Genomic DNA, 144,179 nt, shown 5'->3' with positions numbered 1-144,179 from the left:
GAGACCTCTGCACTAAGGTAAGATCTTAAGTCCTGAACCCAATCCAAAATACGGGTGGGGCCTAAAATGTCAATCATTACTTTGGATTCGTCACGCCGGGTTTATCTCGCTGATTTTTTTTTTCTTAATCATCCACGCTTGACGCGCTTCCTGAATTGCTCTTATTTTATTTGTCTTTGATGAAGAAGTAGGTCGTAGGAGGAGACGGTTGTCGGTTTGTCGATGGAAAGTCTTCAGGAATCAAAACATCTCAGCAAAGTGAGGTGGGAGCCAAGGGTATACAAAGTAGAGGTGGCTAATTGTCTAATTGAAATCACCTAGGGAGAAGAAAAGTCGGTCATTTTGCTGCGGTGCTGCTTTATTTTTTTTCCTCCAGTTTTTCTTCTCATTTTTTTCTTTTCTTTCTTTGTCTTATTTACTCTTTTTTTTCTTTTTTAAATGTTTTCCTTTATTCTTTTTATGCTTTTTTTCTTATATTTCCTTTCTATTTTGTTATGTTGTGTTCTTTTTTTTCTTTTCTTTTTATCATATTTTGGTTGCTTTTTTCCTCTTTTTTCATTACTCCAATTTCTTTTCTTTTTTTCCTCTTTCTCAATGTTTTCGATTTTCCCCCTATCCTTTCTTTGCAAAGTCCCTGCCAATAAACGAGAATCAAAAAAGTTTCTTGATCACATTTAATCTCCGTAGTTTGTGTTCTTCTGTGGGCTTTTTAGCACTCGTTTATGCTTGCTCTCCACAATACAGTGATATCAAGTGGTCAAATCATACATACTGTCTCTTTAACATGAGTGCGCCCCGCATAATTTTTTTACTGATCGATTAATTTTCATTTTAATTTTCAATGTTTTATTTACAGATGGTATTATTTGTAGAAAATCTTTAAAAAAAGATATTTGAGAAGAGTGGAATGTTTTTATCAGAAAATCTTTGTTTTTCTTATTGTGGAAGACCCCATTTGGGCCAACAGACTTTAGCTCAAGTGATTAGCTCCCAACTCAATAGAGTTTGAGACCCCTGATATAAATACAGTAAATGCTTTTTTTCATCTACACAGGGAAAGACTTTGTACTGTATTCAAAATCACAATTATAGTATACTTGTACAGTTCTATTATGTCTTGTGAAATTGACACACCAAAGAGAAGATTTTGTTTTTGAATGTTGCCAAAACTAAGTGTGAGTATATGCGTGTAATTCTGTGGTAAAGGTGAAGAAGATCCTTCAGGGTAAATCAAGCAGTTATGAAGGCAGGCAGCCAATGTAGCTCAAAATGGCAAATATTCATCCAGACATATCCATGCCTATTTACATGCTGAACGACATCATATGGAAAATTGACACCTTTTTAATCTTTAAATTGCGGCGTTAGCATAACATTAATCAGCATGCTAGTAGGAGACGTCAGTAAAAGTCCAACAATTCCTGAAGAATGCTTGCACTGTTTGTATACATTGACAAGATGTCTATATTTTTTGAGCAGTTGGTTTCATTTTACCATATTAATTTGTGAATGAATAGTTTTTAACCTAAAATAGAACTCAAGTTGTGGGTGTATGTTTTACACAATAACTGGGGTAACACACTTAGCTAGTATACGATTGTAGTATATTACAGTATTTGCACAAAGATTTATCACTCGATGATTTCTAAGACAACAATCGCCAAACATTGAACGTCAAGTCGAGTTAATTTGTATAACCCTTAATCAGTCTCAAATGGCTGCACAGACTATTGCAGACTACAGACTGGTATTACACCATCCCCTGATCTAAAACCTACATGAGGGCAAGGGAATAACTCAAAAAGCCCAGCAAGAGAAAAATGAAGAAACCTTGAGAAGGGACCACACATGACCTGATCCCTCTTCCAGGATGACCAGGCTAAAATATTCACACACACACACTCACACACCGATAGCAGCAACAGAAACCTACTTATTGGGGGCAGTAGGAGTTCAGTGTCACCTAATGTTGTGACGCTTGAATTCAACTTCTTCCCCCAACACAGAAGTCACCTGCGCCCTATTTTTAATAACAATATCCACCTATACTCATTTATTTTTAAAGCTTTTACAAAAATGATTACAAAATTCGGATGACAAACGTGCTTAAGTTCTTGTTTCTCAATGCTTTTGGTTAAAGTGAAATAAAAGGATTGGAATTGTTGCATTTTACAGTGATGCGTACTGGTATCTAAAGGTACTCATTTGTAAAAGGGGTCAGAATGTCTGCAGCTTCATACTGATGTCGACAAAACATTAAATGAGTCACCATTTCGTAGTATCCGTTAAACATAAACATTGACAGAAGCACCTCTTAAGAATATCCATTATTTCCTGTACTTTTAGCCTCTCATCTGGGTTTTTTCCCCTTTATTTTGTAATATTAGGAGCTGAACTATATGAGCTCAGTCTTGTGTAAATAACCGCCGAATATGTGCATCCTTATTGTTTGAAACAATCCTCCCAAATCAATCGTATGGAAAATGAATTGTGTTTATTTACCAAAATAAAATGGGTGCTGCTAAAACAATGCTTTGTGTTGGGGTCCTTTAATTATATAATTGCATTATTATTGACTACATGTTGATGCTTAGGATTTAGTGGAATACTGTTTTGAGTCCTGGGACCCAGGTCAACATTACCTTATTTTCTGCACTATAACCAGGGTTGGGTAGGGTTACTTTAACTGGATTACTTTCAATTATTTTTGGATTACTCCAATACCAGATATGCTAATAAAAGACAAACTAAACTAAATATGAATAAAATTACTAAATTTTGTGCGGGCTTGGGGAGTAACAGAATACATGGAACAGCAAAAATGATGTTGGCAAGCTGTTTTGATTTTTTTTCATTTTGTTTCTGTCGCATTTTATGTTAGTTTTGCCAGAGATCAAAGCCAGGAGAGAAAGCTTACCACGTGTTGTGAGTCATAATTTTATTCATATTTGGTATTAGAGTAATTCAAAAGTAATTGAAAGTAATCCAGTTAAAGCAACCCTACTCAACCCTGACTATAAAGTGCACCCCTCCTCCAAAATAACCTCTTGTCATGTTTTTGTCATGAATAAGGTGCACCGGACTACAAGGCGCATCAAATTGAGACTACAGTAAGAGCTACCATGACTATCTGTGTGTAACCTTTGGGATCTTTGTACACTTACTGTATGTATGAGTGCAATAACTCATCAGTCGATAAATGTCGCCGACCAAAATCGCAAAACATTGTATGCAACGGGAATCGAACCCCGATAGCAGCGGTGAGAGCACCGACACTTTAGCAATAGATCAGTATTGTCTCACTGTGCCATTGGACATTTTCCAATTTGTGTGCCTGTGCGGTCCAGCGAAAGCTATCTTTTATTTTGGATTTATCTCGGTTGGTCGTGGAAGGTGTGTCAGATCCTAACTGCAATACCGATACTACAATGTTTATGGATCCCTTAACAGCATGAGTCGTTGGTGCCCCACTAAGGACAAAACTCTCCGCTGCTGACTGAGTTTGGATCGTTGCAAGGTTGGCACCAGTGCATTCCTTGATGTTGTTGGTCCAGTGTGTTTGTTTTGGTCTTCCTCTCCTCCTGCCCCCTTGTGCTGTGCCCTGAAGAATTATCTTTGTCAGTCCTGATGATCTTGTGACTCTGGTCGTAGGAGGTGTGTCAGATACTGACTACAATACTGATACTCTACGGTTTATGGATCCCTTAACAGCATGAGTCGGTGGGGCACCACTAAGGACGTAACTCTGGACAGCTATTTCCACTGCTGACCATTTCTTGCCTGAGTTTGGGTCGTTGTTTTTTTTAGTCTTCCTCTCCTCCTGCCAACTTGTGCTGTGCCCTGAAGAAGTATCTTTGTCAGTCCTGATCATCTTGTGATGTGACCACACAACAGTAAGGTCCAATGTGCCCTATGTTGGTGTTAAGTCATGTCAAGTCATTTTTATTTGTATAGCCCTTAATCACAAAGAGTCTCAAAGGGCTGCACAGGTTATTACAGAGACTATTATTACAGAGTATCATGGGCTGATGCCTAAAAGTTTCCCGTAGCTTTGCATCTTCATGACCTGGAATTTCTTTTCCAGTTTTGCTGTGAAAGTCCCCTAGCGTAGGGGAAGATGGAAGTAACCAGCGCTTGCATGAGTCTGATCTTTGATTTTACTGCTATGTTCTCGTCCCTCCAGATGGGTTTGAGTCTGGCAAGTGCAGCTGTGGTTTGAGCTATCTTGGCCATGAGTTCTGGTTCTGACCCCTCTTCTGATATGATAGCTCCAAGATATTAAAATTTGGCAATAGATTCTAGCTCTTTGTGGTTGATGTTGATGTTTGTGGTGATACCTCAGGGATTTCTTTTGTTTTTTTCTGGGCTGATTTCCATCCCATACTGGAATGATGCTTTGTCCAGGCGAATTTCTCTGAATTCCTGTTTGTCACTGGGGAAAATCTTCTTTGTAGGGCTGTTTTTATTCATAGTCCAACGATACATGCATCAAAATAGTCATATGTCAACAATAAAACTAAATTTGATGCTTTTCTGTAAAATGCATCAGTAAAATGTGCAGGGCACTAGCAAAGGTACAGTGGCGAACAAAGAGCTGAAGAAAATCAATACGGCAGAATTCTCCATTAAGCCTGATGATTTGTGCCGATGCGGAGGTAAGAGATGAAGCCGCCTCATCAGCCTGATGGACGCTTGCTGTTTGCGTTCTCATCCCCGGCTGATCTTCTGCTCCCCCCTTGGGTGCCCTTTACCTCCACATTAAGGGCTTTCCATACTGATAATTTCTTTGCAGAAGACTATTTTTTCCTCTAACTTGCTTTGAGGCTGATGCAACTCCATTACTCATACAAACAGTGACGTGCAGTCAGGATTGGCAGGTGAGCCTTTGTGGAAATATGTTAAACGCCTATATTTATTCAGTGTTTGAATTCCTTCATATTTAACTGGACCATTTTTTGATTTGATTTTTCAAAATTAGTGATTTTTTACATTACATTATGAATATTAATAATCCAATTAGTATGTAACTGTGCTGAGCAGATGCAGAGTGAAGCAGGCACTTTTCTTGGCTCATGGCAGAGGGCGATAGTGAGTCTAATTATTGTGATTTGGCGCACACTTCTGCCCCAAACAATGAAATTAATGACAGTATTAGCTTGTTAACTGCAAGTCAAGCCATCCAGTAATTGTCTTCTTGTTGCCAAGACTTTACCTATCTATTTATGCTTCTATTCAAAAGGGCCCGCGAAAAGACTTAATTTATAAATCAGGGTAACAAGCCCTAAATCACTGGTTATTTTCACTTACAATAACTCAGAAATACCAATCGGCAATGCTTTGAAACATGCTTCAACTTTTCTTCCTAAGATCCTCAGCAATTTGTTTTCGATATGTTCTCTTTCATGTAAACATCAAAAAGACCCAAAATGAGCTCAAAATGAACTAAGGATTAATATTAATATAAATACCAATACTATTTTTTTAATAAATTGGTTATTTGAATACATAAACAGTTTAATTGAAATACGATGGAAAAAAAGAGGAAATGGTGATGTAAGAAACCTTAACACTGGGCTCCTGTAACTCTGTCCATGTGTATATTACTTGACCACAAGATGTCGCTGTAAAGTGTAGTTCAACCAAAACAAGTGCTAAAAAGGAAGAATACAAACTATAGAAACCTCACATTTTTTCTTCTCTTTCTCAAGGTTTAAGGTTTTTGCGTACGCGTAGCAGCAAGATAGCCGACATAAACGTCAGGTGGAGTTCATGATACGTAAAATACATGTGTTGAGCGATTATTTTACAAATTCACGTTTGTATGGTAGTTTATGGGGGGGGTTTTCTTATGTTTTTGAATCAATATTATTTTTCTAACGTTTTTCTTTGACGACGCTAAATAATACACACTGTCCTTTTGAGATTGAAAAATAGTATTAATGAAAGTATTATTAATGATTCAGTTTAAATGCATTTATGAAGCAAATCCAATCAAAATACTATGTACATTTAAAAAAATACTTTGTACGAGAATGGTAATAAGGAATGAACAGTGACAATGATAATGATAACTATGAGAACATCATTATCCTATAATACTATTTCAAATCTGATACCACTAATCAAAAACGACAGCAAAAAACGGATATTTTGTAGATTTTGTTGTGTTTACGCATGTGAGGCTCAGCTGCGGAGGACCAGGATTTGTTTTGTATTGATCCCCGATAAGAAGACAGCAGACTTTAATGTTAGTTTTTCGGATTATCTCCGTTCTCATTCCTCGCTCAGAATCCCTATCCCATTTTCTGACGTGTCCATATGCTCAAATGTCAGAAAATGTCAGCGCAGTAAGCATGGCTAGCTTGATATTCCAGCAGTGTGAAAAACCCTAACCCTACAAACAATACAGAGTAATTCACGCAACATTTTAAATTCTCATGTCTAACGCTGGTTCACTGGTCTGTTTTTCTAATATATATTTTTCGTACATAAGGTGAACCGACTATAAGGTGCAACAGTTTGAGGCTACAGTAAGAGCCACTGTGATTATTTGTGTATAGCCATTTGGTTATTTATACACTTGCATATATATTGATGAAATCGTGGATAACATTTGATAAATGTCACCAATCGAAGCGGGAATCGAACCCGGGTCGTAGCAGTAAGAGTGTCAACGTTTGTTCCCCAGACCACCATTGGAGCAGTTGACACATTATCTCATTATCACACTTTTTAGCAGTGCCAGAGACACTGATTTGCATAGTATATTTTCTTCTACACTCTGATAGGTTGAAAAAGTATCCCCACTTCTTTACCTGTCATCAAAAACGTTGTGGTTTAATATGTATAGGTATATTTTAGAACATAGATAGATAGATACTTTATTCATCCCCGTAGGGAAAGTCACACTTCCAGCAGTCTACCCCGTTGTTTATTTACAGATTAACAAGATGCCCTTGGGGTGCTTGTAGCGGAGTGGATGACGTCACGCTAGTCCAAAAGTTCGACATTTCTGCGGCAGATGGAAATCTTTTCTTTGTGAAAATGCAGGGATACACCACCTCGTGTTAGCAAGTCCGCCTCCTCTCCGATTCCCCCCGGCTTTCGTGTCTCTGTATAGCGGCGTTGAAGCCGGATAGCTCCGGGTGGCTACACGTTAGCGTCCGGAATGCTAAACGTGAGCCACGTTTCCGCAAAACACAGCAACTGCGCTCCCTGTGCGCTTCGATGTTTTCCACCAGCACTCGATGATCTTATTTGGTCGTGAGTTTGCATTTACCATGATTACAGATGTACCGAAGACTTATAACGCCGCTAGCCGCTTCGCTAGCTCCGGCTCTTCTTCCACGATAGGCCCCTTCATCACGCCGGCACGAGAATTCTTCAGGGCAAGGAGTTGATTCCTTGAATAAACGCATTTTCGTGCGCTAAAACCCATGTCCATAGGATAGAAGTAATCCATAGTGTAGTTGTCAAAAAGGGAAGGAAAAACACCGAAGATAGGAGCAGACAATAAAACAATAGGGCAGCTGCTGGAAAAGGCAGCCGCTCGTGGCAGCGCCGCTTTGATCTTTGTAATGTAATTTGTTGAAAAACTTTCTGTTTTCTGCATTCACTAATATTTAGCCTAGATGGTAGGGCGCCTGCTCTGAGACTGGGAGGTCGCTGGTTCAAGCCTCGGTTGCGTCATACCTAAAGGCCCAATCACACAGCCTTTTGCGTCTGTATCGCGGGTAAAATTTTGCGATCTTTTTTTTTGCCTGTGGTTGCCCGCGGTGGAAAATGTGCAAAATTGGCCGGCGACTGTTCCGCGTCCTTCCGGCGACTGTTCCGCATCCTTATCGCTGGTAACCACGGCTGCATCGCTGTGCCGCCCGCGGTTACCAGTGGTCTAAAGTTTTGAGCAGCGCAAAACTTTTTCGCGCGCCCACCGCGTGTGAATTTCTTACCGCGTGTAAAGCACTGCTGTATCTCGTCTGTATCGCGATCTCAAAAGCGTCCAACAGCGTCTGCTTCACGGGCAGAAATTTCTGGCCGTGATTCAGCCTCGATACGCCGTGAAAGGCTGTGTGACCGGGCCTTAAGACTTACAACATTGGTACTCATTGCCTCCCTGCTTGGTGCTCGGCATTAAGGGTTGGAATTGGGGGGTTTGGTCACCTAATGACTAAAAAATGGCTGCGCCCTGTTTGGCTGCGGCTGCATCGGCTCGCTACAGTTTAACTGTACGGGTCAGGTGTATCGACATTTCGTTCTGTGTGCATGGTTACAAAGAATGACAATAAAAGTAAATTCTATTCTATTCTTCTATTTTATTTGTTGGTAAGGAAGTGGAAAGACTACTGTTAACCAACCAGAATCCCGAACAGAATGCACTAAGCGAATCAGTAAAATTAAAGTGATAATAAGCACTTTCATTGCCCCTACCCAGGTTCGAATTGTGTTTTGTACAATGTTTAACGATTTTAGTCAATCACGACGACAGGAGTACAACGAAAAACTTATTGTAGCAACAAATTACTATGATTACTGTATGCATTTCCAATCTTACGCACTATATTTCTCAGTATATAAGGTGCGCATTCAAATTTCTGTCCAATTTAGGGTTTTTATGTGTGCCTCATTAAAAAATGGTTTCTATGGTTTTTATGTTGTTTTCTATGTAAGTCAATATGGTTTTTATGTTGTTATGATGTTATTTCTAGTTTCTTAGCAGGCCACGAAAACATTGTTTTTGAAGACACTAATCAGGTCAATGATTTTTCATGCCAATAAGAAAACCAATTCCTAGGAAATCACAATGGGAGTACAGTAATGTGTTCGGTGTATAAAATTGTGTGTGGGGCAGTAAATAGTTCCGTGAGAGTCAATCGTGTGCATGGGGATGTATAGGTGTGTGTAAGGCTTCATTGTAATGTGTGTAAGAGTCGATAGTGTGTGTGAGAGTATAATAGTGTGAGTGAGTCTATAGCCGTGCGTGTGAAAAAGTATAGTGGTGTCTATAGCAGTGTGTGAGAGCCAGTAGTCGTGTGTGTGTGTCTATTATAGTGTGTGTGTGAGAGTAAGATAGTGTGTACTAGAGTCTACAGCAGTGCGTGTGTTGGAGTATAGTATTATTTGTGTATAAGTATAGTAGTGTGTGTATAAGAGTATTTGTGTAAAAGTATGATGGTAAACGTCAGAGCAAGTATTATTTGCTTCTCGAACGGCCTCTCATAATACTTTGGTTGGGCTCGTTAACACTTTGAGGTTATAACTAGATAAGTCAAACATTTCAGTATTGATATATTTTCAGTACCAGTCCGTGGGCTAAAGAGTTGGTCTTAGGCGGCTACCTGGTGCGAACGGGAGACTCATGGTCTACCGGTAAAGTTCCCGAACATATTTTGTGTGTATTTATTGCTTCTTACATTTCCTGTGACTGTCAAGACTAGTGAAGCTCTCAGCTGTTTTCAGTTCCTTCCGTCATTTGTCGAAGGATCGTGCTTCCGTACTGTAAAAAATATCTTTGTGCCACATGTCCTAGAGGTGTTAAAGGGGGTCAACACGGGGAGGGTTCGAAATTAGCAGCACTGGGGGGGTGCAAGTCTGCCATTAGACAGCCTCTCTGCATTACTGCACTGACAAGGTTAAAGGCTTGCTGTCATATGGATTGACCTTGTCAATCCTTGGAATAAAATTACTGTGCAAATTAAATATGACAGGATTTTTGGGGCGGGGAAAGGGGCGAGCATTCATGAAAAATTGTAGGAATTTAATTAAAAATATATTTTCAAGTTAGGACAAATCCACAAATGGTAAAGTCGAGGCATTGATGATTGACAGGGAACATGGGAAACAAATGATACATCCTAAATTGCAATATTTAGAGACAAAGTGATAAACTCTTGGTCCCCGGGCTAAATGAAGCAGGCACATCATTTTATGTGGCCAGCAAAAGAATGCTGTGAGTAGCAAAAGAGAAAAATGAGCTCATTGTGTTTAAAAAATATTTGCAGTTTTATATACAAATTGTCAAGTCAAGTCATATTTATTTGCATAGTCCTTGATCACAAAATATCTCAAAGGACTGCAGGAATTACACCATCCCCTGATCTTAAACCAACATGAGGGTAAGGAAAAACTCACAATTTCAGCACGAGGAAAATTAGAAACCTTAAGAAGGGGCCTCACAAGTGGTGATCCCCTTCCAGGATGACCAGGGTCCAATAGATTCAGCATTGGGTAACAGTACACAAAACACAGTGAACGTCATTAAAAGAAAACGATAGGTAATATGTTAACATTTGTCCAGAAAGTCTTAGCTTCCCATTTCTACCAGCTGGTCGATGCAGTTATTGACATGCTTCAGGTCCAGATGCTGGTCTGCTGACGCAGAATGTCACAGCACCGGGGCCTGGATGGAGAAGGCTCTCGAGCCTGCAGACTTCTTTCTCGGCTCTTGGAGTCACAAGAAGACCGGCATTTTCTGAGCGGAGGCTCCGTGCAGGACAAGGCACCACGCGCAAAGCACTCACGGTAGCTGCATTTGCTGACTACTATTGATCAAACTATTGAGAAACCCATCCCAATGTTATTTTACTTAAAGTTAAAGTCACAGGTGTGCGGTTTAAGGCAACACAAAAAATACAAAGTTAAAAAATATATCACCCAGGTGTCTTTGTTTTTTTGTACAGCTTACATGGAAATATGAACGTAAACTACATTTTATTTTTTTCTACTGTTTGGTACAATCTAGGAAAATTCATGACATTTAAAGCTAAAAACATATGTACTATCTGGGGTTTTGGGGGCCTTTCAACATAGTGGTGGGTCATTTTGACCCAATGACAACAAGGAGGTTAAAGGGACATCACCTCCAAGTTGTATGATATAAACGTCATTCATTAAAAAACAAACAATATTAAAAAGACAACATAAATACACAAACTATAATGTAAACATGCATTTTTAAAAATACGTGTCCATCAAGGAATGTGTAAGTACAGTATTCATTTTACTAACAAGAGGCTCACCTTGCAGAAGCTGAGATGATTGTCAGCCATTTTGCTGCAAAGTGTGCCTCCCAAAACAGAAACTTTGTGAAGGGCTGGGCAAAAAAATGACAACAAATGATGCAATGGTCACATTCAGCCTCCATAGTTTTGTTCTTCTCTGTGCTTTTTGGAACTACTCAAAACAATGAAACTGGTGCCGGGTATTTTTTTTTTTTTTTTAATTTAACGGGCGGTATGCCTCGAGATGGCTTTGATTAAAAAAAAATGTTGGAAAAACTACTCAAACTGAAACTGCATAGCTCAAAATGCCAGGCAGCCTTGCTTGACCTGAACGTAATAGGGTCTAATTCCTTAGGACTGACTAACATCTTAGATCTTGTCCACGGTAGGACAGCTCCTTCCACTGCGCGTCTATCTTGGGTGGGCGCGGCCGGACACGCTTTAATAGGATAATCTCCGTGACAGCTCAGCTCTTTGTTCCTCGCCCAAGGATCATTTAAAGGGAAACATCAACCTGATCTCTTACTAGAAAGTCTCACGGATCACAGTCCTCTCTTTTCTGGCATACGCATTCTATCAAAGACTCCCGACAGCCAGATGGTCGATCCCTATTCTTTTTACCTCTTGCATATTTTTGATCTCAGCAATTTGTCTGTTTGTCCTTTAGTCCTCCCATCCATCCGTCTAGCAATCTAACCATCTAACTACCTTACTATCTATCATACTATCTAGTAATCTAACTATCTAACGATCTAACTATCTGGCTATCTTGCTATCCAGCGTTTGACCCTTTGCACACCCGTGACCCAACCACGTGACGACACCATGACGGACGGTAGTAACCCGTCGTAAACAGTGGACAAGGCCAGTAAACAGTAGACAACAACAAAAACAGCTGTACTATTCAACTTCATTGGCAAATACTAGTCAAACAAATATTGTGCAGCTGTCGAATGAGGTTGCTCACCTTCTCAGGAAGGACAAAGAGTGCTATTTAGAGAAACTAAGGATAGCATTTGTAATGCTAGGTAATGAGCCATAAAGTCCTCCTCTTGACATACCAATCATCCAGCCTGCTGACTTCAGTCCACACGATCTGCGCCACTATATAGTAAAATGAGTATCCCCATACACCTGTGCTGATCTAAACGCTTATTAAAGTCTGGATGGTGATCAGTTCTTATCGGTGTTGTGTCAAAAAATGCACTCCCGCCGTGATATGTCCCCCCTCGTCCAAACGTGACTAAAATTACTTAATATTTAGTTTTGGGGGCAATGTAATAGAACAGTAAAACGCAAGACATTTTCACCTCGTATGGAAATCCCTTTTGAGCATTTTAAAAATACTTATTTTAGAGAAATGATATTTTGTTACTAACATTCATCTCTCAGTTTGTCCGTTGGTCATTTGGAACTTCATTTTGGCGTAATATGCTTTATGTGTCATGATTACTCATTGCACTCACCTGTGCCCGCCCGTTGACGCCAGCTGCTGCTGGTTACCTGATTGGTTCCCCCTCTTATTTAAGCTCAGTGCTCTCATTGGCCCTTTGTCTGTCAGCAAACCTCTGTTTACAGAAGGCAAGCATTTCTACCCTGACTCCCGTCGGTCCCGTTTTGTCACCCGTTTCCCATTCGTCTGTTCCTGATTTCCCCGTTTGTCTCCGGCTACGACCCGTTTTTTGACCCTGACCACGTTCTGATCTCCCGTCCCGGCTAACGACCTGTTTTTTGACCCCGACTGCGGTCTGATCTCCTGTCCCGGCTAACGACCCGTCTTTTGACCCCGACCACGTTCTGATCTCCCGTCCCGGTTAAGGACACGTTTTTTGACCCCGACCATGTTCTGATCTCCCGTCCTAGCTAACAGCCTGTTTTTTCTGTTTGACCACGCTAAGATCTCCCACTCCAGAAGATCCACTTCCACATCCTGAACACGCTCCGATCCCGTGAGCGGCTTGCTTCCCTCGTCCAGCGAGCACTGGATCGCTGGCTCTGATTTTTCTTCTATATCTCAATAAACTTGTGAGTAACATTACACATCTGGATCCTCCTTCTGTTCTGGTCTCGACATTATGGTCGAGCACATAACATTTTTCAAAACATGTGATATTCAAAATATTTTTGTTTTGTATCCCTGGTTAATCACAATAAAAGCAGCTCATTCACAGAGTAAGAAATAGCAACAGTAAGACAGGCTAAGAAGCTTGCCCACCGCCCAGGAATTAATCACTATGGTAAAAAGTGGTGGTTATATTTTTGGTATTTCTTTTTATTTAACTGTCCATTCAACTGCTGTGCGCTAAAGTGCTTCTTACCGCCCATCATGACTCTCGTTCTGCCGATGGAGGCAACGTGATGTCACATGCAAAGGGTCGATATAGCTATCTATATAGAGCACCTAGCGAAAGTATTGGCTTTTTCTCATATTGTGACATTTCAGGCTTCAAACCTGAAGCTCAAAAACAGAAAATATTATCAGGTATCAACAACATATGAGACACAACCAAATGATTTTAACATTTTATTTCATATTTACAATGAAAAAAAAAATCTGAAAAGTGAAAAGATGTGGCAAAGAATACACCTGTACATAACTTAACGGGAGCCAATATTTTTACAAGGCCAACTTTTCCATTTTCGATTTTTTAGCACAATAACAGATATGAAACAAATTTGGTTTGTTCTCACAATTGTGTCTCACATGTTGTTGATTCTAAGAAAACATTTTGAGTTTTTTATCTGAGTTTGAAACATTTGTTACAGGCTCTGAAAGTTATACAGTTGACCAGTTTGATGAAATATAGCAACATGTCAAAAACTGTAGCTTTCAATATACAGTGCATCCGGAAAGTATTAACAAAGCTTCACTTTTTCCACATTTTGTTACAGCCTCATTCCAAATTGTATTAATTTAATCTCTTATCTCAAAAATCTACACAAAATACTCCATTATGACAATGTGAAAAAGTTTTTTTTTTTAACTTTTTTTTAATTTATTAAAAATAGAAAACTAAGGGGGGCAGCACGGCGGCGCAGTGGTTAGCGCTTGTGCGGCACAGTTCATGTCATGGGAACCTGTCGTGGGTTCAAATCCAGCTCCAGACTTTCTGTGCGGGGTTTGTATGTTCTCCCCGTGCTTGCGTGGGTTTCCTCCGGGCACTCCGGTTTCCTCCCACATTCCAAAAACATGCATTTCAGGTGAATTGGCCGGTCCAAATTGTCCCTAGGTGTGAATGAGCGAATGAGTTGTCTGTCCCTGTGTGCCCTGCGATTGGCTGGCAACCAGTTCAGGGTGTCCCCTGCCCACTGCCCGAAGATGACTGGGATGGGCTCCAGCCCCCCCGCGACCCTAATGAGGATAAGTGGTACGGCTAATGAGATGAGATGAGATGAGATGAGAAAACTAAGGAATCACATTTACATAAGTATTCACAGCCTTTGCTTAATACTTTGTTGATCCACCTTTGGCAGCAAATACAGCCTCAAGTCTTTTTGAATATGATCCCACAAGTTTAGCACACCTATCTTTAGGCAGTTTTGCCCATTCTTCTTTGCAATAAGTCTCAAGCTCAATCAGGTTGGATGGGAGACGTTTGTGCACAGCTATTTTCAGATCTCTCCAGAGATGTTCGATCGGATTCAAGTCTGGACTCTGGCTGGGCCACTCCAGGACATTCACGGAGTGGTTCTGAAGCCAATCTTTTGAGATCTTGGCCCAGCCTGAGGTCAAGACCGCTCTGGAGCAGGTTTTCATCCAGGATATCTCTATATATTGCTGCATTCATTTTTCCTTCTATCCTGACTAGTCTGCCAGTTCCTGCTGCTGAAAAACACCCCCACAGCATGATGCTGCCACCACCATGCTTCACTGTAGGGATGGAATTGGCCTGGTGATGAGCAGTGCCTGGTTTCCTCCAAACATGGCGCCTGGCATTCACACCAAAGAGTTCAATCTTTGTCTCATCAGACCAGAGAATGTTGTTTCTCATGGTCTGAGAGTCATTCAGCTGCTTTTTGGCAAATTCCAGACGGGCTTCCATGTTCCTTTTACTAAGGAGTGGCTTTTGTCTGGCCACTCTACCATACAGGCCTGATTGGTGGATTGCTGCAGAGATGGTTGTCCTTCTGGAAGGCTCTCCTCTCTCCACAGAGGAACGCTGGAGCTCTGACAGAGTGACCATCGGGTTCTTGGTCACCTTCCTGACTAAAGCCCTTCTTCCCCGATCGCTCAGTATAGAAGGCCGGCCAGCTCTAGGAAGAGTCCTGGTGGTTCCAAATGTCTTCCATTTACGAATAATAGAGGCCACTGTGCTCATTAAGACCTTCAAAGCAGCAGACATTTTTCTGTATCCTTCCCCAGATTTGTGCCTCAAGACAATCCTGTCTCGCAGGTCTACAGACAGTTCTTTTGACTTCATGCTTGGTGTTTGTGCTCTGACATGCACACTCAACTGTGGGACCTTATATAGACAGTTGTGTGCCTTTCCAAATCATGTCCAATCAACTGAATTTACTGCAGGTGGACTCCAATTAAGCTGTAGGAAGATCTCAAGGATGATCAGTGGAAAAAAGATGCACCTGAGCTCAATTTTAAGCTTCATGGCAAAGGCTGTGAATACTTATGTAAATGTGATTTCTTAGTTTTGTCATAATGGAGTATTTTGTGTAGAATTTTGAGATAAGAGATTAAATTAATACAATTTGGAATGAGGCTGTAACATAACAAAATGTGGAAAAAGTGAAGCGCTGTGAATACTTTCCGGATGCACTGTAGCTATCTATGTAGCTATTTATCTATATAGCTATTGTTAGATTATTAAACTGAGTGTTTTGTGACCATCGCAGTGTTAATTTTACCTCTGAAAAGTGATGGGTCCCGGGGACTCGCATGCTCAAAAATCTATGGGTCCTAACAGAGATCTATGGGTCCCCAAAATTTAGTGTTATCGAGGTTGAAATTGTAAATCGGTGACAAATATAGAATGAAAATCTATATATTCATTCAGTTTTAATCATCAAATTATTAATTCATTTTCTGCATCAAATTATTGTTGTTAATATACCGATTAAAGGGATAACCACAAACCTGTCTTTTTTTCATTTTCTCCTTTTATACTTCCTTTTTTTTTAACTTCTTTATACAAAATAATAATTCGTAATATAATGCATCAAAGCAAGTGAGCTGTTTGACAGCCGGCTCTCTTGAATGAGTTGCGCCGAAAAAGCCGGTTCTCTATGAAGAGACGGACTTTTCACCACACAACTCGAGATCGGCGTGCGGACGAAAACTCGAACTGCGAGACCAAAACAACATCTGCCGGATCTGCCTGACGAAAAGTTTGGAGTGCGGTAAATATTTGTTTAAAAAATGTAATCGGGTAATAATGACAATTTTGTGTCAAAAAAGTTGCGTCACGGGGACGCACGTTGATTTGAGACTATGCGTCCCCAGCAAAAATGATGCGTCTACGACGCAGGGACGCGGGCAAACGAGAACACTGCCATCGCATATGTTTTCCAGCTATATTGGTTATATTATTTATTCATAACATCATTACTTTGATAATCACATTATTAATTTCGTTGTCATGAATGCAAATCATATTTATCCACGTATTTCAATGAAGTATTTTATTGTTGAATGCATTTTTTTATATCAGAGTACTTTCCCAGCAATGGTCTTATCATACAACAAATCATATAAGATGTGCCGTTTTGATTTATTGTAGATGGGGTCCTTGTAATGTGCGTTCCCAGTAGTGTCTGTTAAGAGTTTCATGTTCCATTTTTGCCAATTCACAACCCTCTTTTATAAAAACTGTGGTTGGTGATGGCTTTTGAGGGGGCGCGCACTCCTGGCCTCTTGGGGGAGGGCGCTGCCCTGATCAATTGGTCCCGAGTGCATTTTGTTTTACTTTCAATTGTTTTGTTACTTTGTAATAAACGTACTCAACTGAAGGGCTTGTCTCCAGCTCTATTTTTCTGCATCAGAATACTCGGTCTGGTCCTGGAAATTGAACTCTGACAACACTATCTAGCTAACTAGCCAACTAGCTTTCTAGCTAAATAGCTTTCAAGCCAGGTATCTGACTAGCTACCAAAGATATGTCGGTTTAAAAGACAAATCTACTGGGCATATTTGCGACATCGGACTGGTGACTAATAACAGTAGCAATAGTTCAATAATTCGATTTGATTTGTTCTCCTTAGAGAAATCGTCTGAATGTGTTGGTAAGAACAACAACATGTTGGGCGATCGACGCTATCAGCATATATTGGGTGTCACTCGTAAACACCGACAAAGCGTAACCGATACTTTCTGACTTTTGACCTCTGCATCCTTCACAACTTGACCCGTTTTGTCATGTCGGCCTCGTTCAGTTGTTCATTCCTGCGTGCGGACGCATGTCAGCACGGTCGACATGTGTTATATGCATCGCCATCCCCAGCTAGCGAACACAATCCCTTCCCGATGCCAGCTACATGACACTGTGACAAGTGGACTAATGCAGGAACAAGCATAAAGTGGATTAAGCAAAAATCCCGCATCTGATTGCAATGTGTTGCCGGGGCCGTGATGGAGATAAGGCAGGTGTGCTGCAACAAAGGCCCCTTTAAACAATACACTGCTGTTTACTTGTACTAAAAGGGAAATGTAGTTTGGTATTTTGATTTTTGTTTTTATTTATAAACAGCATCTTTCCATGTGTGGCAAATGTGTCTCATTGAACAATGACATGCGGGTTTAAATAATAAAAAAGTAAAATCAATAAGAAACATCTGTAAATACCAGTGGTGGGACCTCAGGGCCTACAAGGCCTTCTCTTCCGGGCTAATTCTGAATCATGTAATGTTACTTCTATTTTGTCTGTTAATAGTAATTGAACAATTCCAAATTTTCTGTCAGCTTCCTTTAATTGCTTTCCACCTGGTATCGCTGCTTCCAATATTGTGCTTTATATTTAAGCATTTAACCGATTACATTTCAGCCATTACTTGTTGCCAGGCTTAGAAGTCTACCTGGAGGCCTTCAAAATGAATCCTGCAGGACATAAGGCATAAAAAAGCGTGAATAATAGTGTTGGTTTAGCCAATCAGATTTAAAGTCGACACCATGGCATTTTGGAAGCTGTAACGAAACGTCAGCAGTATCACAAACTGTGATTGGCTAAGTGGTAGTAACAGAAGTATCACAAAATTAATTATTTAATTAATGTTCTAAATCGACTAAAAACGACAGGACAGGCTGGACTTTGCACGAATAATCTGTACGACAGCGTAATTGAAATCTTCTTGGAAAAAGAGAGGAGGATGGATTTTGTGCACTAATAAAAAATAATAGTGTAATTTTATGGGGTTATTATTGATGGGATTTTTTATGTCTCGCAGCTGCAGTAAATGTATTATTGCCATAACGTATAATAGTTATTGAGGGTGACATTGATTCAGATGTAGAATTACTTAAGGCCTTACTGTGAAATGCACAGCCTGCCACTGGTAGCAGCACAAAGGAGCAATATTTAAACTGTAGCATAGGAAAAAAAATGTGTTGTTGTCTCACCTTACTTTATAAATAAAGTCCTTTAAAAAAGGTTCAAAAGATACCCTACATGGGGAAATTTAAGTCACAAAACAAAACTGTATGCGTCATAAGTTCAAATACTAAAATGGCTGACAATCACTTCTATACAAGAAGGGCAGGTCAGAACAAAATCCAAACATAAAGTAGAGAGGAAACAAAAGGTCCCTGGTCCACAACAGCCCTTTGTCTTAAAAGGTTCTAGAAAGTACTGATAATGTTTAAGGCCGTTTTACTAACTACAAATTAAATCACCACCGTAACAAGTAACATGCAGTGAGGTTTATGACTAGTGAGCAAAGTCAGATTGACAGATAAATGAACCTACATCTTATTCATCATTTGATTGGCAGAGCAAGAAAGCAGTGTTCTTGTTTGCCCCTGCGTCCTAGACGAATCATTTTTGCTGGGGACGCATAGTGTCAAATCAACGTGCATCCCCGGGACACAACTTTTTTCACACAAAATTGTTTTTATCATTTATTACCCGATTTTTTTTTTTTTAACAAAGATTTACCGCACTCCAAACTTTTCGTCAGGCAGATCAGCCATTTTTGTTTTGTTCTCGTGGTTCGAGTTTTCGTCTGCACGCAGATCTCTCCAAACGAGATCATGTTGCTTCGAGATTACGTCATTGTTGTGGTGCTTGTCGTCGAGTTAAGGTGAAAATCAACACAAAATTGGTCATTTCTTCAGTGTCAGAAATAAGTCGGAACATAATGCAGAAAGTGATAACAACGGCAATAATTCCGGCACGAAAAAACCGTGGAGAAATTCTTCAGAAGATCGCGAAGGCAAGGAAAACACCTGCGTTGAAGCGAACGATTCGACGAAAGAAAATAAAAGAATACTCCTAGCAAGAAAAGGACTTTTCTGCCAAAATGGACACAATTATATTCCTGGTTACGCTATGAGGAGGATGATATTGGAGGCTACATGTTCTGTGATGCGTGTACCCAGCGTGACAAAAAAACTGGATTTCATAAATCATTTTGCAATTCGAACTTTCAGAAAAGCACATTGGATCGGCACAACGACAAAGAAAACCACAAATTAGCTATGGAAATTCTGTTGATACAGAAAGAGAGAGGCGAGTATGAACGGATACGACATCAAAAAGAAGACTTGGCCATGCTTTTACTGCTAAAGATAGTTAAGTGGATGGCAGTATTTTCAGTATTTTGTATAATGTACAATATTGTGAACTGAAAAATCTGACGTGATAACTGCTTTGAATTACCAATTAACTGTGATGATTAAAACTGAATGAAAATATAGATTTGTATAATTATTTCAGCAATATTATTTTGTATAATTTACAATATTGTTGCGAACTGAAAAATCTTGAAGAGATAACTGATTTGTATTACCAATAAACTGTGATGATTAAAACTGAATGAATATATAGGTTTATATTATATATTTGTCGCCGATTTACAATTTCAACCTCGAAAACACTAAATTTTTGGGACCCATAGATCTCTGTTGGGACCAATGTTCCCTCTAATTTTCTACGGGCCTGAGCGTTCACACAAAGTCGGTGAGCAACGCTTGAAACAACAGTGAGCAACCGTAATCCCAAGGGTGGGAAGATAATTAATTATCAAACATGTCAAAAACTTGACATCACGTTATATTTTGCTGAGTTTCCGGCAATGGAAATTTATTTTTCTCTTTTGAATGAATTGACTCGTGTACTATTGCAAAGGTTGTACGGCCTACAAATGTAGTTTGTTCTTACAATTCTTTCACAAGATATCCATTACTTTTTATTTCCTGATATACTTTGTCGCATAATATTAACATTTTTGGGGGCTTATTTAGTCGGTTGTAAGATACAGAACTGTACGTAATCACATTTTTTAGTGGAAGTACAATGTTGTTAACAAGATTAACTTGGTGTAATTGGAAATTACTTGAATGCAACACAAACCTTTTCTTCTTTTTCCCTGTTTTCTTCTACTTTTTTAAAAATTCCTTTAAAAAAAAATCTCATTGTGTTTATTTTTTCCGAGCTGTTACTTTTTTCTTTTTGTTCTCTATTTACCTTTTTCCTACTTGTCGTTCTTTTCTTTTTTTTCTGTCTTTTTTTCTACATTTTTCCTTTTTTTCTCTTCCTTTTGTTTCTTTTTTTCTCAGCTTATCACTACTTTTTCATTTTGGTATTTTTTTTCTTTTTTGTTCCATTCCCCCCTTCCTTTAAGTCATTTTGTGCATAATTTTACATAATATTTGGTCATGTTGGGATTAAAGAAGCAAAAACAACCTAAAGAGCCGTTTAGGACCCGAAAGAGCCAGTTCCTTTTAGTGAGCCGAGCTGAAGAAGCCGGTTCTCGAAAAACTCTACTAACTTTACTCAACTTCGTTCTACTTCGACTCGACTTCAAAATATCGCATTTAGGACACAATGTCAGGGGAACCCGTGTATTTTTACCTTCATTCACTGTAACTTTGACTTAAGTCGCTTCTTAATTAGTAATTTTGAGCCCTCAATTTTGTGCGCTGGCTAGATTTTCTTGTGCGCTGAGAATGTGCGAGCAGTGCGCAATTGCGCACGCGCACACCTTAGAGGGAACACTGGTTGGGACCCATAGATTTTTGAGCATGCGAGTCCCCGGCACCCATCACTTTTCAGAGGTAAAATGTACACTGGAGAAAGCAACATATAAAGAAACTCCTAATATAAACTTCAGCATAGGAAAAAAGTTTGAGACAGCAGTCTGGACAAAGGCCTGGTAGGAAGCAGGGACGAGGGGTTTTCCACTGACTTAAGTATTGTGTTTTTCATAGCCATTTTGTCAGCCATTTTGAAAGGGAACTTGTGAAACGATTACAGCCTTGTTCTGGACTCACAAGTCAAGTCATGTTTATTTGTATGGCCCTTAATCACAAGAAGTCTGAAAGGGCTGCACAGACTAAAGTGTTTTACTATCTATCTATCTATTTATCTATCTATCTATCTATCTATCTATCTATCTATCTATCTATCTATCTATCTATCTATCTATCTATCTATCTATCTATCTATCTATCTATCTATCTATCTATCTATCTATCTATCTATCTATCTATCTATCTATCTATCTATCTATCTATCTATCTATCTATCTATCTATCTATCTATCTATCTATCTATCTATCTATCTATCTATCTATCTATCTATCTATCTATCTATCTATCTATCGACCTACCTACCTACCTATCCAACCACCCTGGTCAAGAGACGGGTGACCGAGAGCAAGACAAACGCATACACACAAAAAACAAATAGAAAAACGGGAAAAAAATACGCCCAAAACAAAAAAAAAGGAACATTTTTGGAGCATGGCCAACCCAAATGCCCAAACACCTAAACAAGTTAAGCACTTTGGCACCCAAGTTGGTCATGCTTCCATCCCTACAGATGAAACAGGACACAAGAAAGCGGTCATGTCACTTCTGTTTAACAGCAGGGCCCGACAGCTTTCACTGGTTTACCCCTGCCGCATCATACAGGTGCCCTGCCCAACACTTAGCACACGTCCACATAGTCCCGTTACTTCCACCTCCTCTCACATTTAGTGACACTACAATTAGGGTTTGCGAGACCTTTCGGTCTACCGCCCCCCTTTCTCTGCCTTACTGTCTCTTAGGGAGTAAAAATAGAGAGGAGAGGATCCCCAGTCATTGCAGACAACAGCCCAAAAAAAGAAATTCCATTACAATTGTTTTTATTGTAACAAAAATTTAAATTGGATTTTTTTTGTTTTAACCGTGGTGTCTCAACCGGGATGTTAGAAAATAATTGACCATGACTTAAAAAAAAACAGACAAAGATTTCCGATACACCCAATCATATTAAAGGTAGGAGACTCATTTATGCCTTTAAAGGGAAAGGTTGCACGGGTAGTGGAGTGGTTTGTCTGGGGGGGATATATAAGTACGCAGAGCTCAAGAAAAAAAAAAATCTGAGTTGAGCTTGTTACAAAAGTACTCAAAATTCAGTTCTCATTTCCCGCATTGATCCGACATCGCAAGCGAAGCCAAAATGTTTGGCTTGTTTCAGCCAATTAAGCAGTGAGAGAGCCAATTGTGAAAAAGCTATTGAGCGTCTCTTTGCTTAAAGTGCTTATTGCGTCGCGCCTTGCAGAAGGATCAATTGCAGCCTCTGTGATCGGATTAGCCAGCTAATCAATTCCCGACACTAATATATTAACAAGGTAATGCGCTTAGGACGAGATGGCCCTTTCCCACTGATGCAAAACTCCACCCTTTTCCGATAAAGTTGACACTTTTATAAAATCGTTGGCGAAAATTTGCCTAAACTCACTAAAAGTATTCTGCGTTTGAGGAAGACGCAAATTCTTATTTACAGCATCAAAGTGTTCCAGGTAAACATGGAAAACAAAGCTATTAGAAATGTGCCCTTTTGCACTGATTAAGGAACCAAATTATTAAGTATTGACTATTACAACCCAATTGCATTAACATTTCTTGTTGACATAAAACATTTGTTGCAGGCTCAGAAAGTTATAAAGTTGACCAGTTTGATAAATGATGTAGCAAGATAGCTGACCATGTGAAATGTAAAAGCTTTTTTTTCCAAATTGCTGGGATAACCTCCGCCCATCCAGATAACTAAACATGCGCCCGTTGCAAACTAGGGAAAAAAAGCCTGCCAAACAAAACTCCATGTTTACCAAGAAGGCTGCTGTAGAGACTGTCCGTTACCTCTCTAATTCATGTTTTAATTTTGTTCTGACTGGCCCTCCTGGAATGGTATTTAAAATAAAAATATTTTATCATGTGTAAATATTAAAATGTATCTGTGCCTAAATAATCATGATTGTATGTGACGAAGAAGAAGCTTTCTTCTCCTCTGTGTAAAAACAAGCGCTGGAGCCAAGCATTTCTGTTTAAGTTTTTATTACAATAACACAAATAAAACAAATGAGCAAGATACATATTCTGGGTTTGTGAATACAACACAGAGCTGACTGACATTAACGAGAACCCTTGACAAAATGGCTGACCATTTTTTTTTTTTTTTAAAGATATTGGCATGGTTTGGAAAGAATGAAGCATCTGTGGGCTATCCCCAAATCCCGATGTTCACCTCCAGTCCTGTTCTGACTTGATCTTGCTGGATTTTACGGGTGATATGGCAAGACTCAAGTCTTCTGCCCAACGGCAAACTATATATCACTTGGAACAATGTGGAGACTGTAAAACAACTAGGTAATTGAATACATAGATGATGATAGGTGGCATGAGATTGGCTGGAAGCTTCAAGTGTTCCCGTTTACATAAACCCCTGGACCTACTGGCCAGTCAGCTGCGCTGGAATCCGCCAAGCCAGTAGACTTCCTGGAACTTTTACGAACAAATGGACTGTTCTCGCATATTGTTGAGCAGACAAACTTCTATGCCCAACCTGGCAGAATACAGTAGAAGGCATGATACTATGGTGTGACCGCTTTTCATTTAAAGTATATAATACCAAGAAGCGTGTATAATACGGCATTGAATTGTATATATTGAGTGACTTAGCAACAGACTATTGCTTCAATATGCAGACCTATGTTAGTCAGACCAGTACCCTGTTAGACACTTTGTTAACCTTACCTGAGTGTCTTCCAGGAAATGATCACACACTTTACATGGATAACCTTTACATTTTTATTTGAAAAGCCTGAATTTTTTTGTTGAACTCAACAAATACATGAACAGGGTGGACAAATTAGATCAAAACACTTTATATTATCCCCTCATGCGCAGGTCTATGAACTGGAAAATTTTTGCATTCCTTTTCCAGCTGAGAATGTAGAACTCTTTTGCGATTTTACGAATTAAAACCATGATAGCAGCCAAAATTTTTACCTTACATACGAAAGGTGGTGAAACACTGGACACAAGCGTGTGAAGTCAGAGAAGAGGAGGAAAATCAAGTCCTTTGTGGAACTCGGGTGCAATGCCAGGTCACCCTACAATGACCAGTAGAGTAGGCTGGACAGACAGATGGCAAAACACACTCCGATTTCTCTAATGCCCACCAAGTCCGAGGAAAAGTCGACAGGAAGATTTAGGGCAGCGGTCAGGAACCTATGACTTGTGAGCCATTTATGGCTCTTTTTGATTTGGTCTGGCTCGGGGATAAAATGGAACACATTATATACTGAATCGATACATGTGGAGCCTATCAAGGCACGTGGGAAGCCAGGGCAAAGATACCAACCCATTGGGTTCATGGCACAGTCGACTACAATTTACAGTCAGAGTGTCACATCCACAGACCCCGTTTTGGCTGGAAATTGCTAAATAATTCTTCAAATAGAAGCTCTTTAAACAATTTGTATTTATTGTTAAGACACTTTATGGTAAGCCACAGAACAAACTGTAAACACCCAAAAGCCGTAGCAAAGCACCCAGAGCAATTTAATCAGGTGAGCGGTAGGAATGGGCAGAACTATACACACAGCGATAAGATAAGATAATCCTTTATTTGTCCCACAATGGGCAAATATCTTTTGTTACAGCAGCAAGACAAAAAATAATCAATAACAGCTAAGAGTATAAACAGTTTAACAAGTATTTAGAAATATAAAAAGAAAAAAAAGGAAAAAATTACTTACAAAACTGAATATTTTCAATGGCAGTCTTCTCACCCAGAGCCGTTTACACTCAAAGTAAATACATTGGTATCATGGTTTGCAGTATTCCAGTGACATTTGTACAAAATAACTTCGCTCGCACCTTGTTTTGAAACCGTTATTCAGGACAAACGGCAGTCAAAATGAGCCTCTCGCTCCAAAACAACTGCGCTAGGGAAACTAAATTTCAGTGGCTTTGTTTATATGGATATGGGACACGGGCTCTGACATTATTACAATTTTATAGATTTTATCAAATCATCAAATGTCACACAGTAAAATAAAAAGTGCTGAAGAATTAGCTTTTTAGATACATGTTTGGCGGGTTTATATATATATATATATATATATATATATATATATATATATATATATATATATATATAGTTCTTCTAAGAGTATTATCGGGTTATCTTTTCAGAAAATGTGTGGTAGTTAAGGAGTACACTACTGTTTAAAAGTTTCAGGTGTCTTACAAACGTTCTTATTTTTTATTTTAATGAAAAGACATGATTCTAATTTCAAATACATCCCATTAATGGTAAATTACTATTTTAGTTGCAAATGTTTGCATTTTAATGGAATACCTACATAGGTGTATAGAGGCTCATTTCCAGCAACCCAGTGTTCTAAAACTATATTCTTTTTGCTAATTGCGTTAGAAGGCTACAGAAAACCCTTGTGCAAAAATGTTATCACAGCTTAAAACAGTTTAGCTGGTTGGAGAAGCTATAAAACTGACCTTCCTTTTCGCTAGCCGAGCTTCTGGAGCATCATATTTGTGTGTGATTTAACTTTCAGAACGTCCGGAAAAGGAGAATTTTCATGTGAAATTTGACAGTCTATTTTTGTTCTAAGAAATGAAAGCTATTCCATGCGAGAAATTGCCAAGAAACTGAAGATTTCCTGCAACGATGAGTACTACTCCCTTCAGAGAACAGCACAACAGTAGAAAGAGAAGAGGAAGACCTCGTGACACATCCAAGCAAGAGGAAAGATACATTAGAGTCTGTCGTTTGACAAATAGACGCCTTATACGTACGTGGTCTTTAACTAGCTGCTTGGTTAAAAAGTACTCGCAAAACATCAGCGTCAACTCTACAGCAACATCTACAGTGAAGAGGCGACTCTGAGTTGCTGGCCTTCAAAACAGAATGGCAAAGAAAAAGCCATGTGACCGAGTCTGAGATTGGCCAAAAAATGGAAGAGATTGATATGGGGAAAATGAAATGAAATGAAAAGATCTGCATTTATATGGCGCTTTTCAAGTCAAGACTTCCCAAAGGGCTTTACAGTGTGCTTCGCATTTCCCAATAGCGGCCTTGCAGCTATGTAAGGCGCTAACCTGCTTATTGGGGGTATTAGGGGTTCAGTGTCTTACTTAAGGACACTTCGACATGTAACACGGAGGAGCCGGGATTCGAACTGCGATCTCTTGATCCCAAGACGAGCGCTCTACCTCCTGAGCCACTGCCGCCGAAAAGAACATAAACATTTGACAATTTATTTTATAAATGAAATTGTGACTTTTTCATGCAAGATGTCACCTTGTGGGGTCTCAATGATTCTAAGAAAGGTGAAGAATCAGCCCGGAACTACATGACAGGAGAGGGTCAATGACCTGAAAAGAGCTGGGACCACCGATTCCAAGGTTACTGTAGGTAACACACTAAGACGTCATGGTTTGAAATTAGGCATGGCACGAAAAGTCCCCTGCTTAAACCAGCACATGTCAACACCCACCTTAAGTTTGCCTATGACCATTTGGATGATGCAGAGAAGTCATTGGAGAAGGTTTTTTGGTCAAATGAGACCTAAATAGAACGTTTTGCACATTATTCCATTGAGCAAGTTTGGAGGAAGAAGAATGAAGAGTAAAATCCAAAGAACACCATCCCTACCCGAGGCATGGGGATGGTAGCATTATGCTCTGTGGATGTTTTTCTGCACATGGGACATGACGAGTGCACTGCATTAAAGAGAGGAAGACTGGGGCCGTGTATTGTAAGACTTTGGGGAACAACCTCCTTCCCTCAGTCAGAGCATACAAGATGAGTTGAGGCTGGGTCTTCCAACACGACAATGACCCGAAGCACACAGCCAGGAAAACCAAGGAGTGGCTCCGTGAGAAGCATATCAAGGTTCTATCAAGGTTCTAACATGGCCCAGCCATCCTCCAGACCTGAACCCATTTGAAAATCTTTGGAGGGAGCTCAAACTCCGTAATTCTCAGCGACAGCCCAGAAATCTGACTAATCTAGACAAGATCAGTGTAGAGGAGTGGGCCAAGATCCCTCCTGCAGTTGGTGCAAACCTGGTGAACAAATACAGGAAACCTTTGACCTCTGTAATAGCAAACAAAGGTTACTGTACCAAATATTAACATTCATTTTCTCAGGTGTTCAAATACTTATTTGCAGCTATATTATACAAATAAATCGTTAAAAAATCATGCATTGTGATTTCTGGATTTTTCTTTTTAGTTTATCTCTCTCACAGTGGACAACGATGAAAATCCCTCCATGATTTCTGAGCGGAAGAAAGAACAAAAACTCATTTTCCTCACCGTATATGCAGTTACACATTCCAATATTACAACACTTCAAATGCAGTTACATTTTCAGACTCATCTCATCAGCCGTACCGCTTATCCTCATTAGGGTCGCGGGGGGGCTGGAGCCCATCTCAGCCATCTCCGGGCAGTGGGCAGGGGACACCCTGAACTGGTTGCCAGCCAATCGCAGGGCACACAGGGACAGACAACTCATTCGCTCATTCACACCTAGGGACAATCTGGACGGGCCAATTCACCTGAAATGCATGTTTTTGGAACGTGGGAGGAAACCGGAGTGCCCGGAGGAAACCCACGCAAGCACGGGGAGAACATACAAACTCCGCACAGGATGTCTGGAGCTGGATTTGAACCCACGACAGGTTCCCATGACATGAACTGTGCCGCACAAGCGCTAACCACTGCGCCGCCGTGCTGCCCCGTTTTCAGACTGTACTAGATAATTTATTTTTACTATGAGTCACGTTCAAAAGTTGTGTTGTGATGTACACACTCAACTCACAAGGAGATCTCTTTCCACATAGAACATCTTAATCAAACTATCATTTGTTTCCTTTGTTAGCATAATACATTCGGGTCGGGTCGTTCCAAACTTGAGAGGGACCTTTTTCCGTGCGTGCCATCTGTCTGGCACGTCAACACACAAAATAAACAATGAGAAAGTAAACAGAGAGAAGCAACAGAGAAGCACCAGGGTACACAAGAAAAGAAAGAAGAGAGAGCGAGGGAGGGAGGGATGGAGAGTAGTGGGGGTAGCAGCTCTGGGGTGGACCCCCAGACGCGAACGTACTCTCTATTCATGGATCATAAGCAGCCATGAGATTGGTTTGGAATACCAAAGTCATAGATCTCCCTTGTGCCACGATGCAGGAGGTTTCAAAGGAAATGGAGAGTGGGGTCAAGGGTCAGGTGTGATCAGATAGGGACGAGTGACTCGACATAATCAGCTATCAGTCGTTTTTATTACCAAATTGTTATAATGTTTTTTGTTACTTTTACTATTTTAATAAGTATTTATCCCCGTCGGGGGGTCAGTGTACCAGATTTTTTTCATATTTGTGTGCATGTATGTATGGGGGGTGCATATATTCATGCACATGAGTATAAGTCTTCATAAGACTTTGGCCATTCCTGTGTATTTTCGACCCTTAACTGACTCAAGTAGTCAAAAAACCTGCGGAGGGGAATAGTAGACGCAGCAATGTGATACTTGAGCTAGTCCTCATTAACTCAGCATTCTGAAAAATAAGGACAAAATATTGAGGGGCTGAAGTAGTGCGTCATTGAGCTCAGCTCTTATCTTCTGAAACTAAGGCTATATTCACACTGCAGGGAAATCAGATTTTTAGTACAGCCGGGACGTGTTTAAGTCCATCTGAATGGCACAAATCAGATTTTTTCCCACCAGACCCAGGCCACTTTCCTAAACCGTTAGCATCCATGAGTACTTCCACAATCAATGAGTGCATTGCGTGTGACGTCAGGGGTCCTCTTATGCAAGACACATGTGGTGTTCACACAGGTTGCTTAGAAGTTGCATTTCATTGGAAATGTGAACGATCTCACGAGAACATTGAAAAATTTAATCGAGCATTACGCTTTTTGATGTCAACCTTGCTTAAAAGAGGAATGAGAAAGAGATAAGCAGATTGTTAGCCACAAACAACAGTATCATCATAATAAATATGTATGAATTAAAATGTATTTCCTTTGATTTGTCCATTTTTAGGCCTCAACAAATTACAAAAGAGTATTTTAACCAATTGAAAGGGACAATGTGTCATACCCGACCACTAGATGTCGGTGTATCTTGTAGTGAAAGCACAAGGAAGAATAGAAACTCTGGAGACTCAAGGAGACCAAGCAACATAAATATTACGACAGAAATACTACAAAAATACTGCTGTAGAAATACTACACAGTACTACAAAACAAAGTTACAGTAATACAAAAAAAATTCTATATAAATACTTCAAGAATCTGACTTTAGAAATACTACAAAAATACTAGATAGATAGATAGATAGATACTTTATTCATCCCCGTAGGGAAATTCACACTTCCAGCAGTCTACCCCGTTGTTTATTAACAGATTAACATGATGCCCTAGGGGTGCTTGTAGCGGAGTGGATGACGTCACGCTAGTCCAAAAGTTCGACATCCCTGCGGCAGATGGAAAACTTTTCTTTGTGAAAATCCAGGGATACACCACCTCGTGTTAGCAAGTCCGCCTCCTCTCCGATTCCCCCCGGCTTTCGTGTCTCTGTATAGCGGCGTTGAACTGTGAACATTCTACAAAAATTGGACTGCAGAAATACTATAAAATTACTACAAAAATACACCAAGTTATACAACAAATATACTACAGATAGATTACAAAGATTTTACGATGGAAATACCCCAAAAATACACCTGCAGAAATACTACCAAAAATACAACAGAAATAAACTCAGCAATACTACAATATTATGACTAAAGAAATACTACAAAATAATATAAAAACACTGTTACATAAATATTACAGACATACAACAAAATCACTACTGTTGAAATACTACAAAGTAAAAGTACATTAATACTATAAAAAATACAACAGAATTACTACAAATATCTCATCTCATTAGCAGCACCGCTTATCCTCAGTAGGGTCGCTGGGGTGCTGGAGCCCATCCCAGCATTCATCGGGCAGTGGGCAGGGGACACCCTGAACTGGTTGCCAGCCAATCGCAGGGCACACAGGGACAGACAACTCGCTCGCTCATTAACACCTAGGGACAAATTGGACGGCCAATCCACCTGAAATGCATGTCTTTGGAATCTTTAAATGTAAGCTCATTGAACAATTTGGGTTCCCGGTTGTGACACTTTTTGATAAAAAAAAGCACTGAAGAAACATTAAACACCCCAAAACACCAGCCAAGCACACAAAGCAATTTGACTGGGTCAGCAGTGTAGGAAACGGGAGTGCCCGGAGGAAACCCACGCAAGCGCGGGGAGAACATACAAACTCCGCACAAGAAGTCCAGTAGCTGGATTTGAACCCACACAGGAGGTTCCCAAGACCTTAGTACTGTGCCGCACACGCGCTAGCCACTGCCCCACCAAGCTGCCCTTACTACAAATATCTGATGTCGAAATACTACAAAATACTACAGAAATCCAACTAGAAATATTACAAAATACCCCAAAAATACACCTCAAGTAATACTACAAACATACTACGGATATACCACATAGATTCTATTATGCAGAAATACAACAAAAATAATACAAAAATACCACCAAAGTAATACTAATGATATACTACGAAAAATCTACTATAGTACACATTACAAAATACTACGGCAGAAATACGACGATGCGGCGCTCGGAATGAAATGGACTCAACCATTTTAAGGCAGTGGACCGGGTGGGGTCTTTCCGACGCAGCGTTCTTCAAATTTTCGTTTACTTTTACTTTTTATTTTCTATCTAGTGTTTTTCATCATATTTTAGCCTATCTTGAGTTTTAAAAACGCCATTATTTGGGGGGTTGCTTGGGTTGATTAGTGGGTGCTTGAACACGCCCAAAAACGGGCTGGTTACGCCCATGATTTTAAATATAAATCGTATTATGAGGGATGGAGGAAGTGGGTAGAAAGAAAAATGTGGGCTTATAGCACAAAAATTATAAGAACATGAAAGTTTGAATGAGAAAACGCATTTCATTTGGAAATTTAGGTTTTAGTTAAAGGATTATGCATAAAAGATCACTAGTCAATGGTCGATGTCATTTAGGTGGAAGAATAGATGAGAATCAAAATGACAAAAAAGGGAATTTAAGATAAACTTGACTAATAATAAAACAATAAAATTGCCTGCCCTTTATTCGCTATAAAAAGTGTTGACACGTGCTGACAAAAATGAGTTAAAATTTAACTCATTTTTTAGCACTTGCTCTCCGTTTGATATTAAATCGAAGTTCCTCATGTTTTTATGCGTGACCAAACTTATCATAAGCAGTTGTGACAGTAAATAAATTCAATGTGCTGTAGAAAGTTTTTGTATTATCATTGCACATAAATGTACCCCGGAAAAATAACAAAATAAATATATTAACATAGAAATCAACCAATGCATAACTATTAAAAAAATAAAAGCACGACACGGGCGTCCTCTGGTGGATATCTGAAGTAGTACAACAAACATTTGATTTCACCATTACGTCGCCAAACAATATAAAGTAAATTGACTTACAGTACTTTATTAATAAACGTGTAAAATACACAAAACAAATAGTCTACATGTCACGACAAGACTATGTATAGTGTTTTATTTTGAAGGTACAATAATCCATTTATCAGATTAGCATTTCGGTGACATCCTTTCTTGGTTCCGTCAGTCCCAAAGACTGTGTGACTTAAAAAGAAAAATACATGTAATATTCTGTATTATAAATACTGATTTGAGACGAGAGATGTGTGTTCAATGCTCCGATAAAAAAGACGAAGATTCAGAGGATGAAGATGACGACAGTGACAGCAAATCAGGTAGCCGAGGTTTATTTTTCTTGATCGGTTTCATGAATGGTAAATTATTTACGATTATAGAAATGTTGATTTATGATATAATCATGTAACAATGTGATGTTGAATACAATAAAACAATTAATGCACGATTTCATTTGCGACTATCTTGAATCTCTGCTCTTTTCAAACATGTCTTTTTTTCTTTTTATAAACTATATTTGATCGTTTCTTTTAAATACATCAAAATAAAATATTTGTATTATGTATTAACAAATAATGGTTTGGCAGGGATCTCAGACTTAATTTACTTGTGGGCCGCCTAAACCAAGGTCTGGGATAAAAGGGGCAAATCACGTTTTCCACGAGATAAACTATGATAAAAAACATTCCATTGCTCTCAATTGTGTTTTCCTTTTAAATATCAACACAAAGTAAGATCTAAAAACAAAAGACAGCAGGAACTAATATTCAAATAAAGCAATCAATCCGTAATGAATTAATCCGTAATTCATGTGGGCTGCCATTACCTTGTTTTCACTCTAGGTTTTTTTTCTCTCTTTTTTTGTCCGTTTTTTCTTTTTCTTCGATTTTTCTTTTTCACTATCCTTTACAAATGGTAAAATGGTAAATGGTCTGCATTTATATAGCGCTTTTCGAGTCAATAAAGACACCCCAAAGCACTTTACAATGTGCTTCACACTTACCCATTCACACACACACTCACACACCAATAGGGAATCAGCCATGCAAGGCGCCTACCTGCTTGTTGGGGGCATTAGGGATTCAGTGTCTTGCCCAAGGACATTTCGACATATAAAACTTTTTCTTTATCTGTTTTCCCTTTTTCCTTTCCTTTTCGCTTCTTGTCTTATCTCCTTTTTTTCTTTTGTTTTTTTCACTTTCTTTGCAAAAGGCTGGGCAAAAAATGAAACGAAAACTAGTGCTTTATGGTCACTTCGTGTCTCTGTAGTTTGTATTCTTCCTCACACTTGTACTTGTTTTGGATGCATGGCACAATACAGTGACATCTAGTTTTTAAGTAACACAACCTGTCCTGTTAAACTTCCATTTGAAGGTGGGGCCTCAAACTATCATGCCGCGGACTGCAATGGGCCCGCGAACCGCATGCACTGAATTAAGGTTTCCATTCATTAAAAAAAAAACAGCAAACGGGAAAATATGGCACACAATTTAGTACTTCATTGCCATGTAACAACATATAGGGCACAGTGCCTAACAGTACCATTATCAGACCAATAAAACGAAACAGAGTATAATGAAATAAATAAGAATAAAATAAAAGATTATAGCCCACCTCTTTGAAAAATAAACCCAAATGTTTATATTTCTATTTTGTAAACTTACACTTAAAATGCAGAACCTAACAAGATGCAATATCAGATTTATTTTAAAATGTATTTCAAACCTTTGGAATAATTTAAAAATGCACCAATTGTGTGTTACGTCATCTTTAAATGACTTACCTGCGTAATGATACCACAGATTTGAATAGAGGACGAGTTACGCCACGCCCCTTTGAACAGCGTGACTAATGCGAGCCTAACTAGTCGGGTCAAACGAATCTTCTAGTACAGGGGTCGGGAACCTATGGCTCGCGAGCCATATATGGCTCTCTCTATGAATATCTATGGCTCAGAGACAAATTTGATTGCATGCAAAATATCTCCGTCTTGTTCGAAACTTGAGATGGGGGGTTTTTAAGGGTTATTGTTCTATCTTCGTTATTCATTATCCATTATCCGTTATCGGTCAGTTCATAATACGCTACAAAGCCTAGGAGCCGGGACACTTACTCTCAGCCAAAAGGCCAAGCTAAGGTCCTAGCCCTAAAGCCTTGCTGCGATCATTGCGAATGCACCGTTCCCGGAGGTACTGCAATACCGGGCCGATGCGTGGAGTGGACAGAGCAAGCTCTTATTCCATCTCTGGATTGCAAAAATCAACTTAGCCAAAGGCCAAGTGTCCCAGGTCCAATCTACTATTCATCCTATTCAGGTACACGCAAATCCAACCCAAAGTTAAGTAGCCGACGTTACTTCGCAGTATATATATAGGGCACGTTTTTCACTACAATTTACAGTCAAGGTGTCACACAAAAAAGGGGGGAAAAAACTCGTTTTGGCTGTACAACGCTAAAGAATCCTTTATATAAAAGTTCACTATATAATCTGTGTTCAGTGTTCAGATACCTTATGATGAATCCACAGAACACACTGTAAATACGCCAAAACACCGGAAGAGAACTTAGTCTTTTGATTGGGTGAGTGGGAGGGATGGGTGGAGCCATGCAAAAAGCGCAAGCACTCCCTCCCATCTCTCGCCCTACGCCATCTGCGCCAAAAGTGAGCTCATCAGGCTCCCTATTTGCAGAATGTTGTGACGTTTTTACACAATAACTGCTTGCAACTGGTTTTGAAACCAATATGTATGAAAAAAAGGGTCAAAAGGAGTTTAACCGATCTTGAGTAATTACAAGAAAGAGACAAGTTTAAAGTGGTATGTTTGTTGATTTTGGGACAGGGGCTCTGGCATTATTCTCTTTTCATATTTTTTTATCAAATCATCAAAAATAAATGTGCTGAAGACTGAGCTTTTGTCTGGGGTGCGGGTTTAGCAATTTTGTAAATTTGTCTCATAATATATGGTGTGGCTCTTTCCCAAAATAAAATTAATATTTTTTGCTTTTATGGCTCTTTGAGTCAAAAAGGTTCCCGACCCCTGTTCTAGTACATGTGGGTGGAGCCCCAAAAAAATATATAATCCAAAAGAGAATGCCGGTTTATGTGCTGCTTATGGATGCCCTCAACGCCATACCATAGAGTCCTGGAAAGCTGGAATAACTTTTCATCTGTAGAAATAGTTCTAACTAGAATTGTTTTCATTGTTATTTGTTTAGAGCTGGGCGAGTATCATAGGAGCCTGTGGTCACGTGCTTTGTTTGGGAGGAAATTGGCACAAAGTGGAGCGCATTCAGGATATCCAATTTGAGATTGACAACCACCAGGTCCTCTTGGTGGCTTACATTGTTTCAATGTTTCTAAAAATAAGGCTGCACCACATCACTAGACTCACGTCTCTTGATCGACAAGATGGAAGTACAAGAAAAAATCTTGCAAAACGATCCTCTTTCAGGGTTTCTGGAACTGTTTTATAGTTTTACCCCTTCATGTGTCAAATTACCATAGTGTATATCAGTAGACATCAAAACTGGATGAATAACTCCCTTTAACTTTGTGTTTTTTGAATAGATATTTTATACATACAGGAGTCATATTTATTCATTTATTTTTTTATTTTTATATGGTTATGTATCTGATATATAAAAGGTTATGCATTTACTTTGATTTGCTAAATAAAAATAGAACATTGTTAAGTTTAAAAAAAAATCTTAATCTATCCTCCTAACACTGATTTTGAATTGTAAATACTAATCTCATTTCAAGTGTTAACATTTCAATGCAGTTGTTTGCAACTCTTATAACAGTTCATAAATTGTTGTTTTAAAGGGACAGTGTTTAACATTTAATGCCTCCTGGTGGTACAAATAAACTCTCATCCAGTAAAAACTGTTTTTTTTTTATTTGAATACTAGGCAAACATACACGAACTATCATACCAATGATAATTTATATTTATATACAAAAAAATCATAGCTCATTTGTATTTCTTTTTCACTGCGGTATCCCTTCTCGGATTGGTGCTAAATTCTTCTAGTATGTTGCCACCGTGTATCGCTGGCCCTAGCTCATACCAGACAACAGTGCCATCTAGTGGTTAATATTACACATTAGGGCTTTAATATATTAGATATTTTCTGTCTTTATATTTTTGTTTATTAATTTTCCGTCATAACAGCACGTCTTGAAGTTGACAAAAAAAGTTACCTGCGTGAAAATACGTTGCAAAATGATCATGTTATGATTTTTATTTCAATGTATAAACGTTGCCTTAACGCGAACGGTGACCAGACCAATATGGCCGCTACGTAAACATGCTACTTAGCGGGTCGCCGCAGCACGCCGATGCACTGTACCTGTGGATGACACCTCAAATTCCTGTCCATGTTTGATGACGTAATGCGTCGAGGCTTTTGTGACACAGCTGCAGGAATGTTCTTCTGGTCAATTTAAATACCCGCTCGCTTACCCGTCATTCCGAAAATCCCGGATGAAGCACGTCACACAAGTTATTGTGAAGAAAATGTTACGGAGAGGTTATTTATTCTTTAGCTCACGCTTGAGCTTGTTACCGGGTTTAGCATAAAACATCGTAGCTTGTTTGCGTTGCACAACTGTGTTGACAGCGATGTGTCAGAAGGGAGGCGATTTAGCGAGTTATACATTCGTCTCGCATTAGAACAGTGAGCGTTTTACTTCAACTGCGATCATTTCAATAGATTTCGGAAAGTGTTGGAGTCTGCGAGGCATCTTCAACATGCTGAACATTCCGACCCAATCCTTCCCCGCGCCGAGTTCCCAACAGCGGGTCTCACAGTCCGGGAGGACCAAGGTGAAGACAACACTCAATCAACTCTCTAGAGCAATAACATGTTTTTTTCCCAACTATGTGACTGTACTTTATAATGCAGGTTGCCTTGAAGCCAGGTCACAGTCTTATGGACTGGATCCGGTTCTCCAAGAGTGGAAAAGATCTAACTGGGTTGAAGGGGCGTCTGATTGAAGTTTCTCTCGAGGAATTGCAAAAACACAACACCAGGAATGACTGCTGGACATGCATACGAGGTGAGCAGCTCCTACAAATAGATAATAACTTGAGGTGGGGATGATGCATTATCATTGGGAAGAAATTCTGGTAAGTAACAGATTGTTATTATAATTCAAAGGAAAATTATAGAGCTCCTTATTTCACTCGGTCACCTTTTCCATGAGCACATAGTAACACAGAACAATTAACAATACACCCTTACCCTGTTTCTTTCTTAATACACTCTTCAAATATATATATTTTTGTATTTAGAGCATAATCTACACCCCATAGTTTTAATGCATGCAAAAAGCATGTGCGACATTTTTCCGTCCACATGATTGCATAGTCGAGGAAATGAATCATCTTGAAGCCCCCGCGTGTGTGTGGAGCATTCCTCTCTAGGGCTTCAAGTCAAGTCATGTTTATTTGTAAAGCCCTTAATCACAAAGAGTCTCAAAGGGCTGCAAAGACCAAGGATTATTGCAAACCACAGACTATTATGACACCATCACCTGATCCAAAACGTACATGAGGGCAAATAACACACAGATATTGTGAACATAAAATATAGCTTATTCATATGCTATAGAATAGAAGTGTGTTTTAAGTTTAGATTTAAACATTTCCACTGAGGTTGCAGATCAAATCTCAGGGGGAAAAGCATTCTACAGCACTGAATGTACTGTATCTGTGGATCTCTACTTGGCTCTTGGGATCACAAGTAGACCAGCATTTTCAGAGCGAAGGCTCCGGTCCGGAACATAGGGGGAAATTAAATATGAAAGATATGAGGGAGCAAGTCCATGCATGATTTCGTATACTACCAACAGAACCTTAAAATCACATCTTAAGCTAACTGGGAGCCAATGCAGGTTAGCTAAAATCGGGGAAATGTGATCAAACTTTCTTGTCTTAGTTAAAAGCCTCGCTGCAGCATTTTGTACCACCTGAAGGCTCTTGATTTTGGACTTCACTGCTTTATAGGGCTTCATTTTGCCACCACTGGCAACAATATTAGCAATCTACAATGATATTGTATTTTGCTACCATTCACTTAGACGATCCGGTATGGAGCCAAAATGGGAGGGATGTGATCGTTCAAAATTTTTAAAATTCCCACATACAAAAATTGTTATACAGCGTCCACAATTCGAAATGATCAAATACATAAAAAATATGGGTAGAACATAAAAGTTGACAGGTACGTAGGTTCCCCCTGAAATCTGGTCAACAGGGAGGTGATACACAGGGAATATAAAGCATCCTTGGTGCAGTTTGGGCAATAGGAAGGGAAGCAGGGACATGTGGTGAGGTTCCTCTCTGCTGAGGCACAGTCATATAGTATTAGACCTAGACTTATATATATATATATATATATATAACAGGGGAAAAAATACTGTCTTGCCCTAGTTTATAAATAAAGTCCATGCACTGCTCCTTTTGAATAAAAGTATCAATAGATAAGTAATACTCCATTATGGAAAAAAACTTGATGCAACGAGGGAAAAAAAATGACCGACTGGCTTGACCTGCTGTCAGCTTGCAAATACTATTGTTAATTCTATTTTTTGGGGCTGAGATGTGCGCTAAATCCGAATTGTTGACTTCGCTATCGCCCTCTGCTATGAGGCAAAATAAATGTGTGCCTCACTTCCCATCTGCAGATGCTCAGCACATTGATAAATTACATGGTAATTGTATTAATGACATTCATATTCTAATCTGAAAATTCAGTAATATTGAAAAAGAAAATCCCCAAATTGTGAAGTTAAATGAGAATGATTTTTAACACTGAATAAATATAACTATTGAATATATTTTTTATTATTTATTTCCACAATGACAGTTGAGGCAGAGCCTCCCCTGACCTCACCTGACAGAAGTGAGATGTAGATAAGTTTAAACTTAAGTTGACACTCAAAATAAGGAGCAAAGACATCAATAGGTTTTGATCTCTGAAGGAAAACAGGGGAGAGAGCCTAAACCCTCAGATGAGAAATTCCGACCTGTTCTAAAAGCCCTAACCTGATTCTTTTGTTTTTATCAATTCCCCTACGGTACAAAAGAAGATTTGCCCTAATGAGTGTGGAGATCAAAAAATCGCGACACGATGGGCTGATAGTGACACTACTGTAAACAGCACTAAAACATCCAAACAATGGACAACAGTGCACAATAATAGTCAAACAGACGTCCTGGTGTCCTACGTAATCTCCTTTGCTGATGCCCAATATAAAAACATAATAAACATATCAGGTTTGATAGTTGAACTTTGAACCTGTTCCATTTGTAGGTCTGGTGTACAATGTCACCCCCTACATGGACTATCACCCTGGAGGAGAAGATGAGCTGATGAAGGCAGCAGGCATAGATGGTACTGACCTCTTCGACCAGGTGTGAACTTTCTAAGCATTCATTTCTCGCGCTCTCTCGCTCTCTCTCTCTCTCTCTCTCTCGCTCTCATATATGCAGGGTTCCCCCAAGGTCTTAGAACCTTGAAAAAGTCTTAAATTTGATAACCGCAAATTAAGGCATTGAACAAGTCTTACATTTTGTCCACAGGTCTTCAACTTAACTCTAAAATTCCCAATTTTCCCAGTCTTACCTGCATGATGGAGGTAATATTTGTATAATAAGTGAACTAACAAATGTAACCAATGTTGTGTCCTAAAATTATTTTTCATTTTCTCCGACCTTTGCGATCTCTGACCGATAAATGCAATGTGTCGGTCGTAAAATCCAGATTTCCGCGTTTTTGAAAATGCAGCATTATATTAGAGCTCTAAGCCACTGTTGTCGTCGGAGTAACTTTGGGATGGGAAAGTGGAGGTTCAACCCATTGTGGTTAAGTGATTTAAAGTATAACTGGGTTCTGGCTGTACCAGGGAATGAGTGGGAGGGGTCGCCCAGCTGACACCCAAACCCTTCGTTGTGGCAGGGCAGGGGAGGTCCTGAACCCGTCACGGCAGCTAGCTGCTCCGCCACCCTGGACGGTCCCAGTTTGCCCCCGCACAGTCACCTGCCTTCGCTTTTGGGGTCGGGGGGAGTCGTTGCCCAGATGCGCTGGTGCGGCTGGGTCTTCGCCGGTGGGGTTAGTTTTCACCACGTGGTCACCGTGTCCCTCACAGGTGCGCCACTTCCTGAGTAGTTCCCAGGGAGCGGCATGGGCCCCGTACAGACGCTCCCCTACTTACGAACGAGATACGTTCCGAACGATCGTTCGTAAGTTGAATTAGTTCATAAATTGCTTCAGTGCTATATTTTGTATTGAATGTAAGTTTAAGGTTTATAAGTATATTTTTATACATATACCGGAGCCATATCCCCTTAGTGGGAGGTGGCTAGAGTCAAGAACACATTCCTGACCCTTTCTGGGAGATTAATACAGAGGAGGGGATTCCCAGCCCCCTCGCTCAACCCACTGACGTGTTGGGAGTCATTAGGTGACCAAACACCCCAATTCCAACCGCTAATGCCGAGAACCAAGCAGGGGGGCAATGAGTACCAATGTTGTAAGTCTTAGGTATGACCCGGCTGAGGCTTGAACCAGCAACCTCCCACTCTCTGAGCGGGCGCCCTACCCCCAAGGCCACCAACCTGGTATAAGTATATTTAAGGCTTGTGAAAGTAACCTGTATTGTTTTGTACTGAAAAATAAACATTTCATAAAATAATATGCTCTATAAAGATAAATACAGTGAAGTTACACTTACTTTTGGAAGATGGGCTTCAAGAGTTAGCCTACTTCCTCCTCCCAGGTTAAAAGTGGCCGAAATAAAGCGATCCAACCATTTTCTCAACCGCACCAAGCTTTCTCATTCAGCTTTCATTTCAAAAGAAACGGCTCGCCTCTTCCTTACACTTGACACCAACCATATTGAATGGATGCGCGAGATATTTAATCAATAAAAAAATGTCAAAGTTCTTAGGGCACTGGAGACACAGTACAGCTCTCACAGCGCCACACACTGGTAGCGGTCGGAAAAAATCACTACAGTAATGTCCTGTACTCGGAAAAAGGTGCTCAATACAAATTCTAACTTACATCGACATCCCGAAAAAAATGTTCGTATGTACTGTTGTTCGTAACTCGAATGTTCGTAAGTAGGGGAGCGTCTTTACTTGGTCCTGTCCTCTCGCCGGAAACGGCTCGCGAGCTGCCTCGGCACCTGGTTTAGTCCGTCCGTACCCGTCCCCGAGCCCCTTGCTCTCGGCCACCTCAGTCCCCCTTCTATGCCGTTGTGGCCGGGTGGCGTCAGGCGCCGGGATCCGTCACGAGTCGGTGCCCGCCTCCCACAACCGTATGCCAGAATAGGTGCGAAATTGGACTTAAATTATATTGAATAGTCTTGAAAAGGTCTTAAAAAGAATTTAATTTGAATGGAAAAATCGCGGGTTACCCTGGCATATCAAAAAGTATATTAAATGATACTTGTATGTTTGACTTTCACTGACAAAATGCGGTCTGTTGGTTCACAGGTCCATCGCTGGGTAAACTATGAGTCCATGTTGAAAGAATGTCTTGTGGGAAGGATAGCCACCAAACCCAGCACAGCAATTAAAGGTATTTGTGAGTATGGCGCAGTGATTCTGTTAAAAAAACTAAGTAAAAAAAAAAAATCAAACAGTTTTAGGTTATTATGAATGGTGACTCCATTGTTTATTTTTATGATTTTTATTTGTTGTCATTTATTTGTATACCGTTACAGAATTTATAAAATGAAAATAATCAAATATTGTTTGGATAATATTGTGGAAAACGTCACAGTTTAAGTATTCTCAATTTGTAAACATTTGGAGGGTTGTTGAAATATAACATGCAATTTCCCCATGTGGTGATGCAACCGCTGTGACTTTTCTGGGGTTACTCGCACGCACTTGAGTATTACTGCATTCCAAAACAAGGTTTTGGGTTTGGTTGTTTCAAGTTCTAATGGGGTGTTAACTAATTAAATGATTAATTTGAATTTAATTGTTTTTATTGTCATTGATATCAACGTTGTGAAACATTGTATGCAACTGGATAGACATGGCACTCCAGGCTAAATATGTAATAAAGACAAATAAGATAAAAAAGAATGTCACAGGAAAAATATTTACAAAGTAGTGCTGAAAGACTGGCCCAAGTTAGGATAATTGTACAATAAGAATAATGCACCGTAATAGTAGTGCAAGGAAAGGTCATGCAATAGGATTTAGCAGCAACAACAAAAAAATCCCAAGTAAGTCGCAATATTATTATTCAGTTTTATTATCAGTTTTGCACGCTTGTTTAGGGTGGTGATGGTCCTGGGGAAGAAACTGACCCTGAGCCAGTTAAAGGTCAAAGAGGTGGTGGGCAGGGTGAGAAGTCTTTTATAATGTTGATGGCTCTGCTCTGGTACCGCAAGCCGGCAATGTTCTCCAGACTGGGCAGAGAGCAGCCAATGATCTTCTGGGCTATGTAGATTACTTTCTAAAAATTTTTCCTGTCCGCTGCTATGCTCTATGCATACCACACGTTGACGCCGTATGTCAAAGTTTGTCTAAAAAACGGTCAATATGGTTACATTTTTAAGATGAAAAAAAAAATATATATAAATATTTTACATAGGTCAGAGCCATTACTGCAAAAATAACCATTTTCAGTTTATGTTGCCCACAATTGTTGGTACTCATGGCAGATTTATATAGTATTTGTTTTAAATAAACCTATTTTGGAGCGCAAAACTGCATACCAAATATATATTAAAAAACTAATTGTGTTTCAATGCAAATACATGGCTTTCTTCCCCTTTATATTAGTCTTATTTCTTGAAACTTGCATTGACAACCTAAGGGCACTCTGAAGGATTCTAGTTACAGTTCCATGTTACTTTTTTCTCACGCTTTGCCCTGCATCCCTTTCAGCAATAATACCATCCCCTGAGCCGGTCTTCACACCTCCCAACCAAGTGACTCCTCTGCCCATCAAAGACTCACAACCTCGGTATCATAAGACTCCCAGTACAAAGAATCCAATACAAAAATATGACAATTTTATTCTTACCTCAGACTCATCTCTGTTACAGGTACGACTGGTTCCAAACGGCGACAACCGTTCATCTGGTTATTTATACTCAAAGGAAGGTACTGTAATTCAACATAGATTTTGAACATTACGCAATTGAGAGTGAAAATCTTTTTGTAACAGGTTGTTTTTGAGATCAGTTATTAAAGGGATAGTATGTTTGTGCTCTTATTGTGGACACAGTAATTCATTTTTGGAATCCTGCATTATTTTGACGTTGCCCTCAGTTACCAAGCTCTGGCTGTACTGTCATCGATCTGGATGCTGGCGTTCTACGAGTTGAAGTGCTCCTCGGAAAAATGTCCTACATGCTACATTTACGTGAGTGGATATGGCAGTTTAGAAATGTGTATTTTTGCTCATACAGTATGTCATAGAAGTGAGTACTCCCCCCAGATTTCTTCTGAGATTTCATTATAATGTTCAATAGAATAACACTGAAGAAACCTCACTTCGACACAATGAAATGAAGTCTGTGTAACGCTTATATAGCAGTGTAAATGTATTTTACCCCCTAAAAAAACACAATATAAAGCCATCAGTAGATAAATCCCTGGCAACAAAAGTGTGTACACCTCAAAAACATTACACCCCTAAATGTCAAAACAAAGCATTGCTTGTGATTTTCCCTCCAAAATACCAGGAGACTTACTAGGCCTCAGGTGTGAACAAGGAGCAGGTGTGTTCAATTTGTAGTGCAGCTCTCACCCGCTGTCATACTGCTCACTGAAACTCCTAAGATGGCGCACCATCGTTAGCAACTCTCTGGAAACCTTGAATATGAATTGTAGCACTACATAAGACTGGCCAAGGCTACAAGAAGATTGGCAACATTTATTTGGCACAGAGGGTGTGAAGCAGTTGTTGCGGCAACCAGATGAGGAATACAAAAATGTTTGTGTCGTGCCTATAGTCAAACATGGTGGTCGGAATGTCATGATTTGGGGCTGCATGAGTGAGAATGGAGTTTGGGATTCGCATTTCATTGAGGGAAACATGAACTAAAGCATTGCACTCTGAAATACTAGACCAGAGAATGGTTTTTGCCCTCTGTAACCTGGATTGCAGGGTAGTGTTCCAGCAGGACAATAACCCAAAACACACCTCTAAGATGACCAAGGCTTTTCTAAAGAGACTAAGGGTAAAAGTGATCAACTGACTTAGCATTTTTCTCCATAACTAAACCCAATAGAACATCTTTGGGGAATCATTGGAGAAGCACAAGATCTCGAATATCCCCCAGCTCAGTAGTGTTGTCATGGAGGATTGGAAGAGCATTCCAGTGGCAATTTGTGAGACTGGTGAAATTAATGGCCAGTAGTATTTTTCTGCAAAATCATTTTGGGCACACAAAACGGTGAACTTCAGGAACTTTTACTTTAGGGTGTACTCACTTTTTTTTACAAGAGTGTGGTGTCGTGTAATACACTCCCCTTCCTGCGGTGTCACTGTATACTAATGTGCAGCCTTGTACTTGTGCTTGAGAACTACCGAGGAAGAAGTTAAGAAAACACTCTATGAATGTACCGTCTGTGCCTGTCTCTGAATCCTACTACAACCCTACTACATACACAACAAAGAGGTTTATCTACTAATGGCTATATTTTGAGTTTTTTGAGAGGGTAAATAAATTCACACTGCTTTATAAGCTTTACACAGACTACCTTCCGTTGTGTTGTTTCTTCAGGTTTGTTCAATTAAACATTAAAATGAAATATCTGCAGAAATGTGAGGGGTGTACTCACTTTTGTGACATACTGTTGTCTCATAGATTTGTTGTCAAGCCTTGTCTATTTTTTTGTTATTCAGGTCTTTCAAAAAGTGTTGTTGAAGACGTGTCTGGTAAGTTGATAAAATAAGATCTGAGCTTTTATAGCACAATTGAAAACTTTGCATAAGAGTTCATTTAGGATTGTGCAGTTTGCATGTTATGCGAGTTCCCGGTTTATGAAAATGTACACATGAGTGTTTGTCGTTTTTAAATTTGCTATCGTGTCTTGTAATTATTAAAATTCTTAATTTATGGTATGAATCCATTATTGACATTTTTCTATAGCTACATTCAAAAAGCTACTCACCTGTGTAACTGAAGGAAAATGTATTTTAGGGGAGAGCTTAGTATATCTGATCTGGTATAATTTCTCTTAGCTTCATTGCTCCTTTTTATTGTGCATGTGTGTGTTTGTACTTGTGCTCTTTACTATAAATTGTCATAGAACTTTGGCCATTCCAACATATTTTTGACTCCTAGCTGACTCAAGTAGTCAGGAAACCAGCAGAGGTGAAAGGCATGTAGCAGTGTGATACCAGACTCTATCCTCATCACCTGTGTTTCTGCAAATTGTGAACAATCATTTTGCACACCATTATATTTTATGTCACAGTAGTCCCTCGTTTCTTCTGCAAAAGTAGTGTTACAACAAGAGCCCGTGAATGATGAAATCCATCAAGTATTAATGCATTTTTTATTTTTACAATTTTTATTCAACTAAATATACTACAATAAATGGCGGCAAATTTACAAAATTATTATACGGGCCCGAATGTACAACATTGAATAACATATAAGAGTACAGTATACTTTACCAGCAAACCTTGTTAAAACAAAACTATTGACTACGATCTTTGAGACTGATTAGCCAATGAGAATGTAGATCCCACTGGAAATCTGTTAATAATGAAATCGTTATACTGAGGGATTACTACATTCCTAAATTAACAATAATAGTTTGACCAAAGCTTTATACTGTAAATGAAAACTCATAGACCCTAATTTACCGTAAAAAATCTTTGATTTAGCAAATCTGTGTTTAAGGAGCAGAGATACAGCGGGGGAAGACTGAGAAAGATTTTATCGACTATATTTGGCTTATAATAAATCAATTCTTGTTTTTTTTTCTTTTATTGCCAACAGCTTACACTGCCTTTACCGTGGGAAAAATCCAGGTGACCCTCAACAAGCTTGGAGAAGGAAAATGGTCAGGCTTGGGCCAACCATTGGAGTTCCACAATACATTTCTAAGCAAAAAAGACAGAGGTGAGCTTCAAATTCATAAAAGCTCTTAAACATTTGCCATTTGATCACCGACCACATTGGACGCCACATTCACAACATCAGACATTACATATGTTTTAGGGCCAAGTTGAGTTTAGCCCACCAGACAAACGAAACCGTGCGCAACACCATCAGGGGGTACATTGGACCCTACGAACAACTGTTGTCAACTGTGCGTAGACGGAAACTTCAGTGGTACGGTCACGTCACAAGATCGTCGGGAATGGCCATGATAATTCTCCAGGGAACAATCCAATAGGGCAGGAGGAGAGGAAGACCAAAAAAAGAACCGGGCCGACAACATTAAAAAAATTGACTGGTGCCATCTTTGCCTCGACCCAAAAACAGACCTGGGACCGTCAACTGCGGAGAAGGCTGTCCAGAGTTGCGTTCTTATTGGTGCTCTGACGACCCATGCGGTTAAGGCAGGGGTGTCAAACTCATTTTAACTCGGGGGCCACACGATAAAACAAACATTCTGTCGGGGGCCGGACTAGTAGATTAAAGAGAAAGAAAAAGAGAGATAAAGAAATAAGAGAAAGAGGGAGGGAAAAGGAGAGAGGGCGGAACAAAAAAAGAAAAAGAGAGAGAGGGAGAGAGCATGAGAAACAAAAGAAAAAAAGGTGGGGGGAAAAGAAAGGGAGAGGAAGAAAGAAATCCAAAGAGAAATAGAAAGACAGGAGAGAAATGAGAAAAGAAAGCATGAAGGGTATGAAGAGAAAAAGAGAAAAGGAAAAAAGGAAGTTAGAGCAAAAGAGGTTAAACGACAGAGAGAGAAAGAGACAAAGAGCAACAAAGCACAGAGAGACACAGAGAGTGAAAGAGACAGAGACAGAGTGGGAAAAAAGGGGTGGAAAATAAAGCGAGAGAGAGAGAGAAATACAACTACAGGGTCTTTGTCAGAGGCACCTGGCTTTGGCAACATCAAGTTGACATATTTCAACCTGCAGCTTGTTTTTCTCTTGCGTTTCTCTGAGTGTTGTCTCGCGGGCCGGATTTAATCCCTTAGCGGGCCTGATCTGGCCCGCGGGCTGCCTGTTTGACACCTGTGGGTTAAGGGAAACATGATCAAGTCATGTTTATTTGTATAGCCCTTAATCACAAGACGTCTCAAAGGGCTGTACAGATTATTATTACACCATCCCGTGATCTAAAACCTACATGAGGGCAAGGAAAAACTCAAAAACCTCAGCATGAGGAAAATGAAGAAACCTTAAGAAGGTAATCCCGCAGACTGGGACAGCATATGGTGAATTTTTGCAATGTTGGAAATATGGAAAAAAGCTGTTCTAGTAATATTCTTAGCGTACAACTGGACGGACCGATTAGGCTATTGAAAGGTACAGTTGAGTGTCATCTGCATAGTAATGGAAACGGATGTGATACGAACGAGAAATACTACCTACCGGAAGCAATGACAATAAAGGTATATTCTATTCTATTCTATTCTATTCATATCAATGCTGAAAAGAAGGGGACCAAGTTCTGAGGAGTGTTAATTTGACTACTAAAGGTTACTGCATTGTGTTGGAAAACGAGTGCTAAAAAGAACAAGGAAGAATACAAACTACAGAGACTCAGTTACCAAAGGGCACCATTTTTCTCATAATTATTTTTCCCAGCTATTTGTGAGGTATTTGGTTTTCGGGTACCGGTAACAGCAAGATGGCTGACAATTATGCCAGCTCCCTATAGGTGAGACTCAAGTTTTGTAAAATAAATGCACATATATTTGAAATACAGACGTTTTTAATGATAGTTTTTTTTTAATGAATGAAATCATTTACCACTAAGGAGATCGTAATACACACCGCCCCTTTAAGTGATATACTTTAAACGTTTGCACACCCATGTTTTTGTAATAATAAAAAAGAAATCAATTAATTTCAAACATGAATTCAAAGTAAAGCTGCACGGCAACGCAGTGTTTAGCGTGTGTGCAGCACAGTTCTGGGGTCATGAGATCGAACCTCCTGTGTGGAGTTTGCATGTTCTCCCCGTGCTTGCGTTGGTTTCCTCCAGGCTCTCCGGTTTCCTCCTACATGCATGTCAGGTTATTTGGCCGGATCAGATTGTCCCGAGGTGTGAATGGGCGAGTGAGTTGTCTGTACCTGTGTGCCCTGCAACTGGCTGGAAACCAGTTCAGGGTGTCCCCTTCCTACTGCCTGAAGATAGCTGGGATGGGCTCCAGCACCCCCGTGACCCTATTAAGGATAAGCGGTGCAGATGATGGATGGATGGATGGATCTAAAGTATAATCCCAAAGGGACAGTGCGTAATATTTAGTGCCTCTTAGTGCTATAAAAACTTTAATTCAGCAACAAAAACATTGATTTGAATACGAGGCTAAAATACGTGAACCATCATACCAATGTTAGTTTTAATGAAAAACCATAGGTCGAGAAATTTGTATTTATTTTTGTTGTGGAATCCCACCTAGTAGTCGCCGCCATGTTTGTTTTGCGTCTTGCTCTATGGGAATGTTTTTTCGTTCACATTAGACAACAGCGCTTTTGAGTGCAGTGTTTTTCAACTTTTTGTGCCAATGCACACTTCCTTTAAGAAAATAATCTCGGGGCACACTGTATGTTTAAAAGATAATTGCCAGAAAGTCTCATGCTGGCGGCACAGCAGCTGGAGTATTAGCACCCAGCCCCACGTTGCAGAGGTTCAGGGTTCAAGTCCAGCTACTGCAACCTCCCCGTGCAAAGTATGCAGGTTCTCCCCGTGCCTGCGTGGGTTTCCACCGGGCACTCCGAGGTTCCAAAAACATGCATGTCAGGTGAATTGGCCGGTCCAAATTGTCCCTAAGTGTGAATGAACGAGTGAGTTGTCTGTCTCTGGCTGGCAACCAGTTCAGGGTGTCCCCTGCCCACTGCCTGAGGACAGCTGAGATGGGCTCCAGCACCCCCGCAGCCCTACTGAGGTTAAGCGTTGCAGATAATGGATGGATGGAGTTTCATGCTTTCTTTTTAAGTTTAAATTAAGAGTCTAAAGTTGGTTTTATTGTTGTGTGGTCACCATGGCCTCGAATATAATCCAGGTTACCCATTGTGGTTAATAATTTTGTGTGTAATCTTATTTTATTTTCAACTTTACCTATATTCTTTTAAACTTGTTTTTAATTCTTAGAACTTAAAATGAGCAAAATGATCATTGCACGGCAATCTTTAACAACTTTGTATAAAAAAATGTTTTAAAGATACTGTATGTCTCTGTACTACCAAAAAGAAAAAAATGTGTCATGTGCTGCCACCTTCTGATATTGATGAATGTTACTGTTACTGATTACTGGCAGAAAGGAATGGCATGAAAAATAGAATAATAATATTCGGCAATTTCCTGCACTGTACAGTTGAAAGTCTCATGGCACTCGTGCGTGCCCCTGGTTGAAAAACACTGATCTAGTGGTCAAATATTACACACTGTGACTTTAACAACTGAACAAAATGTTTTTTATGATTTACAACTAATATTGAAACTGTTTTTTTTTTTTTTTTTTGCAGCGCTTTTCTTCCGAGATTGCGTGTTGGTATCAAAGAAGGAGGTGACCCATAACACGCATGTGTTCCAGTTCCGACTCCCGCGTGGGACTATCATGCACGTCCCTGTTGGGAAACACGTCTACCTCAAATCCTGTATTCAAGGTAACAACTACATTACTAGAAGAGATATGTGATGCCCAAAAAACCCATCTTAGTATAGTGCATGAGATACCACATGGCAGCATTTAGTGGTAACCGATATCAAGCAAAACATTTACAATAAACAGTCATAATTGCCCCAAATTCAGCAATGACGACTCCACATACAGTGGGGCAAATCAGTAGTCAACCACCAATTGTGCAAGTTCACCTGTTGGAAAGGTTAGATAGGCCCTGTAATTATCATCATGGGTAAAACTCGACCATGAGGGACAGTATGTGGAAAAAAACACAGAAAGTCATTGTGTTTTGATTTTTAAAGACTGTACTATCAAATTTGAGTGGGGAATAAGTATTTGGTCATTGACAAGAAAGATTTCTGGCTGTCAAAGAGGTCTAACTTTTTCTAATGAGGTTCAACGAGGCTCTGCTCATTATCTATATTATTGGCACCAGTTTTAACTTATCGGTACTAAAAGATGCCCGTCCACAACCTCAGTCAGTCACACTCCTAACGCCCTTATGGCTAAGACCAAAGAGTTGTGGATGGACACCAGAAACGAAATTGTCGACCTGCATCAGGCTGGGAAGACTGAGTAAAGAAATCAACTTTGAGAGCAATTATTCGAAAATGGACGCCATACAAGATGATATGCCTCGATCTGGGGCTACTTGCAAGATCTCACCCCGTGGCGTCAATATGATTACAAGAACGATGAGCAAAACCTCAAAACCACACTTGTGGACCTTGTAAATGACTTATAGAGAGCTGGGACCACAGTAATAAAGGACAGTCAGTAACACAATACGCCCCCAGGGACTCAAATCCTGCACTGCCAGATGTGTCCCCCGGGTGCTGCCAGTACACCTTGTAAGGAGTTTTGCTTTAATTTGATTGTTTTTAGGTCTTGGGAATTATTCTTTATTGGAGCAGTTACCAAATGTGTCAATAGCTGACACCAGTGGTTCACCATAAAGTTTTGTTGGATCAGTCTCATAATCTAGGAGCAAACTAATTTAGCTTGTCATTTTTTTTTACTTACAGTTCATGAATTTGAGAATAATGAATCATATGAAAAGATTGAAAGCCAAGACGCGCGTTTTTTTTTTAAATACCAAAAGGAAGATTTACTCAACATAGTCAAATCCAACAGAAGGACAAACGTTGCAATCAGGCACATTGGCTGTGTGGTGAATTCTATCGTTATCGGGAGGAAAAAAAGACCACAGAACGGAAGACCAAGCCGACCGGGGGGAGGGTTTAAAACTGATGGCGAGCGTCTGGCACGTGGGGAATTGGGAGAGAATTAAAAAAAAAAAACATATAAAGGGATCGGGATTTCTACTTGTATAGGGTTAATTTGGGATATTAATTCGTACAGGCTATTTAGCTAAAGTTCCCCAGCCCACAGAACCAAACGGCAAAGAGTTGAAAATCAAACCGTCAACTTGACGTCTTGAAATTTCACGTCTCGGTTGGAACTCGACGAAGATGGCACTCGGGGTCACAGTGCGAGACCAAGTGCTGTTAAAAGGATCCTTCGTCCATATGGCATTTGTGGAAACTCCCGGCCCGCAGTTCCCTTCAAGGGTGTGATTCAGCGGAAAGCTGACAATTTAACGGTGGGTTTCAGGGGTGAACCGTTTTCTAGATAAGGGGGAAAAAACCTCACCCCCAAATTGTTTCAAAGACAATTGGAGGCATAAAACGAAATAGCTAGTAGTATGAATATCCTATCCCGACACATTATTAACAAGTAGCATCGTTTGTCACGATTCATACAAAGTCATTCATGAATGTTTCAATTACAATCACAAACTTCATGACTTTATTGTCATCCACTGCAGATTTGTGGTCACTGTGGGGGGACCTGGGTACGTCCGGGAACTGTCCACCAGGGGGCGCAGTCTTTACACCCATCCCAAAGGCCTGAGTTCTTTCACCTCGGTGATATGCGAATGTTCAGCTCATTCTGTGGTGCTAACAAAAAAAAAACGCACAACCGAAACGGTGCACGGAAAAAATAAAAGGAAACATAGTCATGACGAAACGAAGGCATGAATAGTCCCATAATCCAGTGGAAACAACAAGGAGAGTCTTTGAAAAGAAAAGGGGAAAGGTCTTTCGTGTCTGCGGCAACGGGGTCAACAAAGATGGGATGAAGCTTATAAGAAGACCAACTCTGGTTTGGAGGAAAAGGAGGATTGAGTTGTCGTCATTGTGGTGGGTTTATTTGCTCCAACGTCCAGGCCTGTCTGCGGTTAGCAAGAGAGGATTTGGATGATATAGAAGATGATTAGGAGACTGACTGTGTTGTGATTAGATGAAACCAAAATACAACTTTTTGGTAGAAACACAGGAGCCTGTGCTTGTAGGTGAAATAATACTGAATTGCATCCAAAGAAGACTATATCCACTGTGAAGCATGGGGGTGGAAACATCATGCTTTTGTGCTGTTTTTCTACGAAGGATGACTGATCTGCTTTAAGGACATAATAAATGGGGCCATCGAGAGTGAGTGGAAATCTCCTTCCATCAGAATGGGCATTGAAGATGAGACGTGGCTAGGTCTTTCAGTATGCCAATTAGCAAGCGAGACTTTTGATTAAAATGACATGACTTTATATCTGAATTGTTTTACAGCAAATTTAACAGAAATACGCTTTCGGTCTTGATTTTAAAATAGAACTCTAAACGCTTGTGCTTTATACAGACACAGAAGTGGTACGGCCATACACACCAGTGGACCAGAATCTTTCAGTTAGCCCGAAGACCAGCTCAGAAAAAACTGACCTCTACCTCATGATTAAGGTTTATCCTGATGGTGTGCTGACTCAACATCTCAACAGTCTATGCATTGGTGAGTCAAAAATGTGATTCGAATTTGCGCTTAGATTTAAATAAATTATTATCATTTCTTTTTAAAATATCTCTAGGATTACTGCCGACAGAAATTTGAAACCTCTTGTGAGTGATAAATATGCAAAAAATGGCTTTGTTACATCCAGGACAATCCATAGAATCTAACTGTGTAGTAAAAATTTACTCCACACACACATTAATGCCGACAGATAAATAGGAATCCTCCTTTGTTCGACGTTGCTTTTTGTAATTTGTTCGTCTCGCCTCATTATTTCAGTTTACAAATAAACACTCGTGAAATTGTTACCCATACAGTAGTTGGCGCTCCCCTTTTCCATGATGACGAGCTGTTCCCTGGCAAAAGTTTGATTTTTTTTTTTTTTTTTACTTAGTTTGCTCTCATTTTGAAGGTGATCATGTACCAGTCAGCAGTCCAGAAGGCACTTTCAGTCTTCGTCCCCTTCGCGACACAATACTTCTCTACCTTCTAGCAGCAGGCACTGGATTCACTCCAATGGCTCGTCTTATTATAGTGGCTCTGCAGGAAATTGCCACTATCAGGTACATGTCAACAACAGCCACCAAAAAATGTTTTCAGTCAGCAAAAATACTCAATCCATATAACTGCTTTCTGGTAGTTCTGACCATATTCCCTCGCAATCTGTGTATCAAGTTGTGACTACATTTACGTTTTCAGAAAAACCCAGTTGCTGTTTTTCAACCGACGAGAAGAGGACATTCTGTGGCGGCAGGAACTTCAAGAACTTGCCATTAATGACGAAAGGTAACTGTTCAGTTGGTGGTTTAGTAATGTCAGGTTCATTGAGACATTTTTGTACCAAACCTTCTATTTTACTTGGGAGGCCCCTAGTTGCATCTGTGTCTCCTAGATTGGGGTGTGGGGGGAGTATACCATACGCAACTCGGAGACATGGCAAACTTGTCTTATCTCTGGCTAACATGAGAAAACTGTTAACAAAATAGCCAACATTACTATTAAAACTCAAGGTAACATAATACACAAATATTAATAATAAGCAAACGTGAAATAACTATCTGATGATTATTCCCACGAGTTGACACTCAAAATAAGAGAGAAGACATCAATGGATTGTCAACTAGCAAGGGAAAGCCCCCAGAAAACAAATTAAAAATTTCTGCTTGTTTACTTTTTAGTCCACTTGCTACACAATACAGTGACTTCTAGCGGTAACATATGACACACTTTCACTTTTAAGGGTGTGGAAATTAAACAAAAGTCATGTTTATTTGTATAACCCTTAATTAGCCGGTAGTGACAATGATGTAAACATTGCATAATAGTAAAAACACTGCACAATAATGGTCAAAATAACTAACTGGGATCCTATGCTATCTCCTTTGCAGGTGTCTAAAATTAAAAACAGAAAACAATTATCAGTAACCGAGCAAAAGCCATTGACCCAGTTTGTTGTTACATATTGATTGATTGATTATTGCTCCAGCGAAGGTCGGGGGGTCCCGTCCCTGTGCGTTGAGCCGACCAGATGAACCAGGTTTTTCCAATGCTGGCGGTCTTGTGCCAGCTGTTCTGCATCCTCTACAGCAACTCCGTGTTGTTGGAGGTCGCCCGCAATGACGTCAAGCCATCGAGTGCGGGGTTTCCCTCGTGGTCGTCTCCAGCCTGCTGCCTTTGGGTCAAACTGGAGAATGGCTCGTGTCGGATGGTCTGGTGGTAGACGGAGGACATGGCCAAACCAGCGGGTGCGGCGTTGTGCGACCAAGGAAGATGCTCGGGGCTGGCACGTGCGGGCTCTGAGCTCTTTATTGGAGACTCGCTGGGGCCACCTGATGTTCTTGATGGTTCTGAGAGCCCTGCTATCAAAACCGTCGATTCTTGTGGCCAGGGTGTCGTTCAGGGGCCATGTTTCTGAGCCATAAAGCAGGATAGAGAGAACGGCGAGGTTGTAAATGCGGAGCTTCGTCTTGCGTGCGATGGTCTGGTGCTGCCAGAGTGGTTTCCAGAGAGACTGCAGAGCAGATGCTGCCAGGGCTCTTCTGCGGAGAATCTCTGGTTTTAGGTCCCCATTGTGTGTCACCATGGACCACAGATACAAAGCTCTTGACAGGCTCTACGATGTCGCTACCAATTTGGATGGGAGGTGGATCTGGTCCATCACCAACATACATGAACTTGGTTTTCGTCCAACTCACTTGGAGGCCAAGCTGCGCTGCCTCTTCGCTGTAAATGCCCAGAGCGTCTCTCAGCTGGCTGTAGGAAGTGCTGAGCATGATGGTGTCGTCAGCATACTCCAGGTCAGTCAGGTGGTAGTTGCCGAAAGACACTCCGGGGATGCGCTCACTAACCCTGAACATCAGATGGTCGATGATGCAATTAAAAAGGTCGGGAGCAGCCACGCAGCCTTGACGAACGCCGCTGGAGATAGTAAACCAGTCGGAGTCAATGCCGTTGATACGGACACAGCTCTCTGCGTTGCTGTAGAGTAGCTTGAACAGGGCTATGATCTTGGGTGGTGCTCCGAGAGCTTGGAGGATGTTCCACAGTGAAGAGTGGCAGACGGTGTCAAAGGCGGCCTTCAGATCAATGAATCCGATATATAGATGGCGATCTTTACGGAATTCACGGTTCTTCTCTATCAGCAAACGGACGGCAGAGATGTGGTCCGTTGTGGAGCGGTTGGGCATAAAGCCAGCCTGCTGGGGACGGCGGCAGCTTCTGATTGCTGGAAGGGCACGGCTGAGCAAGATCCTGGTAAAGACCTTGCCCGGGATGGAGAGTAAGGTTATACCTCTGTGATTTCCACAGACAAGCCTGTAACCCTTGCATTTCCAGAAGGGCATGATGACTCCTCTGGTCCAGTCGGTGGGCAGCTGCTCCGATTCCCACACCTGGTTGAATAGGCAGGTTAGCCACTCCACCATGCCATCACCGCCGGCCTTGAGCATCTCGCCGGTAATGGCACAGATGCCGGGGGCTTTCTTGGTGTTCAGCTTCTTCAGAGCAGCTCTCACTTCCTCGGGTGTTACAGGGTCTGTGCAGCAGGCGTTGCTAGGAGGTGCTGTGTTTGCAGCCACTAGGGGGCTGGGATCAGCCGGGATGGTGCTGTGCTGCAAGAGGAGGCTAAAGTGCTCCTTCCAGCGCGCGAGACAGTTGGCTTCTGTCATGATGAGGTTGCCGTCTGAGTCTTTTACCAGGGCTGTCTTTATGTGTGGGCCGCTACGGGCTTGGCGTAGTAGACTGAATACGCGGCTCATGTTGTTGTTGTTGTTGGCCGCGGACTCAAGCTGTTGGGCTTCTGCCTGCCAAAACTTCTCCCTATCTTCAGCAATGGCCACATTGCGCAGGCGGTTCAGTCTCCGATACTCCGTGAGGTCGCCTCGGAGCCGGGCCTCACGCCGCTGGTCTATGATGTTTAGTGTCCTCTCTGATATCCAGGGCTTTCTCGGGGAGGATCGCGGGCGTCTGTGGACACTGTGAGCAGACTGGAGGACACTTTCCTTGAAGGCCGCCCAGCTTGTCAGGAGCCAGGGCATCGAGAGTGCGGCGGATGGAGCAACTGAAGTCTCTGGCGATGTTGGGGTCGCTGAGTCGGGAGGAGTCGGGGCGAGGCAGAGTCTTGTGCTGGTTGGCTCGGAGCTTTAGCTTGAGCTGGGCCACCAGCAGACGATGGTCTGTGTTGCCAAGCTGTGCTCCTCTGAACACCCGGCAGTTGGTTACAAACGACTTCCAGCGTCGTGATATCAGGATGTGGTCCAATGCCTTCCTGGTTCTGCCATCTGGGCTGTACCACGTCCAGTGATGGATGCATTTCCGGGGAAACCAGGTGTCAGCAACACAAAGGTTGTTTTGGTGGCAGAGGAGGAGGAGGCGGTTGCCATTGTCGTTTGTTGTGCTGTCAACGAAGGTGGTGCCGACAGGTGAGCTGGGGGACCGATCATTGCTGGATAGAGTGGCTTTGGCATCGGTGAGGATGATGGTGACGTCGTGTGGTGGGGCTTGGTCGACAGCCTGGTGGAGTTGGTCAAAGAACGCGTCCTTCGCATCCTCATCAGCGACATCGGTGGGGGCGTAGGCGATGATCACTGTCATCTTGCCGTGATGGTGGAGGAAGCGAGCAGACAGTAGTCTGTCGCTTATTGGTGTCCAGCTGATGAGGGACCTCCGGAGGGCTTTTGGAATGGCGAGAGCCACACCATAAAGGCCGGTCTGACTCTCGGGGCCACTCCAGATGTAGCAATGGTTGCCAGCTGTTGTTTCACCATTGCCTTGCCATCGTACTTCACAGAGCCCTGCCAGGGTGATGTTATAGCGACAGAGCTCTCTGGACAGCAGGGTGGCAGCTCCGGGGCGAAGGAGTGTCTGGACATTCCAGGTGGCGACACGGGTCTTACGACGAAGGTTGATCCGTACTCGTTGGTCGGGGGCAGGCTGGGGTCCGTTACCGTGTTGGTCAGTCCGGCTTCTTTCTCTGGTCAGTTTCGTAACAAAGGGGGTTTCTCCTGGGTGAGTTGTTAGCCCTCCGCAGGATAGTCGGTTGGTGGGGCTGCCACCTCACAGCGTACCGACACGCTGGGGTCTTTGTTTGTCTGGAACCTACCCCGGAGACCGGCCCGCCATGGGTGACCCTACCAGGAGCAAGCTCCTGACGGTATCGCTCTCCAGGGTCACTGGAACACGCAAGCTCCCTCGCCGCATCAAGGCCAGACCCATCCGAGGGGGGTTGTTACATATATGGCAAATAAATTAACAGTATATTGTGTTTTTTAAATTAAAAATATAATCAGAGCTTTTATTTTTTTCACCCAGATGAGGAGATAAACTTACATTTATGTCAAACGTTATGTCATGAAGTAAGGATCGACCAATATGGGTTTTTCTGGGACGATACCGATACGAGGGAGATATTTTGAGCAGTTTATCATTTGCTGCAAAAGCTTCAAAATTGGCGTAAGAAATTTGTAACAATAAAAAAATAAACATTTGTTCTAAATCCAAATAAAACTTTAACAGCTCACTGAAACCTTTGACAGTAAAAACAAAAAAAAAGCGAATTTCAACACCATATCTTTCACTTTCACATGAATAATAATCCCAAAACCAGTGAACTACTACGTACAATAAGACTACTATAGTACGCTATAAAAAGCCTACATGTGTACAACTAGTCTTGATCGGGAATATTATAGAGTTTAGCTACATTAGGTCACCTCCAGTGTTGGTGACGTTTGCATGAATATGTCTTCAAAAAGTCATTATTATATCAACCAAGATCGCGAACCAAGTGCACCGCTAAGAAGCTAAGGAAAAAAAACAAGTGCGCGTTCAAGTGAAAGGGAATCAGATTTTGCGGCTGAGTCGGAATTAGGCCAACACGGGTATCGTCTGCTTCCGCGTGTGTCGATATTTCAGTCAAGAGTGGTCACAAAGGAAGGTGGGGTGGTGAAGTGAAACAAAGAGGCTAATTGCAAATGTGAAAAATATTCAGGCCAGGCCTAACCCTCGCTCAGAATGCAGTCTGTGTCTTCGGGCAGTGCGGAGCAGGGACATCTTCCTCCTTCAGTGGCTCCGCCCCCAGTCACTTATCAAATCAGAAGGTGTGGGGTGGCTAGAATCGGAGACCGAAAGTAGGAGAGGGGAACAAAGGCTTGCTAGTTGCTTGCTGGTCTGCTTAATAGGCGCATCAAATAAGTTAAAAGGTCGATCAAAATCCCAGTCAATTTCCCAAATACCTGTGCCGTTGATCCGCCCCCCCGGTAATCGGTCCACCTCTATCATGACATTTTTTTTTCGTTGTGGCCGGTCAGGTTCCAGGTGGAGCACATCCTCTCGGAGCCATGCGAAAGCTGGACTGGTCGGACAGGCCGAGTGGACGAAGCCATCCTCAAGGAATTGCTCAGCAGGCCCGACGGCTCCAAATGCTACGTTTGTGTGTGCGGTCCCACTGCCTTTACAGAGCAGTCAGTCAGGTTGGTAACAAATGAAATCAATTACAGTGGCCCCTCTATAGATGAGATGAATTTGTTCCCGGATCAAGCTCGTATGCAGAATTTTTCGTGCCTCGAATTCATTTTCCCCATAAGAAATAACTGTAAACCGATTAATCCGTTCTTGGCCTCCAAAAGTCATCCATCCAACTTCCAAGGTAATAACCCGAAATAGCTATGAAACATGTTTTCCTGGACACTGAAAACACATTCAAATAGTAATGGAACATGGAAATCCAGTAATAAATTGAATCAAATATGAACCATCTAAAATGTGACTTTATTACTAGTACTTTCTATAGGAGTGGGAAGTTGCAAACGGAGGTGTATGCAGGCCGGCCCAAGCGTTCAGGGGGCCATAACTAAAACCACCCCTATGAGTTAATCATTTGCATAACTACTTTATTCAATCCATGTTCTACTCCGTCATTACGAATACACTTAAAATACTAGAGATATCTCTGTTGTAGTTGGATTGTACGGTAAATAAGACCAATGGAAGCAGACATTAGATTTCTAAATTTGCAGATTTTTTTTTTTTAATAATTGGCAGAGTGAGCAACTTCCCTTTCTGGCCACGCAGGAATCCTTACATAAAACCTTAGAGGTTACTCTGGATGTTTTATCTATTGTTTAAAATCTGAAATGGTAATAAATTTAAACACAAGAGCAGCCTCGGATTTATATACAATAAATATTAGAGTGAAACCGTACAATGTGGGATACTGAAATTCATCAAGGCAATCTAAAAGTAACAAAATAATCCAATTATTTAATGCAAACACAATCTACCTTTTGTAAGTGTTTTAAGTTAAATGCAACAAAAAATGTACAAATGTACTGAATTTAAAATCAAACACTTAATGGTGAGGTGCATGGTTTGAGGTCTCTTGAAAAGGTTCAAAATGAGATTTTCTCTATTAAGTATGTATTAACAATGCCCCACTGAGTTTAAATAGCCTCTATATATTTATTGTATCACGCCTCTCTGCTTTTCTTACTTTTATCATCGTGTTCTGGCCACTAAGCACATTATGCTGAAGGGAAGAAGGCGAGGGGCAAGAAGGTGGGCAGTGTAATGTCATGTGCGTGGTCATGCTTTTCTTTAATTGTAAGATGAAAATGGTAAGAGTCAGAAGAGGACTGTTTCAAACACAGTCCAAATGCCAACCCAAACCCCATAAAAGATCAACAATGAAGAGTTCAATCAAGCACATTTAAGGAATTTCTCATACTTGCACATGCAACAAAAGGAACTGCAATGCTGATTCCAGATAAAAGTTGCCATCAGCAAGTAGAATATTTGTGTTGCATACACTAGCTTTAACAAACTAAGCTGCGAATTTATTATGAGCACTCTTCATAGAAGAAGTCGACTGTCACTAACGAAGTTGTATGCATGGTGGTGGAGTAGTGAGGGATCAAGAGCAGACTGTTGATGATACTTAGATACTTACTGTACAGCTAAAACTAAAGTTCCTGCAATTTTAAACAAACTAAATTACAACCTTGGTTGGTTTTATAGCTTTTATGCAACTTTCTATTTCAATATTGTACAGATGGTAGATGACCGATCGTACTGCTTCACTATATCACTCACACGAACACCAGGCACATGTATGTCAAATTTACATCATCAATTTGACTTAATCCTCGTTTTTTCCCAAAGAAAACACATTTCTATTTCCCTTTTCATAACTCATGGCCAGGGTCACTACAAAGCAGCAAAAAAAGCTGCAATGCGATAAAACAAAACACCACAAGCGCACAGGATCAGGTCTGTAGAGTGGAAAATCACGTGATAAAACTGGGACAAACCGATGCTGCCGAGGAGCGGTTTTGACCAAGCAGACCTCTAGTGGTAGTGTCTGGAAATTATTTCCCTTGTATTTCGGGCAATATTTTTGCTCTATAGACATGTATCTGAAATAGCTCATATTCAGAAGGGCCACTGTGGGGTTTTTTTTGTATTTCAGAATTTTGGTTCAAGTTGTTCACAAGACTTTTTTAGATTGCTAGCTGCATATTCATGACAGCCTAGTTCACTAATCAAGATCTACCCATATGAAATATTTTAAAAATACTATTCATGCAACCCAATCTCTAACAGTAGTTTTAATTTGATGCGCTTTACAAATCTATCTGGTGCAATTTATATGTGAAAAATATTTTACTGATGACTACTTGTGAGAGTTTGCCATATAACCCGGTGCACCTTATACACTAACTAGTTTGGAACATACATTACATTTAAATTATTATGTTTATATTTCTTATAAATTTGAAAAATTCATTCTTTTGTATGATAATATTTATATCGTCTGGCAAGGTATATATATATATATATATAGATATACAATATTCTTACAGCATTAGCTTAAATGTCATATTCAAACAAAATCTTTAACTAAAATTACTAATTTGTAGAACCTGCGAAGCAGATAATTTTGCAACATGAGAATGCTACAAATTCGGTTTCAACCATCATCCTTTTTTTGTCTATTTGCAAAATTTGTAATGCGATGTTTTTGCAACAAGCCTGAAAGAAAGAAAAACACAAGAAAAGGCTTCGCAGCACACTGCACTAGTACTGGCACTTTTTAGGGATTTTTTCCAATACCATTAAAAAAAAAAAATCTGGTGTGAGTCATGAATTTTGTGGACCCAGAAATATATCGAAGTTTAAATATGCGATTTTTGATCTTGCGTGTTTTTGAGACTTATCTATAGGTGCTGTGTAAGAATTACTATTCACTACTGGGAAAGGCTACCTTCATTTTTTTCCCCAAATAGATGTCCAGAATTGATACTCAACCCTTGTCCTAATTCACATGTTATAGTACTCTCTTTAGGTGTACCATGCTCCGGTCCTCTTAAGGGTGATGACGCTTTATAGGACAGTGCCATATGAACTAATGCCCACTGCTGGTAATCACGAGGGTAAAATAAATGCAATAACAAAGCAAACCCCCCAGAGAGTGCTGTTGGTGCCATTTTTAAGCAAACTTGTTGAGTAGCACAACAATTCCTAGCATTTACAAGCACTTCCTTCAATCCTTGAAAACACACTAAAATGCTAGCATTTTCAAGGAGTTTAAGCACCATTACTGTTCAAAGAAAAATACTGTAAATGAAGTTCATACCTAGTTACTGAGCAGATGTTGATTGGAACTTTGTGTCAGGTTGGTGAAGCAGCTCGGCTTCATTGAAGAGGAGATTCACGCCTTCCAAGGTTGATGTGCTCAGCTAACCTGCAAAAGACTGCACGTGCCTTCCGCTGGCAATCAGACTGAACTCCATTATCCTTTGGTGTAACATTTGGAGGACATGTTTTGCACAAAAACACTGCCGTGCTATTCTTTTCCATTATCGTTTGAACAGAAGAAATGATGGACTGCCATCACCGTTCAATGAATACTTCCAAAAAGCACCAACACTTAGCATTAACAAACAAAATATCAGGTTTAGTGAGATTGTTTGACACTGTTTTAGATGTCCTACAATGTGTAATTATTACAAACTCATGTTTGCGTACTGCTTGGAATTCCAATGAAATTATATAGATCATTGTATGGCCAGAAAGTTTAAGGGGTGTGCATATTTTGTGCAAGATTCTCTAGCAGATGTGTCAAACTCATGGCCCAAGGGTCAAATGTGTCCCGTGAGAGCTTAATGGCATTATACAAGTGTATTGAATGACAATAAAAGCCATTCATTCATTCATTAAAATGCTTTTAATATCCAAGTCCAGAACGGTTTGAACAAAAACTATATTTCCCACAATGCCTGTTAAATGTCATACCTGCCAAATGATGACTATGCAGTATAGCTGTATTTCCACATTATTGTTGATGAGTGGAATTGAGAAATTAAAAATCTCCCAAATGTCTAAGATCAAAGGTTGTTTTGATATATTTTGTTTACCTTCAATCAAATCCAAATACGAACTACTTAATAAATGCCAAATTTGTATATGTGTGCGTATCTTTATGTAAAATGTAGGCTCCAAAAATTGTAATATTTTAAAAATATAAATAACTGTGGATTTAAGAGTCCTGAACAGGAAGGCCCATGCCCCATCTTTGCATATGTCTGATTGAAAATGGAATCCAAAAAGGCTTAACCAATTTTTCTAAAGAATTACACTCGCACTTTAGGCCTTTGTGAGTGTCTTAATCTGGGATCCATGTCAAGGCACCCCCAATAAGTACCAACAAGATCGATAAACATCTGCTTTCGTGTGGTCTCTAAAAGCCAAATTGGGTACTGCAGCTCCCAACCACTGCCCACTCCAAGCAGCAGAATTTAACAGGTCCAGCCATGCCAGGCCATGAAGGCTTGTCTATTATATATGTGTAGTGACACATTTTTATGCAAATGTATTATGTGTAAGTATTTTAACAGCCATAACAATAATTTGGCATAGGGTTAAAAGAAATTTAGTTACATTTATACGTAACCTCAGACCTTTTGAGGCCGGGTGTTGATTTGGTCCTTGGTTGAAATGAGTTTGACACTCCCGCACTATACAGGAAGCAAACTGTTTGGCATTCTGAATCAATTAATAGGAAGCATTTTGTCGTTTTGAAAACAAGATGGAAACGAGTGCAATGATAACTTATCAAGTACTGTATGCAAGCATTGAACTGGATCTGTGCAGGTGTTAGGTTGTTTCTATTCTTTGCAATTGCAATCGTGTCATAACATGTAACATATTTTTATATGGTAGAGAATTTCTACAAATGGTGTCAGTTGGTGCCCAATAAAACATTATGTCAAACTGACCATTTTTTTTTTGTGGCTGAACAGCTAAATCATGTGCCTATTGAAGGATTTTATACATATGACTATAAAAGATTTTACACAATTGAATACAAGTTACATTTATTGAGTGCGATGAAGATTTTCATCGAGTAGCCTTAAGTTCAATGACAGATCACGCTGATCCGAATGCGGAATGTTTTGTTTAGTTCTGTTGATAACAGGACTCTGAAGCAGGACGGCAGGCATTGTTTGGAGAAGTTGTTTTGGTTAATTCCAGACATCGCGGCGGTCCTCTCCGAGATGATGGAGCCATCGTGGGGGCTTCCTTGGCACGCCCATGGGAGGAGCGGCACACCAGCTTGCGGAAAAACGTGGGCCGGGAGGAAAAGGCGGAAGAAGATCGAGAGAGAGGCGGCTTGACAGAGCCTCCGACGACACTAATTCGGCCGTATTCGATGGAGTTCACTTAGTTAAATTGTTTAAGAAATTAAGTCTGCCCACGTGTAGAAATGCCGGTCTCTTGTCCATCTTTTCCATCAAGAAACGAGCGAGCATTGTTCGGTGAATGTAGGTTGTGTTTGGTTAATGGAGTCAGATAACTAATTCGAACAATTTGGTAAACGGTACATTTTAATGTTTAATTCCTATCACTACAAAGCTGGGGTAATCTCGAGTAAGAACTCAAACTCTGAAAGTGTCTATGGAAATAATTTAATATTTTTTTAAAAAATACCAAGAGACTATAATTTTGAAATGGGTGTTTTCAAGAGTCCTGAACAGGAAGGCCCATGCCCTGTCTTTGCATGTGTCTGATGATATCCAAAATGGAATCCAACTCCAAGCGAAAGGCTTCCAGCTCTTTGGCTTTATCCACAGCAAGTCCTTTCCAGTGATCCACTTGTGCCTTGTGATCACCATCGATCCACGAACTCCCGATTATCTGTAGGACGAATGGAGTTTGATCACAATTAACTTACGGATAGGCATTGTCATCAAAATCTTGTTCAAAACAACAGCCACCAATGCTTGAAACCAGTGTTGGGCCTAACACGTTACAACGGAACGCATTCTTGGAACGCAATTACTTTACTCAGTAACGAGTACTGGAACATCTTATTAACCCATTCAGTCCCATAGCGTATAAATACGTTTTCAGAAGTTTGTCCCAGAGGGCTTTAACCTCCTCAAAACCAGGGAAAAAATGTTGTCCAATCACATGTATTTTGAAATTCTCCAAGTAATTTGGAATGCTGCATGACACAACATTTTTAAAATGATTATTTTTGTTTTAAAGCTATCATGTGTCCTGTACAGTGGACGTCGGAACCCAATACGACTAAAACTTCACAGTTAGTTCAACAAAAAGATTAAAAAGTCAACTTGACAAAGTGTTCAACATAGACATAACTGTCCATCATTGTTTTACTTTCGTTTATACTATGCCTATTTGTTTTTTTAGTTATTTTCTAGGCAACGAGTATTTCCAAGAAACTTAGCAATGTTTAACTGTGTACTAAACAGTTGTAAAAGCTAAAAACATGTTTTTTTTCTCACCAAAAACAAAGGTTCCAGCTTTCTTTTGATGTGTCCTATGGCTACCATTAACACTATAGAGGAAATGTTCTGTAGACCTTCATAATAGAGTCAAAATGGCAAATGTGGCTGGCACCAGCACTTCCCATTTTAGAGAAATGTCTGCCACTAAATGATTAGATTTTGGTCAACAGTCGTTACTGCTACATAGAGCGTTACTCATTAAATGCAGTTGATAAATTGCAGTGTTCTCCAACTGCTGATTAATTGGGCATGTTTACTGCCTAAACAAGTTCTGGCAAGTACTGATAATCAGTGTAGGGAATAACAATGTAAAAAGGATCACATTCCTGGAATGCAATTATTTTTTTTGGTAACAGAGATTGAAACGCATTATTTATTAGATTTAGTAACTCAACTGTCCTTACTACAGGAATCGTTACTGCGTTATTCATTAAATGCAGATAATGAATTGTGATCTTTTCCTACTTATGAACAATTCTGTATGACTCACATTGTCACTTCTTATAGCAATGGTCAGGGATCTATTTCACCCAAGGAGCCACAATCCCAAATATTTGGATTTTGTTTTTGGAGATACAAAATCCAGTAAAAACGCTGAACCCGCCCTCTACACAAAAGCTAATTTTGGACTGCGTGATGTAAAATGATTGGATAAAATCTATGAAATAATGTAAAACCAGAGCCTGTGTCCCAGATCAGCAAATATACCACTTTACACCTCGACTGTAAACTATACTTGAGAGTGAGTCCTTTGTATACTGGACCGAACAGCTTGTATTATCTGCCTTGCTTCGGCTATGCACGCGCGAAATTCGATTTGGCGTTTATCAAAATTAAAACGCTACAGAGAAAATTAGCATGAACAACTTTGATCTCTGAGCCATATGTACTTTTGAAAAGAGCCGTATCTGGCTCCCAAACCCTGTTCTATAGGCAAGTTCAAATGGGTCGGCGTGTTTGTTTGTACCCACAAAGTCACGCTGAATTTTTCCTCATATTCCCCCTACCGTATATACTTGCATCCAAGCCAAATTAACAACTATAAAATAAAAAATTAAATCAGGGGGTCAGCTTATATGCGCAAAAAAGGTTGTGTGTCACCAGTGTTACTGGTTGGCAGTGTGTGGGGAGGGGTATATGGCTTATACGGAAACAACAAACCAACTGAACTAATGAGGCAAACAAACATTTTAGGTTGAAACTGACCTGAATTATGGTCTTTTTATTGGGAAATGATATTTGCTCTTCACCATGGCTGGGGAAGAAAAATCGTCTTGGACATTACCAAGATACAGATGATTTTGAATGATTCGAAACTTACACACAAAATGGATATGGAGTGTCTCGGCTAAGTGTTCCCAGCTCTCTAAATTCCTGGAGCCCAAAAATATGATGGCTGCGTCTACAGGTTGGTGTACACTGTACACGTTTTCTTTAATTTCTTTGCTTATGTGGCTATTTTAAAGCATGTTTAGGGGGTTGGCTTCATTGCGATTATATACGGTAATATGTAACTACTTTCGGAGTTACTTTCGGAGTACCATGGTACTTTTTGGTGTCAGTAATCTGCTGTGATACCGAATTACTGATTCAATTAAGTAACTTGTAAAGAACTGTAAACAATTTCTGTTTTTCAGTAATATGGCCAACACTGCTTGTAACACACACACAGCAAAATCACTTATAATAATAATAATAAATAATATGACGTTTAACACAATGTACCTGGTTCAATTCTCGTTCTCTGTCTTGATATCGCCGCTCCATGGCGAGGAGCTTCGCCTCCAGGCCACATAGGAGTTTTACTTCTGGATTCTGTGCATCTTTGGCTTCCTTCAGTTCCTTTAATAGTTTGCCTAACTGAAATGAAATAAAACACTTGATCTTAAGTGTATATTTTTTTTAGTCATTGAATGGGATTAACCAAATAATTACAAATGTCAGGGTTAATTCCCAACAAGGTGTACATTTTTCAGTGATTAAACAACCGATTTGACAGCCCACTGGGCTCTTTCCATACCGTCTCGTCTTGTGCACTGAATTCGGTTGGATTACAAAGAGAGGCAGCTGTGCTCCCTTCCACAACATTCCCAAATACCTAGCCTCGTGTAACTGAAAAATTTAAAAGAAATCTTACATGGCAAACAAATTAAGGTTGTTTTTTTGGCTTCTTATCCTTTGAATATTAATAATGAATTATTTTAATAAATACAGTCCAGTAAAAAAGTATTTGCCACCTTCCTGGTTTCTGTGTTATTTGCCTATTTATCACTCAAAGGTTTCAGATCATCAAACTAATTTAAATATCACACAGAGATGGCCTAAAGGAATAAAAAAATGCAGTTTTGAAATGTTGATTCCATTTATTAAGGAACAAAAGATCAAAACCTATCTGGCCCCATGCGAAAAAGTAATTGCCCCAAGAACCTTATAGTGATTTGGGACCCCTCTTGCCAGTGATAATGGAAATCAAACGTTTATGATAAGTGGTAATGAGTCTTTCACCACACTGTGGAGGAACTTGGGCCCAATTGTTTCAAATATTCCATAATTGAGGGTTTTCTAGCTTGACTGCTTGTTTAAGGTCACACAACAGCCTCTCAATTCGATTTAAATCTGGACTTTGACTTCAAAACCTTCATTTTATTTTTTTTGTTTTTTTACCCATGGACCTGCTGGTTCGAATCGTTGTCCTTCTGCAGGATCCAAAAGCCCTCGAGTCCTCAGGACACAGACCAGGACAACTTGCTGTGATTGACTAAATAATGAATCCTGGTGTTTACCAGAAGATCCTGAAGGAGAACGTACGGCCATCAGTTCGTGCCCTCAAACTCAAGCGCTTTTGCGATCATGCAGCAGGACAACAATGCAAAACACATCAGCAAGTCCATCTCTGAATGGCTCGAAAAACCCAAAATGAAGGTTCTGGAGTGGCCAAGGCAAAATTATGGATTTGAATCTAATTGGGATGCTTTGCAGATCCTCTGGGGTGTAGCTGTTCTTCTAACCTAGAAGACTTAATAAAAAGAAAGTGTTTTGTGGGAAGATCTTTTAGAACAGGTTGGAATTTCTTATCTAAACGTTGGGTATTCTCTTGTTCCCCGAGCAATTTCAAAATCTGTTGATGTCTTCTTTCCTCATTTTGATTGTCAATTAAACTAAAAACCTATCAGTGTAATATTCTCATTTAACTTAAAATATTTTCAAAATAAATTTGCACATAAGAAATATAGTTAAAATGATTGATGTGAACTCCCGGTAGGACAAGAACATTTTTTTAAGGAAAAATAGTTATTTAAAACATTGAGCTCAAATATAAGCCCCTCAGATTTTTTTTTTTAAATTTGTACTACAAAAACAAGGAGAACATAAACCTGTGACTCCAACGCCTCCTCTCGAGCTACAGATCGCACCAGTGCTTCTTTGGTCCCGTGCAGTTCTTTCAGCTGGTTTTGCAAAAGATTTATCATGATCTGTAGAACAAAAATGTGCAGAAATTAATAGTTTCATATTTTATTGTGTTTATTTTGACAGTACACACGATTTTTGTGTTACCTCCCGAGTGTTCAGCTCATTGGTAAGTTTGGCCACCTTTGAAGAAGAATGCTCCATGGCATGAGTAGCGCGCATGCGCTCCAACGCTTTTTGATTTTCTTCCTTCAAAGAAGAAATCTGCTCCAAAAAGTGATCCCTCTGCCTGATACAAATTCCTTTTGAGTCACTCCGTTGCAAAGCTTGTCATTCTGACACACAACAAACCTGCACAGGGCCTCTTTAGCTTGGACGACGTGAGCTGTGAGCGCCTTCTTTTGCTGTTCGTTGTTTTGCTTTAGCTGTTTCACAAGCTCTCTGAGAGTGTCGTTTTCCTTAAGCGCTTCGGTCAAGTGATTCTCTGTGCACAGAAACCAGGTAATATTATATTGCAGATTATTTGGTACAGTAATCTCTCGTTTTTTCTAACGTACCGAAAAGAACCCGCCATAGAGGCAAAATCTGCAAAGTAGAAACCTTTATTGATTTATTAAATACAGTACTCTACTATACATTGAATCCAAAGAACAAACCCTGTTTTGTTTGAAACAAATACAATTACTGTACTTAATACACTTTTTTTCTATTACAAATAACTTCTGCACTTATAAATTTTAATTGTTATGCTCAAAGTGAACAGAAGGCTTCAAATTGCAAAGATTAGCACCACCAACTGGGACTGGAAGGTCGTATTTTTTGGACTATAATCACTTTTTTTTTTACAGTTTGTTTAGGGGTGAGACTGATACTCCAATAAGACTAATATGTGAAATGATAAACACGTTATCATATTGCAACAGCCATTGCAGCCTGGAAGAGGGATTTCTTCATTTTCCTCATTTTGAGTTTTTCCTATCCCTCATGTAGGATTTAGACCAGGGGATGGTGTAATAATAGTCTGTGGTTTGCAATAATCTGTGCTCTGTGCAGCCCTTTGAGACTCCTTGTGATAAAGAGCTATACAAAAAAACATGACGTGACTATCATTGAGTTGTATTACTGGTATATAATTTACATATTTTCACACTTAACCGCAAGAGGACGCTCTAGGACTGTGTGGATAATCTCAACATTTCCATGTCACGACGAATAAAAGTAACGCTAAGATGTAACTTGCATTTTCAGTTTCATCAATTTCTTCCCATTACAATTTCCTGCTAGGAAACACTTCCTTAATTTTTTACATGGCCCATAATGAATGTCCATAATTGATACATAATCATTGCACTTAATAGTGCCTTCTTTAGGTGTTGCACATATCAAAGAATTATCAAAAAATATCATCGTTAAGCTAGTTATTTCCGTGATATATCTTTCATATGACTGGAAAGCGCTGCCTCTCAAATTGAAAAGAGATATATCTCTTTTTGCATTTTTTGATGCACCTGTCCTAATGCACCTGTAGGGGGTGATGACGCTTTATATGACAACGGCATGCAAACGTAGCTGACGTCATGCCAACTTTATTCATTTTTTTTCCTTTGTTTAAAGTCTGTTGGTCAGACCATAGAGAAACATGGCAAGAATTTTAAGCATTTTCAAGCACTTCACCCTAAATTCCAGCATTTCCCTGACCTTGAAAACGCAACATTTAAATTAAAATATTTTCTCGCTATTCAACAACCTGTACGAATTCCCATGCTAAAAACATTACCCCCATCATGGACTGTTCACTCTGCTAGCCTCTGGGAAGAGGTACTGCAGTGTGCGGTGCAGGACCACCAGGCTCCGCAATAGTCTAGTCCCCCTGGCCATTAGACTGTTAAATGGTCAATCTAACATATAGTTAACTTAAATCTAAACGGCTGCTAATCTGACTTTTGCACTACTGGCAGTTTTTTTAATAGCTTGCCACTCCTTGCACATTGCTCTCTGCACTATTGTAATTACAGCGTTATTGTTACAGTGTTAATGTTACTGTGTACCTGACTTGTTAACCTGACTGCCCATTTTGCACATCTGGTTAGCTACTCTTCTTGCACTATCGGCACTATGGTAAAATACTATACGTAGCCAAAATACAATACAACATTATTTATATCTGTACATTCAAGGAAACTGTGGGGGTCAGATGCATCGACATTTCGTTCGGTATACACGTGTACTAGAATGACAATAAAGTAGATCTGAATCTGAATCATGATATTAAGAGATCATTTGCACAAGCTGTTTGGCAAGCTGTTTTACAAACATGAAAATATTGAACTGCAACGCTATTGACCCAAAGGTAAAGAAAAGGATAAGTGACTGTTTGTACAATTAGAATACTGAACACAATTGCATGCTGAAAATCCGCAAAATGGCAAAACCGTGAAAAGTAAACCGCGATAAAGCGAGGGATTACTGTATTCATATTTGAACATTCGTAGAACAGTGGGACCTCGCTACTTCACGCTTCGACGTTCGCGGGTTCGGAGCTTCGCGGGCCTAAAAAATAATAATAATAATAAAATAAAATAATTTAAAAAATATATATATTATAATTATTATTTATTTTTCTAAGCATTTTTGAAGGGGCGTCGCTACTTCGTGGTTCCACGTTCGCGGGTTCAGAGCTTCGCAGGTCTAAAAAAAATAAAAATAAATAAAAAATAAGCATTTTTGAAGGGGGTGTCGCTACTTCGCAGATTTTCACTTTTTGCGAGTGGTTTTGGTCCCCATTAACCGTGGTCCCACTGTATAAGCATTTAAAATACACACCTGTAAAGACTGTAGGTTGGTAGGTGTTCTCACACTGAGCAACAGTAAATATTTCTTTCTGTGAAGACGGGGCCGGATGGACAGTGGATACTTGCTGTTTCGTCTCTTTAGATGGAGAGTCAGGTTTTAAAAGAGGGCCGGAGAGCAGTTGCCTTCTATCTTTCTGCAATCGCTCCACAGTACGAGTCAACTCTTGAATAGTTTGCGATTTGGTTGCCAACTCTTGGTTGAGACGGATGACGCGTGTGCCGTGTGCTTCCTCAGCTTGTCGTTGATGTCGGGTTGGGCTGTGTATGGCCTGCAAGGCATTAGAGATGTTCAGTGCTTCAATGATAATACAGGTTACATTTGATTTACGACCGGGATCGGTTATGACCAAAAGGTTGTAAATCGAAAACAATGGTGCCATGTGCTGCCAGGTGGGTATCTGGTTACAGAGTGTAAGGGAAAAATTGCTGTGTCCTCGATAGAAGACCTATACTGGCAGATGTAGAAATACACCAGGGCTGAAAAGAATAGTCGACATTGTAAAAACAAAAAAAACATAATAGAAATAGTGGACAATGAATTCCAACGTCGAATATTGTCGCGAAACATGCTTTTCCAACAAAATTGCGATTTCAAACAAAACAGAATTACCTATTCTGATTGATGATGCGCCAATTGAAAATGTGAGTGAAAAAAGAATTCCCGGGAGTCATTATTGATAACAAAATTTCCTGGAAACTTCACATCAGATACATAAAAAGCAAATCTCCAAAAGCCTTGCAATTTAAACACTGTAAAACTAGTCCTTGTTCAGGACGCACTCTGTCTTTGTTCTGTACCATGGTCCTCGCATACTTTACTTATTGAGGGGAATTGTGGGGAAACGCTTATCAAAATACAGTACGGTAAGTTACAGAAAAATAACGAGCACCGTGAATTATTCACAAGGCTGGGTATTTGGATCATACGTAGAATTTGTTTCTGCACTCTTAAGTTGCTAGAATTTCAGGACCTTGTCAAATATAATACAGCTATAATCATATTTAAGATTTTATCAAAATGTTGTCTACACATTTACAGAAAATACTTGAGATTCATGAAAGGGCATATCATTTGATTTGGTTATGGAGAATTTAAAATACCTAGAATTAGAACAACGCGTAAATGTGTGTCTGTACGTGGTGTGAAACTCTGGAACAGTTCACAACTAAAACAATGCAAACATATTCACAGGTTTCAACTACTTTCAAGTCTACAAACAGCTGTTTTGGTTATAGTAAGCACTGCAAAGGTCTTAGTGTGCTCTGTAATGTATGTCTGTTCTCTTACCATAGTTGGTATTTTGTCCCTACCATTGGTATATTATTGTGTTGAAATTGTAAGTTTAAAATGTGTTTAATTTGTTTAATAAGTTTTCCTTGTGGGGAAATGTGTTGTGTTATGGTTTGGATTTTAAATAAGTTTTCCCTGCGAAGAAAAAATGGAATAGTACATGTAATAGTACATACGTTTTTTCGTACAAATATATATTTTGTTTTTTCCCGTTTGGCAATTTTTTGATGTTGTGTTTTGCTGTGCCTAAATAAAGCCTCAATCAATCAATAAATAAATAAATTACTCAATCAACCAGAATGAGGCATCTTACATGATTATAATCTCTGCTGAGAGTCAGACATGCGCAATAGCATTTCTGTCTTCAGTGGTAACATACAGAAATGACGCAGTCACCATAAAAAATGCGTACCAAAACTTCTGGAAAAAATACATGCAGAGTTGGGAAACCACACCTTGCGTATCAGTACCTTGGTAATACACAAACATTAAAAAAAATAAAAATAAATAAAAAATAAAAAAGCAAGTCAGACAGTTGAACGAAACGGAGTCGAAGCAAGTCAGTAAGATTTAAGTAACATTCAAGACAATATGGTTTTGATGACATGCATTGTAAATTTCATACGCGTGTATTCGACTACATGTACTATATAGCCCCTAAAAGTATGTTTTATCCAATACAGTGGCCCCTCTACAAACGAGATACTTGAAATACAAGATGTTTTTGAACAAAAAATCTTGCCTGACATACAAGAGAAAAGTTAAGAGAATTCACACACGCCACCGCTCACCGCCAGAAACGCGCTCTTTCCTGTTTGCTTGTGCAATTCCCGCGATCCATCTATTATCTGCACCGCTTATCCTCAGTAGGGTCGCGTGGGTGCTGGAGCCCATCCCCGCCATCTTCGGGCATTGGGCAGGGGACACCCTGAACTGGTTGCCAGCCAGTCGCAGGGCACACAGGGGCAGACATTTCGCTCGCTCATTCACACCTACGGACAATTTGGACCGGGTATTTAACCTAACATGCATGTGTTTGGAATGTGAGAGGAAACCGGAGTGCCCGGAGGAAACCCACGCAAGCACGGGGAAACCATGCAAACGCTTTTACATATTAGTGCAGTAAAAAACATTGTTTACATTCATTTAAAGTTACAGTATCTTTAATTTGAACTGTACAGTAAGTGCTTATGTATCATCAACAATCTCTTGTGCACCCTCACTTCTCCACCACCATGCATACACCTCTAGAAACCGTCAATTTAATCTGTGGTAAATGCTCATAATTACCCCTTTATCTTGGTATAATCGTCTTATTTATCTTAATTGTCAACGTTATGTGAAAAAAAAACCTGTTTTTTTTCCCTCCAGGAGGATAGAAATACACTTTTTTTGTGGATATTACATATGCGCCAGTATATATATATATATATATATATATATATATATATATATATATATATATTCACATGATAACAATACATTGACTGATAAACCAATTAAGGACTATTTAAATAATGAGCAAATGAAAACAAAAATTAAAATTTGGAGTTTGGAGAGTGAAAGCTTTTTTCCCCCAAAACAGCAACAATATAATAATGGGTTGACAAAGACATCCCAGTGGAGTTGGAGAGAAAGGGAGGAGGTGAGCATTAGAGGAAGGGGCTCACACCATGGTCTATTGAGCCATAGCAGGGTATAGAAACTAACTATTTTTTGTTTCAACCTAATAATACGTTTTTGGGCTAGTGCGACTGTCACTCCAGAATTACATAAATCTGAAAATAACGTATTCCGTATAATCTGGACTTTATGTCGCACCGGACTATAAATCGCAATTTGGAGGGAAATTTGATGAAATCCATCACCAGAAATATACATGTCATGTTGAAAGGCAATTTAAAGTTACATTAAAATACAGAACAACGGTCGCAAACCCCGGCCAAACTATATAAAAAAGCAGCCTCTTATAGTCCGCAAAATATGGTAATTAACCTTGTGTTTGACTTGTTTCTTGAGCTTTTCAATCTGATCCTGAAGAGACATCTCCTTCTGCTCGTAAGCTTCCTTCACAAGCTGCAGCTCAACCTTCATGCGTTCCACTTGCTCCGTCCATGATTCAGAACCTGACGTTGACATTGCTGACACATCTTGCACGCGCTGCAGTTGTTGCTCCAACTCAGAGATCTGATGTTCGTACCGCAGCTGCATTATGAGACAGTTATGCAGTTTAGGTGAGATGGTTACATATTATTGGGGCGGCAGTAGCTCAGGAGGTAGAGCGCTCATCTTGGGATCATGGGATCCCAGTTCGAATCCCGGCTTCGTTACATGTCGAAGTGTCCTTGGGTAAGACACTGAACCCCTAATACCCCCAATAAGCAGGTTAGCGCCTTACATGGCTGGAAGGCCGCTATTGGGAAATGTGGAGCACATTGTAAAGCGCTTTGGGAAATCATTGACTTGAAAAGCGCTATATAAATGCAGATCATTTCATTATTAAAAAAGGCCAGTGTTTTTCTACCTTTTTGAGCCAATGTACACTTTTCAAATGTTTAAAAATGAATCCCCGGCACTGGTTTCCTGTTTTTTTTTTTTAATTATATTGCATAAATCATCAGTATAGTTTTTGTTTTATCTTTTGTGGTTACCCTGGCTCAGGAGGTAAAACAGGTTATTTGTTTTGTCGTAAACATTTGCTGTCATTTTGGAATTTTTGTTTTCCTGAAACATAACAAAAATAATAATTAAAATGAACAAAGGCTGACAGCCAGAAGATTTTTTTACTACCATCTATCTTTTTGTTTCCTTTTCATAAAATAATAAGATGAGATAAAGGAGCAAAATCATGTGCAAGGTATTATTTAACTGATTATTAGGTTTGAAAGCTTCTCTCGCGTTTCTCCTTGCAAGTTCAAAATGCACTGACATCCTCTCTCCTTATTTTCAGTATCTAGTAAAGTTTAAACTTATCATTTTATTTCAAATAGAATAATTTATTTAATATATTTCCCTGTACTACCTGATTAGCATACAAGTAGATAAAACCATTTAAAAGAAAAATGCAATCTGCTCCACCTACTGATCTGGATGAATGTTAAAGTTACTCTGCTGATAACGGGAAGAAATCAAAGATACTGGCTAAGATAAAATTTGGTAATTTCTCACGGCACACCGGTTGAAAAACACTGAAATAGACTATGTCGATGTTGATTGTCACCTCAAAGTAGGTGCATTAGCCGTGTTTCCACTAAATGGATGGGTTATCGACACTGTGAATATGTAAACATTGATCATTTTTGGCAGTTGCATTTATGTTAATAGGTTCTGGTGATATTTGATTCATACCTTGGTGTCCTGGAACTGTTTCTCCATTGAAATGAGGTTTTCTTTGGCCTCTTCGTCACGTCGCTCCATCTCCACCTCAATGTGTCGTATTCTCCGCTCAAGAAGGGTGTTGATGTTGTTGGATACAGACTTCCTCTCAGCGGTTCCATCCCCTTTCGTATCAGCAATGGCTGCAGCTGCAATGAGCGCTGACAGCGAGTTTGGGTTCTTGCTGCTGAGTATTTGCTTCAAATGCTTCACCTGTGTAAACCGAAGAGACCAATGGGCAATAGGCGTGAAATATTTTTGGGTAAAAAAAAAAAAAACTGATTTTTGTGTGTGAGCCAAACCTGCTTCTCCAACTCCTGAATCCTTTTCGAATCAACTTTTTTTTCTTCGACGTGTGGAACACTACTTCTGTTTGCCACCTGGGTTTTCATGTTCTCCACCTGAAAATTAGTACAGCTTTACTAGTATCGGTGCATGAGACTGTTGATGATATGTAAGCACTTATGTTTACTTAAAATTAAAGTTACTGTCACTTTAAAAAAAACAAACGTACAACTTCTACTACCGTTTGCCTGTTTCAGTTTTTATTCATCACTTTCTTTTGCGCTTTTAGCCACACTCCCAACGCTATCACTTTCTAAAAGTCTTTTGAAGAAAACTTCTCCAAAAAGATTTATCTCTGCCTCTCCAGCAAAATGTAACGGAAATGTGTAAGGTAAGTATCATTAGTAGTAGCCTCTTGGTAGGCTAGCAACTTGGATTTTCCTTCATAGGTCTAGCAAGGGGCAGCACGGCGGAGCAGTGGTTAGTGCGTGTGCGGCACAGTTCTGGGGTCATTAGATCGAACCTCATGTGTGGAGTTTGCATGTTCGCCACGTGCTTGCGTGGGTTTCCTCCGGGCACTCCGGTTTCCTCCCACGTTGCAAAAACATACATGTCAGGTTAACTGGTCGGTCAAAATTGTCCCTAGGTGTGAATGAGCGAACGAATTGTCTGTCCCGGTGTGCCCTGCGACTGGCTGGCAACCAGCTCAGGGTGTCCCCTGCCCACTGCCCGAGGACAGCTGAGATGGGCTCCAGCACCCCCGCGACCCTACTGAGAATAAGCGGTTCAGATAACGGAGGTCTGGCAAGATCTTTGTTCCAAATAAATCTCATATATTGAAATTCTAATATTTAGAGGTACTTTAATATATATCTTCACCATTTTCTTTTGGCAGACCGAAATTATAGGCCTGAAATGTGGCCTGTGGGCCATAGTTTTCCCACCCCTCGTATAGAAGTAAGATTACTTTCTGACAGTGTTGAAATTAAAAAAAAAAAAAAAAAATCCATGATCATTATTATTATTAATTTACTAAAAATAGCCTAACAAAGGTTTTTACAACTTCTAGGCTAATTAACTTTCTGGCATTAATTCTTACATAACTTGACAGAAATTAACGAAGCATCTCTAACCAGTGCTCATGAGTAAAATCCAAAACTATACATGAAGAAAGTTCAAATAGGAAACACATTTGTTCCTAATGTTGGGGTTACTTTTAGTTGTGCAATTCCTCACATGGGCTTTAAGGAGCTCGATCTCTGCCGTGGCAGCCTTCAGTCTCTCTGCATCTTTTCCGGACACTTCTTGGTTTTCTTCAAACCACTGGAGCTTTTTCTTGAGTAGAGCAATCTCGTCTTTGTGTGTATCATCCGGTACCTTGACTGGCATATTTGGAAGCCATAATACACACTTATGGAATCATCAGACAAGCGTATACGGTAAAAATAATAAAAAAAAAAAGATATACAGTACTTTGTCGCAGAAGGTCTTACCAGCGGTGGAGGCTGTCTGCATTTTGGCCATCTCTCTTTCCTTCTTGAATAGCGCCATGTCTAGCTGCAAAGCCTGGTTCTCTTGCCTCAGTTTATGAAGGTCCTCCAACAGTTTTGCCTCGTTCGTCTACTCACAAGAAAAATTTGATTTATCTTTCGGGTAGCTCCAAATAAATAGCCATTTGTGTGTTACTGATACTTCCCTGAGAGAGATTAATATCAGCTAATAGTTCTTTAATGCGATGATCCAACGAGGATGATGATTTCCTGAGCTGCTCCCTGAATTAAGTCGAGAAATGCGCTCTTTTGATAGTTCATACTTCAAATGGTCATACCTGCATTGTCAAATTCATTAAACCTTACTTTGTAAAGACCAGCTCACTTTGAAGTTTTTGGTTTTCATGAAACATGGCTTGTTCATTTGCAGTACTTTTGACTCGCAGAGCTTTCAACTCTAAATACAGCTTCTCATTCTCCTGTGAATGGGAATATAGGACTATATTACCCATACATGACCTTGTATATTACCTAAACATTAAGCATTTTGTGCGTATGAAACAACAAAAATATTGGTGCTGTAAAATACAGAGACGTAGTATAGATATTCCTGGAGAGGGATTGGCAGCGCCTGCTGTATTTGCCCAAGACACAACACAGTAAGACTACCCAGGTAGTTAAGGGATCTGTGTAACTTGAACTATGGCTATTGTGAGTCTGAGATAATAATGGTCTTAAAACAAACATTTGGATGCAAGTGAATGGACCAATAGTATGTATTCCAAGTCAAGTCAAATTTATTTATATAGCCCTTAATCACAAAAATATTGTTTTTTTTACCACGAGTCACCCAAACACAAACCACTTTTTGCTAAATGCTGGACTGGTTGCCGTATATTAACAGTGTGCACACAACGAACAACTAAGGACAGTCCTTTCCTTTGGTCAGATCAAATTACCATAATAAACTCAAATCAACTTTGGAAGCACCAAGTTTTCATGTTAATCAGTTGTTTTTGCAGGATAAAACAGCTGTTTAAGACAGTTATTCATACAGTGATGCTTCTATAACCCATAGTAGAAATGATGGCAATCATAACAGAAGATTCCAGGCATCCTTACCTGTTGATAACCTTGAATGATTGTCTCTTGTTCTCTTATTTCTTTGTTAATCTGTTTGAGGGTTTTCTCATTTGTAGGATCTGCCGCCTCTTTCAGTCTGACTCTTTTCCGGACTTCCTCTGCATTGTGCAACTGCTCCGTGGAAAAATATAAGAGCAGGTAGTTAAATAATAGTCGTAGACAGGTATTAAAACAAAAACAGCTCAACAATTATTTAATAAATCATAACATTGGTAATACGGCATACTCTGAAACCTGTGAATTACAGTGAATGAAGACCATTTCAGCTGATTGGACAATGTAATGACAAAATTACCAAAAGAAACAAACTGGTATACTCGATGATGTCACAATCAGGTTTTTGTAAATGAAAAATGTTTGCATAGTGTGCTGTAAAACAACGATGCATGATTTAGATCAGGAATGTCAAACGCAGTTTGGCTCTGGGGCCAGATCCAGACTTTCTGTTCCCAGGTGGGCCGGATCAGAAAAGAATATCAACTTAAAATGTTTAGCTTTCCGTAGTTTTTCAGTATTATGCTTTATCATTCAGCCTACTGTAGTAGCCTAGCCTACATATTGAAACCATGTATGACAAGAGATCTTTTAAAAGCACAACACATTTATTCACAAACAATGGGTATTTTCATGTTTGGCATTGATTTAACAGTTGAGTGAATGCAGTTTTACTGCTGAACCGACTCACCTCAAGTGGGAGCTATAAAACAATATATATTTTTTTGTTTTACTTGTCAAACTGGTTTAAAATGAATAAAAGACAAATACAAAATAAAAGTTTTAGCAAGGCATGGGCAATAAGATTAGACTACATCAGTTCAAACTACTAGACTGGGCCTACAAAAGCTGAGAGTATATCTTTTAATACAGTGATTTTCAACCACTGTGCCGCGACACACTAGTGTGCCGTGAGAGATCGTCAAATGTGCCGTGAGAAATTATCCAATGTCACTTTTTGAAATTTAAAATTTTATAAAACATTTATTAATATTTTTCTGCAAATATTATGTCATTGTCAAGTGTCAGTGCTGTAAAAACTGGGGGTATTAAAAATTACAATGTAATTAAACATAATGTTCAAAATAATTCCAATGAAAAACACACACCCTGGCTCAAAAAAGGTTGAAAAACACTGCTTTAGTAGTCTCTAGCGGCCAGAGAGAGCATTTGGTTTGCATTTCATTTAAAATGCAAATATTTTGATAGACATGACCTAGAGACTTGGTTCATTTTTTGACATACTCAGAAATGCATGTATACAAATTTATTGTTCAACGAGCTGGGTCTGGACCACAGGCCAAATGTTTGACATGCCGGAATTAAATTAACAAAGATATGTCAATATTTGACCAAACACAAGTCCTTAATTTGTAACAAATTTGGGAATTTTATCAACCTTGCTGTGTAGAACATAGTTCTGCTGTTGAAGCTCCTCTTTTAGTTGCTTCATTTCTTGAAGTTCCTTATCCTTCTGCATCAGCTCATCTCTTAACTCCTCCACCAGAGAAATGCCCTTCTGGACATTACAAAAAAAGAAAGAAAAAAAAAAACAGGGTGTTAAGACATGATGCAAGCTTTGGACAGCACCAATTCAGTGTAAAGCGTCTACATATCAACACAGAAACACATACCAGTAATTAGCTATATGACTTTGGCTTATGATCAGAACGAGTTAGTGTGTTGATGTGTAAACCCAACCATTTATCTCATAAATGTGAAAATGGAAATGGTAAATGTGACGTTCATGTCAAATGAAAAAAAAGACAAGAGTGCACAAGTCGTACATCTGTTGTTTCCAGGCCACTGCTTGTGGCCATCTGCAGTTGAAGGACATTCACAAGTGATTGGACAGACACCACAAGCTCACTGCTCTTTTTTGAATCTGGTTCTGAAAAAAAAGTTGAACTGTTAAAGATAACGTGGCAGGATGATCATCAATGGACAAGTATACTTTTACATTATTCAGAATAAGAGGTTATTTTAAGCAGAGAATAGACTGTTTTCAGCAATTTGTGTGACCATCACTATTAACCTGTGTTGTTGTCATCTTTTTCTTTGTTTTGTGTGGTTTTGAGGCTGGACTTTTTTGCTTGAGAAACAGAAGATTTGTTAGCAACAATTTTGTTTGTCCCTCTGGTCAGTCTTTTTCCCTCAACCTTGGGGACTGATGGCGTTGCCACAAAAGGCTTCCTTATTGGCAATCCTGAAGCGCGACGGGGGTGCTATACGAAAGTACAGAGAAAGTGTGATGAGTAAATGTAATTTTTCTAATATCATAACTGTTACAATTTATGTAAATAAGAATCCTAAAATCAGTGTCTCTCAATGTTTTTTTCCTAAAGTCGTTGATCCACTGAGGAGCTTTTTAACAATGTATGCTAAAAATAATACAGTCCCATTGAGATATTATTTTGCTTGTTTTAGGTCTTATTTTATTCTGCATTTAAACTGGTTCTTTACAGATGAAATTGGATGATTAAAAGTAGAAGTGAAGCGAAGATTTGCAATATTTTAAAATCTAAAGTACCACTTGAAGTGCCTCCAAATATCCCCGCTTGAGAAACACTGCTCCAAGTTATACAATTGAAGGACTTTACATACTTTCCACAAATCTGAAATTCTATATATGTACATAACTCAAAAATTCAAAAGTTCTTAAATAATACATCTCCAGTACTATCCAGAGTTTTAAATTCATCTCACTGTTTCTTTCTTTTCTTTGTGAATCTGTGAAGCTCTTGAAGAAGCACTCGTGTTTTGCTCCTGCATCAGTCTCTCTACTTCATCTTTAACGCGCCGTGTCGAGCCCCGTTTGGAACTTTCCTGTTGGTTGTGTTGAGAGCTTTCCAGTGTATTCACGTCTTTTAACTTTGATTCTGCTTTTGCCAGTAGAGCATGGTGATCCTCATTTATGGTCAAAACTTGAAAAGTTCTGTCTAACGGACACAGGGTTTCCTCCTTGTCTTGTTTACTACGATCAAACAATGTGACAAACACAAGATTAACTAAAATCCATGAATACATCGCAATGCTAAAATAACAATTCTACAATTGGACATGTATAATCTATTATAGTTTAGTGTGAAGGGTCTTATATTTAAGCAGAACTTTTAATTTGAAGATTATGAATTGCAAAAACACAATGTAATCAAATGCGTGCCCCAAGCACTTAGGATTGATCTAATTGACTCCTGTAAGCATGTCATGAAAACAAAAATGTCAACTAAATAAATAAAACAAAACTATTAAAGTAATGAATGATATACAAAATGATATTACATGCTACGTGGAGACACATTTGCAAGAAGTAACCTGTCTGGTCGGATGGGTCGCATCAGTTCTTCAGCAGTGGGTAATTCTAGAAACAGTAAACATTTATGTCATTGTCTTCTAGTTACTGTAAAAAAGAGGTATTGAGTCACATATGGAAAAAATATAAATATACTGTATATGTATGGTAATTTACCTTGCAAAGCTCAAATTGCTTTCTATTATGTTTTTTTTACAACTGTAAATAAGTGATAACATTTATTTATTTTTATAACGTGCACTTTATAAGTTTTGTTTTCTAGGTGCGCCTTTCAGTCTGGAAAATACGGTATATATATATACATATATATATATATATATATATATATATATATATATATACATACACACACCGTATTTTCCGCACTATAGGGCGCACCGGGTTATAGGGCGCGCCCCCAAAAAATAGTTTTTGGTCCTATATCTTTCATAGATAAGGCGCACCGGATTATGAGGCGCTACAATGGGAACGTCGACAAAACAGTCAGATGATTCAGTCCAACTGATTACCCCCTTAACATTCCCAAAGCTTGCAAAGAAGCAAATACGTGTCGTAGACACGTGCGGATGCGGTGTCCGTACGATGTCACTCAAATGCATCATTTCAAATATCATTCGGAAGGTTAAAGTCTTGGGATTCAAGAAATGCCAACCCTTCCTTAGTTTCTATTTTCTTTTTCGCTCGCAACTTTACTGTGCATATGACAATAAACACTTGGAATTGAGTTTAGTTCACTCAACTCATCACAGCAACATCAAGATCGTTCTAAAACAAGATACCAGGAAAATATAAAGCCGCATAACTCACCTAAGTTCTCACGTTCAATAATGATACGCAACCATGGTCTTCTTACAACCGTGAGTGTAGTAAATCCAGGAGAGTAAAATATTTACAAATACAGACTAATGAAACATGTTTCTTTATGGCGTAGTTTAGCAAGCTTGCTATTCAGTCATCTTTTTCGGCCAATTGCAGGGTTTGTTTTGGCCCTCTAGCCTATCCGAGGCTCCGAATAACTTCAGCCAATAGCGGTCGATTTAACTGATGATTGACAAATCTTTTTCGGCTAATTGCAGGGTTTGTTTCGGCCCTCTAGCCCATCCGAGGCTCCGAATAACTTCAACCAAAAACGATCGTTTTAACTGATGATTGACACATCTTTTTCGGCCAATTGCAGGGTTTGTTTTGGCCCTCTAGCCTATCCGAGGCTCCGAATAACTTCAGCCAATAGCGTTCGATTTAACTGATGATTGACAAATCTTTTTCGGCTAATTGCAGGGTTTGTTTTGGCCCTCTAGCCTATCCGAGGATCCGAATAACTTCAGCCAATAGCGATCGATTTAACTGATGATTGACACATCTTTTTCGGCCAATTGCAGGGTTTGTTTTGGCCCTCTAGCCCATCCGAGGCTCCGAATAACTTCAGCCAAAAACGATCGATTTAACTGATGATTGACACATCTTTTTTGGCCAATTGCAGGGTTTGTTTCGGCCCTCTAGCCTATCCGAGGCTCCGAATAACTTTAGGCAATAGCGATCAATTCAAATGATGATTGACACATTGGTTAGCCAATGAAACGCCGGTATATAAATCCCAGAATACACCGCGGACTACTCCACGTTCGGGGGAAAATCGAGTCGGCGGCTGTTGCGTAAGTTGCGAGACCTTGCGATTTAATATTGAGCCATATATAAGGCGCACTGTATTATAAGGCGCATGGTCAGCTTTTGAAAAAAATTAAGACTTTTAGGTGCACCTTATAGTGCAGAAAATACGGTGTATATATATATATATATATATATATATATATACACATTTTTATGTATTATATATTGCTATTGTATTACTGAAAGTGAGCGTGTGTGTGGAATGAATAAGACCGCAGAGAGCGCGGGAGAGCAAAAGAGAGAGAGCGAGAGAGAGCAGAAGAGCAAAAGAGAGAGAAAGAGAGAGCACGAATGAGTGCAAAAAAGAGAGAGAGAGGCGAATATAAACAAAGCTAATCTGAACAAGGAAAAGAACAAAAAAAGTTAAAACTAACGCACCGGATGTCAATATCGCCCCCTGTGGTGTGCAACATAAAAATGCTTTTAAATAAATCTGTGATCCTGCAAAGTAATCCTTGTTTTTACTAAATATATCTGTTATTTGTTCACGCCTTTTTTCTGTAACTACAAGATGGGTTCAGGACCATCATTTGTAAGTTGAATTTGCTTGTAAGTGCTGTATTTTGTATGTTTAAGGTTTATATAAGTAAGTTTAAGGCTTGTATTAATAAACTGTATTGTTTTGTACTAAAAAATAAACATTTCACAAAATAATATGCTCTATAAAGTGAAATAAAGTTACGTTAAACTTACTTTTGGAAGATGTGCTTCAAAAGGTCCTCCTCCGTGGTAGAGAGTGGACAAAAAAAGACATCCAACCATTTTTTTTCAACCGCATCAATCTTTCTTACTCTACTTTCATTTAAAAAGAGATGGCTCACCTCTTCTTTACACTTCACACCAACCATATTGAATGGATGCACGAGATATTAAACAATAAAAACGTCAAAGTTCTTAGCGCACAGGAGATACAGTATAGACATAGTATAGACAGTATAGTATGTTAACACACGAACTAGGAAGAGGAAGCGGATTTTTTTTTCTTCCGGGTGGATGCTGGGTGATCTCTCACAGCGCCACACGCTGGTAGCGGCAGAAAGAAGTACTACAGTAGTGTCATGTACTCGGAACTTATACAATACAAAATCGAACTTAAAGCAATGTCAGGATATTTTCCGACATCCCGAAAAGAATGATCGTATCTACCGATTTTCGTAAATCGAATGGTCGTAAGTAGGGGAGCGTCTGTTTAACGGAATACAATCAAATTATTTGTAACCTAATTACATAATGCAGTTACATGTATTTTGTTACCCCAAGCCTGCGCATAAGCATACATTTAAAATAATCTTAATTTACATCTCAAGGAGACACTGAACCGTTTATCTTTGGTGTGCAGGATTTGTACATCTTTGTGATGAGGTGAGTTTATCCCATTATTTTAAGTATGTTACCTGACTCATTTGTAGAGGCGCATTCAGGTGACTTTGTGGCTTGTTTGGAGGACAAAGCAATCGGTTTATTGTTGCTCTCGTTCCACTCCAGTGACAGATGAAGGCGTTTTGGGTCATCTGAATCCTCCCCAGTATTAATTTGTTGATAGGCGTTTTGAAGCGCGTCAATGTCTGATCCTGTACTCTGTTCATACAACAGGCCTGACAAGCAAACAGAATTTTAAAAGTTATCAAAATCAAGAGATTTAAAATTAGAAGGTTGTTTTTTTTTTTAACTCGTACGTTCGATCTAAAGAGACAGAACTGCAAATTACTTAAGAAAATCAGGCATTGCTTTTTATTTTTTTCAGATAATTAAAATGAATTATTAAAATAAATGAAAGAATGAAACCGCTAGACAAAAGTCAAGGTGTCCTTGTAAAAAATGGACACAAAATATTCATCCTCTGTCCTTTGAGTCTGTTATTTCTTTCCTTCTGCCTTCCACTATTCCTTAAAAGCCATTGTATAAATCATACAGAAACTGAAACTGTGAAGCGATTGGCAATTTTTATGTCATGCACCAGCTAATATATAAGGTTGTCCTTTTGTTTACTAAATTCAAAACATTGAAACCACTAGTTTGGGGGGAATTAATTGGAATACACCGGGATCAATGTGTACATCCATCCATTATCTGCACCGCTTATCCTCAATAGGGTAGCGGGGGTGCTGGAGCCCATCCCATCAATCTTCGGGCAGTGGACACCCTGAACTGGTTGCCAGCCAGTCGCAGGGCACACAGGGACAGACAATTCGCTCGCTCATTCACACCTAGGGAGAATTTGGATCGGCCATTTAACCAGACATGCTTGTTTTTGGAATGTGGGAGGAAACCGGCGTGCCCGGAAGAAATCCACGCAAGCACAGGGAGAAAATGCAAACTTCACACAGGAGGTTCGATCTCATGACCTTAGAACTGTGCTGCACATGCGCTAACCACTTCTCCACCGCGCTGCCCATCAGTGTCTACAACTGTTGAGTATTTTATTGATATCAGACTGAATAAAAACTTTGAAATATCCCAGATCTTTATCTGGTAACCCCCCCCCATCAGAATGCACGTCAACCACAAAAATTCTTGGCAATTTTGCAATTTGTTCTAGTTGTTTTCAAGTTTTATTCCCATGAATTTAGTACTTCAGCCTTTCCCTCGCTTTACCTTTTGTGGCATTTGAAGACAATCCAAACTTCTAGAAAACAAACAAAATAGAAAAATATTAATATTCATTGTCATTATCCTTCAACATTTTCAATTTCTGAAAGATGATGCCAGCCATGATACGAAATGAGCTTCTGCCTTGTTGTAAATATCGCATTCAAATTTACAGTGATATCAGTTCACTCACACATTGGCGAGACGCTAACTGGATCACCTGGAAATGCTATTTTATTTGCAGAACACATCTGACGATGAGAGACAAACATGTAATAAGCTACGTCCTAAATCTAAGTAGGTTAGTTGGGTTGATCAGCTAATAAATATATGTACCACTGATGTAAAATTTTGTTTAATGAAAGCAACAACCTTAATCTTAACATCCTCATCTTCAGAATCGTGAGTGCAGTGTGGGGAACCTTAAAAGATCAAGAAAAGAAAATCACTAAAACAAGAACTCTGATCAGCTTCATTGTTGTATCTTGCTTACCTGAAGCGCCTCTAATTTTGTTTCGGTAATCATCATCAGGTTCCTCCTCAGCAACCCTGAAACCACAAAGTAATGACAAAAATGTTAACGTCTGGAAAATATTATGAATTAAGGTACATCCAGGTCTGGTTAAATGGCTTTTTGCTTGAAATATAACACAAAGCCTGAAAAAACTCACCAACTGAAAGCGCACAGTACTTTGGAAGCACATGGCACATAACGAGATTAAAAATTTGAACCATGAATCTACATACCCGAAACATAAACGAGGATTGTCACTTTCAAGGTCAATCTCTTTGTTCAACTGACAATAATCTATATCTGATGAAGCATGTCCGTCAAACTCTTCAAAGAACTTGGCCTTTTCCTCTTCCTCGATCAAAGTGTCCAATCCTTCGCTAGAGTTTATACCTGACCAAGGGAAAAGCAGACAGGATATGTTTGTAAGTTCACACAGTAGAATAAAGTGATTCTTTTTGGTTGCTGACAAATCTTATTTTTGAGTCTTCTAATCAAAACGGAAATTCTTGTCATGTCTGACAATGTTTTGATATTTAAGAATGGCCTTGCTGAATTGCGCCTTTACAAGAACAGGCATAACAATAAAAAATACGTGATAAGCACAGTTCAGTTTCTGTTCAGTGTTGAATTGCCTTCCCTGACTTTATTATTTTGCTGTAATTGTTACCTTTACAGGATGAGACAATACCTTTCTGGGATTGATGACTACTTTTTGAAGCAAGCAACTTGCCGTGTAACTCCCCCAAGTCACCTGAAACAAACTGGAAAGAAGTTATGGTAAAGTCAGTGTTATAGACTCTCTTCTTTTTCCCCATTTGGTTTGTTGAGTTCACATGTACAGTTGTACCTCCACTTATAAATGTCTCTACCAGTGTTCACTTTACCTCTGAAAAATGATGGGTCCCAGGGACTAGCATTCTCGTAAATCGGCGACAAATATATAATATAAATCTATATATTCATTCAGTTTTAATCATCACAGTTTATTGGTAATACAACTCAGTTATCACTTCAAGATTTTTCAGTTCACAACAATATTGTACATTATACAGATTATTATTGCTGAAATAATTATATTAATCTATATTTTCATTACGTTTTAATCATCACATTTAATTGGTAATACAAAGCAGTGATCACTTCAGATTTTTCAGTTCACAATATTGTACACTATACAAAATAATATTGCTGAAATATTTATATATTCATGCAGTTTTAATCATCACAGTTAATTGGTAATACAAAGCAGTTATCACTTCAAATTTTTCAGTTCATATATTCTTCGTGGTTTGCTGTCCCGCCATAGTTGTAATGCCTTCTCAAGGTCCAATCCATTATCATCCTCCTCATAGCGTAACCAGGAATAAAATTTAGTCCATCTGGGCAGAAAAGTCCTTTTCTTGGTAGTATTCTTTTGGTTATTTTCCTTCGTCGAATCGTGTTTTCCTTGCCTTTGCGGTCTTCTGAAGAATTTCTCTGCCATTTTTTCATGCCGGAATTATTGCACTTGTTACCACTTTCTGTGTTATGTTTCGACTTATTACTGACACTGAAGAAATTACAATTTTTTGGTTGATTTGCACCTAGTACCAACTGTTTTTTCGGAGGCATACTTCTCTTTCACTCGACAACCGCCACAACAATGACGTCATCTCGAAGCAACGAGATCTCGTTTGCCGAGATCGGCGCAAGACCAAAACAACAATGGCGGATCTGCCTGACGAAAAGTTTGGAGTGTGGTAAATCTTTGTTAAAAAAAAAAAAAAAAAAGTAATCGGGTAACAATGACAAATTGGTGTCAAAAAAGTTGTGTGCCGGGGACGCACGTTGATTTGACACAATGCGTCCCCAGCAAAAATGATGCATCTAGGACGCAGGGACGTGGGCAAACGAGAGCTTTTGTGGGACTTGAAACGAATTAGCGCATTTACATTCAAAATGTTACAAAGCTACTTACAGAACAAATTAAATTTGTAAGTAGAGGTACCACTGTAGTATGTATTACAAGCTTCAGATGCATTTTATACCTGTCAATAACAAATTCATGGGAAAGAATCATGGCAAGTACACAGCATAAGATGGGGAGAGGTTAAAAAGAAAAAGCCGGATTGGCATTTGTGGGAGTTAAATAGAACTGGCCAAGTGTGTTATTAACATGTCAAATGTTAAACAGTGTCGTAAACAGGTTCATTGAATTTTTTATTTGATTAAAGCAATAAAACATACTGTAATTCATTAATATTGTAATAAAGTTATACTTGAGGCGGTATCCTACAACATAGTAGTCACATTCTCCACAGGATGTGCTGAATCCAACTTAAGTCATTTTGATAGTGGGCTAACATAGGTAAATATTATTTATCATAAGGCTTGTATGAGACTTTGATTATTTTGCAGATCTAGACAAATTTGTTTTTTTTCTTGACCAATATGGCTCTTTAACATTTTGGGTTGCTGACCCCTGTCTTGCACCGAGTGCACATTTGAAAATTCTTGTATTTTTGAAGAAATGTCAATACAGTAGTTCACATAAGTGCACAGTGAACAGATCAATTGTCGCATATTTCAGGTATTACAGGATATTCGTTGATATTTTGTTTTAATCTATCAATCCATTATCTGCACCGCTAATCCTAAGTAGGGTCGTGGGGGTGCTGGAGCCCATCCCAGCTATCTTTGGGCAGTGGGCAGGGGACACCCTGAACTGGTTGCCAGCCAGTCGCAGGGCACTCAGGGACATACAGTACAACCACTCGCTCATTCACACCTAGGGTGCTTATTTTTGGGAATGTGGAAGGAAACCGGAGAGCCCAGAGGAAACCCACGCCGGCACGGGGGAGAACATGCAAACTCCACACGGTCTTGAACCCTGGGGCTGTGCGCTAATCACTTATCCACCATGCTGCCCTGTGAAGTTTTAAATTGTCTCTAGATATATTTCACCTGCGTATGGGAGAAAACCGAGAGCGTTTTTGGTGATTATTAGGTCTACTCACCTCACTCAACAACAGTTCATCCATTGTCTTCTTTGCCTTGCTTTGAGACCTTTCGGTGCAGGAGGAACAGCTGGGATAGGCTCCACTATACTACACTACCCTAGAAGATACAGGTATGTCATTTGTAATGTCATTAATACCTCTTGGATTGTTATATAGGCATTCATTTAAAAGCTAAATTATCTTTTAAACCTTACAAAAGCATAACAACCAGAACAAGTTAAATAAATGGGATTTTCCATTGAGTGTTCGGCACTACTTTAAATAACACTTAAAGAGTTGCTCGTAAACAAGTGTCATGTGCTTTGAAAATGCATTGTCTTTGATAAAAAAGTAACGTTCATAGGCTAAACTTACCCTGTATAGCTTAGTTAATTGTAACAGACAGTAGGTTGAACTTTTCTGTTCGTGAATGTAGTTTAACTCACATCAAATACCAATTTCCGTCCGGATAAACAGACATTTCATCTCTTCCTGATTACCGGTACTTTGATTCGTTCATTGTTCCCGCCATAGATACACAGCCTCGAAGGTCTGGTGCATCTCTGTAACCGTCAGTACAATCGCCATATTGTGTGTGGCGCATTTCCGTTTCAGAACTCCCTAAAATGTCTCAAATAACAACATTGTATGCATTGTTTAGAATAAAAATCTTCTTTGTTGTCCTGTATATTAAAGTTGTAAACCTTGTATGCAACGACAATAGCCATGGCACCCCAGGGTAAAACTAATGATGTATAAACTGCGAAGACAAAGAAATATAAGACGATCTTGACGACTGATCAATTATATAATTACAACCTAATGCTTAGAAACACAGGCCGATTATACAACAATAATAACGATAATGCATAAAGATGAATAGTGCATTTTAACACTATTGCAATGAATAAGTGCAATAAAATATAATATTCAATTTAAAAATATAGATATAATTTACAAAGTCTATCTATCTATCTATACAGCTCATCTCATCTCATCTCATTAGCTGCACCGCTTATCCTCAGTAGGGTTGCGGGGGTGCTGGAGCCCATCCCAGCAATCATCGGGCATTGGGCAGGGGACACCCTGAACTGGTTGCCAGCCAATCGCAGGGCACACAGGGACAGACAACTCGCTTGCTCATTCACATGTAGGGTATATATATATATATATATATATATATATATATATATATATATATATATATATATATATGTATATGTGTGTATGTATGTATGTATATGTATATGTATATGTATAATGTCGCCCCACAGTTGCGTGCAATGGAACCGTATATTTTTTCAAAATATCATTTGGCAACAACAAAAAGCAGAATAACCCAAAATGATAACAATATATGTTGGCACAATTTTGTGCGTTCTTAAGGGTTTTGATGGCCCTGGGGAAGAAGCTGTCTCTGTTTACAGCAAGATTGGAAGTGGGCTATGGCTCTCCGGGACAAAATGTAATAAAGGATTAAAAGATAAAAGATTGGTAATATTTGCAAATACAGTATATCCATGTGAGGGAGCAAACCCCTAACCAAAAAACAGCCTAAAGTGGGATGGGCACCGCCAGGCTGTACTTGCCCATGACAGGAACTGGTGCCCCTACGACCCTGGTGGTTAAAGGATCTGTGAACCGTGAAAGTGTATTTTGTTCTGTACACAAAACATCTGCATTGCTCAGGTTGAAAGGTGTTTGCAGTTTAAAACAGTTTTGTGTGTTCTTTTAGGGAAAGGAACTCTCTCTGCGCCTGTGAGTCTTTGCATTTTAAATAATGTAAGTTAAAAGTTCACAAAGATAACAACCATAGTATCTAGACACCCGTTGCACATTTGCATATCATGTACTTTATTGCAGTGTTTTTCAACTTTTTTTTGAGTCAAAGTGTTTTTCATTTTTTGAAAATGTAAAAACAACCCTCCTTAGTGTTATTTAACATTGAATAATGCAGCTATATTTTAATGTCTTGAATTGAAATCTGTCATGTCCAGCATGGTCGCCGTGGCGACCGTCTGGCCCCGCCCACTGGGCACCGGCTGTAGCAGATCGTCTAATTTGCGTGTGTGCTTCTTAAAGGCGGGTTGTTGGGATCGTTCGCTGAGTTCACATCTTGACTGGTTTAGCATTAATCTGTTCTGTTTGACTTGAGAAAGCCTGTGTTTGCCCGTTCTGAGTAAAAGCCTGTTTTGTGAGTATTCCTAGTCTGAGTTCCTGTTTGCCTGTAAGCCTGTTTTTGTTTTGTTTTGTCCCTGAGTGTTCAACAACTTTTATTTTGCTAAATAAAAGTAACTGGTCGTTAACGCGATTGAGTTCATCCTTCCTGCCTCCTGCCTCCGATCTGGTCCGGTCTCGTGACAGAATGAACCAGCCAAGATGTGAACTCAGCGAACGATCCCAACACAATTTGGGGAGAGCTGGAGGACGCCGTTTGGCAAGCGCCCAGTGAGGTCACCTTCCCTGCCCATTCGAACCACGGCCCCGCCTGTTGTGCCCATTACTGTGCCTCGAATGGGGTCCCCGGGAAGATTTGACGCCGACCTGTCCGACTCTCCTGCCTGACTGTTCGACTCTCCTGCCTGCCTGTCTGACTCTCCTGCCTGCCTGTCCGAATCTCTGGCCTGCCTGTCCGACTCTCCTGCCTGCCTGTCTGACTCTCCTGCCTGCCTGTCCGACTCTCCTGCCTGCCTGTCCGACTCTCCTGCTTGCCAGTCCGACTCCCCTGCTTGACAGTCCGACTCCCTCGCTTGCCAGTCCGACTCCCTCGCTTGCCAGTCGGACTCCCTCGCTAGCCAGTCCGACTCCCTCGCTTGCCAGTCCGACTCCCTCGCTTGCCAGTCCGACTCCCTCGCTTGCCAGTCTGACTCCCTCGCTTGCCAGACTGACTCCCTCGCTTGCCAGTCTGACTCCCTCGCTTGCCCGTCCGACTCCCTTGCTTGCCCGTCCGACTCTCCTGCTGTTCGCCCGCCCGACTCTCCTGCTGTTCGCCCGCCCGACTCTCCTGCTGTTCGCCCATCCGACTCTCCTGCTGTTCGCCTGTCTGATTTTTCCTGCTGTTCGCCTGTCTGATTTCCCTTGCTTCCGGTCTGACGCCTGCTTACCTGTCTGACTCTCCTGATGATCGCCTGTCTGACTCTCCTGATGATCGCCTGTCTGATTCCCCCTGATGATCGCCCGCCAGACTCCCCTGATGATCACCTGTCCGACTCCGCTGCCGATCGCCTGTCCGACCCCCCCCGCCGAGCGCCAAGTCCGACCCGTTCGACGCCGACGGCACCTGCCTCTCCCCGTTCCTGCGTGTTCGGAGGAGGGAGCGGGGTTGCCCTTATCGGGAGCGTCGACCCATTCCGGGGTGCGAGGTATTTATTTTCTTTTTGGGACCTCAAGAGCTGTCCCTTAAAGGGGGGCGTCTGTCATGTCCAGTATGGTCGCCGTGGCGACTGGCTGGCCCCGCCCCCTGGGCACCGGCTGTAGCAGATCATCTAATTTGCGTCTGTGCTTCTTAAAGGCGGGTTTTGGGGATTGCCGGTTGCTGGTTCATTGCGTTTTCTGTTCTGCATTAATCTGTTCTGTTTGACTTGAGGAAACCTGTGTTTGCCCGTTCTGAGTAAAAGCCTGTTTTGTGAGTATTCCTAGTCTCAGTTCCTGTTTGCCTGTAAGCCGGTTTTTGTTTTGTTTTGTCCCTGAGTGTTGGACGACTTTTATTTCCTTAATAAAAGTAACTGATCGTTAACGCGAATGAGTTCACCCTTTCTGCCTGCTGCCTCCGATCTGGTCCGGTCTCGTGACAGAAATCAAATGAACACAAATTATAAAGTATTTTTTAATTTAGCTGGGTTTTGTTCTATTGCACCGTGCTGGATATCTTTGTTCTCTTTTGACTTCCACTCATACTAGGGCCTTCATCTGGGTCCTGACAACAGTGTGCCGCTGCAGAGTGGTTGAAAACACTACTTTATTGTAACATATGTTTACCTGACTGCCCATTTTCCAAATGCTCCTCTTTGCACTACTGTACAGTATTTATGGAAGCTACAATTATTCAGGTTATCTACTTCTGTAGATCCATATATTTTGTGCATGTTTATATTTTGTGAAAATTGCACGTCGAATGTATCTATTATTTGTTCTTTATACGTGTGTACAAGAATGACATTAATGTATATTGTATCTGAATACGTTATCCGAAAAGATGACGTCTTTCATATACCCATTCTCAAAAAATGTTTAATGCATTTGGGAAGCAGAAAACAATTAGTTTGTTGAGCAAGGGTGTATATTTGGTTTTTGCATTTGTAAGGGCATATCACTTTTTTAAATGATATAATATTGGTACAAACTAAACACTCATTGTGATTGATATATTTTGAAATACAGTCAAATAAATACCACAACACACCCGATCAAAATAGTCAGCAATCCCAACATCATTGCATTATTTTAGCAACTGACTTTTGCAAGAGGGCAGCACGGCGGCGCAGTGGTTAGCACTTGTGCGGCACAGTTCATGTCATGGGAACCTCCTGCGTGGGTTCAAATTCAGCTCCAGACTTCCTGTGCGGAGTTTCTATGTTCTCCTTGTGCTTGCGTGGGTTTCCTCCGGGCACTCCGGTTTCCTCCCACATTCCAAAAACATACATTTCAGGTGAATTGGCCGGTCCAAATTGTCCCTAGGTGTGAATGAGCAAGTGAGTTGTCTGTCCCCGTGTGCCCTGCAATTGGCTGGCAACCAGTTCAGGGTGTCCCCTGCCCACTGCCCGGAGATGGCTGGGATGGGCTCTAGCCCCCCCGCGACCCTAATGAGGATAAGCGGTACGGCTAATGAGATGAGACTTTTGCAAGAATTTCAGTTTCTGTTTCTATAACGACCGCGACGCCACCAGGAAAAGAAATTGTCTCGGATTGGTCGCAAAAAAAATGCGTCATAGAAGAAAGCAGCCAATGAAATGCCAAGGTGGCGAGACGATCGCTTATTCGTGTTTTAGAATGGGCACATAAACACATAAACTGTGGTAAAACTAAATTACAACTAGATATACAATTATGACGTTATTCCCTGATTATTAAATATGTTTGAATGTAATATAAATATATTTGCAATAGAAGTGTTACATTTACTCCACTTGGTGCCAGTGTCGAACTATAAAGCAGAGGTTTTTTCCCCCAAGGGAGGTTGGGGTGAAAATGGGAAAGTGCTCCATAGCGAGACATCAGAAGTAATCTAATAAACTGCCCGTGAATCCCTGACTTTCTCTCCTTTAGAGGTCAGGGAGGATCCATATGAATTATTTTTTCACCTGCCTCACTATATTGTTATGTCCTATATAATCTCTCATAATCTCTTAACGTTTGGACAAGGTTAGCCAAAAAGAGAAATGGAAGCTGGGAGTAAGCGGTTTTCTTTTGGTTTAAAGACTCACCGATTAATCATACAATAAAGGGCGTCGTTTTCTATCTTGGGGCCCGGTCACACAGCCGTTTGCGGCTGAATCACGGCCAGAAATTTCTGCCTGTGAGGCGGACGCTATTGGACGCTTTGAGATCGCCATACAGACGAGATACAGCAGTGCTTAACACGCGGTTGGAAATTCACGTGCGGTTGGCAGCGCGAAAAAGTTTTGCGCTGCTCAATACTTTAGAGCACGGGTTCAGAGCCTTTCACGGGCGTATCGAGGCTGAATCACGGCCAGAAATTTCTGGCCGTGAAGCAGACGCTATGGGGCACTGTTGAACGCTTTGAGACCGCCATATAGACGAGATACAGCAGTGCTTTACTCGCGGTCGGAAATTCACACGCGGTTGGCCGCGCGAAAAAGTTTTGAGCTGCTCAAAACTTTGAGCACGTGTTAACCGCGGGCGGCACACGAGGTAATGACGCGGAACGACGTGCTCTGGCCGCGGCCAGGGTGTGGTTACACATGGGTAGGACGGGAAATTTCAGCAGGTAATCGTGGGTGGAGCATGGTAATAGCATGTTCTGCGCCTGTATCGCGGTGTTATTACGTGAAATTAGCGTGTTACGCGTGTGACGGTCAAACGCCTTTCTCCGCGTATATACAGTGTGATTTGCCGAGCACACGTCAGTTGTGCTCGAAACGTCAAGGGGTGAACATGGATCCCCGTCACCGTAGTGACCTCGTCTTAATCCATTTTTATTTCTTGACATTTCTTTTCATTTCATAACAAGATAATAAAATAAAAATGAAAAACTATTACAATAATAACATATTGGCTTCTTCGGTGCCATAGCTTGAAATCTTGATCTTCACGGGACTGTGTCTTGAGCGGTTATGATTTCTACAGCCCGGTGTTATGCCGAGAAATGCATCCCTGCCGAGATTTGCATCCCCTCGCTACTACAACCACTTTTACCTCGTTTTATCTCACTTTTATATCACTTTTAGGGAATGTAATGGCGAACATATAACCAAAACCACTTCGTCTTGCATTTGTTGGGAATGTTATACAACTTAAACCATTCAGTCTTTGTTTTTGTTGTGAACGTAATCGAACGGTAATGCACACCGTATATAAAACCCTCCCCCCCTCGCGTGAACGCGCATTCTGCTGCGCTTCCAACAAAAGCGATCGTATTCTATATAAAACGCTTATTAGTAGGAGTGGGATTTGGGCACAACACCGGCTCGGGAGCTTTTATACCCGTGGTCCACACGAGAAAATGACGCGGAAATGACGCGATGAGGAAGCGAACAGTCGCCGGCGTCTGTTTTGCGGGCATACCACCGATGAACAGCGAGTTGGCCAATTTTGCGCATTTTCCATCGCGGGCAACCACGGGCAAAAAAAAAAACGCAAAATTTTACCCGCGATACAGACGCAAACGGCTGTGTGACCGGGCCCTTAGACAGGATTATTAATATTTGGTTGGTTTGTTGGTTGGTTGGTTGGTTGGTTCCCTTAACCACTAGACTCGTAAGGGCCCCATTTCTTGTGGTGTGTCTTGGGGGAGTACAATCTGGTGGCACCCATCCCTCTCCAGGCCAACATATGATTCCACCCGATCTCAAACTGGGGACCTTTCGCAAGTTAGGTGAATGTGCTAACCACAGACACATATCTATAAGGTTGTCCAATATAACTACAGTATTAGAATGAATTACAATTTCAGTTATGTATTTGAAAACAACAACAGTTTATGTATGTTAACATGACCATCTTCCCCCACCAACAAAACCCATACAAAGCACAAATATTTAGGATATCAAATTGAGTTTGAATAAAACCCTTTCTGAGATTGTAAATGTAAAAGTGTTACGTAGCCAAGCTGGGGCGCCTTCGGGCAGAACAGCGGAATTACATGTCAGTTTATACCAGCCGTTTGACCAAAAAAGATCATAGATAGTAACATATCAAATGTGCAAGCAGCAAGATAGTGACTTTATTTCAGTGATCAAAGTCAACTAAACAAATACCCATTCTTTTAATCAGGACTACACACACAGTACTGTGAAAACATATTTACCGTACCTGAATTCTGTGAGGGTTTTTTTGTAAATGTATCACTTATAAAGGATTCAGATCATCAAACGAAAAATTGATTGTCACAACTCGTGTCAAATCAAGAAAACACATTGAATCTGTTGGAGAAAGTGAACCAGACTACAAAATCTCAAGAACACATTTGACGCACTAGGATTCAAAGAAATTCCAGAAGGAATTAGAAAAAAAAAATTGAAATCCATCAGTCAAGAAACCACTATCAGAATCATTATCCACAAATAAAGAAAACTCGGAACAATGGCAAACCTTCCCGGTTGTGGTTAACCAAATAAGATATCTCCAACAGTGCGACAACGGCTCATACAGGAGGTTACTAAAGAACCTAAAATAAAATCAAAGGAATGTTGCTGGCCTCAGTTAAGGTCAGTGTCCATGACTCCCCCTCTAAGAAAGACACTGGCAAAAATGGCATTAATGGAAGAGTTGCCAGGCAAAAACCATCGCTGTCACTAGAGAACACGGAGTCGTCTCATATTGGCCAAAAAGCATCTTGATTATCCTCGAGACTTTTGGAGGAACATTCTGTGGACTGATGAATCAAATACTAAAGTGTGCAGCCTGCTTCACCCGGCATAACAATGGCATAGTATTTGACAAAAAGAACAGGATGTCAACAGTAAAGATGGCAGTGTGCTGGTCTAGGGCTGTTTTGCTGCCTCAGGACAAGGACAACTTGCTGTGGTTGAAGGAGTAATGAATTCTGGTGTTTACCAAAAGATCCTGAAGGAGAACATCCGGCCATCATTTCATGCCCTCAAACTCAAGCGCTCTTAGATCATGCAGAAAGACAACTAAATAAAACAAAGGTTCTGAAGTGGCCAAGTCAAATTCTGGATTTCAATTCAATAAGATGCTTGTATGTGACTTTAAACGGGCAGTTCATGCTAGAAAACCCTCCAATATGGCGCATTTGAAACAATTTTGCAAAGAAGAATGGGACAAAATTCCATCACACCGTTGTGAAGGACTCATTACCAAATATCTTAAACGTTTCATTTCTGTTATCGCTGCCAAAGGTGGCCCAGGGCAATTACATATTCACACTTGCCCAATAGATTTGGATTCTTTTGTGCCTTAATCTATTGAATCAATATTTCAAAACAGCATTTTGTATTTCCATGTCTCTGTGTGATATTAAAATTGGTTTCATGATCTGAAAATATTCTACTCTTTAAAATTACGATCTGTGGAGTCAGACACACAACAGCGGGGCAGATTGTTTTCGTAAATTGCGACTCTAAAAACACAATTCAACATACAAATCTTCTCCCGCTCCATTCAAACATTTCCTGCTACTCCAGCGGTTTTAGGTCAAGCATCCTGAGGTGATCTGGTGTTGACGTTGGCTGAAATGGGGGTCTATGAGACAGAAACATTAAAATTACAAAAATTGCCATGGCCATTAATTTCAGAAGAGGATAGTAATGATTTAATTAAAGCATCAGACTCTATCAATGGAACAGCTCAGCCTTTAATGTCTAGCATCTCCCTGAAAATGAAAGTCCTGTCCTCCTCTGTCGCGCTGACATTGGAAGCGTCACTACTGTGAAAACAAGAGTTACCTTCATCCGACCAGACAGCAGCTTCTTATTCTGATTTATATTCATAAGACACCTCTTATGGAAAAGTGGCTTATGAGGATGCACTTCCATCAAATATAATTGGAGTGACCTTCACTGAGAGATAAGTGCACTTTGTGTAACTTGCAACCTCTCCTTCCCGATTCAGCGTGCGGTGTATATTTTTTATTGTTGGCTGCGAGGCACTTTTGGTATGCACAATAGTTTAAGGTAGAAGAGCAAGAAGGTCACAAAACCAAATTGCACCCTCTGTTCTGCCAAGCCAAACTAAACTGTTGAGCTACAAAATGATGTCAGAAGTTTAGCTTATGGATGGAGGGAGGGAAAGGAAGCTAATGTCAGACTAGCAATTGAGCTAACGCCTGCTAGCAAGAGAAAGCATAAACCGGTTCCAGCCTCCATCACCGCTTCGGCCAATCTGTCGGAGGCTTGGCATAGGTTGAAGTTGATGAATCATCTTTCAGCACAGCGTTGGGTCTACTCAAACCCAAAAGCCAAATGTTTCAGTGAAATAATTCAGATATTTGTAGACTTCGTGCTTTGTTTATTATTGATGTCATGTAATTTACCAGTTTTCGAAAAATGGGTATTGCATAATAATAAGTTGAGTTCAGTAGACATTAAGAATATGGAGAGAAGACATTAATTGATTTTGAACTTGCAAGGAGAACAGGGGATGACACAACCCTCAGATGAGAACTTCAACTTGCTCTATGAGGTCATTTCTCAAGCCCTTTCTTTTTATTAAATTTCCTCAGATACAAAAAGCAGATCCGCACTAAAGGATGTGAAAATTCAAAGAACAGGAACACTATTAAGCAATATTGACAGTGATGTGAGCAGTGTAAAATAGTCAAAATACGGAATGACAGTGAGATATAAAAGTCACAATAACAAAATTAAAAACAGAATAAAGTTGTATGGATAAATAGGTATTTCGTATCATATTTATCGACTTATCTGGGAATTTTGTTGCTGCTAAATTTGATCGTACTTCTTTTTATTGCAGAGATTGCACTATTATTACGAAATACATTTTTATTTATGAGCAAGCAGAACCTTGTAAATATGTTTTTCTTATTTATCCTGATACTCTTTTTTTCTCTTTTAAGTCTTTTTTACTTGTTTATCTACGAGTGCCATGTCTAATCTCACCGTTCACTCCATTGTTATCAATGGAAATAACGTCAATTATATTCTAAAATTTCAAAACGCCATGCACACGCAGATACAATACAGTGAATTGCGTTGATGTAAATTCATTTTTGGTAAGAGATTTACTGTCAAACCTTTTTTAAGGCGGACTTTTTGACAAAAACTGGACATTGTTAAGAAAATTATTTATGTGGAGTAAAGTGTGACTATATTCCTAAATAATTTTCCAATTTTATGAGGTTTTAAAAATAGTTATTGAGGCTTGAATTGATTCATGCAGGTAATCGGAAATCCAGCTCTTTTAAGAGTAGCGGTTCTTTTGTCTCGGCTCACTAAAAAGAGCCAGCTTTTGACTCCCTAACGGCTCTTCAAGTGTTTTTTTGTTGCTTTAATCCATATATTACCAATTTATATGTAACAATATTCACAAGCTGACTTAAAAAAAGGGAGAACTGAAGTGAAAAAACAAAACAAAAGAAGACAAATCTTTTTTTAAAGGAAAAAAAGAAGAAAAAAGCTGGGAAAAAATGAGAAAGTAAAAAAATAAACAGGTGTTTGCAAGTCCCTTTAATCAGTATATCACCATTAATAATGTAACAATATGCACAAAATGAATTAAAAAGTTAGAAAAAATACTATTTTTCCACTAAATTATTGACGCATTTATTTTTTTACTCTACCACATCATGTCAATGTGTTGTGTTACTCATTTAAACTTTGAACTTTTTTACACCAAGCAACTTGAATGTCAAGCAACTCTGAATCTCCTAAAAACACAATTGACTATTCAGTGCACCAACAACAACAAAATGTAAAACAAGAACAAAGATTACATTTGTTGTGCAAAACACATTGAATGAAAATTGTAAATATTTCCAGATGTACTGAACAAGATAAAATAGAAAACAAGTTCAACCTTGTTTATGCTCAACAAATTTAAAATCAACCACACAGAATTATTTTTTAGCCAGGTTGTTGGTGAACAACACATGAATCATTCAGACTGGAATGAAGGCCCAGTTCAGAATTCATGGCACGCCACTATTCAAAATTTCGGAAATGTGATTTATGAATGACTGCTTGTCAGGGAGACATGCACACAAGAGCCAAGTCACAAAAAGCATTGGTCTGACCGAAGATGGCACATGACATAGATTGAGAAATGTGAACAATGCCAAGACAACAGGCTGAGCCACTTGTCCGTCATTCACTCCCAGATATAACATGGAGGAAAATTGATGCTGACATTTTGAGTTATAATGTCAGGCCTCCTTTCAATTGAGTATCTTATCAAATATCCTGGAATGCTTAACCTACTGGAGAAGACAGCATACAAAGTGGTGCAAAAAAACATATGAAAATACATAAAGCACGGGATTACCAAATTAATATTCATCATGTTACACATGGGGCAGCACGGCGGCACAGTGGTTAGCGCTTGTGCGGCACAGTTCTGAGGTCGTGGGAACCTCCTGCGTGGGTTCGAATCCAGCTCCCGGACTTACTCTGCGGAGTTTGTATGTTCTCCCCGTGCTTGTGTGGGTTTCCTCCGGGCACTCCGGTTCCCTCCCACATTCCAAAGACATGCATTTCAGGTGAATTGGCTGGTCCAAATTGTCCCTAGGTGTGACTGAGCGAGTGAGTTGTCTGTCCCCGTGTGCCCTGCGATTGGCTGGCAACCAATTCAGGGTGTCCCCTGCCCACTGCCCGGAGATGGCTGGGATGGGCTCCAGCCCCCACGCGACCCTAAAAGGATGAGCGGTACAGCTAATGAGATGAGAGATGAGATGTTACACATGCCAGGTGTAAGATGGCATATGTTCGTTGTGTTTATGCTCTACAGCTTTTATTTTCTTCAAGCCCAGACAGATTAGGTGTGGACGTGACCTTGAGCACAGCTCGTCTGCAATCAGGCATCTTTAAAGCCCCAGTGTATAATATTTGACCACTTGATGGCACTGTGTTGTCTGGTGCGAGCAAGGTACAGTATCACAGAGCACAGTGTGGCAGCATCCTGACGGACAAACTAGGCAGAGACCTAAGTGTGGATTTCACAGTGTAAAAGGAGTCCAAATTTCTCGACCTATGATCTTCTTTTTTTGTTTATTTTTCGTAACAATCAACATGCCGAGGCGACAGTAGCTTAGGAGGTAGAGCAGTCATCTCGGACCAAAGAGGTCACAGTTTCGCTTCCCGGCTCCTCCGGGTTAAATGTCAATGTGTCCTTGGGCAAGACACTGAATCCCTAATGCCCCCCTAATGCCCTGTTTGGCTGAATCTACTATCGGTGTGTGTGAATGGGTGTGAAGTGTATTGTAGAGCGCTTTTGAGGTCTTCAGTGACTGGCGAAGCGCTATAGAAATGCAGTCCACTTACAATTTACCAACATTGGTATGATAGTGGATGTATTTTTGCTTAGTTTATTTTTGACTTAATAAACGTTTTTGCTACTAGGAGGCACTAAATATTACACACTTTGCCTTTAAGCTCTCATTTTAACAAGGCTTTTGCATTGTATTTTTGTAATGTGCATTGAAAAGTAAAATACATCTATTTTTATCCATGAACCATCTCTGTCTGAAGCCGATTTTTAGAATGCTATTAAGTGAAAACGCTCAGGCTTCGGCCATCAACAAATCCCGTTTCACTTACTTTCTAAGACAGAGCAATCATTTTCCACAAGCTGAATCCCCCCCAAAAATACGCGTCATTTTCTCTAAAAACAAATTATCAAAATGGCCGACCCAAAAAAATTGAGAAATCATCATGAATATTGCTTTTAACTACTGCAATCTCCGGACAATAAACCACAACTTTTGTCACAGAAATTCAACCCTGCGACTTGAGCAGAGATGAGGCTAATATAACAATTTTGGTTGTTTCTTTTAGCCTTGTGTAACTTGTTTTGCTGCTTTTTGCTGTGTTACTTGTGTTTCTTTTTCGTTGTGCCTTTCCTTCGCGTGTGTTTGTTATCAAAACGTTGACGCCTTTTTCTGTGTAACATCTTTCTTTGTACAAATCTCATGTTTCAATGTAGTCTGGTGCGGGCAATTTTCCTTGAAAATGTGTGGCTTATAGTATGGAAATTACGGTAGATTCTAAACAAAATGCAGTGTTTAGACTACTGGAGGTTTATGGAACATAACATTTTTGGGATATCCCTTGAGTTGACTACGCCTTGAGTAAAAATTCCATTTCAATACTTTATCCAAATGGTATATTCTAGGTTATTGTGCGCTGAACAAAGAAGCAAAACAAAAATAACCTAATACTCAAGATCAGTACAAACAGTACTAGTAACAGGTATCCATTTTTGTGAATAAGCTTTCCAGGTAAATGACGTAAGAAAAAGAATTATATAAACCCCACTAGAATGTCCATAAACTAAAAATGTGGAGACTGACATTTATATTGGTATCAACACTAATGTGCACATTCATCTCTTATATTACAATAATTACCCATCCCGAACATCCGCTATGTTAAGGGTTTAAAATGTTACTTTCTACATAGGTGCTGGCCGAATACGTGCTCTATTGGGATTAGTCTGAATCCAGGCCAAACAGAAGACGGCCATGAAATTCAGCAAAACTTCCACCACCTGAGCTAGAAGCTTTGGAACTTTACTGAACTCAGACTTTAAAAATGTAATACTTTTTCAGATTGAGGATTTTAATGCCTCCTCATGCATCCTCATTTCTCAGCTACTTCCCTAGCATGAGTATTTCTATCTATCTATCTATCTATCTATCTATCTATCTATCTATCTATCTCTATCCATCCATCCATCCACCTCTTGTTGAGAAAAATATTAGTACAGAAGGTTTTTTTGTTATTTGTAACTGTGATACTATAGACATGGGGGAATTTTACCAGCAAAATGTTTCTAACAGCCTTCAATTCCTTATATTAAGACATTGTCACTTTTGAATCATTATCAATGTGATTGATGATTAATGACAGACAAAGAAATTTGGTGAAATGTAGGACTACCTCAACGATCACGTTTAAAAAATGGGAATTTACCTGGCCAGTTTTTAAATAGAAAGTGAAAATATAAACTTGGCTGAAATGAAAAGCGGTGAAGGCCTGTAAACCAGGACACTTCAAAGTAAGCATTGATCACATTAGAATGATGGGTAAATGGGTCAAGCGAGTGATTCTGCTACAGGTTGGGATCGGATTGATATGCAAAAACTCACAGCAAATATTAAAGGGACTGTTTTGAAACGTGGAGATCAATGGAGAAGGAGCAGGTAAGGAGTAAAGTGAATATGTTGTTGTCATGCTTGAGAATGATTTGCTCCCATTGAAAGTCAAGGCATTTTTTCCAAGTATTGCCTAAACCAATGAAAAACAACGTCATATTGGAAGTTCCATACAAACTCGTAAGGTCAAAAACAAGCTTTCACTTTGCGGCATTCTGTGAAGCCTTTTGAGACATTTTGTGATTAATTATATCCATCTATGATTCTGTGATTAAGGGTTGTATAAATAATCACAACTTGACTTGACTGGAGGATAGGAACAGTTTTAGCAGTAAAGATAACCAGGAGCAAGCATGATAAAAGAAGGGATTTTTCTAGCTTTAATTTTCAAAATAAATAGGATTGAAACTAATTATTCTTTACTGTAATCCATCCATCCATTATCTGCACCTAAACAAATTTGCCTCTAGTTGTTGCTTGTGCTCTACATAAATATTTTTTTTTTCTGAAAGATGCTAGAAATTCTCTACACTGATGAAAAAAATTAAATTACGTTATTACTTTGAGTTTTTTAGTTCTGATATGAAATACTAATCCCAAGAAAATGGATTCAAGGAACCAGGCCAATTAAAATAGAACACACTAGTTATTAACACATAGAATTAATGATAGGAAAAAAGGGGAGGGGAAGCGAAGGAGATTATGGGAGTTTTCGACCGCTGAAAGTCTGGAAGTTACTAGGACAAAAAAGAAAGTCTATAATGCTAGTCGATTTGGGGAGATTCCCTTATACAGAAAAAAACTCATTCCTAAAAACCAGCAAACATGAAGTGAAATCAGAAACCGTCCCGTTACTTGTCGTTGTGGAGAGATTTGGTCTCGTGCTTTGCATGGTCACAACAAAATGCCCCATGTGCTGAGTTTAAGGCCGCATGCGTCATGTGATGAGACAGTCATGTAGGTGAAAAGGAGGACGGCTATCGCTCAGCCAATTCTTTTTATATGGACCAGTGATGCTCAAACAGCTCATGCCTCTATGGACATGGTCTTAGATATCTGATACTCTCAGTATTGGGTGACGGTGTTTGAAATTGCTAAACTTGTTAGAACGCCAAAGTGGTGAGAAATTTGCGTAATGTTCTGTACTTGAGAATGTCCCTCCAATCCGAATAATTATGTACGGTGAGAACGCTATTGTATCAATCCATTGCCTTGGACGTCTAAATTACATTCAAAACTTCATGTTATCAGATTTCATTACGGTACATGGTGAATTGGTACGTCCAGGAACTGTGCAAAAGAGAACGCCGTCGTTCCATCCATTCAATAGTGAGTTATTTGAAACAAAGAAGGTCATTTTTGTGCTGGGCTTATTTTCTCTACACAAAATATTATACTTCCTTTTGAAAACATGGTATTGATGCTTGAGACTGCTTTGGTGATGCACTTTATTTTAAATTCTGCAATACAAATAATACAAACAACGGAAATTTGCAGATGCCTAAAAAATGTTTTACACCCTATTGAGAATATGTGGATTGGCTGGTGCTTTGGTGTGTCAAACACAACTTGGACCTGATCTCCTTCAAGATAAAATAAATAGCTGTGGACTTCAACAACGAAGGTAACTCCCCTAAATAACAAACCAGCTCTTCAAATTCCCAGAAATTACAGTCTTCCTAGATTTGAAATGGTAAACCAGTGCCAGCTCCATACTCATGATTAAACTCAGTGAACATTTTACAGCTATGGTTGTCAGTGTGCAGACGTTAATCCTGGCACAGATTGAGTTTCGTGGATTAGAGTACGCCCAACAAAGTTGGCATACAGCCTGCTATGGAACTGGGGATTAGCTTGGAGCAACATTTGTTGTTGTTTTATTTTGCTCGATACGTTTGAGATTCAAGGAGATGCATCAATTGATTGGACAGTACCAGCAAAGGAGTTTCTGCAAATGCGCCCAGATGTCATTAAATTTGGGCAAGAGACAGATGCCAACGAAGTCAGACAACATATAACACAAATGGATTGATTGGTCTTGCTTAAGATAAAGTCAGTAATGTTTTAGGATTTTTTACATTTTTTTGCAGGAATGGTCATATTCAGTGTCACGGCAGCTGGGTGCTTTGCGCGCAGCCCCCCGGTGCGGACATCCAGGAATCAATTCCGGCTACCGCAGCTGTCAGGTTTAAAATGATGAAAAAATGAAATAAGAGACTCTAGTTGAGTTACAGACAAACCTATTTGTTAAAAAGCTTCGGACAAGGCAAAAATACTCTTAGATTGCTATAAAATATTCCCACAGAATGAAGCGTGAGCGTCTTTCTAATACTGTTTCGTGGATTCTGATTGAAGAATAGAATAAACCACGTGCACGTAAAAGGATTCTGATTGGACGATTTATTTGGTTACATGATGTGATAGACACTGCTAGCCACTAAAGGGCACTCTAACCTAACAATAAACATGAAAATAATTTAGTACACTCTTCTACTGGAGGGAAAGCTAACATAGCAATATACTTTAAGGCTCTACCTTTTTATAACAAATTCCTTTGAATGATTCATGTGATACATTACAGCACCTCATTGTTAGAAAATAGACAGGTGTCTTGAGATAATTGCCAGTGGCCTTCAAGTTGTAGATGGGTTAGCAAAAGGAGTTCCGTGCAACTGTTTCATAACAGTTGGAGTGTACCAGTGAGTTTCCGAATTGTAGCTTTTAATTAGAGACAAATTATATTAGCTTGGGAAACTTATTGTTTAGACCTTGAAGGTGCTTGCTCCTGAAAACAACTTGAAGATGAGTACACTATAGAAATATATAAACGTAGAAAGATATAAGAAGAGTAGAAAATAGTATAAAAGGCACATCTAGACCATAATTTCCCCCACAGCAGCCTCCCCCTCTGGAGTTTGCATGATTGTCCTGTGCAGGCATGGGTTTCCTCCTAGGGTCCGGGTGGGGTTGGACCAAAAGGGGTTTTCCAAAAACATGCATGTCAGGTTAATTGTCCCTAGGTGAGAAAGAGCGAGTGAGTTGTCCGTCCCTGTGTGCCCTGCGACAGTTTAAGGTGTCCTCTGCCCACCGAACAAAGACTGCTGGGATGGGCTCCAGCACTCCCCCAACCCTAGTGAGGATAAATGGCGCAGTACATTTAAATTGAGGCCTTTGTAAAAGAAAGTTGAGGTTGTGATACTAGTAAACCATGTTTTTCAAATGTATGTAACATTTTGTCGTCTTGGCAGTTGACTATGGTCATGTTCAGCCATCTTTTCAACAGCTCCCTATTCAAGTAGGAGATTAACTTGTTTTCTTTTTCTTGACCTTGCTTTCAGCTTCCTATCCTCTGAACATCCAACCTCCCGGCTTGATTGCCTGCCTTTGCACTGAACACTTCCCATTTTTTAACTGTGTGCGGCTTTTTGAAACTCCTGTACTGGAGGTCTTGTATTATTCATGACAGAGCAAAATTACCTAACAGAAACGTATCATCACATCCAAATATGGATAGGCAAGTACCAAGACAAAGTATCAGGCTCTGTGCCTATACCAGCCTTTTTACGATACTGGTACTTGGGCCTGTTAGCTCTAACAATCAGGAACCAGGAATTAGAAACTACATTAATCTGCCATTAATCAACCCCTAAAATTCGGTAAAATTCTCCAAAAATCCCAATCCAATACGTGCCCAAAGTAAATTGAATGCTGTTCTTGAACCGTTTAAAGAATACGGTCTTTTTTGGTCTCTTTTAAAAGGTAACTATGAGGTTTTGTCCCAGACTGAAAAAAAACGCTGCAAGTGTTATTAACATTGAGTAATTTGAGTGAAGCACACAGAAAAAGAGATTTATTATTCTCGCCTGATTTTTTTTCTTTTTTTTTGCAATCAAATGCCTGCAGGTGAGTGTAGCATGGGCATCTTAGCCGGAAAACAAGTAAGACAATAGTTTGAAACCTAACCTGGTACCTTGTCAAATTTGATCACAATCTGAAAAACCTAACATTGTATTTTACGCATTTTTCTAAGGGTTGGCCAAGGCGTTTTCAAAAGTTGACATTTTGAAGACAACCAGTTTACATCTATAAAACCTCTGCAACTGAGTATTCGTTTTGGCCAATTTTTTAAACATTTCGAAAGAGCGTTAAATTTTTGACTTTTCTTTACAGAAGTCAGTCGATGACTGTGCACAATTGCGCGTGATAATGGTGCATAAAAATGAATCGCGAGTGGTGTTACGCACATTTACTTTGGGGTCTAATCTATTTTTGTAATTATTTTATATAACATGAGGCTCACTTAGAAGGAGCTGACTTAATCGTCCGCCATCTTGTTGCTAAGGGTACCCCCCAAAAACAAAATATTTGTGAAAGGCTTGACAAATTAAATTAGAAGAAAAATGGTGCAGTTTGGTCACCTCGATTCTCTGGAGTTTGTAATCTTCCTTGTGCTTTATAGCACTCGTTTTTGGTTGCACTACACAAAACAGTGACAACTAGTGTTAAAATATTACGCAAAATCCCTTTGAGAAACATAATGTTTTAGAATTTAAAAGCATTTATTTAAAATCATCAGCATTTTTATCAAAACAGGAAGGGAATCAAATAGTGGTATTGGTGTCTGGTATTGGCATCAATACCTACTCAGTTGTTGATTATCATGTGAGTATTGGGCATTAAAAATGGGGAATTGCACATACCTATTTCAAAAGATAGTGTGATTAAAAAAATGTCCTCTGAGCACTTGTGTGTCAACGGCAAAATCCTATTTTCACAGCAAATCCTACACATGTCATAATTGCCCTATTTGGAACTCCTGTGGCAATTTGATTGGCGCCAACAGCCCGGACTAGGTGATTGGTGGCCACACCCTTCTTAAGCCCCCGACTTCAGTTCATACTTTGTCAGATCGTTGCGAGCTGTTGTGTTTCACTCAGTGAGCGCTCCCGTCCGACTCCGTGTTAAAACCTGTTTCCTGCCTGATTCCGGTTTTTCGACCCGTTTCTGAACCTGATTACGCCTGTTTTGCCTCCCACCTGCCTACGACCACTATTACGAACTTGACAACTCCTCTGATCTCTAGCCCTGGTCAAACGACTTGCCATTCCCGCCTGTCTTCTTCCGACACGGAAGTGGCACTCCCGCCTTGCTCGTTCCCGCTCTCCGCCAGTCTTCGGATCAAGCAAGCCTTACTCTCACTCTCTTTCAATAAAATCTGAGAAACGCATGCAATTGAGTCCTGTGTCCGTTCTGGTCTGTGACAACACATCTCTGCTACTCCTGCAGACCAGGAAAATACTTCTTTTACCCTATATGGCATTTTTAAAACCAAATGAGAGGAAACACTGATATTTCATTTGAATAAGTCAATTGTAGCGGCTGGAATGTGCATTCTCACATCTTTTACAATTGTAACATGTTTGTGTGAGTGGAGGAGGAGGCGTGGGTGTGTCCTTGAAGCTGATTGATTGCCTAATAAATAACAAATGTGCATCTGGAATTGTTTGTTTGCTTGGAGATGAATAGCGAAGGTTGAGAAATTATAATCTTATCATATCTACCGACCTCCAATAATTGTGCATCAAAAAGTAAACTACACTGTAAGGTCGAATAAAAAAACCTTGAATAATGACTTTGAATTATCATATTTGGTTGGTTTGGTTGACAAAGGCTTTTATACATACATTTTATTACATTGATTTAAAACACTCGGTGTGCATTTCTTTTACTGAAAGTATAGATGCATGTTTCTCCAGAACTCATGAAGTTAAATGTGGTGTTCCCCCAGGTTCAATTTTAGGTCCTTTACTTTTTAATCTGTATATGCTTCCCCTAAAAGAGTCAGTTTCCATGGTAACCACAGATGTACCCAGCTGTACATTGCCATGTCCCCTGATGACACAAGTCCTATTGGTACCCTTTTAAAATGCATCTTAGATATTAGGTCACAGATGGCAAAGAACTTCCTACAGCTCAACCAGAACAACATACTCAATAAGTCTTAGTAATCGGTCCTGAAACATTTAGCTAAACTAGATAGATAGATAGATAGATAGATAGATAGATAGATAGATAATTTATTCATCCCCGCGGGGAAATTCACAATTCCAACTAAAAGATTTTAGACTTTCAGATTGTGTAAAAAATACGGGTGTTATTATTTCATTCCACACATAAAAATAACACCAAAAAATAAATGAATAAATACTTTTTATTTAGATTATTTCAGTGTGTCCTTATTTTGGGGGTTGGTCAAACTAGTAGACTGTGGTTCAATGGCTGAAAATCCTGAGACCATCTGCTGACAACCCTATCAGTGTGGATAAGCCTCTTTCATGTCCCTTTCCTCACATGGCTAGTCTGTGCCATGCTATAGTCATCCTTTCGTTATCTTCACCGCTTATCCTCAGTAGGGTTGCATGGGTGCTGGAGCCCTACCCAACTATCCTCGGGCAGTGGGCAGGGGACATCCTGAACCGGTTGCCAGCCAGTTGCAGGGCACACGTTGACATACAACACACTCGCTCATTCACACCGAAGGACAATTTGGACCGGCCAATTAACCTAAAATACATCTTTTTTGAATGTGGGAGGAAACCGGAGTGCCTGGAGGAAACCCCTGCAAGCACAGGGAGAACCTGCAAACTCCGCACAGGAGGATTAGATCCCATGACCTCAGAACTGTGCCGCGGACGCCCTAACCACTCATGCATGCACCGTGCCGCCCTGCCATAGTCATATTTTATTTAAATTACTGCTTATTTTGTTTTCATTGTAATTTTACCATTTTGTGTGTCTATGTATTCGGTGTTTCGGGTTGTTTGTTGAGGATATAGGAAGGGATTTTGTCTTATTGTGTACTATACCAGCTCAGTAGCCTAGATGGTAGTGTGCCCGCTTTGAGACTGGGAGGTCGCTGGTTCGCGCCTCGGCCGAGTCATACCTAATTGGTAAAACGGCGGCGCCCTCTGTTGGCTGCGGCTGCATCGGCTCGCTACAACGGGTCAGGTGTATCGACATTTCGTTCTGTGTACATTGTTACAAAGAATGACAATACAAAGGAAATTATTATTATTATTATATAAATGTTTTTACTACTTATTTTGAATATAATCATCAATATACAGGTAATCCTCCAAGATAAAGAAAAGTCTATATAATAAGGAGGAAAAATACCGTCTAGCTGTTAGCTAGCTAATACTATTCTATTTTTTGTGCCAAATTATAATCCCTGGTCTTACCATTGCCCTCTGCCATGAGGCAAGAGAATTGCATGCCTCACTCCGCAATTGCACACATTCACCACAGTAATGTTGCTTACTGTCTTAGTCACATCCACAATATAATGTGAAAATTCAGTGATTTAAAAACATAAATTCCAATATTGTGAAGTTAAACGACAACTAATTTTAACACTGAATAAATATAACCATTTAATACAGATGCTGCCCAACTTACGAACGAGATTTGTTCGTAAGTTGCTTCAGTGCTATATTTTGAATGGAATGTATGTTTAAGGTTTGTATAAGTATGTTCAAGGCTTGTATAAGTAACCTGTATTGTTTTGTTATGAAAAAATAAACATTTCATAAAAATTATGCCCTATAAAGATAAATAAAGTTATGTTTAACTTACTTCAAGAGTCAGGCGACTTCCTCCTCCGTGGTAAAAAGTGGTCAAACAAAATCGTTCCGACCATTTTCTCAACCACATCAAGCATTCTTATTCCACTTTCATTTTAAAAGAAACAGCTCGCCTCTTCCTTACTCTTTACACCAACCATACTGAATAGATGCACGAGATAGTCAAGTCAAGTCATGTTTATTTGTATAGCCCTTAATCACAAAGAGTCTCAAAGGGCTGCATAGATCAAAGACTATGGCTAAATGGGTAGAACTATCTGGGATAATCTGTTGCCTCGTTAGCAATGCTACAGTGTCGAAAAGGATTTTGGGGTTATTCTTTTGTGCTGCAATCACCTTCGAAAAATAGTCTGATTTTGCAGTGGCAAGGGCTGCTTTATACTTTAACAAGTTGTCACACCAGGTTTGACGGAGATAGTATAGACATAGACAGTATATAATGTGTACACATGAACTAGAAAGAGGAAGCAGATTTTTTTTCTTCAGGGTGAATCCTGGGTGAGCTCTCACAGCGTCACACGCCGGTAGCGGCAGAAAAAAGCACTACAGTAATATCCTGTCATGGGAAAAAGGTGCACAATACAAAATCTAACTTACAGCAATGACCGGATATTTTTCGACATCTCTAATTTTCGTATCTATGGTTTTATGTAAGTCGAATGGTTGTAAATAGGGGAGCGTCTGTATATTTTGAATGTATTATTTAAATGATGACAGGTGAGGCACAGCATCACCTGCCTCCCCTGACTGCACATTACTGCAAAGTGCAATGTGGTGAAATGCGAAGATCGCAAATTGTATTGTATACAATTTGCTTTTGTATTTAGGTCATTTATCTTATGTGTTTGTCATTCGAATAGTGCATTTCACTAAAAATGTAGAAAATACATTTCAAAATCTTGCGGGCAGATAAATCTTTCATGTGCTTAGTAGAAAATAAAATCCGATCACCTTGCATCTTGTCACATGGTTCACATCTGTTCCATTTGTACTTAGTTTTTGCCAGGAGAACGTCTTGGGGTAGAGGTGGGTTGTGTGCGTGCGTGATGGTGTTGTAAGATGTTATGCAGTTTTACAAATTCCACTCATGCATACGTTAACGATATTCTAAGCAGATGAGGGATTCGAGCCAACTAGAGTTGAGTGAGCGTGATGTGAGGTATGTGTGAGTAACATAACATCCAAAAACAACATGTCCCTCCCAAAAGGGTTCCAGGCTGTGGCAAATCCTCTTTACATTTTAAAAATCCATTATTTTAGATCAGTGTTTAACATTTTCTGAGCTAAGGAACAGTTACTTTCCTGAAAAAAAATCCTGAGACACACTATCAGAATGATTTACGAATTAATTCATGGCATCAGTTTATGTTTTCTATTAAATGCTTAAATTGTCATGCTGACTAAATTGACAGAATGAAGTTTTTGTCATTTGGTGTCACCGGGCTCAGGAGGTACAGCTTTATGTATATCTGTGTCTGTCTGTCTACCCAAGAAAATGGCGATTTAGATTTGACCACCATCTTTCACAAGCAGTTTACTGTTAAGCTTGGATGATTATGGACCTATGTAGGAGAGGCAGAAATTACGGGCAGCGGTGCTCAAAAAGAAGGTTGTATTTAATACCAAAACAAGTACTAAATGCAATGCAACTAACAAAATGACCACAAAAAAAAACAGGAACAAAAAACAAACCTGACAAACTTCAAGCTTGAAACAACGACCACAACTGAAAATGGAAACTGCAGTGAGCAAAGTAACAAAGAAACACCAGAAACAAACGCTAACACACCTGGCATGGTGGAATTAAATGATAATAAACTTTTGCAGATCAAAATGTCCTTTTTAAATGGTGTAGGCTAATTGGGCAGAGGAGTATGGTGATGGGACACAGCTGGGCCCAGTTCAAACCCCGGTTGGGGGCCCCTGGTCATAAAACATGTGTCAGACACTAACATGTTACCATAGATGTGAAAAATGCCCCAAAAAGCGGAGTCAGTTCTTGACTCAGTATGGGCTTGGCGTTGCCAAGCATTCTACTTCAGCGAGATTGTTGGCACCATGGTTTGTTGAAAAAGCGCCAGGGAGCCAATAGGGAGTGCCAAACAGCAGTATGATTGCATGCAGCTCCAGAGCCGCTTGTACACAAAAGCAGATATTTATCGATTCTGTTGGCATATTTTAGGGTCGCCTTGACACAAAACCTAGGTAAAGAGTCTCCCAGGGGACTAAAGTACTTCTGTGTAAATTTTCACGGAAATCGGTTCAGTGGTTTTGAAGCCTACAGGCCACATACTAACACGCACACGCACACACAAATCTCGATTCATTTAATAGTCTAGACTAGATTAAAGCAAAATAATCTACTACTTGTATGTCCCCGTTTTTAAGCACTACATCTAATAATATGCATTGAAATATGCAATAAAGTGAGCTCAGAATTTCCCCCCCTATTTTGTTAAATATGTTGATAAAAAAAAAACAAGGATTAAAAAAATTCAAATACTGGAAAAAGTCAGCCACCTATTTGAATATTACCCTTGAGCAAAGTTTAAAAAAAAAGAAAAGAAAAACAAATCGGAAAACTGGGCACGTTTAAAAATAATAATTTTATTAGTAGTACTTTTTAATAATAATTGTATACATATATTTTAGATTTTTACCACTCTCATTAGGCGGGCCGGATTGAAAAGCCTGATTGGTCGCATGAGGCCCACAGGTTGTAGTTTGCCCACTCCTGTGTCACATTGTATTTTTAGAAAAATAGAAAATACTATACTTACTACTTAAGCAGAGCAAAAATTATCAGCCAGTGGAACAAAATGCAAAATCATGTTTTATTACTTTTGTTCCCCTTTTTTTATGTTTAAATAATCATTGTAGTCAGTAGAATTATGTGCAAGGTTTTTAGTTTATTTGATGTGCTGTTTTCTGCTGTGTAATCTTAAACAGTTTTATTAAACAAAATATGTTATTACCGGTTAATATTATATACTACATCATGAGCAGATAATTAGCGTATAAAAGGAAGAAAATAAGAATCTACTGCCACCAACTGGTATGCGTGAATGTTACAGTTTTTCCACTGATCACTGGGAAAAAATGAAGATGCTGAAAAAAAGCATTCTTTTTTGCAAAGGTAAAACAGGGAAATTAAAGACTACAATAGACAAGGTTTGGAATAGAATGGAATAAAATGGATGTTCATTGAAACAAGTGATATGCATACAAAAATAAAAATATTACAGAGTGCATACACTCACAAACATGCATGTTCATGATAGGGAAATACAGTAAAGCAAATTGCAAAAATGCTCATTGTGGGACTATCCTTGCTGTGTTTCACGGCACACGGGTTGGAAAATAAAAGGTTTTGGATGATTATTAATTCATACATGCATCCATATAAAATATAATCTATCTGAGTGTTAAAATGTGGGCACTAATAAAAAAAATATCCTGAAAAATGTACCCTAACACTACAGTCGTTATTCATGACAATCCTGGTTTATAAAGGAGCCCTTTAATTTATTTTGTACATATGAAATAAATGCCATTGTAAACTATGAGAAATTCTGGACAATGAAATGTGAATTTATTGTTGTAAATTTGCTGATCATTAAAAAGGCAATTTATGGTTTTGATCCTAATCACCAACAGGAGAACACATTCTAGAGAAGCAGTGTTTCCTAGTTGTAGTTGTGTTTGCGTGTTTTCGTCTATTTCTAACTGTCAAAATGCACAATGTACAGTATATGTCATATTTAAGATAAAATACACTAAGGATAGTTATGCATTGATCTCATTTGTTTCATACTCACCCTTTTCTCGCGTTTGTGAATGTGTGTCCGTGTGTGACGGTAGAGTGGGGGCAATTTGAGAACAGTATGTCCCACTTAGTTATGTATTTATATCAAATATGAATTCCAATTAAATACAAAATTACTGTATAAAATATTAAACAAGAGTGTAAATATTTAATGTGAGCCCTTTACCATATGCCTGGTAGTCATTACCATCCAGTGAGTGCTAGAATTTAATGGGCTATTTCCCCATTTCTTGTGGTTCCCCTTACTTCATTAATAGCAGCAGGGGGCGCTGTTGCTCTAGATCTCTTTCAGTTCGAAATTAGCACTGTCGATTCATTTGGGATGAGGGGAAACCTTAAATTTTCGTTTGGAACTATGAGTTGAAGTTAGAACATATACGACATATGGAATTATCTTCCAGTTCAAAAATAATGCGATAGCACCTTACCCCAATGAATATATTGAGCATAACTGTCAACTTTTAGGTTTTCTAGGTGTGGGGGTATTAATAATAATATCAATATTATCAACCCCGATTGAGTACTTGAATCGGATTGATAATACTGTCCTGGGATGGATACTTTGCTCCTTCACCAATGTCCTTTAAAGCATCACTACTCTATGTAGATACAAGGGCCCTTCTCTCTCAAAGTGTGCCCTCAGCCACTCTCTAAGTTTGAGCCTGAGTTGGGTGACCGACGGGCACACTTTTAGCACCTCTCCTTACCTCCTCTGCTGCTGCTGCATCCTGTCTGCCAGGCTAAATGAGGGCCAAATCTATGGGCGCACCCCTACCAGATGTCACAAGCCAGAAACGGAGACAGGACCCAGTAGCGTTTGTTTACTCAGTTTTATTGATAAAGAGAGAGAGCAGTGCTTGCTTCCACGATCCGATGATTGACAGACACGGGTAGCAGGTGGCTGGAACGCCGAAGTTGCACTTCCGTGTCAAGCGAGGATAATCGTGGGCAGCAGGAATACTGGTCACTAGCCGGGACGGGCGAGCAAGGGCGGTATTGAGTCCAGAAAAGAGGTCGGCAACTGGTATCAGGCAGGAAAAAGGGCAAAACAGGTCGGTGGTCGGGATGGCAGAGCAGGGCAGAAACGGGTCCAGAAACGGGTCGGCAACAGGTATCAGGCAGGAGAAAATAGGGCAGGAAAATGTCGGAAGGAATGAGCTTGCCTAGCTGGGAGAATCGGTTCTCGGACGGTCTGACGCTGATAACAGGGAGGCGGGGGGGTTTAAAAGGTGGCAGGGAGCCAATCAGCGACCAGGGCTGTTGGCGCCAGCGAGGCAGCTGTAAGTGCCCCAAATCAGTAATCATGACACCAGAAGCTAAAAATGAAAGGAACAAACAGGAAGCGTAGCGTGGTATGATTATTATCATCATTATTTTTTTTGCAACTACAGAAAAGGGCAATGCCAGGTTTCATTTGTGTGGTTAGAGGGGGTTGCTACTGTGTCAACACCACAAATTGACTCAAACAGATGAAAAAAGAGAGCAGCAAGCTTCAACCAAAAATGTAAAAACGTTACAAAAAAACTGTGTATCCATTGTAACTATGGCAAAGAAACCATACTTCTTACTGAGTTTACTTTCAAAATATTGTGTATTGGGAGACATTTTAGTTTTATTGTTGACATTGGTATACAGTATTATACAGTAATATAAATATTTATATTTAGTTTTTATAGTATTCATCCATCCATCCATCCATCTGTTTTCTGTGCCACTTATTCTCAGTGGGGTAGCTGGGGTCCTGGAGCCCATTCCAGCTCTCTTTAGGCAGTTGGCAAGAGACCCTCTGAACTGACTCCGCACTGGAGGATTTAATCCCATGACCTAAGAACTGTGCTGCCGACGTGCTAACCACTCAGCCGCTGTGCCGCCCCGCATGCATTGCAATCATTTTCTCAATCACATGAATCACATGACCTGGACATATTAGCGCTCTAAAAACATTTTGTTCTGTATACTATTTTAAGACTATCAATTAGAATGTAGGATATTGTGTTCGGTTCCAGGGCTTTGTGACATATACTTAAACATTTACATTACCTCTTGTAATTCTTCACATAATCACATTAAAGCACTTGCTGTCAAATTATTGTCTACAAATGTCAGCTAATAACACGTTTGATTGTTTACCCCATGAACACAAGTCCTCAGAGGCAGACAAAGGCAGAAAATCTTTACACCATTACAATATGCGCCAATTTTCCCACGTACATATTTGATAACCCCGAATAAAAATGACAACAACAAAATTAATTGAGAAGACTCTTAAGAGGTTGGCTCTGATGTTTCACTTTGCCAATCCATGCTTAACACATGACAGGTTTTCTCTGTGGTTCATAAGTGGATGTTTTCAGGAGGGTGGCGAATACTAGAGGGATGGGGGGTAGGGGGTAAAGAAGGGGAGGCGGGGGGTGTCTTTGACAGAATTGTAAAGCGGCAGAATGAACAGATGTCTCCCAATGATTAATGTTCCTCTGCGCCTTGCCTCAGAGGTGTTGCATGCCCATGCATCTCTAACCCTACAACCTCTATAAAGCTAATTTCTTTAACTTGCAGCTCTCTATCTTTTGCAGAAATGTTTATCTTCTGCAACAGCAAATATTTTTCACAAGGGTGACTTTGTTCCTAATATCTAGCTGTCTTAGAATGCGTGTGTTTTCGTGATAGATGCGGTGGACATGAAGGACATTAAAGATATATATTTCTTCTATGTAGTGAAAGGGGTTTAAATGGAAATTTCCCTGCACTGGGACATGGCAAGACTACAGATGGTGAGGTGTGCCCAAAAGCTTAAAGTCAATGTGAAAGTGTCTAAATATGATAGTTTGCTTTTATTTTTAGATAATGACTAAACCCAAATAATGACTGAACAACAATTGAAAATATACATTTTTTTTTTCCTGGTAACCAAAATCTTAATACATCAAACCTGTCAGCCTTGGCCAATTGCTACCCTTTTTAACTCATTCAATGCCAGCCCTACTGAAATGGAGTTTTGACATCCAAAGCCGTCAATGTCAGTTGAGCTAAAATGGATTTTTGTCAAGCATAGCCGTCAATGGCAGCCTAGTTTGATCCGAATGCTTGACGTCTAGAGCCATCAATGGCAGTCTAGCTAAAACAGAACTTTGATGTCTCTAGCCGCATAAGGCAGCCTAACTCAAATTATTATTTAAGGTCCATAAAGGCAACCTAGCTTGAATAGAAACGTCCATAGCCGTGTATGGCAACCTAGTCAAAATGGATCTCTGATATCTGTAGCCGTCAATGGCAGCCTCGTTAATATTGGTCTTTTTCGTCTCTAGCCATCAATAGAAAAAAAGCAGTTCTTTACCCACTTATCATGCGTAGCCTTATTTTTAAAGCATTTTTGCTTGTTCAAGAATTGTTATACAGTTTGTACACAATTTGAAATTCCATCCATCCATCCATTGTCTGCACCGCTTATCCTCAGTAGGGTCACGGGGGTGCTGGAGCCCATCCCAGCTGTCTTCAGGCAGTGGGTATGGGACACCTTGAACTGGTTGCCAGCCAGTCGCAGGGCACACGGAGACGGACATCTCACTCGTTCATTCAGGGACAGTTTGGACCGGCCAAGTAACCTGACATGCATGTTTTTGGAATGTGGGAAGATACCGGAGTGCCCGAAGGAAACCCACGCAAGCACAGGGAGAACATGCAACCTCCACACAGGAAGATTTGATCTCATGACCTCAGAACTGTGCCGCACACGCGCTGACCACTGCGTCGCCGTGCTCCCCCAATTTGAAATTATGATTTAAAAAAACATATACAAAATATGGGGAAAACATTAGGTGTGGGCAATACTTGATCAATCTCGATCCGATCCAAGTAGATAGACGGTAGTATTGTCTGATACCGATCCGATATTGATACTTTTTGTTTGGAAATGTCATGATCATTGAAAAATGGAATCTTCTCCCACTTGAACTAGTTTACAATAATGATAAAAATGGCAAAAACAATTTAGCACTAAAATTATTCTTTCTTGTTTACTTTTATTAAAATCCTATATTAATAGTATTGTGCAGTCCTGCGGATGAGTGGTTTGTGCACAGCCTGACGGTGCAGAGATCTAGGGTTCGATTCCAGCTACTGTGACCTCCCTGTGCAGAGTTTGCATGTTCTCCACTGCGTGGGTTTCCTCGAGGCAGTGCGGTTTCCTTCCCAAACATGTAAGTTAGGTTATTAACTGGCCGGTCAAGATTGTCCCTAGGTGTGAATGAGCGAGTGAGTTGTCTGTTTCTGTGTGCCCTGCGACTGGCTGGCAACCAGTTCAGGGTGTCCCTATCCCACTGTCTGAAGATCATAATCTACCAAAGCGTTCGCAACAACAGCCATTACATTTGAAGAGACTGAGCTGGGCAAGGAAATATATTGTTGTGTTGATTTAATAGCGAAAGGTCAGACAAATCCGGGCAAGCCTTTGACAAGCAGGAAAAGGTTTTGTCTGTCGCTTTCAGCCTAGTGGTAAGGTCTTAAGCCAGAGCAGATCTGAGTTGGGCCTAAAATGTCAATCATTACATTCGGGTCAGCCAAGCTTTCTTCTCGCTGCCTTTTTTTATCATCCATGTGATTGTTCTTCTTCGTCTCTGCTTGTGCAGTCTTGTTTAACTCAGATTTTGTTTCTGAAGACAGGCTTATGGTACTACACTCCCCAGCCCCCTCTCGGATATGCTTGGAGAGCTGGTAACAGTTCGCGTTGCGGATCGCACTCCCTGAACACCAGCACTGCTGACCCAGAGAACCGGGCATGCTGTAGGGGGCCGGGGTCAGCCCTAATCACCCTTCCTCCACCCGAGTCCCTACAGATACAATTGGAAATTTCACTTCCAAGAGCCGGTTAGTTCTTAAACAACAGATTACTAATTCAAACTGGAACTGAAGGCCTAGGTGTAAAATACACGTCTCACCAATGATTTTTGGTTATTAATCAAACCAATAACATTTTTTTATTTAATATATATATATTTTTTACCACTAGGAGGTGTTAAATAATACACAATGTCCTTGTAACTGACCGTTCTTTAAGTTTCGATGAAAACAGTTAATTGTGCGGCTTATTTTAAATTCTATAATAGGTCTAAAGCAACATAAAAAACGTTTATTTGTTGCCAGTTATAACCACACCATATGAAACAAAATGTTTTGAGTTTTTTTTTGTGTTGTGTTCCAGTACTCCGAAAACTGCATACATGTTAGAATACAACTTTGACACATCATTTTAGTTTTTGTGGTTACTATTACACCCATATCATTCGTTTTTCTTTGTTTTAATGGCATGATCTTGAAACAATTGGGAAGTCATCCAGAATATGCACGTTTTGTAGTCCCCTTGGTTTTTGGACTCTTCACATTTATAAATACATGAATTGTTTGTTCAAAATAAGCTAGTAGTGTTTATATTTCATTTCATTTTATATTATGTTTAAAAACTTTACATGGTGTTTTCCTGAAAAGCAACAAATTTTATAGCTACAGAAAAAAGTCTATATTGGATTCCTTTTTTTTTGTTGTTGGGACTTTGCGATCGGTCTTTGTTTCTTCTAAGCTTTTTCTTGGTTTGTTTTCTGAGTGGGTGTAAGTTTTACAGCCCGTAATATTTTGTGGCATATATCTTGTATGTTTACGGTTGTAGGTGTTAAATCTGTGCATGCGTGGTGGTGATGTGCTGAAAATCTCCTAAGGTTTGTTCTTGATTGGCAGCACTTCTCCCTAACTGCAGCTACCAATCGGTGCAACGCAAAGAGGCCTGATTAGCAATTGGTCTCCAAGAGGGCCACTAGCTGAATTGATTACAGTCAAACTTTAAAGTGTATTATGCTACATTCAGAAGTGGCATGCTTGCTATTTGTGTTTTCGAGGTATTGAAAGGGAAACAGGACATAGATCTGTTCTTTCTTTGTTTGTTATTAATTATCTGGAATTACTGTAACATTATTTTGCTTGTTAATTGTAATACTGCTTGGTGCGGATGTAAAGTCCCAGGCAGTCGCTGTAGTTAGACATCTGATAGTTTGCTTAAGAATGTAACCCTGTAACTTTGTCACCCATACTCAATTACACTTCAGTACATCCCTCCATTTTCTGCGCCGCTTATCCTCAGTAGGATCGCGGAGTACTGGAGTCCATCACAGCCAACTTCGGGCAATAGGCAGGGGACACTCTTGCCAACCAGTCGCAGGGCACACAGAGACAGACAATTCACTCGCTCATTCACACCTAGGGACAATGAACCTAACATGCATGTTTTCGGAGTGTGGGAGGAAACCAGGCAGAACATGCAAACTCTGCATGGAGAGGCTGTGGTAGCCGAGTTTTAACCCTGGACCCGTGCACCTTGGGGTTGAGCGTTAACCACCCATTCACCGTGCTGCCTCATTTACACTTATTTATCTTTATTTATTTAAAATAAAATGAAAAAATATCCTTAATGTGGCGTCCATAGAGTAACCAAATTCATAGCTAGGTGACAGCCCCATCTTCTTTTTACTATCACTCAGAAGAACATGGGCATTGACATTCAAAAATTGATGGAACTTCTGTAATTATTCAGTCTTGAGAGCTATGAAAATGTCCACATAAAAAAAAAAAATAGTCCCATTTGATCAGGATGATTAGGTTAAGTCAAGGTGGCTTTCAACAACATAATTTGACTTTATCACTGCTCGCAGATGAATATTGTGAGCAGTAGGTTTCATGGCGTCTCCACAAATGCATCCCAGGAGTCTGAACAATATTTTAATGGCAATAACAAAAAAAATTGGAGGTAATCTTTCTAGATTGATGAAGTACATTATATTCCTCTTTCAGGCACTATTTACAGCAGGTCTGTCCCCTGTGGTACCACTGTCTTTGGTATGCAGTGCTGTGTAGCCGGAGGGTAACAACAGGCCCTCCCGAGGAAAAAATAACGTCAGTGCTGTTTCAAAGGTGTTGTCCGTGGATCATCTCCAACATTAACATTTCTCAGCAGCCATTCTGTAATCTTCTATGTCATTTGGAATTACCTTCCATGCAAAGATGAAACTACCAAGTCCACCCCCCCTAATTAATAAGTAATTATTTATATTACCCAATCAAAGGTATAAATTCAGTAGCTGCCTTGAATACAGTGGTTCCCAGAGCGTAAATCGGCTGATACAGTTGATGAATCAGGTCACTTTATATTGTACAAAGTTCTTAATGGTGCACGTGAGCTGTGAAATGTTGGCCAAAGTTAGCCTGTCCACTTACAGAAGTACGGTAGTTCCATACAAGTGCTCATATTAAGAGTCCTTTCAGATTTTGAGGCATAAGATGTTGTTTAGCCGCACGAAAGACTGCAATGTTACACTCATATGTCAACAATAATAAATATGTTGTCAAAATGAAGATTGACTAAGTTCATTTCAAATAAATAACGAACAAACTCTTCTTAGAGATTCGGCATGGATAACTGTCTTGAGGTAGAAGAAAAGATAACCCAACATGTAATGATTTTATTCGAAATACTGGTTAGGGAATATGTACCCTTTCAGCCAACACTAACAAAAATAACAACATGCATTTTTGTCTTGCACCTGAATCAAATGAGTTGTGTAGCTAGGGAGTGATCAGTGGGGACATTTTTTGCTTGCCGTGGGTGGCTGTTACTTTGATTGTGTAGCTCTCCAATGTGCCGACAATTTTAGTTGACAATTTGGCCCTGATATCCATGGCATCTGGGACACGTACAATATGACTCGTGGGCAGCCAGGTTTCCCTTGCTAATGTAAAACATCCCAAGTTCAACTATGGCTTTAACAGCAAAATTATGTTTACATAAGTCTAGAGACTTTCTAATGGAGTTTGTGCTTTTAGGGTTCTGGAATTTGAAGTTATAGTTGTTCAGTATGACGGACAGTTTAGCATTTGTTTTCCAGTGCCTCACTTAAGTCATTTTAGTCCAGGGAGCTGTCCAGGACGGAGCTGTCAAGTATGTAAAAGAACTCTCAAGAGATTTGACTGCAGCAATAGAAACTTAACTAAAATTTCAGTTTTCTTCAGGGATGTCCTTGACACACCTCAAACCTTTGCAGGAAAGACATTACACAGTATTGGTACTCCAGTCCATTTTATTAGTATTGTGGACACAAAAGGTGAAAAGCTTAAAATCCAGCAGCAGCTTTTTAATTTTCCAAATGCAGATTTTTTTTTTTCTGGCATCATTCCACAAAGCCCTACTTTGGTTCTCAGTACTTCTTGTCATCTTGGTCAGGGTTGAATTTCAAATTTGCAGATCATTAGATGATGTAGTAACAATCATATGGGTGCTGTAGCACACGCTAGCTATGTTAAAATAGTAAGGATAGGGCCTGGGCAGTTCTTTGTTGTTTTCCAATCAACTACCTTGGGGTAAATGTGCAATGTGTTCTCTCCTGGATTGTTGGAAGTTGATGTGGTTAAGTAATTCGTAGTCATTTGTACTCTTAGCCTTGTTGCTTTAGACTGTGTTCCAGAAACTTTTGCCATTCATCCTGAGGCCGTGTGACGGGTCTTCTGCAGCTTCATTTATGGTTATGCCATGAAAATCCATGCATCTAGTTCATCTGGCATTATTATGTCAAGAACAACTCAAAGGATATCGGATATTTGTCAGTGCCGGCTCATATTGTTTAGCGAAAGTGCCAATTTTACATTTAAGATTCAAGGGGCCTCATTTGTAAAAGACTATGTACAGACAATTTGTACGCCATTTGTGAGCAATGTTTGGTGTTTATATATATATGTATATATATATATATAAAAAAAAACTTGACCGGAGAATGCGCGGACTTTAACGAAAGCTCATGCCCTACCTTATGCACAAAATCTGGAGAAATGGGAAAAACAGATGGATAGAACTGAAGGAAGTTTCTGAAATCAATGCCTTTGTGCAAAAAAAAATCAAATGGCTGGATATAAAAATACATGCACTGGGAAGACGAACAATGACTTATCTGGCACAGCTAGAGGATGTGGCGTACAGGAAACTTCAGAGAAAGCGAATTTATCACGGGCATTCCCCTGGCCTTTTACAGGCATAGGGGGTGGGGTGGGGCTTCTAAAATGTGCCAACTTTAGAGTCATTTGTCATATATAAAGAGAAACAGGTGTGCAACATGCGAGTGCACTGGACTTTTTTGTTTGCACGCACTTCCTTGTTTCCTCCGTACGCCAACTTTAGTGATCTTTACCATGCAGTTTTATAAATGAAGCCCCTGGTTACAAGAAGTTAAATTTAGGATAGATTGTCTTTGTCCCCATATCTGTAATGACTCGAGTCCTATACATTGCATTAAAGCCCTGAAATCACTTCATGTTTAAATAATGTTGACTTATTGCCTTCCTGAGATAATCTATGTTGTTGGCAATGCATGGATTGAATATTACAATTTATTAGCCTCACTGGGAGGGATGCAACATTTTGCTTAAGTGTACTTGAAGAATTCACTATTACCATTTTAGTAAATGCTTACCTTTGAAGGTCACTGCTGTTTATTGCAGTCCTGTGTAGCATCCTCCCATTGTCACACGACAAAATGGGTTGTTCATGGGACTCATTAAAACCACGTGAAGGCTTTTTCAGGCTCACAGAACAAGCTGTAAAACCACCAGTGAAATATTATGAGCTAATAAAGTTGTTGGTGAATGTGTATGAAGTCGTATTCATTCATTGAGCACAAAGTTCTGGCGATGCCTAAGTGCAGCGTCAAAGTGAAGCTTTGGATTTACTTTGAGCTCGGTCCCTCAAATCAAGTGTGCACTTCAGCGCTGAAGTCCGGTGCTAAAGTGTGTTACTTAAGTTAAAGTACTGTTATTTCTGAATAATATCACTCACGTAGTTTCTGCCTCCTCCACATGAATTCATCATCTTGCAAAACGTAACACTGCAGGACCCAACGAAATTAGACCACATTATAGTAGATGTTCATCGTTTTTGTTGGTGGCTAAAGACATTCACAAAGGCATAAAGTAGAACTGTATACGTTTTCACGAAAATTAGTTCAGCCGTTTTAGTGCAAATAATTCACACACACACACACGCACACGCACACGCACACACACACGGACAACAATCAGGATTTATCAAGTAGTTAGGATTTAGACTCATGATTAAAAATTCCAATTTTTGTTTTGACTGTGTCAACACAAAACTTTGTTCAAATTGAAGATGTTTTTTCAACTTTACAAATACCAATTTAGGCAAAGACACATCGAGGATCAACCTCTTTTGCGATTATATGCTGATGCTACACAAAAATAATTAACCGAATGTCTGGTGCGACGTTTGCACATGTCTGTAAAACTATCGATGTTGATGTGACAGCTGATGCCAATCTCGCAGATTTACTGAGTACACATTTTACCAGCGGGTGATGCTGCGTCTGTCTGGAAGATTAGCTGTGCATTAACTACGTAATTTATGTATGAGGGCGCGTATTATGACCTGAGCCTCTTTCCACAGATTGCAATGCCACATCCCATTTATTGTGAATGGCTGGTTGAGTCCCCCCAGAGCAACTCTTCTACAGGCTAAGAAAACAGAGCTCAGACACAAATGATTGCTTCTCTCATCCAAATAAAGCCATTATGAGGAGTGTTAGGGGGCGATGGTAATGCAGTGGTGACAATAAGGGACGGTTTCTGTTCTAATATCGATCTTCGTAGGGAACAGGCAAACAATCTCAACAATTGCATTTGAGGGACCGTTTGTGTGTGCTGTGTCACGGATAAAACACTGCCATTGTCAATCTTAAAAAACAGGTTTTCACTGAGTAGGGCTTGACCTACTGCTAGTAAATGTGCATCACTCACTCGTCCGGGCTTCATTTAGTGAATACATCCGTCAGAAATGTTTACGTTTCTAAAGCCTTGGCTGAGGTCAAAGCTGCTATAAGTTACTCTTGAAAGTACATGTGTGGTTTTATTGGTGAGTAATGGAGAAGAGACAAGCTGGAGGGAAGCTAACCATGTCTTTTCGATTCTATAGATAAAAGCAACGTGACAAAATGAGTGGAGGTCTAAGCCATAAAAGGCAAAATTAAGACTAATGGGCATATGATTGGGCAGGAGGCGGCACAAATGAGAGACCCTTGCTGTCTGGACATCAACTAATGACAATTCTATCACGCAATCAGGCCACTGAGAAGAGGTAAAGCAATGATGATTGATCACTGCTGGATATCATAAAAACGCACTGCAGCAAGGAAGGGGAAAAACATTGTTTCTGTTTGTAACCATTATTAAAAAGTGAGTTAAAAATAAATACATGAAATGATAAATTGACAATTTAAACAAGTTGTCAACATTTGATTGGAAACACATTGTAGTAAATGTCTAATGACATAACTGTGTTATTGAATGAAATATGATTTAGTAGGACTGGAACAAGCTTCTGTGGTTGATGAAATAATGAATTTTGTTTTTTACTAGAAGTTCCTGAAGGAGATTGTTCGGCCATCAATTTTTGCCCTCAAATTCAAGCGCTCTTGTATCATGCAGCAGGACAACGATTCGAAACACACCAGCAAGTCTACCTCTGACTGACTAAAAAAAAAAACAAATGAAGGTTCCGGAACGGCTAATTCAAAATGCTGATTCAAATCCAATTGAGATACTGTGTTGTGACCTTAAATGGACCGTCCATATTAGAACACCTTCAATTCAGCAGATTTTAAACAAATTTGAGAAGAAGAGTGGGGCAAAATCGCAACATTTCACATAGGGAAAAATAGGTTTTGATTTTTTTGGTGCCTTAATAAATGAAATCAACATTGCAAAACTGTATTTTGATCTGAAAGCTTTATCAGTGATAAATATGCAAAAAACTAAGAAATCAAGAAGAGGCAAATACTTTTTCACGGCACTTTAGTTGCTACGTGTCAGAAAAGCAATAGTAGACAGGGAATTGGATTAACTAACTGAATCACAGCAAAAATTTCTTAGAAAAAAAGAAAAATCTATGCCAATTATTACCACAGCAAAGAAGAACATAATTGCACATGATGTGCTGTTTTGTAGTCTGGTACAGACAAATGTGCAGTCATTCAATGCTGACACAAGGGGTTTTGTTTTGTAATACCCTCATTTATGAAAGACACTTTGTGACTCCCAAACCCAGAACTGAGCAACAGTAGCAGGCAGTCTTGTTCCGCAGCACTTTCTGTCAAAAACAGCCACTGAATGTCAAACCTTGTAATGCTCTCAGATTAATTGGATGTGCTTTTCCTAGCACTTTGGTCTGATCAAAAGACTGTAGGCTCTGTAATAGCAACGTCATTTTCCTACAGATTTGAGTTGCATTTAATTCAGGAAACAAACAGCTGCTTGTGGTTTGTTGATTGGCATTCTAATTGTTTGTCTATACTCGTGAAGGCTTCGTAACTAATGTGTGTTCACATTTATTTAGTTGCTATCTCACTTTGAATTCAGAAATGCGTTTCCATAACGAATCGTGAGCTATTTGTATTGGAACCTTTTCAGACCTATTGAAATTAATTCAAGAAAGACTCGTCTAAATCGGCAGGTTAGTTGTTGGGTGTTTCGGAGCAAAACTTTAAGTAAAGGTAAATGTTAACTTCAAGTAAATGGTGACCGGCAACATAGTTCAACCCAATTTTATATATATATATATATATATATATAAAGTCAGTTTAATTGTGCTGACATAAGATGATATGATGTAATAGGAATGTCATCTGCTGTTGTTTCAACACTTTTTTTGATGACAGGATACTTATATCTCTTTTATTGGGCACCTATATTCTGTAATAGGTCAGATGGGAATGCATGCTGCAGGTTTTTATTACTCTGCAGTGCTCCGATTGGGTTGGGCCCGCCGCATGCTATCCACAGGGAGTCAGCTCAACTGTCAGGCCAAAGACTTGAATATGCCATCCCTGGAAAAGACTCATTCCAACTGCATCATGTTTGGTATTCACTTACTCATCTGGGATATCAATCCAGTTTTATTTGACATTTTCTGTTAGGGTGTCAATATTATTTTGAATTTGTTCCGTGGATTGTATTACCTTCTCAACAACAGGCATTGTCTCAGAAACAAGAAATCCACAAGAGGGCAGAGACACATCATTCCCCTTTAGTTATAGCTCTTGATTATGTTGGGTATATAATTATTTGTCAGAGGATACTGTTGGTATGTATTACTAGGTAATTGTGCACCAAAACAAAGTTTTGTCCTGACATACTGTATTTGTGTGGTGATATATTGTCACAAAAAGCGTGTTTGTCTTGTCAATGTATAAAATATCAGAGATGAGATGACTCACCAATATTTTGTAAAGTCTGTAGTTTTAATAAAGTTGTATCAAAACTCTGAATTAAAAATATTTCCAAATATTGTTTTGCGGATAATATTCTGCGGAAAAAAACTCACACATTAAAACATAAACTTGCAAATTAGTACCAATCAGAGAGGGCACATTTGCAAGGAAAAAAAAAACACTTAGATTAACAAGAAATAAACTTGAAGATTTGCGACGTTAATAAACGGCAAATTTATGAGATGATGGTAACTGCAGGATAGAGGAGGCAGCCCTAGTTAGAGCTATCTTCTCATTCAGACTGTTCTCAAGAAAAGACAACAGGGTTACCGTGGATTCTTGAAATGTCTTAAAAGGCATTCAATTTCTTATTCAAAATATAAGGCCTCAAGTGTATGTAATTAGTAGGGTTAAAATAAGCTCAGTCAACCACTAATGCATCTGCAAGGGATAAGGGCACAGAGTCATTTACATGTATACGTCCTAGGCTAATTTCATAAAAACATTTGAAAAAATAATGTATTTGAAGAGCGCGGCATGATAGCTGGGTGGTTAGCACAGAGTTCCAGGGTTGAATTGATAGATCCGACAGGATGCGCTAAGCCATGCCTACCATAGTTAGGGTATCCATGTATCACACGTAGAGTAAATACAGCTACCGAAACAACAGCGAGCGACTCTTTAGTTGCTATTCCTAATATTATTATGCAAACTTATCTCAAAAGACAATGGAAAAGGGTCTCAATTATTATATACGGAGTTATATTCATGTCATCAAGGTGTCCAAAGACTGATAACCTTATAAGCGTGGATGCAAAATGTTGGCGATCTATGAAGAAGTCAACTACATAGACATGTATTCAGATTTGTGAGAGATAATGGTGTCACGACCAGCACACACGGTAGACCCAATCGCGTAACGTTTTCTCACAATTTCATTGAAAGAAAGAGGACGGGCAGCACCAGCGATCCGATGCTACCTGGACGCGGGAAGCAAGTCGATCTCGCACTCGGATTGTGATCCGCATACTGAAGTAGATCTTCCATAGCGAGCGATGGAGGTGTCAGGGACGAAAAAACAGGTCGGTAGCCGGGACAGGGAGAGCAAAAGCGTGGTTGGGGTCGGAAACGAGTCGTAAGCCAGGACGGGAGAGTCGACGTAGTCGGGATAAAAAATGGTTCGTACGCGGGACGCGAGAGCAGACATGATTGGGATCAAAACAGGTTTAGCCGGAGACAAACGGGAGCAAAAACGGGAAAGGCGGGAGTCAGGGTTGAAAAAGGCTTGCTTTGTACAAACAGAGGTTCACAGACGGACTGACAACAGGGGATTGACAGGACTTGGTTCATATAGTGACAGGGAGCCAATCAGAACCCGCGGCGGTTGGCGCCAAATGAGCGGGCACAAGTCATTCTCATCGGGAATCATGACAAATGGTATATATTGGATGCAGTAACTTACAAATGTCTCTCAGTGACAACTTACTGACCCAACAGCAGCGTAATAAAAATAAAACACTTACTGTAGAACAAATAAACCCACTCTCAAAAACATGCATCTGAGGTTGATTGGCCGGTCCAATTTGTCCCTAGGTGGGAATGAGCGAGTGAGTTGTCTGTCTCTGGCTAGCAACCAGTTGAGGGTGTCCCTGCCCACTGCCCGAAGTCAACTGGGATGGGCTCCAACACCTGAATGAATTTATTTAAAGACACTGATCATGTCAATGATTTCTAATACAATTTAGAAATCACCTTTCCAAGAAAATCTCAATGACCCAGCTTTTTAAAAAAAAAATCTATTTTCAGAACTGGTCCGCAAATTACTTATGTCTTTTGAGGGGGCTACGTGACCCCTTGTTGACATAATTGTCTTTATCGGCCAATAATGTTGCAGATCTTTGATAACCACGCACTTGAGGGACGACCAACTTTGGAAGTTAAGGATATTTAATAAAAAGAAATGCAACAGGGGAGTGTTTTTAGAACAGATTTGGAATTTTACATCGGTAAGAGTTTTATGTACAGTCCTCTCCTGTTCTCTCCTGCAAGTTCAAAATGTATTAACGTATTTTTTCCTTATTTTGAGTGTCTACCAAATTATAACTTTATCACAAGTACTACTGCTATTACTACTAATAGAAATATTGTCACATCATATGATATAATAACAATAGTATATGAAGAAAAATAAAACCACAAGCAAAGAAGTGAGCGTCCATGATGAATCATGAATGACTCCTGTGGGCTGAAAATTCAGAGTGTTTGTTTCTAGTGGGGAACATAATGTACAATAAATCCCGCCTACACTTTCCCGCTTCTCAGAAAACATTTTATCTTATTCGTCGTTCCGTCCTCAGCTGATTAAAATGCACTTTCATGCAGACAGCACCGCTATGCTTCTGTTTCTTCCCTCTCAGTGTCTCATCTATAATTCCGACTCTACCTTTCCCCCCCTCTTGTTGGTCAATCTGCTGCCTTTTTGTTCATACGCCATGTAAATTAACTCAATGCTGAACTAAAATTGGACTAATGTGCTGGATTTGTGGAAAAAGCCTTCACTACCTGCAGAAGTGATGTGGGGTGACAGCGTATTAAGGTGACCGATAATAAATATATTCTTTTATTGAGGGAGGCTTATTTTGGAGAAGAAAACTTGTAATTTGCTTGCTTGCATATTGACAATAATCTAAAGTAGTAAGCGTATAGAACAATGAGCCGTTTGGGTTGGAGGAGGTAGGGCATGTTGTAAAGCCAAAACCTCTTACACCACATACGTGAAAGTTAATGCCCACGGGGCACATCAGGTACCAGAAAAGTCTTCTTTAGCCCCTGAGGTGATCTTGATTCATTATTGTCATATACACCAGGAATCGTTGAGTATTTTTTTCACTGTATGTTACTTTTCCTTGAATTTGATTTATTTTGGTGAAACATTTCTATTCTTTTTCTCTTGGATGTGATTTTAGCCCCTATCTTTGCTAAATTATAAAGCATATGCCGCTAACAGTGCCTAATTAATCAGCTTCTGTCATTTAAAGCAGGGGTCTCAAATTTGTCGCCCTCAATAGGATTATCTGACCACTACATGCAGCTGTATTCTGTTGGGCGACCAGTATCAAATGCTGAAAATCATAGGCAAGAAAACAAAGTATGGAGATTTTGACCATAAAGCACCATTTTCTTCCCTATTTTTTTGCCCAGCCTTCCACTAGGTTTTCAGGTACCTTTAAGAGCAAAATGGCGGACGATGTCATCTCCCTCTTGGTGAGGTTCATGTTATATAAAAGAAATATCTCAACCTATAAATATTTTAAAAATGCACATTTATATAATATTCCATTCATTTTTGCTAATTATTCAAATCAATATTCTTTTTTAATGAATGACAATCTTTTAACACTAGGAGTGACAGAATAATCCGCACAGTCCTTTTAAATACAGCCCTTGTTGATTATGGCCTAATTCATTAAGGATTGATTGATTTGTTTTCATATTAATTCTTTTTTTATTTTTTATTTTGTCGGATCTTATTTAAAAGGGAATTTTTAAAAATGATGCTTGAGAACAGTGGACCCTTGTTCCAATGCCCCCTAAATAAAATGAGTTTGAGACTCCTGATTTAAACGTACACTGTGTAATATGCAATGCACAAAAAAAGAATATGAACTACGGAGACTCAAAGTGACTAAGCCCCATCAATTTTATTCTCATTTTCTTGCCCAGTCTTTCACAAGGTTGTTAGTTTTTTGGGGGTTACCGTTAGCTGCAATATGGAGGACAATCATGTCCGCTCCCTCCAGGTTTAAAAATGCAAGTTCTATTTTGTCCATATCGACCACCAGGGGGCGGTGCTTCAAGCACTAAATGTTACCTTCGCCAGTGTTCATTTTACCTCTGAAAAGTGATGGGTCCCGGGGACTCGCATGCTCAAAAATCTATGGGTCCCAACAGAGATCTATGGGTCCCCAAAATTTAGTGTTATCCAGGTGGAAATTGTAAATCGGCGACAAATATATAATATAAATCTATATATTCATTCAGTTTTAATCATCACAGTTTATTGGTAATACAAATCAGTCATCACTTCAAGATTTTTCAGTTCACAACAATACTGTACATTATACAAAATAATATTGCTGAAATGGTTATATTAATCTATATTTTCATTCCGTTTTAATCATCACAGTTAATTGGTAATACAAAGCAGTTATCACTTCAGATTTTTCAGTTCACAATATTGTACATTATACGTAATAATATTGCTGAAATATTAATCAATATTTTCATTCAGTTTTAATCATCAGTTAATTGGTCATACAAAAAGCAGTTATCACTTCAGATTTTTCAGTTCACAAAAATATTGTACATTATACAAAATAATATTGCTGAAATATTAGTTTATATATTCATGCAGTTTTAATCATCACAGTTAATTGGTAATACAAAGCAGTTTTCAGATTTTTCAGTTCATATATTCTTCGTGGTTTGCTGTCCCGCCACAGGTGTAATGCCTTCTCAAGGTCCAATCCGTTATCATCAACCTCATAGCGTAACCAGGAATATAATTGAGTCCATTTTGGCAGAAAAGTCCTTGTCTTGCTAGGAGTATTCTTTTGTTTATTTTCTTTCGTCGAATCGTTCGCTTCAACATACGTGTTTTCCTAGCCTCCGCGATCATCTGAAAAATTTCTCCGCCGTTTTTTCGTGCCGGAATTATTGCCGTTGTTATTACTTTCTGCATTATGTTTCGACTTATCACTGAGACAGAAGAAATTACCAATTTTGTGTTGATTTTCACCTTCCCTCGACGACAACCACCACAATAATGACGTAATCTCGTTGGCCAAGATCGGTGTGCAGACAAAAAATCGAACCGCGAGACCAAAACAACAGTGGCGGATCTGCCATTTTTTAAAAAAAGTAATCGGATAATAATGACAATTTTGTGTCAAAAAAGTTGCGTCCCGGGGACGCACGTTGATTTGACACTATGCGTCCCCAGCAAAAATCATGCGTCTAGGACGCAGGGACGCGGGCAAACGAGAACACTGCTTCGCGTATGCGCAGTTCGAGAAATGCAGACAAAATCCGTCATTTGTATCGCCTGCAATCGTAAGGAATGTCTACAAATTCGTGTCACACTCTCGGGTAAGCCACTTTTTAATCTTATAGCGTTGCGGGTGCATACCGCTATTCATCTGTATGAAGTAATCAGCGTCTTCGCCGTCCCTATTGCTTTTGGCCCTGCATTCTTTTCGCCCGCCTAGAATCCTGCGTGGAGTTCATCTGCATGTAAAAGTTGCGGCACGCTCTCCGACCTGCCCTCGCCCCTCTGCCCTCGCCCCCCTGTTGGGCTCGCTGTCCCTGCGCCCCCTGCAGAGGTGTCGCATAGGGTTCCGCTTGAATGAAAGGCGGCACCGTCAGTGGAAGATAATGGTATCTCATCGTTGTCTTGAGGCCGTAAGACGCTCATCACAGACACCAGCCTGTTGGGCTGGCGTGCTGTTTGTGATCGCAGGGTGTCTAGGGGTTGGTTGTCCCTCCGGAACCGGACCGACCACCTCAATGTGCTGGAGCCTTGTGCGGTGCATCTGGTGATCTCATGCATTTTCTTCTGCTTTTGCGGGGAGGCACGTGCTCGTGAGCTCGGACAACACCTCGACGGTCTTACATGTTAACCACTCGGGCGGCACCAGGTCCGCTGCCCTGCTGCTGCAGTCTGACCGTCTTCTCAGGTAGGCTGCCCCGACCCTGACCAGTCCACGGGCTGTGTAACCTGCTCGGCAGATCAGATCGCTGAGCATAATGCCTTCCCACTGATATGGTGGCTCTTTGGCATGGCTCTGACTTTTTTGCTTCCAGAGAGACGACCTACTGTCCCCAGTGTTTCTCGCTCATGAACTGATGCCCGCCCTGTCTCCTCTATGCCTTCCTGTTGCTGCCTGTCATCTGATGGACGCTCCAGAGGTTCCTTCAGGATGGCTGTATGCTCCTGATTGTCGCCGTCTTTTGGCCAGCCAGGACGTGGTTCCCCCTCTTCCTGTGTTTGGGCGATCTGTGTCCTCTCATTGACAGGCTGGATCTGTTGTCTCAGCTAGGGGGACAGGTTTGGGCCAGGCCCCACTGCCTCCACTTTTGTGTTTGGCCTCTGAGGAGCCTGGTTTGGCATTGAGAGGCTGTGCTGAACAGGTCAGGTACTTAATGCCAGGGTGCCATCCCTTCAGCTGCAGTATGACAACATGTGGAACCTGTTTACGACATGGTGTGGGGGCGGTGATCTGGACCCGTTGTCCTGCTTGGTGCCCTCAATTCTGGACTTCCTTGAGTCCCTCCTCGATTAGGGCCGGAACCAGTCTACTCCGAAGGTTTACGTGGCCGCTATCTCAGCTCTAAATTGGATGGTGTCTCGGTGGGTGTCCTTGTTTTTCAGGGGTACGTACTGTTCCTCGTATCCTTCCTGTGATCTCTAACTGGTTCTGCCTGACCTCTGGCTGCCTCCTTTTAAGCTGCTTTCTGTGGCTGACCTTCGGTGGATTTCCCGCAAAGCTGCGCTTATGCTCGCCTTGGCTTCTGCCAAGCGTGTTGGCCAGCTGCATGCCATGGCAGTGCCGTCTTGTTGCGACCGAATGCCGCCTTCATCCCCAAGGTGCTTTCTGGCTCCCTTGCTGACAAGCTGGTGCGGCTCACGTGTTACACTTCTCCAGATAAGGGTGGAAGCAGGGCAGAGCTCTTGTGTTCCATCCATGCAATGGTGGGTTTTCGTTCTTCGTTCGGCAACATTTTGTTTGTCATGGTGGCACGTGTCGGGGTTTTGCCTTGTTTAGGCAGTGCCTGTCCCACTAGATTGTGGAAGTCCATTTTCCGGTCCTTACCTGTGAGTGTGGCTGGAATTTGTAGACATTCCCAATGATCGCAGATGTTACAAATGACTAATTTGGTATGCAACAGTGGATCGGCGCATGTGCAAAGATAACATTCAGTGTATGAAGCACCGCCCCTGACGGTCGTTCGAGACGAAATAGAACTTCCAGTTTTAAAATAATGTATTTTTGCTTATACTTAAAAAATGTATTTTAATAAATGTAGTTTTTTTACAACTATGAGTTAGACACTCTGTCCCTTTAATCTTCAAGTAATGGGGTTTTTATATCAAGGAAATGTGTCTATTATGCAATTGAAAATGAAATATTTCTGACAGAGAGCCGGAAGAAAACAGTTCTTTATTCATCTGATCATACTGGAACATATTTTTAGCTTTTCAATAGGTTCAATTATGTTTGCTAGACTATATGCTTTTTTTTTTTAGGTTGATGCCCTTTCTACAAATATAACCCTCTACCGTTCCAGCTACAGACATGATGTCAAAACAAAGTTACTTCAAAAGACACCCTTTTCTCGGATTATAGGGTTTCCTTTCCCCCCTGATGGAGCTAACTATGCTCGCTTCCTTACACCCCCTTAGTGACAGAACTACGCCCATCTCTCTCCCTCCCCCCCTCTCTTCGTAACTGCTGATTTGGTGCTTAAAATATGCCATAGACAATCTCTCCTAAATGCGGTCATTAGCTGTTTTCACTTTCCACAATATACCCACCACTTTTGCAAACTGCCCAGGAAACGCATATCATTCCAATTTCAGTATTTTTGAACTGTAAGATTATTTTCTCATCAATCAAAAATTACTTTTATCAATTAATGTGTATGCGCTGGACTGTATTAGTAATTCATCAACAAATCAATGAACCGTATATGTGTAGCTCCTCAAAGTTATGAGAAGTGATCGTTATTTTCCAGACTGGACTTTTGGCTTCTTCTTTTGGTAATTTGAGGTAACTAACTGCAGTCGCCATGTAGAAGTCCTAAAACTATTTAATTCTAAACACAAAATAATAACACTACATTTAAATGTTTTGACATTTGATCTACTTGTAGCTTAATTTTACTTTTGGCCATCCCATCCGTTTGACTTTGACACCCCTTTCTTAGGTAAAAATTTAATATTGTCACTGTCATGTAAAAATTGGCAATTAAATGTAAAATTTACAATTTCAAGTTATGATAAAAGATAAAGACAAATATATCAAAGAAAAATACAATGACTATTTTTTTCCATGACAGCATCAATATACAATTGCAAAATAGTCTCAAAAGTGTAATTGAACAAGGTCTGTAATGTGGAATACGTTTTGCATACACAATGCCTTTAGCTAGGTCCATTTCACTTGGCTTACTGCAGAAGGACATGCAGAATTGATCAAATAAAGAATGACGCTAAAGCCTTGACACTCTCACTTGCTTGTTTCTCGTCATTAATCATTCACAAGACCAACTTTACTCTTTAGCATGCGCATTTTGCACACAAACATGCATGTAGGCTGCTCATTTCTCAAACGTGATTTTACTTCGTGTTAATTTTGCAATGTATTCTCACGTATTATTGCGTCTTATTTTACATAAATATGAGAAGTTTTTCCTAAAAAAACAGGTGAAAAATACACGATCCATCATCTAAACATAAATTTTTTTAAATCCTCGGTCGAGAAATTTTATTCTGAGGCTCACTTTGGGGGAGCTGACATGGCTGTTGGCTATCTTGCTGCTCCAACAGCAAATACCTTATGAAAGGCTATGCAAAAAAAGAAAAGGAAAATGTTTCGGTGTTGTCACTTGGAGTTCCTGGAGCTTGTAGTCTTCTTTGGACTTATTAACACTCGTTTGCACTAGATTATACGGCTACATCTAGCAGTCAATATTCTAGTCTCCCTTTAACTAAGGCTGAAGCTGTAACTTGCTACCATGTTTATTCTTTCAGTGGTAGTCAAAGTAGTCTATTACAATTTGTCCAATAATAACGGATACATTTAAAAAATGCTCCTCGTATGTGTTTAAACATGCTTTTGAATGAAAATAAAGTTAAAAGTTAAGCCATTGTTTGGCTATTCAAATTTGTATCTATAATGTATCAGCACTGTTTGTATTATACATGAGAACTTGCATTATGGTGTGTTCAAGGACAGTCTGTTTCACAAATCAAGCGTTGAGCAATTTCCCAACTCCCCAGATTGCTAAAAATAGTGAGCGAGTGTGGAAATGGTGGGCACTTAGTGAACTTCTTTACAATGTCACCTCATTACTCCATTATGTTGGATTTGCGGTGTCGGGATTTCCCTGGGCCGTGATCAAAATGCGTTGAAAACGGGTTGTTCGATTACCAAAATTGCAGTCATCAATAATCAACCTTATTGCGTACCCAAAAAAACTAATGAGAACTTCCCTCACAAAATTCCTCATGCTTTGTTTATTTTAATTATTTAGAACTTACTTGAAGCTTTTCCTCGACTCATTAAACAAACAAGACACATTTAAACAAGTACTTTACTTAATTTGCAGTTTAGTGCCAGTATTTTTAAGGTCAGGGCAATATATAATGAACCACATCGCATTATTTTTCTTTTCTTTTGCAAAAATGATTTACCGTGACATAGTTCAGCTGTAGGACATCCTGCATAAATGAACACATAAATAAATCACCTAATACCTAAAAGTAGTTTATTAATAATGTATTCATGCATTTGTCATTTTTTTTTTTTAGCATTTAATTTTTCATGTATTTTATTATGCAATTTTACATATATTTTGGAATTTATTGATTTTGTCATTGATTTTGTGGTGTATTTTCTCATATATTTGATCAAGTATTTCTGCGTATATTCTGTAATTTATTGATTTTGTTATTGATTTTGTGGTGTATTTTGTCATGCATTTTGTGACGTTATTTGTCACGTATTTTGTTGTGTAATTTAAATGTAAAGTATTTAGTAACCTATTTTGTGGTGTGTAATACACATAAACTACACAGAAAATACACAATATATTGACAAAGTAAATAAATGACAAAAATAAATGACAAAATATTGAAATAAATAAATTACAAAAATGGGAAAAAATACCTACGTAAATGAATGAATTGCATTTATGTCATAAATGTAGGTATGACATGATTTATTTATGTGACGTTTATTTTATGGCATTTATTTGTAGGTATTTAGTTTGACGATGATTTGCAAATAGAGCAGGAACGGTCCTCCATATCTCACAACTCTTTGGAGAATAACATCTCAAGAAACCTAAATATTCATGTCAAACGTGGATGTAGACGGCGGCCCTCTCACGATAATGAATTATTGCATTGAATGTGTTTTCCTAATGAGGGATAACGGGGCAAAATGCTCTGAGACAGCATCTACAACTGTGCTTGAGGCTAAATGTGTTTGAGATTATGTTCTCTAAATAGACTATTCAAAATGCTCTTCCAAAGCAGTCACACTATATTGTTGCACTGTCCAACCGAGGTGACCTTTATACCTGTTATAATTGCCTTTTTTGAGGTTCATGCAGGAGTTCAATTGTACTTCACATCTTTTATTTTCTTTGCAAATAATTCAATTGAACTTTATGGTCATTCCGATGTTAGATTTTGGAGGCAACTAATCTTAGTAATCCAGAGGCAGGCTGTGTATTTCATAACTATAACTATATTATGGATATTGACTGGATGTCACGGGGACCGGACCAGAACGGAGGAAGGAAGGGAAAACTAATTTGCGTTGACAATCATAACTTTTATTTAACAAAATAAAAGTCGTCCAAAACTCCGGGACAAAACAGAACAAAAACATTCTTACACTCAGAATGGGCAAGTACAGGTTTCCTCCGACTCAAACTAAACAGGACAAGGCATAACAGAACGGAAAATGTGCAATGAGCCAACACCCGCAATACCCACAACCCAACCTTAAGTAGCACACATGCAAATTAGCTGATTTACTACAGCCGGTGCTCAGGGGGCGGGCCAGCCGGTCGCCATGGCGACCATGCTGGACACGACACTGGAGCTGCGAAACATATAAAAAACATCAATGATAACCCCATAAAATCGCAGTATTATTTATGAATATAGTCACATTTTAATCACCAAAAATCCTTTTTATTTGTCCACATAATCCATCACCCTTCTTTCCCCAAGACGATTTCAATTACTCTGTCGCAAAGGTTATCCGTCCGTTTGAGTTCCTTCAGAAGTTCTTTTATATCGCTACTGAAGCCAATGCTGAAAGTCAAGCCTATCCTATTGTATTTCTGGCATGATTTTTTTTTTCAATTTAGGGCTCAAAATACCCTTTTGACAGGAGCAGTGGACACAGGGATATTGTATTTTTTTCCCTTTTTTGTTTTGATACTTCTGTTACCACCCCTTAGCCAATCAGAGTTTGAGAAACTGCTGACGTTTCCTTACGCCTGCTAGAAGGCCCTTGTCTGCCAAGTGGAAATCTAATTGCTAAACCAACAGGTTTATCCACATTTAAGTTATGACCCAGGTCCTACAGAACTTATTGAGAAGGCCACCGGGTCGACCCTTGACTCTGGCAACAAGTAACGGCAGAAATGTGATTGGTTAAATACTTTAATATGAAAGTACGCATCTGGGGGCAGCACAATCAAGGGAAGAGCAATGAAAGGACGCTGACAGACAGTTTGGGAGTATTTAATAAGGATTCATGGATAAAATATAATGACATCCCATATTACAGACATTTTTTAGGCCAGCAGATAATGTTTTGCTTACCCCTACAGCCCACCACTGTTGTAATGTATCTCAAATGCTTCTGCTTAAGATATATTTGAGAGAATTGTGGATGTAATTCATTAAAATAAAGTCCTGCAATGTACCTAAATGATGACAAATATCGTTTTCACTACTCTGACTTGCTAGGTTGGAGCAATCAATATTTTGCATTTTTGCACATTTGCAGATCGGCTCTATTGTCTTAATCTGCTTATCCGATCAATGACTTTATTGATTTCCTGTGCCCTGTAATACGTCCGGAGAAATTATTGATCAGATTTAGAAATGAACACATAGCCACATTTGGTACCATTCAATTCTAGAGGACCATTCCAAATGAATTTCGACGTCTTCTGAGAGACTTTGTCACTGGCTGCCAATATGTTGTTGTCATATTCACTTTGGGTATCATGCAGAAATGACACCCCAGTAATAATTTCAGTTTGCCGATCTATTGTCGGGCACGAGAGGCGTCAACATTTTGGCTAGTAGCAGTTCCAACCACTGCCTCATCCGCAATTACGGTCTCTTGTCAGAATGCTACTTCGGTTGTACTGTATTCTGTTGTTTTCTTTTATTGATGTTAACTTTGTTTTGTGTACTGTTACCCAGTGCTGAATCTATTGCACACTGGTTATCTTGGAAGGGGGATTACCACTTGTGAGGCCGTTTGTATTTTCCTCGTACTGAGGTTTTGAGTTTTACCTTGCCCGCATGTTGGTTTCAGATGAAAGGGTGGTGTACTATGCAGACCTTTGAGACATCTTGTGATTAAGGGCTGTACAAAGAAATGTGACTTGAATGTGACTTGACTTATCATGACGAATGAGTGGTTAGAGCCTCAGCACCACAGTTCAGAGGTCCTGGCTTCAAATCCAGCTACTGGCATCCCTGTGTGGAATTTTCTTGTTCTTCCTGTGCATGCTTGGTTTTACTTTTACTTTATTCTATTCTATTCTATTCTATTCTATTCTAGGCATTCATTTTCTTATTTTTACAGTAAAAACAGCAAGAAAACAAATATAGTGAATTATGAAATTACTATTGTTTTAGCATTTATGCCAATGAGGCTATTTTTGTAATTTTCTTTCAGTCTGTAGGAAGCAGTTTTTAAATGGAAGCAGATTGATCCGTCCATTAGGATAGAAAATTAAGCTAATGCACACATGTTTAATAACTAAATGTATGCAGATAAATGTTTTTTCGCAAAATACACTAGTTTATTTTCTTATTTTTTGATATTTGAAATGCTTTTATTTTTAACACGCACATTTATGTAGAAGCAATCGTACAGCTTGGACGGATACCAGCAAAACATCTGTGCTGGCGACAAAATGCTGAAAGTGTCAATTAGAGCAAGGTTAAGATACTGTAAAACTTTCCTTGTTTTAAGCTCCTGCTGCTGAAGTAAAGTAAACATATTTGTTGTTTGCAGAGAAAACTGCACTATTGCGCTGCTGTATTGGATACCGTGCAAGCTCCATGCCTGCAGCAACATGCTTCCGACGAAGAAGTTTCAGATTTGAAAGCACAGGAATGGATTTTTTTTGCTTTATTGGGGTAAGGCAAGGACTTTCACAGACTACAGGATTATGATTGCTACAGGCTTGTTTTGGACACTTAGGCATAATGAAACAAGTTGAACCGCCGCGGGGAAAGAAGACTATGGCTGCAAATGAAGCCAACATCCGACATTAAAATGGGATTTTTCTTTTCAGGTAAAAATGAAAACATGTGCTGGAAACAGGATCCCATTTGCATATACGGTAGTGCATAGAGTCTGAGAGTTTTACAAGTCAAGTCATGTTTATTTGTACAGCCCTTAATCACAAGAGTCTCAAATGGCTGCACAGACCACAGATTATTGCAAACTACAAACTATTATTTGCACAGATGAAATCCTTATAGAGTAATCTCTCGCTGTATAATAGTTGCGGATTTGCTTCCTTGTGGATTTTTATTGTCTACAGGCGCCTCCCGACTTACGTACATGCGGCTTACAGATTCAGGCAGATACGATCATTTTTTTCGGGATGTCGAAAAATATCCGGACATTGCTGTAAGTAAGATTTTGTATTGTGTGCACCGTTTTCCGAGTACAGGACATTAATGCAGTGCTTCTTTTCGCGACTACAGCTATTGGTGGCGCTGCGAGAGGTCACCATGCATCCACACCGAAGAAGAAATCCGGCATCTACTTCCTGTATTGTGTTCTGCATTCTCAAAGGCTAAACAGTCACCCTCCCCTTTTCTGCCTGTGTCTGCCTGTTCCTTAATAATATCGCAGTCTACAAACGTAGCTCGGCCTGACGGAACTACAATATTAACATAAAAGCACTAATCTGGTATTGAGCTGAGGGCGTAATAGTATTATGCACGGAACGATACTGACATTAGCAAATGTCTAAAGCTGATGTACTTCATGCACTGTGTGGTCTTCACAATCAAACATCTGAACAATTGTGTTGCAGTTTTCATTGTACAGCAAGTAGCAAAATGGCCATGGAATAATAATTGCTATTTAACTTATGATCATCAGGGGGAAAAAAATACCACACTTATTTGTGTATAACACACACTTATGTATAATATGCACTCCTATTTTTTTTTTAATTAAAAATCGGTATAAGATTTAATTTTAGTGTTTCTCAGCTAAACCTTTCTGGATGCAATGTGAATCGAACCCCGGTTGCTGCAGTAAGGGCAACAAATCCTAACCACTGGACCAATAGTGGTATAGCATTATCTCATCGTCACACTATTTTCATTAACGGTACCATTTCACATCTAACAATGACAATTAATTCTAGTTTATTCTCCTATTTATTCTCTTATTGCTAAGGTGTTTCCTTCAACATGATTATTTATGTCATTCAGATTGACTTGTGTGATAATTCGATAAAATCAAATGCCTTTTCGGATGTCATCTATATTAACTGTGGTCCCCTTGCATTCAATGTTTTATGACTGTGGTCATCAATACTTTTTGACCGATTAGTCATTGCAAATATACTGTAATATACACCGTGAAACCTCATAAATAACGCTCACCCAAACTTTGAGTTGTTTTTTAGGTTATACATGAATACGTTCGGTAATCAAATGCCGTTTTTAGAATAAGGGGGATTCACACAACATATTTGTTTGGATTGGTTTCCACTTTATATCAAGTCCAAATCTCATATTTTATAACAAGCGAGGCTGATCTGCAGGGAAGATGAAGTCACGATACAAAGTTGAAATTGGAAGTTTGTATAAAATGATGTCACTAGCCGAAATGGTCCCCAAGCCATGACTTTGACACCTGTGCTTTAAGATAATAGCCAAGAATGATGGCTGCCATGGCTGGTAATCAAGAAAAAAAATGATAGATTTTCCAAATCCCAGCGCCAAGTGACCACATTGCCGTGTACACAGTTTATCGCTGAGCTGCGCTTTTGCTTAGAGTGATTTAAAATCCAATTAAATTTTAAATAC

The 144,179-nt window shown here is 39.7% G+C and overlaps 2 protein-coding genes and 1 pseudogene across 8 annotated transcripts; 1 reads left to right on the top strand and 2 right to left on the bottom strand.

Annotated features, from left to right (window-relative positions):
- The first annotated feature begins 32,149 nt into the window (after positions 1–32,149).
- cyb5r4 (cytochrome b5 reductase 4) lies at positions 32,150–63,396 on the top strand. 3 transcript variants are annotated; one of them, XM_088326231.1, is made up of 16 exons: positions 32,150–32,309; positions 36,706–36,818; positions 36,898–37,051; positions 39,310–39,410; positions 41,496–41,580; positions 42,906–42,984; positions 43,067–43,124; positions 43,293–43,386; positions 44,875–44,907; positions 45,980–46,098; positions 49,626–49,767; positions 52,479–52,625; positions 53,020–53,188; positions 53,325–53,411; positions 58,433–58,594; positions 61,795–63,396. In XM_088326231.1, the coding sequence occupies exons 1-16, from the start codon at positions 32,237–32,239 to the stop codon at positions 61,847–61,849; spliced, it is 1,671 nt and encodes a 556-aa protein (XP_088182357.1). In that variant the 5' UTR covers positions 32,150–32,236; the 3' UTR covers positions 61,850–63,396. The 3 variants fall into 3 exon arrangements, with proteins under 3 accessions (XP_088182357.1, XP_088182358.1, XP_088182356.1); XM_088326232.1 differs by having other exon boundaries at positions 45,980–46,102; positions 49,627–49,767; positions 53,038–53,188; XM_088326230.1 differs by having other exon boundaries at positions 45,980–46,102; positions 49,627–49,767.
- Positions 34,157–34,272, bottom strand: LOC148371675 (U2 spliceosomal RNA; annotated as a pseudogene).
- A 675-nt stretch (positions 63,397–64,071) lies between the features above and the next one.
- On the bottom strand, positions 64,072–90,350 carry cep162 (centrosomal protein 162). Of its 5 annotated transcripts, none has more exons than XM_088326225.1 (27): positions 90,209–90,350; positions 89,852–89,951; positions 87,544–87,616; positions 87,089–87,245; positions 86,835–86,890; positions 86,714–86,763; positions 86,348–86,378; positions 85,147–85,347; positions 82,054–82,132; positions 81,478–81,745; positions 80,807–80,996; positions 80,559–80,662; positions 80,171–80,290; positions 78,757–78,888; positions 78,001–78,113; positions 77,843–77,916; positions 77,638–77,766; positions 77,381–77,526; positions 76,162–76,260; positions 75,833–76,072; positions 74,480–74,689; positions 71,165–71,462; positions 68,693–68,825; positions 68,489–68,630; positions 68,308–68,406; positions 66,659–66,793; positions 64,072–64,316 (listed from the first exon to the last, which is right to left on the bottom strand). In XM_088326225.1, exons 2-27 carry the CDS (start codon positions 89,873–89,875, stop codon positions 64,140–64,142), a joined length of 3,480 nt encoding a protein of 1,159 aa, XP_088182351.1. In that variant the 5' UTR covers positions 89,876–89,951; positions 90,209–90,350; the 3' UTR covers positions 64,072–64,139. The 5 variants fall into 5 exon arrangements, 4 of the variants coding, with proteins under 4 accessions (XP_088182351.1, XP_088182354.1, XP_088182352.1 ...); XM_088326228.1 differs by having other exon boundaries at positions 82,087–82,132; XM_088326226.1 differs by having other exon boundaries at positions 90,280–90,324.
- Positions 90,351–144,179: the final 53,829 nt, after the last annotated feature.

Source organism: Urocampus carinirostris, chromosome 2, assembly GCF_059441175.1.
Source record: "Urocampus carinirostris isolate Australia breed hairy pipefish chromosome 2, RoL_Ucar_1.0, whole genome shotgun sequence".
NCBI lineage: Eukaryota > Metazoa > Chordata > Actinopteri > Syngnathiformes > Syngnathidae > Urocampus > Urocampus carinirostris.
Note: the sequence above shows the minus strand (reverse complement) of the source record. Positions and strands in the feature narration are given on the sequence as shown.

Bases quoted from the DNA above. Each gene is read 5' to 3' on its own strand.
- cyb5r4 (XM_088326230.1), top strand. From the start codon at position 32,237: ATGTGTGTTCAATGCTCCGATAAAAAAGACGAAGATTCAGAGGATGAA. The intron at 36,819-36,897 runs GTGAAGACAACA...TTTATAATGCAG, and splicing joins CACAGTCCGGGAGGACCAAG to GTTGCCTTGAAGCCAGGTCA. The intron at 43,125-43,292 runs GTACTGTAATTC...CGTTGCCCTCAG, and splicing joins TTATTTATACTCAAAGGAAG to TTACCAAGCTCTGGCTGTAC.
- cep162 (XM_088326225.1), bottom strand. From the start codon at position 89,875: ATGGATGAACTGTTGTTGAGTGAG. The intron at 85,348-86,347 runs GTAAAGCGAGGG...TTTGCTTGTCAG, and splicing joins GTCTTCAAATGCCACAAAAG to GCCTGTTGTATGAACAGAGT. The intron at 64,317-66,658 runs GTACATTGTGTT...TTCGTCCTACAG, and splicing joins GAGAACGAGAATTGAACCAG to ATAATCGGGAGTTCGTGGAT.